This window comes from Mixophyes fleayi, chromosome 1 (assembly GCF_038048845.1).
Source record: "Mixophyes fleayi isolate aMixFle1 chromosome 1, aMixFle1.hap1, whole genome shotgun sequence".
Classification (NCBI taxonomy): Eukaryota; Metazoa; Chordata; class Amphibia; order Anura; family Limnodynastidae; genus Mixophyes; species Mixophyes fleayi.
In genome coordinates this window covers 191,207,747-191,351,925 of record NC_134402.1, presented here as the reverse complement: position 1 = coordinate 191,351,925, position 144,179 = coordinate 191,207,747, and the positions used below count along the sequence as shown (strand labels likewise).

The window sequence follows — 144,179 nt, the reverse complement described above, 5'->3', positions numbered from 1 at the left end:
TATGCATCTCTATATTTAATAATGTGGCAGCTTAGAAATGTAATATGTGCTATTTAAAAAAGTGCTGTACATAGCAATCGCAAAAATAAAAGTGTGTAAAACAATTTTAACTCTGTCCACTCGGTTCACTACAGCACAACTCTGTTGGAATATTAAAGCATTTTAATTAAGAGTATATTATGATACGCGTTCTTACCTTCTACTTATATTTTCTTTTAATACTCATTAATACACTTACCCATATGCTTTGCTCAGATAATAGTTCTATCAATATATCACTAAAAATACATTAGTACAGTGGTTCCCAAACTTTTGCAGTTCGCGGCACCCTTAGAGTCTCCAAATTTTTTCAAGGCACCCCTCCAAAATAATTATTGAGCAGTCCTGTTTTAGAAGTAGTTGGGTCAAAAAATTGTAATAAGTATTTAGGTCAGGACAGAAATACTTATTTAGTTGTATGCAAAAATGCCCCCTCTGCATGCAGACACTCTGCCCTCAGGCACTCTGCCCCTTCTGCATCCAGACACACTGCCTACTCTGCATCCAGACACACTGCCCCCTCTGCCCTCTGTCTCGCTGTCCCCCCTCCTCTGCTCTGTCACGCTGTCCCTCCTCCTCTGCCCTCTCTCACAATGTCCCCCTCCTCTGCCCTCTCACACGCTGTCCCCCCTCCTCTGCCCTGCTGTGCCCCTCTTCTGCCCCACTGTCCCCATCCTCTGCCCCACTGTCCCCATCCTCTGCTCTCCTCCTCTGTCCTGCTGTCACAATCCTCTGCTCTCCTCCTCTGCCCAGCTGTCACCATCCTCTGTCCCCCTCCTCTGTCCCGCTGTCACCATCCTCTGTCCCCCTCCGCTGTCCCCCTCCTCTGTCCTGCTGTCCCCCTTTGTCCCGCTGTCCCCCTCCTCTGTCCCCCTCCTCTGTCCCGCTGTCACCATCCTCTGTCCCCCTCCTCTGTCCCGCTGTCACCATCCTCTGCTCTCCTCCTCTGTCCTGCTGTCACCATCCTCTGCTCTCCTCCTCTGCCACGATCCCTCTCACTCTGCCCGCGCCAGGCGCCAGCCATAAAAAAAACCCAAAAACACAGAAACTTACCAATCCGTCGGGCGCCGGGACCCAGCAGCCTCCTCTCTCCCGCAGCAGCTTGTTACTGACGTCGATATTCAGTGACAGCTGCAGGAGAGAGGAGGCTCCTGGGTCCCGGCGCCTGATGGATTGGTAAGTTTCTGTGTTTTTGTTTTTTTCATGTCTGGCCCGCAGCACCCCAGTGACAGCGCCGCGGCACCCCTGGGAGCCACGGCGCACAGTTTGGGAACCGCCGCATTAGTATATTGCATTTCTACATCTCATATTAATCTGCATCTGGCATATTACCAATTTGTCTGCATAAATTTGATATTTCCTAAATCTATTTGTGCTCAAACCTTAAGTTAACTAGAACAAAATTATTTATGCAAAAATAAATAAATATCCACTAATACAATTCCATTTATTTCTAGCATATGTACTTATATCAGTGGTCATTTAAATTTGAGCAAACTATCAATTCTATGGATACAGACAGATGTCCAAATCCAGTATAACTTTATCAGTTAATCCCTAGTATTATTCAAACAATGCATGCTAAAGTAATCACAGTCCCTGTGGGTGTACCATAATATATATATATATATATATATATATATCAGTATAGAGTAAACAAGATTTAACTATATGCTTCAAACTTATATAACTTGTTTAAAGAATTTAATTAATAGCTTGTCTCCTGCATCCCACCTTTTTTGGCTCTCTTGGAAACAAAGAATGTGTATGTTAATTGAGTTAGCAAACAAAGGAAGCTACCTTTTAATCACTATGTTCCTTGCATATTAGTGTGAAAAGGAATCTATATTCAACAGCCTTTTGTTGTATCCACAAACATATGTTAAACACTTTGGGTGTGGACAGGGCCGCCGAGAGGGGGGGGGGGGGAGCAGGTACTAATTGCCCGGGTCCGGGCATGTCAGGGGGCCCGTCCCGGGCCCTCGCGCCGACAAAACCATACTCACGTGATCGCGGCGCCGGCGTCCCTCCTCTATGCTGCTCTGTGCTCCATTGCTCCAGACTGACTGAATGCTGGGTGTGACATCATCAAGTCACGCCCAGCATTCAGTCAGTCTGGAGCAATGGAGCACAGAGCAGCAGAGAAGACAAGAAGAAGGAGAGAAATAAAGGTAAGTGAAGGGAGGAAAACGGGGGGGGGGCAGCATGACACAGATGGGTTAAAGAAAGGAGGGACAATAGCAGCATGACACAGAGGGGTTAAAAAAAGAGGGACAAGCAGCATGACACAGAGGGGTTAAAAAAAAGAGGGACAAGCAGCAGAGTCTCTCAGGAGCCATCTGGCCTCCTCCCCAGGTTGAGAGATTGTTTGCATATTCTAGCTGTATTTTAACAGGCACCTCACAGGTGCAACTCCTGATCATTCTGTTTAGAGAATGGCAGATCAGAAGACCCGGACTGGGCCTTATGTATGGAGCCCACCCTTCTCTCTCCATACATAACACCAGGGACCCTTACCATGTTTAATTAGCGCAGGGAAATACCCTATGGGAAGCTTTACCCACACATCTACACATTCTCCCTGGTGCTTTTAAGTACACAGGGTTGGAAGCCTAGGACACATACCTCTGCCATTTAGCCTCCTTCCAGTGACTTTGTCACATATCACCCCCCTTTGTTTCAACCGACGGGTGGAACACTTGTAACCCTAAATGCTCCTCTATTTTTTTTCCAAAAAGGTCTAGCTTTATGCTGTAAACTGAGTGCGAGGGTATTGGTTACAGATCCTATCCAACCCAAAGGAACAAATGTTAGTGGGGAAACTGGGGTATTTGTCAGCGGACTTTTACACTGAGGCCTGGAAACATGGCATTGACACTCAGGGTAGGATGACCACCAATCAAAGACATCTTTTCAAACCCCTGGCCAGAGAAACTGCTGTAAAATTTTATCTAAGGTTTTTCCTACCCCCTGATGCTTGGTAGTTGGGGAACCATGAGCCCAGTCCAACACTGCTCTTCTATATATCTTAGGAACTACCAACCGCTCCAAAATGTCTTTTCCTCTTTTAAATAACTGACACAATAACCCCTGGGTTATTGCCATGTGGGGGTATGACAATCTATTAGCAGGTTCTACTGGCTTCTCATTAATAATTCTCACATTTTATCTGGCCCTTACCAGGGTAGGATCTTTTAACTGCTTTAAGGCAAAAATTTTTTCCTTACTTTGACCCCGGGCACACAGTCAACAGGTTCAACCTTCACCCTTCAATAGGAGGTACAAAATCCTGTACTCTACTGCTGCCCTTGTCATTTCCGGACTCACCAACCAAATTGGATAGAGGGAACACATTTGACTTGGGGAACACTCCTGCTACCACTGTATCGGTAAGATTATCACACGGGGCTGGTCTATTGATTATTTCAACCAATTGGGTCTCCCATAGCTTCCAGAAGTGGGTAAAGTCTCTCCCCAATATTGCGGCAAATTTCAAACCAGGAACTAGTCCCACAGTAACTACAACAAATCCATACTGTGTTTTTATGTTTACTTCCGCGGTAACAGAATGCCGTGTATCCCCGTGTACAGGGCCATCTTTACAACATTATGGGCCCCCGGGCAAAGCAGTGCACCGGGGCCCCCAGATATAGATATAGATATATAGATGTATAGAGATACATAATATAGATTTATAGAGATAGATAGATGTACTTGCTCAGTGACCCTTGAAGGTTTTTTATGCAGATTTTTTTCTTTTGCAGGATTATTTATTCTCATTAAGAGCCATGCCTACGGGGCCCCCTTGCCTGTGGGGCCCCCGGGCACCTGCCCATCGTGCCCAATGGATAAGATGGCCCTGCCCGTGTATGCAGGTTACCCAAATATTTTTCTTTTGACATTTTAAGGGGCTCACTAACTCTGCTTTCACAAGGGAAATCGCACTGCCAGAATCTAGCAGAGCCTTTAACTTTTTACCTTCTATGGTGACTTCACACATCAATTTGTCAGCCTGTTTGTCTGCGTTACAGGCTAGCTGGGCATATAAAGACTTTCTACGAGGTACATAAGCATTATTATATTGCATAGATTCAATGGTACTTGCACAGTTAGCAGCAATATGGCCTAAGCCACCACATCTAAAACAGGTAATTACATTTCTATCACATCTCTTACGAGATCGGAACCTTCTTGGCATAACTGGCCAATCTCCAGGTTCTGAACCTACAGTCTCTGTACATTTCAGTTCATTCCACCGCCCAGCATCCTTTTTCACCTGGAACAGTCTTACCAGAATCCACGGAGATCGCCGTTTCCGAACTAGAGGCTGGCGGGGTGTATTCTTCATTTCTTTTGTTGCTACATAATTGGTCTGTATCACTTTCAATGGAGCCATAGACGAGGACAGGAACTCAGCTTCCTGACATGGTTGACTTTGCAACTCCTTTAACTTGTTGCCGAGGCAAGTCTGTAGTAGTCTGCGGTACCTTTTGAAGCATATTATTAATTTCCTGAGTCCTTGAAACTTGAGGCTCAGGTAAGATCTTGGAAAATCCTAGATCACTTGACTGGTTTTCTTTTCCTGAAACCCAAGTGGAAGGTGTCTCAAAGCCATAGGCAAACCTCTCCCAGTTATCCTTAACAGTTTGTATTCTGCGAACATTGTCTTCAATAGATTTAGTAGTGTACTCTAGTTCTTTTTGAACTGTGGACGACTCTGCTAGAATTTTTGGTGTTTGCTCCTGTTGACCTTTATCTTCATTTCCTTTTCCACTTATTGACTCTTGTTTGTCTGCCAGTGCAGATATCTCTATTTCAGCCTGGACATGGGACTCTCTTAACTCTTGTACTTCTGTTTGAGAAGCCCGCTCTTCTAATTGTGCCACCTGATTCAAGAAGGTCTTAGCACCCAGCTTATCATGCTGAACCTTTAATTTGTCATATTGAGTCTCATATTGCTTTCCAACATTTTCAACCTGGGTTATGATCATAATTTTCTCCTGTATATCTATGACTTTGGCATCAAGTTCTTTCTGTAGATTTTCCTTTTCATTCCTCAGTTTTACTGCTTCTTCTTTTGCACTTTGGCATTTACCCTTGCAATATCAGTTTTTAACTTTCCATTCTCTTCAGTGAGCTGCTGTTTTTGGGCCCTCCCACTTTCTACACCTTCCTCAAGCAACTTCTTTTCCGTCAGCAATGTTTCTCTTTTCTTACTGAGTTTGGAGTTAGATTCTAGCAACAGTAATAGATTTGCTTCTAGCTTCTGTATCTTAGCTTGAAGTTCTGGCATTTCCCAGTCCACTTTTCATTATGCTAGGCCACTGTCTTTGGGGTTACCGGAGCTTTCCCCAGCTCTGTTTTCACATTATCTTGTAGCTCATTTATTTCTCTTCCCATTTGCTCCATACGCTGCTGGCATTTTAAACATTCTACTTGTGCAGCTTCAGACCTTGTTTCCGCAATTTCTTTTTCTTGTTTCAGCATTTTTATGGCTTGTTCCTGAGACTTTTCTTTGCTTTAATAGAGCTCACTTTTTTTACAGAAGGCTTCAAGGTCTTTTTGCTGGGACTCCCGTAGTTGCGTCATGGACTCAAAAAAGGCTGCCTGTTGTTGACTCTGGGTCTCCTCCCAAGCCACGGCATCCTTTAACTGCTGTTGACTTATGGCAGATAGCTGGGTCATAGTGGATTGCTGGGACATAGCAGCTTGCAAAAAAGTCTTAAAGCATGTCCTCCTTTTCAGGGCACTGCATCACAGACTTTTCCCAGAGTCCAGACAAATGTGCATCTAGCCCTTTATCAGACATAGCTGCAGCATCTTGTAACAGCGGTTGACTAACGGCTGACTGCTGGGCTGTAACAGTTTGTAGTAAGTCTTTATCAGAAACATCCTCCTCTTTTAACCTAGCACAATGATAAGGGTCATAAACTACCCCCACACAAACATGCTCTAAGTTATGATTTTTGTCTCTCTCCATATCGACACTTTGACACACCTGTATGCACTCTTTCTGGTTTGACACAGTAGGCTTCTGCTTTTTCTTGCCCATTGTAGCTTAAGATGCAGCCACTTTTATCTTTATACGAACAAAGCACTTTCTTTGTATAAGGAGCACCTCACTTGACTTAAGATGTGTGGCACTACAAAACCCAGCATATGTCTCAAACTTTTCCTTTGCAGAGCAAAATTTTTTTTTTCTTCTTTAAACTGCTTCTCAATAGTTTTGCAAACACATTTGCAGGCTTCTGTTGTTTCAACACAGAAACATCCACTTTACTCTGACAAAAAAAATCTCAAACGTTTCTTCTTTAAAGTCTCTTGCTCTTTGCTAATAAACAGAACCAGGCCACACACAACTTGTGCATGGCAGAAATACACATTTTCTAGACTTCAGCAACATATACTTGGGTTTTCTTCTTAGTCTTAATGAACACACATGCTTTAGAGCAATTAACAGACTCAGTCCATGAAACACTTTATTTCTTTGCCTTTAATCTGTGGCTCACTAGTCTTTGCATACACTTCTGTTTTTCCAACACAAATAGCCAGTTTTCACTAACAAAATTTAGCTCCTCTCAAATCTTCATACACATAGCAAATCTGTTTAAACAGTATTTCACAGTAGGATTTATTACTCACATCCACGTGATTCTCTGTTTCCCACTTTTGCTGTGCATAAACATTCCAATTTTTAGCTGCTTTTACCCACATGACAAGACATGCACGTATTTTTTCACTGTGTCTGTCCCTTTTAAACTTTACAAGCACACACACACAGCTGGTTTCTACAAGTATCTCCAACACTGCTGCTATTCTTGACATGTGCAGATCTTTGCTTGCATTTTCTACCATATGTGACACCATCAGGGGAATAAGTATCATCTCTAGGGAAAGATGGGGACGAACAGCAGCAGTAAACCACACAAATCCAGAGGTTTCAGGTCAACAGTCACAGCTAGTTTACCAGCTTGCAAACAAGACAAAACATAAAATGTTAGCGTCTGGCTACTAGCTAATACATTTTAGTGACACCCTCTCTTAGGTGTTGGACCTTGTGTCCAAACACACACTCAACATACCATTGCTCACCACAGCAGAGTCTCTCAGGAGTCATCTGTCTCTCAGGAGTCATCTGGCCTCCTCCCCAGGTTGAGAGATTGTTTGCATATTCTAGCTGCATTTTAACAGGCACCTCACAGGTGCAACTCCTGATCATTCTGTCTGGCTCAGCAGGTCAGTCTGCAGTACTGGCCAGCTTGGCAAAGAAAGATACTTTGCATTGTACATAAGCAGCATCACATTGCATACGTTCAGAGGTAAGTGAACAATTAGCAGCAATATGACCTAAGCCTCCACATCTAAAACATAAGATCACATTGTTATCAAGTCCTATACGGTTAAAAGCTTCTTGGCATAATTGACCAATCTTTAGGTTCGCAACTGTGAGTCTCTGGATGTTTGCCGTATTTCTAGAGAAAGGAGTAGAAGAAGTGGGTTCCATATGTTGGTTTTAAGAGGTCAACTTCACTACATCAGCCCTCCTCCCCTGAAGCCACGTAAATACTAAAAGGGGCCGGTGGGGGACTTCACACCTGAGTGTGAATCATAATCTGTTCAGGAATAGCAAAAAATCCTTTTATAGCAGTTTCCTCTCAGACATCACAGAATTCTAATAATACATGTATTACAATTTCCCAGCAAGATACATCTTTCTGCTTGATGTATTATGTATAGCTCATTCTCCTCAGTAGGAATATGGATAGGGTCTTGCTCAAATAGGAATGATAAAAGAAATTGGATGTGGACATTCCTTACTTGAAATTATAGTTCAGACCATATGCTCTGAATTCAGTATGGGTTGTTATAAATCTGATAAATGTGCTTTGGAGACTTTTAATCCACTAGCTAAAACCCTCCCTGCTTTTAAACATGACTTAATCAACAGTAGGTTGTCTGGCTATGGCAAATGGTCAACTGATATGTCAGCAATGCTAAATTAACCCCTTTGTTACCCGTGACTTACAGTAATTAATTTTTTATATTTTAACCATGATTGTCATAAATGTGACAGGTGCCAATTTATAGCCCCCTTTTTCACAGGTGATAGTGGAGTAGGTGCACAACTGGGTGCAAGTTTGAAAACCAACTGGACAGTGGAATATTGAAAGTACACTTCATGCCTTAGGATTAATCACTTTAACGCTTGTCTTATATACTGCCCTCTATAGCTGGAGCATTTTCGTCCAATAATTGGGCAAATCAGCCGACATCTGATCGTTTGGTCAGATATCGTGTGAGTGTGTATATCTACATGATGATAAAAGGCGCCCCAAAGTGCCAATTATTGTTTCATTTGTTTGGTCGTACTGTTTAATATTTTCCAACCAATCACCTTCCAATCAACATCCGATCCTACAGTGTGTATAAATTCACCCAACTGTTGGCCAATAGTGGATCTCAGAGTGACAGGTCTCATTCTCCTTGTCTGTCTGCTGCTGATCTTTTCATGATCCACAGTCTCTGTCAACTGTCTGCGGCAGCCCCCAGTAGCTGTCAGAGGAACTCTGGAGACAGAGGGCAGGTAGGAACAGGGGTCTTGCAGCATCGCAAAATATCCTCCAAGATTTTGCTTTAGAGAAGAGACTGATATTAATGGTGCAGGCTCAGGGCCTGATATATAGGTGTATAGGAACACTCCTGAATATGAATGTTCAGGTGTATTCTCCAGCATTCAAATTTATACAGATTGTGCTATTGCATACTTGCCAACTCTCCCGGAATGTCCGGGAGACTCCCGCATTTTGCGAGAGTCTCCCGGACTCCCGGGCGAGTGTGGCAATCTCCCGAATTCTGCCCACTTCACTAGGAAGGGAGCAGAATTAGTTCCCAAACGCCGCGATTCCCGGTGAATCACAGCGTTTGGCCCCACCCTCGCTGTCAAATGACGCGGTTGCGTCATGACGTCACAGGGGGCAGGGCCAAAATGACACGATTTTGGCCGTCCCGCCCCCCTCACGCCCCCCTCCATGAGCTGGCTCCTGGACGGGAGCTGAAGAAAGTCGGCAAGTATGTGCTATTGTCTCTTACCTGTTCTTGCTCTTCTCTCTTGCAGCTTTGTTATCCTCTCGCAGGCTTCTGGAAAGTGGCGTCCTGTTTTGAAGATGCAAAAATTTATTATAATGCAAAATGTTAACAAACCCTGAATGATTAGGCCCTTTAGTTAAAACAAAATACTCCATTATGGCCAGCTAAAAGTACCCCATTGTACAGGCACATATAAGCAATATCTGAATATTTGTGGTCAATCAAATACAAACCTCCACCAGCCCCATCTCACTAATATTTAGTATTCTAGTGATTGCTGGGACCACAGAGAGCATCCATGTAACTGCCACACAACCATGAGATTATGCCCCCCAGAGCTACTCTATTTTTTAAATACCCCCTGCAGCCATTTTCCTTACCCTCTCCTACAGCCATGCTCCCCCTTCAGCCATTTTCCTTACCCCCTCCTACAGCCATTGCACTATGTAGCCATTTTCCTTACTCCCTCCTACAGCCATTGCCCTCTGCCGCCATTTTCCTTAACCCCCCTGCAGCCATTTTCTTTAACCCCCCAGCAGCCATTTTCCTTACCTCCCCCCTGAAGATATTTTCCTCACCTCCTACCTCAGCAGTAATTTTCCTTACCTCCACCCTGTACCTATTCCCCCCAAGTCACATATATCAGCCCCCCTCCTCTGCCCTCCTTCACATATATCAACCACTCTCCCTCCCTATAGATTTTCATGGCAGCCCCGCCCCTCCCACCCTATAGATTTGTAGGACAGAACCCTCTCCCTCCCTATAGATTTGTTTGGCTGTCCCCCCCCCCTCCCTTCCTTTAGATTTACATTGCAGCTTCCCCCTCCCTTCCTTCCTATAGATATTGATGGCAGATCCCCCCTCACTTTCCTGTAGTTGTGCTGGCCAACATCGCTCCTCACTCCTCAGAACAGCAGACAGGAAGAGAAGACTTCCTGTCTGCTGCACAGCAACAGCAACAGGCAGCCTAGTGATTGGCTGCCTGTTGCTGACCACTGACCACCAATGCCTTTGATCGTCACCAACATCCCCCCCCCCCATGGCAACCCCCCCACAGCGACCAACCCCCCCCAACGATGACACCCCCACCCCGAACAAAAAAAAAGAATGAAGAATAAAATACCCGCAGCGTCGCGACCCATCCTCTCATGACCCAGCCCCGCACCCCTGGCTGCAGCCTGATCAGCCTAGTGGATGATCAGACCCTGTGCGGGCTGCACCCCCCTCTCTCCCCCTCCGCATGTCCTCTTAACCCTCTGTGTACTGGATAGAACAGATGAGATTAGTACAGTGTCGTTCCTGGAGTTAAGCTTCACACTGGAGATAAATAAAGCTGTCACATTGTATTTACAGCCAGCAAAGTCCCACACTGTTTGGAGTATTATAAGCAGAGTGCATGGGAATCCCAGTATGAGGAGATTAGAGCTGCGTCCTGTTCCTGGGGTTAAGCTTCAGCTGCCAGAGATAAAGCTGTCACACTGTATTTGCAGCCAGCTACTGCTATATGCTTTTTGTTTTGTATACATATATGGGCATTTATTTTGCCACGCAGCTGGTACCACATACAATATGGGATATACCGAGTGCAGGGTTATTTTTCTCAGGTTTTGTTTTAAAATATTGCTTTTTTGTCATAGCAGCTGTTCATTAAGCCTATTTAAGGCACATTTGGGTGTGGCTCACAAGCCAGCCCTTGCTAGATGTAAACCCCTATACCTGGGAGATGAGTGCATCTGATTTTAACTGCATTTCAATTAGCGATGCTCACTGACCCCCGTGTTTTGGTTTTCGTTTTGGATCTGGATTACTGTTGTGTTTTGGTTTTGCCAAACTGTCATTGCGTGTTTTGGTTTTGGTTTTGTTTTGCCATTTTTGAAAAAAATAATTTTTTTTTTGGTCTTAAATAACCTAAGTTAGTGTTAGTGTTAGTGTTAGTTTTCTTGGATAAGTGAGGTAATTCTAAAGCTAATAAATTATGAAAAAAACAGTTTAATCCCTGGTAGTCCGTCCTTAATGCGAACACTTGCCTGCAAATTATACAGACAAACCTGGTTGTCTACCTCCTCCATCTTTGATTATTGGCAATGTAGCCATCGTCTTTGGGTGTATATTACACCCTCCACTTGTAGTTGAATAGAAAAAAAGCAGCCTGCATAGACTGTGGAATTAGAAAGTAAAAATAAATGGACCACGGTAGTTTGGTGGCTATCTATGCCCCCCTGCCCTCCACTTGTAGTTGAATAGAAAAAAAGCAGCCTGCATAGACTGTGGAATTAGAAAGTAAAAATAAATGGACCACGGTAGTTTGGTGGCTACCTATGCCCCCCCCGCCCTCCACTTGTAGTTGAATAGAAAAAAAGCAGCCTGCATAGACTGTGGAATTAGAAAGTAAAAATAAATGGACCACGGTAGTTTGGTGGCTACCTATGCACCCCCCCGCCCTCCACTTGTAGTTGAATAGAAAAAAAGCAGCCTGCATAGACTGTGGAATTAGAAAGTAAAAATAAATGGACCAAGGTAGTTTGGTGGCCATCTATGCCCCCCCTGCCCTCCACTTGTAGTTGAATAGAAAAATAAGCAGCCTGCATAGACTGTGGAATTAGAAAGTAAAAATAAATGGACCAAGGTAGTTTGGTATCTGTCTGCATCAGACCCCCTCTCCACTAGGAGTAAAATAGAAAACTATTCAGCCGTTATAGAGTCTAGACTATAAATAGAAATTGAGAAAGGCAATTTGGTATATGTCTGCATCATAATCATCAACATCATCATTAGAGTCCTCGTCGCCTACACAAATCTCCCCCTCATCCTCTTCTAATTCAAAAGTGGCATCCTCAATTGGTGTATCACCGACTACACTTGGGCTGTTTTGGCACACATCAGCAGAACTGATGAAAGGAACCTTCTTTATGGGTACACTGTCACTAACAGAATGCTCACTATTAGACATACCACTGGTGGATGGACTCTCCACAGGGATTGGTGTCGTTTCTGATTCAGAGCAAACATTATCCTCTAATGCCTTACTGTTTTCTTGCAGCTCGGCTTTCACGCGCAACAGTAGTTGTGCACCACTTTTAGACTCCAAATTACTTGGTTTTGCTTTGTCACGAGTGTCCGTACAAGAAGAAGGCTCAGTAATATTTTTTGATCTGCCACTAATAGACAAAGGTGAAGGCCTCATTCTCTCTTTGCCACTGCGTGTGAAGAATGTTGGCATTTTTTTTTTTTATCGGCAGTTAACTCTTCCTCAGTTACACTTCTTTTTCCCTTCAACACGATAAAAAAAAATGTTGGTGTTTTTTTGACTAATTTCAAAAGACTGTGTAGTTTGACATTGCCTTTCCCAGATGATGTACTGGGAACACTACCATCAGGACTGGTGACAGAACCTGGTTGCTCATTCTGCTCATATGTGGACTGCTTTGAATCCACTATGAGCCCAAAGCACTTGTAGTGCTACAAATTGTTTTAGATACTACTGACAAATATGACTTTTGACAGCCACACAAATTAATGCAAAAGAATGGGGGACACCCCAAAAGCACTTGGGAGTGCTAAATATTATATTTTTAGTCTGTTGAAAAATAGGACTTTTGACAGCCAGAAATATTAATGCAAAAGAATGGGGGGCACCCCAAAGCACTTGTAGTGCCAAATATTGAAAAAAAAGACTCCTCTATCCTCCTCTCTTCTCTATCAATTGTAATCAGAATTGTAATCAGAATTGTAATCTCTGTCCCTGCTCTAATCAGCCTGTGACTAAACCCTGCTCTCTCCCTCTGTCAAATGGCGATGGATTGCTGTGGAGGCAGGTATTTATAATTTTGAAATATCGCGAGATCCGAGCCCCGAGATCCGACGACGTCACAATGACGTTTGGCCTCGATTTGGAATCTGAGCGGGCGGGAAAATGCTGAGCCTGCTCAGCTCGGTACTCGGATAGGCAAAGTTCGGGTGGGTTTGGTTCTCGGGGAACCGAGCCCGCCCATCTCTGATTTTAATGGTGTTTAAAGCATATAGGTCAGTGTAGGACCTGCATATAATGAGGTGCCCTTGATGTTGGGATGCAGGCTTAAATCTTTTGATCAAAATATGAACTAATACCTCATGTTTTCATTTTCCTAGAGACACACAGATATGCAGTTTAAAGGATAATCGCTGACAACTGTCTTTTTGTTTTGTATACATATATGGACATTTATATTGCCACGCAGCTGGTACCACATACAGACAGTATAGGTTGTTATAAATCTGATAAATGTGGGATATACCGAGCGCGGGCTTATTGCCAAGCAGCTGGTACCATATAGAATGTGGGATATACCGAGCGTGGGCTTATTTTTCTCTGTTTTTTTTTTTTTAAATATTGCCTTTCTGTCATAGCAGCTGTCCATTAAGCCTATTTAAGGCACATTTGGGTGTGGCTCACAAGCCAGCCCTTGCTAGATGTAAACCCCTATACCTGGGAGGTGAGTGCATCTGATTTTAACTGCATTTTAATGGTGTTTAAAGCATATAGGTCAGTGTAGGACCTGCATATAATGAGGTGCCCTTGATGTTGGGATGCAGGCTTAAATCTTTTGATCAAAATATGAACTAATACCTCATGTTTTCATTTTGCAAGACACACACAGATATGCAGTTTAAAGGGTAAGCGCTGACAACTGTCTTTTTGTTTTGTATACATATATGGGCATTTATAGTGCCACGCAGCTGGTACCACATACAATATGGGATATACTGAGCACGGGCTTATTTTTCTCTGGTTTTGTTTTAAAATATTGCCTTTTTGTCATAGCAGCTGTCCATTAAGCCTATTTAAGGCAGATTTGAGTGTGGCTCACAAGCTAGCTCTTGCTAGATGGGGGGAACCCGCATTTTTTGTTTCTTTTTCTTTAAAATAGGCAGCCGAGTCAAGTCTTGCCTCCGGGGCTAAAATTTGCCAGCCCTGCCTGGACCCCAACCATCTGTTGAAACAGTTCTGCAGCATTCGGCACAGTGCTGTGTCAAGACAGGTTGCCCAATACAATTACCGGGTCTGGATGTCTCTCAATGAATTAAGACCTGAGCTGTCACTTTTGCTTTTTATGGACTACCTTGCAGCCAATAATTTTGACAGATGAAGAGCAGAGATCTGAATATAGTAGTGTATAGTGTGTACACGTCAATCGGCATGCTGAACGGGATTTTTTAAAATTTATCCTGTGGTTGGTATATCGTTAGTCGTTTACTTTTTCTGTAGTTTGTACCTAGCATGAAACATCTCTCTCTCCTGATTTATCTTAGGTCATTTATCTTTCAGTTTATTGCCCCTTGTTCCTTAATCTATCTAGACACACTGTAGATGCTATACGCATATTATGATTCCTTATCACTCTGACACTATATTCACAGGTTAAGGAGAATTAGCAGATCACAACCTGCCTGTGAGTTCATATTTTAATCAGTGTAAAAAAGAACATGTAACTTTAGCATAGTTACAAATGTATTCAAATCAAAGCGGATCCCAATATGCATTTCAATTTTAATCTGGGTATAAGTATACAAAGCAAAATAGCCCTGCCCCATTTGTTGCCTTGAATTTGGAGTTCTAGTACAATTTTATTGTGGCACTATAGGTGCAAAAACAATGGAGAGAGATATTGCAGGTGGCCATCTTGATAGAGACAGTGAGGAACAGATAATTGCATACTGTTTGCAAACATATTATAATAATAATAATAATAATATATAGTTTAGTAGAAAGTGTTTTACAGCATGCATAGCATAGATCCTGGTCTCCATGTTCGGAGCTATGCTATGCATGCTGTAAAACACTTTCTACTTAACTGAAGAACAAATAAAAAAAAAAGCAGCACGTTTTATACCACTTTCATACTGCCGCCCCTGCAATATCCCAGCTCAGAAACACCATTCATACTGCACCTTGGGCCCGGGAATTTCCTGGGTTGACCCCATTCATACTGCACAAGTCTGTGCCCTGGCAATTTGTGGGAGTTATCACCAGAGCACTTTTCATTGGCTGAAAGCTGGAATATGGAAGAATAATCTATCTCTCTCTCTCTCGCAAAAACCATCTCTCTCTCTCTCGCAAAAACCCTCTCTCTCTCGCAAAAACCCTCTCTCCCCTGTGCAACTATGCAAAAACCCGGGTTGCATCATTCATAGTGCAGGCAACCCGGGTCCGACCCGGGAATTACCCCTCGATAAATCCCGGGTTTTTAGACCCGGGATTTTTCACTTGTACCATTCATACTGCACCAAGACCCGGGTCGTTTCAGCTCGACCCAGGAAAAACCTGGGATTTTGGTGCAGTATGAATGGGGTATTACAGCAGGTTGCAAAATAGCACAATACAACAACACAGTGGTGAAACATGGTATTGCAGACCTGAACAGCAATGTGGATCTGGTGGAGCCAGATCGCAATATCAAACAATTTTCATAAAAAATTTAAAAAAATAATAGCTGTTTCATTTTGCTGTGCTCAATAAATGTGCAATGGTGGCTTTTACACAATTTTGTGCATATGTTCGTGTTAAGCAGGGGGTTCCCTGAGTCTCCCCCTGGTGTTTGTAGTCCCAGATATTCCCTAATAACCCACATGTTAAGTCTCAGGGAGAGGCACTGTCAGGTACAGAAAAAGTAAGAATCTGCTATATGTTTATAGACACACCATTCCCAGGGCATCGGAAAGAGAGTGTTACATAAATATGGATTTTCACAGATTTTTTTTTTTTTTTCATTAACATGAAATACATAAATAAAGATCCTTTCCATGCGTACTTTACATAAAGTTTGTTTTTATAGACTATCTTACTTGTATAGCCATTTTCTGTGCTAACTAGTGGCATGAATATGTGTAGTTTTACAAAAAAAGACTATGCCATTGTTATGGCAATCATAAATTCAACCTGCTCTACTCTGTTCAAACAAAACAAATTGCAGTCATCCCATATCCCTGGTGCCATGTATGTGGAGTAATAAATGGCTAACAAAATAAATGGATATCAAAATAAAATAAAAGGTTTTTTTTGCTTGTGCGCTACTGGTCCCAGCAAGCCCTGGCATGCCTAAAGTGATTGGGTATTCTGGCACTTGTGGGCCAGCATATCCTTTCATCCATTGCCCACTACACTACAATACAATAAACATACACAAGTTATTTAAAAATCCGTAATTAAAAAAAAAATACCTACTACCTCACATACACCCATTAACCATTTCATTGCTCACCTATATACTGGGGAAAAGGGAGTCATCTTCTTTCTTGAAGCTTGGAAATCCATTGACAAAAAAAGAAAATATTGAGTGACGAGCAATGAGAATGACATTCAAATATCCTGTCACTTCTATTTAATAAATCATATACCATGACTCTGTAATGTAGGCAGCCAGCTACTAAATAATCCTATAGAATTAACGCTCTGGTCATAACCTATACCATATAGTTCCTATTTCCATAGAGTTTGATATAATTGCCGACACTAAGCTGCCCCCCCCCCACTCAGGTCATGTGCAATAGTATATATTTATTCTTACCGGTGTCATGTCCCTTCCTACAGGAAGGGACATTGTGGGGTCATTCATTTGCAAAGTAGATAAACTTTGCAAATGAATGACCCCCACGATAACCTAAGATTTTAAGCCTCTAACAACATTGGCTGTCGTTGAACTGCCACCACCTGTCCCTGAAACGCCCAAAGTCCTGGATCAGCCATTTGCAGGAAACTCAAGCCTCATCCATAGGCAAATATCTAGATTATCCCATCACAACATGGACAGGACCCTTTTCTTACCCAAGTTGCTCATCATAATACAACTAGTCCCCAAAAGGCCCTCTAGGCAGTCATCACCAACTAGTTGATGATAGTGATGACAGCCGTATTTATACTCGAGCTACAACTTTACATCAGAGTGGATTTTAAGTAATACATACTTCTTTGAATGAATTAATTTGGCAGACAGACACAAATAATCTCTCCCATAAAGATTTATTTACTGTATTTAGTGTGCAAGTCATGATATTATTGCATGTAGTGATCTGTGCCTAATAGGAAATTACCTGTATTTCTCTCATAAAGCTCAATTGTCAGAAAGTCTATGCGAAAAATTGAAATCAGCTCATTGTTTGTTATGTTGACCTGGGGTGTTGTTTTGGTTAGTAGAATCTTTGGAAAAGGTTCACTTTATTCCATACTATCAAACAGTTGAGGAGCAACATAGTGTTCTTACAGGAGACTCACTTTTCTGGTCCACGCCATTCTGAGCTTAAATCCAAAAATCACCCTTGCTCCTATCACGCATGTGATTCCATCTGCAAGAAAAAGGAGTCGCTATATTTATAGCAAAAATTTAACATTTATTCCTTCCATGGAGATCAGACACCCAGTGGGGCGTTATCTTCTTCTGACAGGCAATAATAATCTGGACAGATCCACACTTCCTCCCCAGTCAAGCCATCATACTATTGATACCAATTCTAAGAAACAAAAATACGTCACTATTACGAGACAAACACTGATTCCTGTATCTCCCCTATGCTCCTCTGGGATGCCATTTGCTAAAATAATGAAGACTCAAAAATTCCTTGAGGTCTGTAAACGAGTAGCGACTTTAGATAGATCTCACAAAGCTTCAGTCTTATCAGAGGACTTTATCAAACTTATGGCAGCGAGAGGGGCGTTAAATCTTTTACTTTCTACAAGAGCAAAAAATTCCCTAAAAAACCTTAACCAGATCTTTTTTGAAAAGGGTGAAAAAACATACAGACTATTAGCGTCTAGGTTACTCTTTTACTAGGTAAGCTCTCTCAAAGCAATGCACTCCGTATTAAATCTCAATCAGGTACTTTTACTCAAGAACCAAATCAGATAACAGAGGAATTGATAAAGTTCTATAGTAAGCTATATAATATCTCCCAATCCAATGATTCTTCCTTAACATCAGTGAGACCTCAAAATACTTCCTTTCCCAATGCCGCTAACCTCCTTCCCAGTGCCGCTAACCTAGACTCCTGCCAAACACACTTAAACAGGTGCAGAATTTGCTGTTCAAGAAATATCTGATGTCAGCAAAAAACCTGAAAACAAATAAAGCATCTGGCCCAGATGTTTTTTCGGCAATATTTTATATGACATATGTGAAAGGATGAACCGCCTATGCCACCCTGTGTGTTGCTTCTGGTAACCGGCTGGGCTTACTTTGCCACCGTTCCCTTTCATTATCCCAAATGCGCCCTCTTGCCGCAGTAGGAGCGGCTTACAAATGCTGCCATCACTGGACTCCTTACCGGCATCCAGTACCGGGTTTCTTCTGGGTAACTGACTCTGCGAGCATACCTCGTTACTGGTGTACTTGGACTGGTACTCCTGACCTCTTACTATGGATCAAGGTTGCTGTGGGTGGATCCCCCCTGGCCTATCACACTGACCAGGGCTGTAGAGTAGCAGGCAGAGCGGTGGCACCGGAAAAGCTGGATCCAAACCTCAGAAACAGCCGGGAACGGATTAGATTTTGGGTAGGTAACAGGATTTTCAGCACGGAAGATATTTTCAAGCAGGTCTTTGAAGCAAATGATGTTTATTTGCTCTTCACTGGTTAAAGGTACCAGTGATCAGGTCAGATGAAACAAGAAGAACATTTCAGTGTACAAGACAGTGCTTATTGTACTGATTTGGACACAGGCTATTTTTAGAATCAGGATGCAATGTGTTTACACAATTTACATGCATTGCAAAGCCAACAATATTTACACTTATCTATGAAATTCTAGAGATGCTGTGATGTCCTGCATCTGGTTTTCAGATGCAAAGAATCTAGGAGCCAGTCTTAATTAAAAGTTCCTGCCTTCAATGTTGGACCTTCACACATCAAAAGATCTAATTAGCATGGGGCCTCTCTTCAGACAGTCCAGAATACACATTCCCAAAGAAAGGTACAAACCCTAAACAAGCCACTTCCCCACATTACAACACACAAAAGACTTCCATCCACAAAGGATTATTGTATTAGATATATACTTTAAGAAATAATGCATCTCCTCTAGCAAGGTTAAATAAGAAACAAATTTCTTCCCCTGGTCTCAGAAATTAAAGATTTCCCTTACCAAAATATACACAATATCAAAAATAAGTGTATGTGCAATTATATAGATAAGCGTCCTGCGCTATTTCCTTTAAATAAATTTATACCAGAAGCTATTTATCAGTGATGCAGTCAAAACATACAATGAGCTTCTTTCGCCTTATCCAAAGAAACCCAAGAGGCACATATTATAGTGATTCTGAAAGAGGGCAAAGACCCATCGAACCGTGTTCATTTTCAGCCCATCTCTCTCTTAAACACAGACATCAAGATCTATGTAAAATCTCTTCTACTACCTCACCTGATCCGTAAAGACCAGATGGGATTTATACCGTGCCGTCAGGCGTGTGATAATACCATAACAGTTAGTCTCATTCATTACATCAGTTCCAATAAAATTCCAGCAATTGTGCTTTCTCTGGATGCAGAGAGAGCCTTTGACCAAATGAATTGGCTCTTTATGCTAGAAACTCTCCGAAAATTTGGGTTTGATGGTAGTCTTCTTCAAAGAATAAAAGCTTTATACTCTAACCCCTTTGTGAGGGTCTTGGTGAATGGTGTACCTTCATCATCAATATCAATCACTAATGGCATTCATCGCGGATGTCCTCTTTCCCTTTGATTTTTGCCCTTGTGATCGAACACTTAGGGCTAGATTTACCAAGCTGCGGGTTTGAAAAAGTGGGGATGTTGCCTATAGCAACCAATCAGATTCTAGCTTTCACTTATTTATTACTTTCTACAAAATGACAGCTAGAATCTGATTGGTTGCTATAGGCAACATCCCCACTTTTTCAAACCCGCAGCTTAGTAAATCTAGCCCTTACCATCTAAAATTCGATCATCCCCGAATATTACAAGTGTCTCAATTATCTCTGAAAACTATAAACTTAGGTTATTTGTAGATGAAATCCTCCCCAGAGTAACATCTCCCCACACCTCCCTCCCAAACCTGTTTACCATCTGGATCCATTTTAGATTATAAAATAAAACTTCCACACGCTGTCCATAGCTTCAACATTAGGGATTTCAATGAGCAATAGACCTATTTTACAGAAATGACATCCCATGGCCTTCTTTACCTACTTTAAGGGCTACTTTAAGTTTAATTTAGAAACCTATAAAACAAAAAGAAAAAAAGAATCTTTCACAGAATACACCAATCCCAAGTGTGACAGTACTTGACTACTTCTTACACCATTATGGACAAGTAAGACATGTCAGAGATAAGGTCCATAGTCTTGTCTACACCTCGATCTCCATGATCATTTTGTAGTGCACAAAGGAAAGTTTTTTTTGGGAGGAATAATTCCTCCGAATGTCTCCTGTTTTTATTGGGTATCATGAAAGGGGAGACTCTCTGAATACCAGACTGTCTTGTTGTAGACCCCTCTTGACAATCTATGACTACCTCTCTATTAAGGGACATCTAGCTGTGCTCTGAACAATTCCTCTTTCATTAACTGAGGTACATGATTAATCTCAGTCAGATTATTAAACAGTAAACAGCTGACGATGTTTCTGCCATGACCAAGAGAAAGTATATTTCTCCCTTAACTGCTAACAAGAGAGCATCACTCTTCTGACACACATTGCACTTCTGGAGCAGGCACTTCAACCCACTTTTTGCCTTCCATCTGATAGGTCTGAACCAAATCAAAAGAGAAAGAGGTGTTTTTATTCTTCAGTACTGAAGAATTAATTGCCAGTGGTTTCTACAGAAACTCAAGAATGCCCTCAACACCCTCAATCCCATTACACTGCACCAAGTTATCACAGTTTTAACCTTGGCAGGGTCAATAGTTATTCCTAGTCAACTCACTGGTGCCAGTCTCCTTGACCTTTTCTAAATGGTTGTTCAAGGATATAAAATATGATGGAATTGGTACACAATATGACAAAAGCTTCTTGAGAGCAGTAATTGCCATCTGAAAGTGCAAGGTTGTGGTGATATATCCCAGATATGTGTAGTTTCTGTCACTGAGGTCTAGGACTACTAGGCTGAATAATCACTGCAAGGAGATCTGCAGAATAAAATGGACCCTGTCCAGTATAAATTCACGTGGTTGATTGTTGATGCATGCTGGAACCCTGGGCCCAACAGTTACCCTGAAAATTGACTGCAGTATTTACAAATAAGGGCTCCATTTGGTATAAGCTGTTTCTTTGGAAGGGGCAGTATGCTCCCTTATTGGATCCTTTTCCTGTTTCCCTGCAAAAAAGGCCCAGTACAGAGCTTGTCAAGCAAATAGATTTTAACAGGCATCTTCTTCCCCTACTTCTGTTAATCCACTTACTTTAATTCTTTTCAGTACATTCTCCACGTGTTCATGTTACCTTACACGTTTTCTAAGGCCTCTATGTAATCCTGTGCTGTGGTGACCTCATTGTTCTTCTTGGTGACATGGATTATATCAGCTGCAGGGTCCCTTAAATTCTCTACTATGCACTGTTGCTTGGATGGTTCAGACCACTAGCTCTCTCCCAAATAGTATTGTGCAACAACTCATCCTCTCCCTCCCCCAGAATGCATGCCAGAAAAGATGCAACACATTTAGTAGTCCAATTCATTCTCCTGATGGGATATTTATCTATCAATTTGCTTAGTGCAGCAACCAAAATCTCAACCTAGCTGCCATTTTTCCTCTTTGTCATCTACCGGTTCTGAGACTTCACCCTTTTTTGGGGCTGATAGGTAATAAATGCCAGGGTGGTAATTAACTTATTTAGTTTTGAAACACAGGATGCTGTAATGGACTCTCTGGGACTATATAGTTCTCCAATTTTGGCTTTGCTCTCTGGGCACTAACACAGCTTTCCATAATATGGACTCATCCTCTGATATCTTGCAAAGAAAAATGTTCACTCGCTCCAGGCCTTATAGACTGAAATGCAATGTGTCATCTCATCATCAGTTACTGTCTCTGGTTCTCCTTCACAATGAGGCTATTATACCCAGAGCCATAACTTAGAATTGTAGCGCCCGGGGCGAGAAAAATAAATGCTGCCCCCCTAGCCCTCAATTTTAACAAAATGAACCTAAAATATTCCTAAACTATGCCCCTATCGCACAGCCCTAGTTACGGCCCTGATTATACCAGTCTGGGCCTTCCTGTACCAAGCCCACCTGTGGTACTCTGAGTTAAAGTTATAAAATCTCAGGAGTGCATCCACTGTAATTCCTGGGCTGATGGGTCCCAGGCTGTAATATAGTAGTTGAAGATAAACTTAGCTTAGACATCTTCAGTGTGTCCACTCAAGTGAGGTTTGAATGGTCGTGCAACAGGAGGTAGATTTGTGTTTCACCAGTTTTTCTGGGGGAAAATCCAAAGTAGTGCATTCATTAACATTAAAATTAGGTAGGATGAGAACAAGAGCAGGTAAATAATAAATATGAAGTAAAAGTAATGGTAACAAGGGTAAAACATAAGACTATTTGTACTCATTAACTGTGCATTTGTAAACATATATAATAATAATATATGCAACTTTTTTTTTTTATTTGACTGGATATGTTCATTGATTGAGTTTGTTTGTTACCATCAGGGCACTTTTTTCCCTTGTGCAACAAACAGATGTGATCACCATTTCTCTGTATTTTTGTCCAGATCAATTCTGGTATATAACATGATTTAATGCTGTGACAGGATGGACGTCCTATGCCATCCTGTCCGTTGTGCTGGGGACCGGCTGGGCTTGCCAAGCTACCGTCCCCTTTTCTTTATCCCAAATGCGCCTGCCCTATCCCAGTAGGAGGAGCCTGCTGCTACCATTAGGCTCCTTCACCGGCACCTAGAACCGGTTCCTTCTGGGTAACTTTTGCTGCTAGTGTACACCCTTGCTGGGCACCTGGACTGGTACCCCTGACCTCTTGCTTTCAATAAGTGTTTCTGTGGATGGTTCCCCCTGGCCTACCACACTGGCCAAAGCTGCAAGGTAACGGGCAGAGCATTGGTACAGCTGGATAACGGATTAGATTTGGTCTAATCTGCAAATCACACAATTTACAGAAGGGTAAGTAGTTGTTGAAGTAGTGATGTTTTATTATCTCAAGTAGTCCTTATAAGGACAGTTAAATCCACTAGTTTAAGGTACTAGGGATCTCCAGAAGTACAGATGGTATAATAATACATGGTCAAAGAGAGCTGCTTTTTATACATATCCTGACACAACTGTTAGCAGGACGTAACACCGCCCTCAATTTTAAATGGCTCCGCAAATAATAATAAATCACATTTAATAATTTAACATCAGGATATAATCTAATCTTGCATCTAACACAGTTTAACTTTCACACAAACTTGACTTCCTCAAATGTGCTGTCTATATTGTAAGGAGGCTTACTGTCTCTCTAACAAAACATCAACACAGGTAACGACCCCCTGCTGGGCCTTCAGGTATAGTATCACAGCAGCAAGGGTTATTCTAAATAATACAGGTGTGTGTTCTTTTATCTGGAAACTAGAGATGCTTAGGCTCGGTTACTGATGGAAAAATCAGAAAGTTATGCTAAAATAATAACAAGCAGTCCATCATCAGCTAGGACCCTTCCCTCACCTACATCCCGATGCCTGCAATCTACACCCACAACACCGTCCTTGTCAATATCCTCAGTAGCGATCGACGTTAGTTCTGCATCCAAGTTGCTAAGGCTAGATGACTCCTCCACTATCCTGGATTCCTCAGAAGAATTCTTGAGCATTAGTCCCACTGCTGCTGCTGGGGGTCAATCTTTATCCCAGAAGCATACCAAGACTGTTAAACAATCCTTTGCAAGAGGAAGCAGGTATAAAAGCTGTCACCCAGTCGCAAAGCTGAACACAGACACCATGGCCACTATGCTCGTATTAGATCTGCGTCCAATGTCCACTATTAATGCAGCTGGTTTTAGACAGTTACTTGAGAACTTTTGTCCCCGTTACCAATTTCCATCACGACACCATTTCGGTAGAAAAGCTATTCCTCACCTCTATCAGTAGGTTCTTAAAAATGTTATTATTGGGCTGCAAAATGCCATTCTACCCACTGTACATTTAACCACAGTTATGTGGATAAGCGGAACTGGGCAAACTAAATATTATATGACAGTGACAGCCCACTGGGTTGGTGATTTGCCTTCACCAGCAGGAACAGCAGCAGCATGTACCCAAGTATGTCACATTTGTCAGAGGCAGGCTACTCTGTGTATCACCGGTTTCACTAAGAGGCATACAGCTGACAATCTGTTACAAAAACTAAGGGATGTCATTGCAACATGGCTTATTCCGCGTGGACTCTCCTCAGGATATGTCATCTCTGATAACGCCAACAATATTGTGCGAGCATTACAGCTGGGGGAATTCCAGCAAGTAGGTTGTGTGTTGGAGAGCTCCTGTAAAGCCAGATTAGTAATTTCGTTTGATCCAGCAAGGATGGAGGATCCTGGGGGAGGCGAGGAGGAGAGCCCCCAGGTTCCTGGGCCTAGTGCCTCCGTGAGGTTCAGCTTGGAACCAAGTCCCAGAGTGGATCCCACTCCCAGTCAGCCTATCATCACCTTGGCTGGGATGGTGGATTGCCCTAATTCTATGGAATCAGCAGATCCCCAGACAAATTCCCCTCGTATGAAAACGAATACGGGGAGTCTATGTGGACAGTCTATGGGGCTACAGATGACACGGGGGGAGACGCTAGTTGGGCTGCGGTTCCCGTGGCTGACTCGGAGGTCCCGTTCCCTGCGTCACTTCCGATATCAGCCGGAAGTGACTTTGGAGTCTTCGGAGGCAGGTAGTGAGTTTCGATCTTATGGGCTCCTCTCTCCTAGCAGCAGGTGGTCAGGATGCATGTGGTACGGATCGAAAGACTGAACCGTTCTCTGTGGTATGCGCTATATATAAGGACTGTGATCTACTGTCTAGCACTGTGTCGGTTATGTCTGAAAATAATGTGGTCATATCTAGCCCTGTGTTCGAGAGGGTGCATCCCTCTTTGTTTTCGGACACCATGCCAGTTATGTCTAAAGCTAGTGATGGTACCTTTGTTAATCAAATGCAAGTGTCAGAGGTGGCAGCCACTCTCATGAGTCCAGCTGATACTCCCGAGGTGTCGGGTAACTAAGTGTTTCCCAATATAGCACCCAATACGTATATGAGTGCATCTGCCCCTACATGCGCCCCCTGTGAAAGTTCTGTTGGGTTTAGCATGAGTGCCGGGTCTGAGGTATGTGCGTGTAACCCTACCAATGTTGAGAAACCCCTAAGCCAAGCCCAGGTCAAAATTATTTACTCTATATACGGCCCCCTGCAACTAACTGAGATAGTAAGAAAAGCAGCCGTTCTAATAGATGAAGCCACTAGGAGGAATGCAGAAATGGCAAGTAAACAAGGTGTCCCGGGTAGGCAGTCTAGGCCTGTGAGGAATCAGCAGGGGGCGGGACCTAGCACGTCTCTGGTGGGCACTCAGGCCGGGGTAGCGGGAAATAGCACTGATTCTGTCACCTCCGGGTGCCTAGCACCCATTCCAACGTCCTATGCTAGATCTGTTAGTAACATAAGTACTGCCCCAGGAGGATCAGTGCTCCCAAATCCTGCAGATCAGTTTTCCGCCAGCAAGACTGTTCCGGGCTTGTCATATTACGCAAATGTTATATCTCGTGTAGGCTGGAGGCCGGCGGTCCCACCTCCTAGGGGCCAGCCTCCTAAACGTAGAAATGTTGTCCAACTTAAATTTATGGGGATCAGTCCCCCGAATAGAGTCAATTTCTTGAGATCATTTCTTGACTCCTTTGGTTTCGTACCCGCAGATCTCTTTGCCTGCATCCACCCTATAGGAACACCTGAATATAATGTCAGCTTCATCTCATACCAGTGCTTGCAGGCATTCTGAAATCGTTGGGGTGGGTGTAGGGGACGGGATCCGTGGGTGAATTTTAGGGCCATAGCCATAACAAGGCAGGAGAGGGTCAAGGTCACGATTCTAGTAAGGAACGATTCAATCCCTGTGGCCTACCTGGCTTTCTGGTTGAAGCGGTACGCGGGTCTAGTGTCCCCACTGGTCAAAGTACCTGACCCGAGCCATGGCGTCTGGCGTGGTGGGGGGTCCGCCACAGTTGACGGAGACTGACCTGAAACATATACCATCAGCTGCCTTCCTAGGAAGGGATAGGATCCAATGCTTTTATCCAGGTCAGCCAAGGATGTGCCATCGATGTGGGGACTTCCGCCACCTCAGTGCTAATTGTCCGCACCAGAAGTACGGGCATTGTGGGGACACCGGGCATGTGGGCAAATTAGTTGTAACCTATGTTGTACAATCAGGTATCCGTTCAGCAAATGTCCACATGCCTCCCACAACACGAGGTGCCAGATGAGGAGCTGGTCCAAGCAGCCATAAGGGTAGAGGGGGAGCAAGGGGGAGGGACCTCCGCACTTTCCACCAAGCCAGTGCCCGTTCCCGTTTCTGAGGTGGTTGTACAGTCAAGTACTTCGGTGGAGTCCCCGGTGGTGCCTGTATTAGATAATGTTTTGGAAAAACAGAGGAAAAAGGGTAAAAAGAAAAGTAAGATAAATAAGAGTAAAGACATTGTTTTATCTAATAACTTCCAGTTTTTCTCGAGTGAAGAGGAGGAAATAGACGAGGGAGAGGTCATCAGGACCATGAGTGGGGACTTAGGTTAGGTTAAAATCAGGGAAAAGAAGAAAGCCCAGTGTTCCAACTCTTGGGGAGGCATCTTATTGCAAACCCAGGGATAAATCGAGGGCCCTAGGGCTTTTTTTAAAGAAACTGGTAGTCTCTGGGGGGCCTCCCTCGGTGGAGTATCTAGCCCCTGCACCTTTCTCGGACCCTGTTCCCCTTTCCATCCCATCTGTCCCTGTTTCTGTTTCTTTGAGTGAGCCCAGCTCTACCCTCGCCCCTAGCCCTCTCCCTCACTCTGTCCCTTCCCAAGATCCTGTGTCTGGCCTTGTCCCTGCCCATCCCTCTGCCTCCTCCCCTGTTTGCCCTTCTGATCCCCCCCTGCTCTCCCTCCTGACCCCCCTCCTGTCCCAGGGCCTGGTTTGGAAGTAAAGTCCTCTAGTAGTCCTTCTGTCCCGAGTGATGCTGAAGTTGCTTCTGGGGAGGTGGTGGGTGGTGAAGTTGGGGTGGTTGCAGTTGGGTCAGGTGGGGTTCCTCCTTCTGGGGAAGAGGTGGTTCTTCGGGAGGGGGAGGCTTTACCGGCCGGTATAAGTTGCAAACGGTATGGGTCCTCGGATAAAGACTCTGCTAAACAGGTGAAAAAGAAGTGAGCTGATTCCTACGTTATAGCTCTATAGCATCCCAGCCCATTAGATTTGCCACCATTAATGTGGCGTCTATACTTTCCGAACGAGCTTGTTATATGGCCTTTGATTTTTTTCAGCGCGGTTGAGGCTGATTTTCTATTTTTGCAGGAGACCAGATTGGGTCTGCTGGCTGACCTTCATAAAGCCAAAAGCGAGTGGAGGCGTGGGCCCTCCTAAAGGTCTCTTGCCACCAAGCCGTACAGTGGGGTGGCGGTGCATTTTACCGGCATGATAACTGTCCAGCGAGTTATAGAACTAGAGGTAGGTAGGTGCATGGTCTTGGATGTTAATCTGAGAGGGCACGACCTGAGGTTGATTAATGTCTATGGTCCCCAATCTAGGTGGGAAATCAAGTGCCTTTTCAGTGTGATAAAGCCGTAACTTTTTTCAGCACGGCAGATAGTCTTTGATGGTGACTTTAACACTGTCATTAGGACTAAAGACAGGGGAGGTTCAAGGACTTTTCTGGGCTATGACCTTTGGGCTCTGCTTCTGTGGTATGGTCTTCCAGTCAGGGTGGTGAATTGGCTTCGTACTATTTACAAGCAGGCCGAGAGCTTCCCTCTTGTGAATAGCTGGGTGGGTCTGTCCTTTGTGGCCAGCTCTGGAGTAAGGCAGGGTTGCCCCCTATGCCCCCTCCTGTATGTGTTTGCAATAGATCCTTTTGTTCGAAGGATTGAAGACGGCTCGATAGGAGGGATGCTCTTGGGTCCGGAGTGTCCTCTGAAGGTCGTGGCCTACGCCGACGATGTTACTGTTGTCTTGTAGAGTCCCACAGAAGCAATAGAGGTAGCAACTCTGGTCTGCGGGTATTCTGAGGCCAGTGGCTCGTTGGTAAACCAGGAAAAGAGTGAAGTTTTCTGGATGGGGGAGGAGGGTTGTGAATTGAGCCTTCCGGACAGTCTCCCTCGGGCTAGTAACAAGATCAAGATCTTAGGGATTCAATTCGGCCCTAGTGATTACGCCAAGCAAAACTTGGAACTTAGGCTGGAGAAAGCTTCCCGGAAGGTAGAGAGCTGGAAGAGGTGGAAACACTCTCTCAAGGAAAGGATGGACCTCGTCAAGACCTGTCTGTTCCCGGTATTCTTGTATATCAGCTATGTGTGCCTTTTGCCAGAGTCTTTATGGTCTAGGGTTTACGCAGTTTTCTTCCAGTTACTCTGGGGTAATAGGCTGAACCTGGTCAAGCGGGCTGTGACCTATCGACCGAGGAAGGATGGTGGCCAGGGCATGATTAACCCAGTGCTTTTCTTCATTGCAACTTTTTTAAAGTTGCACCTGAGCAGTCTGCTAGTTGAGACCACTCCTCGGTGGGTGGGTGGCTTCAGGGTTTGGGTGGATCCCTTCCTTAGTGTATGGTATGGGGGGACGCAGTGAAAAGCTTCCAGGTCCGGCATGGGTATCTCCCGGCCTACGTTTCCTTGGGATTGAAGGTGACAAGGCGTTGGGGCCTGGGGGCGGGGGAAGTCGGGAGCTCTTCTGGAAGGGAGCTGGAGAAAAGAGTCCTGCACTCCCACTTCTGGGTTCCGCTGTCACTGAGGAACTGCCCGGGTGATGTGAGTTCGGCGGGGCTTTCTCTGATCAATTCGGAGAGAATCCCATTGAAACTTTGGGACATTGCCTGGCTCTCCTTTCAAGGGAGACTCTACGTGAGAGGGATTCTCAAGTATAGGAATGTTGATGATCGTGGCTGCCCACGGGAGGAGTGTCATGGGGTGGAGGAGACTATGGACCATTTCTTTCTTCAGTGTCCCTTTAACGTAGAGGTTTATAAAAGAGTCTCCGGGTCCTTGGGGATTCTCTGCCTTTTGGGGCTTAGTTACCCTGAATGGGTCTACGGGCCATTCGAGGCCAGGTGGAGGGCTTTTGATGTACCCTTTTTCTAGTCAGTTTAGTGGTTAGATACTTCATGTGGAATGCACAGTGTCATGTGTCCATCAGACATAAAATCCTTCCTTGTGAAGTGGTGGTGGGTGACATTCTCCACGAGGTGTGGAAGTTGAGGGATATGGAGGGACGTCTGATGACCAATGCCAACTGGCTCAGGCTCTGGTGGGGTCTGAGACCTCCATAGGGAGATCAAAGTCCGGCGCCTTTTCCTTTCTAAATGGCTTTTCTTTCTATTCTTTCACCCACCCCCCCTAGATTTTGTTGGATAAGAGTTCTTTTCAAGTATGGGTTACATGCACCTGCAGCTTGCTTCTTTGCGGCGGGTAATGTATTTGTGAATTTGTATTTGGTTATGTTATAGTTTAGTGGTGGCACCCTTTTCTATTTTATGTGGTTTTACTTTTTTTTATATATGTATTTATTGTCCTATTTATATTGCCGGACTCTGTTTGAGCCTGGATAAGAGCAATTCCAGTGCCTATCTTTGTGGTTTGTGATTATATAAAAAAAAGTGGTGCTACTCTTTCATAATGTTACTGTATGCTTATGGTGCAAGGCTCAATAAAAAAATATCTCCATCACATTCCCTGTTTTGTTCACACAATAAACTTGGTGGTGCAGAGCTTTTTAAAAAATGACAGGGACGTGCAGGAAATTCTGTCTGTGGCCCGTAAAATATCTGGACATTTCCGGCATTTGTCAACAGCATGTAGGAGATTGCAGTTGCTGCAAGAGCAATTTAATTTGCCTTGCCACCAACTGAAGCAACAGGTGGTGACAAGGTGGAATTCCACCCTGCATATGCTTCTGCGTATGGAGGAACAGCGAAAAGCCATCCAAGCTTACTCCACAAACCATGACATTGGGAAAGGAGGGGGGATGTATTTTAGTCAAGCGCAGTGGAGAATACTTTCCTTGTAATGCAAGGTGCTGAAACCATTTGAAGTAGTCACCTGTGAAGTGAGTTCAGACACTGCGAGCTTGAGTCAAATTATTCCATTAATTAGACTTTTGGAAAAGCAGCTTGAGAAACTGAACGAGGAGATTAAACAAAGCAATTCCACTAAGTATGTCGGACTTGTAGATCAAGTACTTTATTCCCTTCCCCAGGATCCAAGAGTTATCAAAATCTTGAAATCGGATCACTACATTTTGGTGACTGTGCTTGTTCCTGGGTTTAATACCTCTGTCTTCTCTTTGTTCACAACTGACCCAGATCTGAAGAGATGCAAGGAACTCCTGGTGAGCAAGATGACAGCTTAAGTGTTACGGGACAGGACAGCGTCTCCTCCTTCAGTGACACCTCTGCCGTAACTCCACCTGATCTTACTATCAGCATCCAAAGTATGGTGGAGGATTATTTTCACGACAGCATAGAAATAGACACATCAGACAGTCCCTTTACATACTGGGAGGATAAAAAGGGAATTTGGAGACTCATGTACCAACTGGCTTTGCACTGCCTAAACTGCCCACCCTCCAGTGTGCACACGGAAAGAGTTTTCAGCACAGCCGGGAACCTTGTCAACGATCGGCGTAGGAGGCTACTTCCTCAAAATGTGGAAAAGATGATGTTCATAAAAATGAACTTCAAGTTCCACGAGGAAGTCCTTTCCTGCCAATTACTTCAAAATACTGAGACTTCTGTAACGGTGGATTCCAGCGGTGATAAATTAATAATGTGTGAGGATGATGTACACACTGATGAGGGTGAGGATGAGGCTGAGGATGATGACAACTTCATCTTTCTACAGTAGAGTTCATTAACAGCATTGTTACCTTAGGTGGCTTAAGGCCATTGTTACCTTGTTTTGTGGGGGCCCAAACAAACCAAGCACTTCAGCCACAAGGAGTTGCACTTTTGTGGCTGAAGTGCTTGGTTTGTTAAAGTGTGCATGTCCTTTTTAAGATCCAACATAAGAGTGGGTGGGAGGGCCCAAGGACAATTCCATCTTGCACCACTTTTCTTTTCTGCCACTGCTGTGTGCCAATGTGTCCTAGATGTGCTAGGAACTGCCGTGTGTTTGAGTCATTGCTCTGTCGCTTAGCATCCAGCCAGCTCACTACAGTATTTGTCCGAAAGTCTATGAAAATAATAATGTGACCTGTGTGGTGGTCAAAATTGACTGCAAATGACTTTAAATCAGTGTTAGTGAGGTTAATAATAATAATGTAGGAACAAAAAAGAGAAAAATTATGTGATTTTAGCAATTCTTCTAATAAAATACAGATTTAAAATCGAAGCCAAAAACAAAACACACTAGGGGGGTTTTTCCAAAACCAAAACACAAAGCTAATCCAGATCCTAAACCAAAACCACTTCACTGGGGTCAGTGAGCATCTCTACTGGAAACTAATTATTGAAAACATTCTAAAAACTAAAATAAATAATGTAAGTAATAGTTGTCAATCAGTGAGCATGGGCCTGATTCATTAAGGAAAGTTAAAAAAAAGTAAGCAAGTAAGGCAAAACCATGTTGCTTTGGAGGAGGAGGTAAGTTTAAAATGTGATGGCAGATTTGTAGTTGGGGTAAGGCATGTCCTAGATCAACTTTACATTTTAGTGTACAAATAAGCTATCAAGTATTTGTGTGCTACATGAGAAAACAGCCAGTATTTTCCTTATGTGCAAAATAATAAACTGATTTTCACCCCTTGCATTGCAACATGGTTTTGTCCAGGAGACTACTTAATCGATTTTTTACTTAACTTTCTTTAATGAATCGGACCCCATGTGATTAACAAATGCTCACTCCTATAGCCACTCTGGGCCTGATTCATTAATAAAAGTGAAGTAAAAAATTGAGTAAGTAGTCTCCTGGACAAAACCATGTTACAATGCAAGAGGTGCAAATTAATTTTCTATTTTGCACGTAAGTTTAATACTTACGTAAGTTTAATACATGTTTTTTCATGTAGCACTCAAATATCAATTTCAGTGTGCAAATAAACTATCCAGTATTTGTGTGTTAGATGAAAAAACAGCCAGTATTTAACTTATGTGCAAAATTATAAACTAATTTGCACCCCTTGCATTGTAACATGGTTTGTCCCAGAGAACATTTACTACTTTTTTGCCTTAATGACTCAGGCACACTGTGTTTAACTTAGGTGCAAAATAGAAAACTAATTTGCACCCCTTGCATTGTAACATGGTTTTGTCCAGGAGACTACTTAATCAATTTTTTTTACTTAACTTTCTTTACTCAGGCCCTCTGTAAGCAATTTAATTAAAAGGGTAATTCCAAGGGTAGCATCAGGTAAAGGAAAGGGAATATTTATATGTAATGTAGTATGTTTTATACATAGTGCTCCATTTTATGGAAAAAAACAGTTATCTGGAAAATCTAAGCATGCTGGATAATAGATCCCATACCTGTGCTATAAGTAAAATATGAGATCAATGTAATGCCCAATGTAACCTACAATAAAATACTGGGCTAGCTCATGTTCTAGTATGAGGTGCTTTGGCACCAAAGCAAATATGCTCAATTGTGCCCACACAGCCTGGTCATATATCATCATCATAAGCAGCTATTGATATATTACCTAATTATTGCTGAAAATGTTTTACCCACTATGGGTAGCCTAACTAACTATGCTGGGGTACCTTTGTCAGTACCCTACTACTTACTATAGTGATTAATGTTTGTGAAAATGTGTCAAATTAATTTGTGAAATACTTCCATTGACCTATTTAGGGAACAATAAATGCATTCAAAAGTGATCAGGTTTCATTTTCCTTTGGTGACTATTGTTTTTTGTCACTAATTACTTTATATGTTTCTTCATTGAACTTTTATGAAATTTGAACCAGAACCATAAAATAAATAAAAATATATATAGTGTAAAATGTGCAAAGTTTGAGACCATAAATTGTTACTCACCTTTTATTTGGTGAGGAAGGATTCATAAAATATCTTCTTCTTTGAGACATCTTATTACAATGAGAATAAAAATAAAAAAAACACAGTGCTCCAAAAGTAAAAATAATTCAGAAAAAAACACTCACCATTTAGGTGTATGAAAGAGCTATATAAAGAAGTGTATTTTTTATTTTCCAGTGACATACAAAAATAAAACATCCAAATAGACTCCTTTACAGCAGTCTCTTGGAATGTCCCTATGGCCTAGATCAATTTATGTAATGGATTAATTAATTCTGTATACACTCAAAACTTTGTTCAATATGCTGTATGGTAGAGCAATTATGTTGAATCTTTTAGTTTTGTAATACTTTTTGCATTGCAATTGACTTTTGGAATAAAAGATCAACATAATTAGTTTTTCTAAAGATAAAATAAAGGTGAAGTTCTCAAAGTGTAATTACAGTAGTACATATTCAATAGCGTAAGTTAATAATTATAATCTAAAACCTATTTTGTTTTGTGTTTCCTACAGATACACGCATAATTAACATGGACCAAAAACAACTGCAATTGCCAGATTGTCCTGCTCTACCTTCTGATTTAGGTAAACTTGAAAATATTGGTTATTTAGTAGTATTAATAATAAAACACAATATGAGCTAACAAAGATAACACTTAGATATTAATATAGTTGAATGTTCCTAGCTGAAAAACTTAAACATGACATACATTTTACTGAAAATTATTCTCAGGAACCCATTGTCCTAAGTACCTTTACTTGGCTGAAATGATTACATGCCACATTTGACTAAATATCTGTCAGATAGGGCTCCCGTCTGTCTGATAAAAATGGCCACCGGTTTATTTATGTGTTAGAAACATAACAGAGATAGGAAAAAGTGAGTAATGCCCATATTCTCTGAGAATGCAGACAATGCTAAAAAAACAAGTGGAACAGCTTTCCTAGAGGTCATTTATGAAAACCACGAGATATGCACTGCTAACACCTCGAAGATCCACCCAATGAACTTCACTGTGCATACCTCTTCTCCACTCTTGGAGCCACCTTTACAAACTAAAGCCTTGTAGCCTTATATATGGCTTAAATTAATCAGCCCAGGGGCCTCGGGCAGCTGGGGGGCCCTAGAGATTTTAAAATGGGTCTCTTTTTTTAAAAAAAAAACCACGGGGTCCCGTCCAGGCTCCGACTGTCATGTTGGAGAGGTTAGCAGGCAGCTAACAGCAAATCTGATGCTGTTAGCTGCTTGCTGTCACTGTAAGTGCGGCCGCAATGCACAGTAATCTTCTTAGTGAGGAGATTTTGTGAGAGTGAGACTGAGTCATAGTCTCACTCTCACGAGATCTCCTCACTAAGGAGCTTACTGAGCACCGTGGCTGGGCTTACAGTAACAGAAGCACACCTGCCTCCTGCTGCAGTGATGGGAGGACAGTTAGGAGAACCACAAGCAATAAGTATGTAAGTGCTCAAGGGGGGTAGAGGAGGAGCGGAGCAGAGATAATACTTAATGACTGGGGGGGGAGAGATCATGACTGGGGAGGGATATCAAAAGGAAACAAGATAAAAAATATATAGTTTAATATATTCAAATGGATTATAACATCACCAGTGGGAGGGATCATAAATGGGCTTGGGGACAGAAAACACTAGCAAATAGGAAAACAGATGAAAACATTTTGACATCACTAGGGAGGGGGGGGGGGGATCATCATGACTGGGCCCAGGGACAGAAAAACTAGCAACAAGCAAAAAAAAAGAAAAGGGATAAATGCTAACAGAAAAAATATATAGTTTACTATGTTCCAAATGATTATGACATAACCAAATATATAGTGATTCCCTTGCATGCACATGCAATATCATCATGATCAGCTATTTATATAGTGCCACTAATTCCGCTGCACTGTACAGAGAACTACCTCACATCAGTCCTTGCCCCATTAGAGCTTACAGTCTAAATTCCCTAACATACACACATAATGTCCCAAAATAGACTGTCACAAACACGCTCCCAGCTGCTGTGACTTTGGGGGTGTTTGCTGTATGAGGTCATACGATTCCAGCCCGCAGTCTTTCTATACCTATCACACAGGTTATAGACCTACTGAATCGCCCCCAAACAGTGCTCACACACTTCAGGTTTGCCACTACCTATTGAATACGGGCAATAGGACCCCAAAATACTGTCCCACACTGGCACACAAGACTTCTAGCTGCTCACAGAGTAGCAAGACCCACACCAGCGAACAAAGGGTTAACTCTTCACACCTCTACACAAATGTATCTGCAAGCACACACAGCTTGTTAATCAAATGTATCAACAAATCACACACTGGCATTCAAAGGGTTAACTTGGTCGAGCTATTTCTACTTAACAGGCTAATGAATTCGTTAGAGTATCAAGGATGCAACATATTAAAGTATAGATTTAGTATACAAAAGTACAGGGCATACAGATATACAAAAATAATGAATAAACAATGAATAGATTGAGATAACATTCACAAGCAAAACAGTTTAAAATAAAAAGGATTTAGATTCAGAGTGTCACTTACAATAATGGCATACTCTGCGCCATGGGAAATTGGGAAGGAAGATGGACAGCTTATCAATGTGAATTGATTTCCCAAAAAGTCTGACCCCTTGCTATACCTGGTCTCAGCCTTTTAAAAACACTTTCACACCTCTTTCTAGCCCCAGGTGTTTGTGGCCTGTGACACTTTTTTCAATGATCATTTGCATGTTGTCTGATTTAGTAGCCAATTCTACTATGTGATCTAACTTTTCTGTAGAGCGTCACATCAATCCAGTTGTCATTACTAAATCCCCTATGACTCTGTCCATCTTTTGATACCAAACATGATGAAATTTTGTCAAATTTGACATACCTTTTCCAAAGATATGTGATTTTAGCCGTTCCCAGATACCACCCGTCCCTGTCATTCAGAACCCTGGTGTGATTTCAGCTCCTCAGTATGGAGTGCCACCCGGATTCCCCAAAATATGAACTATGAAGACATTTTCCTTTGAAGCTCATATTTCTATATACCTGTATAGGCCTGCAGCCTCATAAAGCTTCACAAGAATAAACATGAAACTCAAACAAAAACACACAAAACCACTGATTTTCTCAGTACACTTGATTCCCTCAATTGATAAGCAGCAGACTTTGCTTTACACAAAAGCTCTCTGGAGGGTTTGAACTGGTGACAATTTATACAAGTGTATAGTAGTGACTAAAGCTGGGTACACAATACAGGTTTTTTTGTCCAATAATCGTCTCAACCAGCCGACATATGACCGCTCGTTCGAAAGTCAGGTCAGCGTGTGTAGTGACACGATGGTCGAAAGTCTGCCCAAATGGACGATTGTCTCCTCATTTGGCTAGTCATACCATTCAATATTTTCATTCCAACCTCCTTTTCGTTGTGTAGTGTGTATAAATTTCGGACCAATCCACGACAATCCTTCGATATTTCCTCGACCTAGGAGGTGTGTGTATGTAAATTTGTGATGCCTGTACCATTTCCACGTGGTGCGGTATCCGCATATCACTGACTTGTGTTTTGTATACATGTGTATTGCACATACATGTGTAATGGTTGCAGACCATTACACTTGTGTAAAGCATGTGTTATTACCCCTTGCATCTATATTGGGAACCTATTCATATTTACCCTTTATATACTTATACCTTTATAAACTATTAAACTTATAGTCATATTAACCTTTATTAACTAATATTTGTAAAATACACAGAATAAACCACACAGTGTTAATGCAACAGATTAATTGCAAGAAAAAGTACAAACATTTTTATTGTAAAATATGACAAGTGAAACAAATAGTATTACACTTTAGAACAGTTCCAAACAGCATATACATTTCAACAAAATGTATTCTCAAGGTTTTTAATTTTTTTCTTGATGTCGGTTATATTTCCTTTAATTTCTTTAAAATAATCCTGGAGCTTTAGAACGTTCTTTTCTCCATCAGAACTTTCACCGGATATGACGATGGTATCTAGGAAACAAGAAAATAAAAAATGTTTACCATTAAACCTCTATATCTGTAATACAGTTAATAAAAGTCTTAATCCAACACCTGAAATAGTCTCATTTGCTCACCTTGCACACTGCTCGAGATCAGTTTGTGTTGTGGCCCCTCTGGCACAATTGCAACAATAGCGGGCTTAACCTCCATAGATTCTGGAAAACAGGCGCCATTTTGGTTATTATAACGGTACAGGTATGTGCCCAAAGCATTTAGTTGTCTACACATGGTCATTGAAATACCTTCGTGCATAACGTCTTTCATATTTTGGTATTCAACACCAATTTTTTCTTGTTTGATAACAGGTGTTACATTAGTGGTATCTAAACAGGCCTTCTCACCGAATTCTTCTTTCTGACAAAATAAATCTATGTTACAAATCAGGCATTTGCATTGCTTCATGTGAAACTAGAATGAAATACATAAAGTCCTTCAAACAGGTACACGGTACACTACACTTGCTACTCACTTGTTTTAATATTTCTACTAGTTCGCTCCAGTCTCCTTTCCTCTTTATTTTTAAGGTCCGACCACATCTTCTCGACTTAGAATTTATGTATTTTCTTTCCAAGTTTTTCCTATAGTAATCGCAGTAGTTTTTGCATTATCAGTTCCTTCCTATTATTAACTTTTTTGTACTTTTGCTTTTGACAGTCGTAGTTGTACTGGTCCAGTACTTTTACCATCATCTCCACATCTCTTGGGCTCATTGACTTTGCTCTTTTAACTGCTATAAATTGTATTTCTTCGTCTTCTTGAACATCTCTACCCCCCACCTTAACTTTTTCAACATTTTTTGGCCCTTCCAGTACCATCTCTGACTGGGTCTCCGTCTCCATAGCTGATACTCCCCCTGACACCTTCTCACCTGCCATATTCTCATGTTCCTCTGGGCCAGACAGGCTCCTCTGTATTTTTATATACTCAGACATGGGTGTAAAATATGTTTATTTTTATTGTAGCCAAACAGAACACAGTAGCTTACGAAAGAAATGCTGACCTAATAAAGGATTTTATTGAGACCTACAGGGCTCACCCATGTTTGTGGAAAGCCAAATCCAAAGATTATTCAAACAGAATGATGCATAACGTGGCGATGCAAGGGCTGGTAAAAGCATGCCTGTCACATCACCCTGGAGCAACTGTGGAATGGGCAAAAAGCAAGATTCAGAACCTTAGGATTGTGTATAAAAAAAAAATCAAATAAAGTTGATGCCATCAAAAAATCAGGAGCTGCAGACGTGTATGTGCCAAAGCTATGGTACTGTGATCTTTTACACTTTGTAAGGAACCAAGAAACACCACGTACGTCCACTAGCAGCATGCCCACAGACAGCAGTTTATCCACAGAAGTAGAGCAAGCATATGATATACCTGCAAGCTGCACAGTAAGTACAGTACTTTATGATGTTGTCATGTAACAGGTTTATTCATGTTAAAAGAATCAACAAAACATGGAAAATACATAACATGTATATAAACACTCGTCATAAGCAATCATTCTGCTATAGCACGACACCATCCCCGGTGAAATACGTAAGGTACGCCTCCCGATATAATTTAGCCAATGTACTACTATGTCTAGAGTGTCCACACTCTAATGGTGTCAAGCCCACTACCTCCATGTCCTCGACTTTAGTGTCCACATAGGCCTGAGTGGAACGTCCACTGTTGCCTTTACGCCGTAAAAAGTTATGCAGAACACAACATCCATCACTACTTTGTCAACTTTGTCCAAACGCAGGTTTATGGCAGAATGAAAAACTGGAACCTGTTACTTAGAATCCCAAAGGCATTTACAACAACACGCCGAGCATGTGATAGTCTATAAATAAATATGCAACTTTCAATGCTCAGATTTCTTTGTGGGTACGGTTTTAATTAGAGATGGGCATGCTTGGTTCCCCGAGAACCAAACCCACCCGAACTTCAGGTATCCGAGTACCGAGCCGAGCACTCTCCCGCCCATTCGGATTCAAAATCGAGGCAAAACGTCATTGTGACGTAGTCGGATCTCAGAGCTCGGTTCTCACGATATTTGAAATGCATAAATACTTGCCTACACAGCAATCCATCGCCATTTGACAGAGGGAGAGAGCAGGGTTAGGTCACAGGCTGTATTAGAGCAGGGACAGAGCAAGTATGGTATACCTTATTCTTTCTATTATTATTGAAAATCTGCTAGCAATTCTTCTAGCAATTGTTAGAGCAGGAACAGAGGAGGATAGAGGAGGCATTTTTTTGAATATTTTGTACTACATGCTCTGTCTCATATTCCCCAGTGTGAAACAATAATTTTTTTGGCTGCAAAAAGTCATATCTAGCAGCACTATCTATTGAATATTTTGCACTACAAGTGCTTTGGCCTCATTAAAATGGATTCAAAGCAGTCCACATATGAGCAGGATCAGCAAGCAGGTACTGGCACCAGTCCTGATGGTAGTGTTCCCAGTACATCATCTGGTAAAGCCTATGTAAAAGTACATAGTCTTTTTAAATCAGGGAAAAAAACACACACAAAAAAAAAAATACAGTGTTGAAGCGAAAAAGAACTGTAACTGAAAAAAGTTAACTGTCGATAAAAAAAAATTGCCAACATGCCATTCTACACACGCAGTGGCAAAGACAGAATGAGAAATGTTACTGAGCCTTCTTCTTGTACGGTAACTCGTGACCAAGCAAGACCAAGTAATTTGGAGTCTAAAAGTGGTACACAACTAACAGTAAGGCATTAGAGGATAATGTATGCTCTGAATCAGAAATGACACCAATCCCTGTGGAGAGTCCATCCACCAGTGGTATGTGTAATCGTGAGCATTCTGTTAGTGTACCCATAAAGAAGGGCCCTTTCAGCAGTTCTGCTGATGTGTGCCTTAACAGCCCGAGTGTAGCCGGTGATTCACCAATTGAGGATGCCACTTTGGAATTAGAAGAGGATGAGGGGGAGATTTGTGTAGGCAACGAAGGCGCTAATGCGGATGTTGATTAGGATGATGCAAACAGATACCAAACTGCCTCTCTCAATTTCTATTTGTATTCCTCAGTCTATAATGGCTGAATAGTTTTCTATTTTACTCCTAGTGGAGAGGGGGTCTGATGTAGACAGATTCCAAACTTCCTTTGTCCTTTTCTTTTTATATTCTACAGTCTATGGAGGCTGCTTTTTTCTATTTAACTACAAGTGATGGGGGGGGGTCATAGACAGCCACCAAACTACCTTTGTCCATTTCGTTTAATATTGTTCTGTAAGGACCCGCGAGGAGATGTGCCTCACAGGGCGACTAACTCCTGGTACCTAGGAACTTACCACGATTCGCGTGGATGACTGGACCCTACCTCTGTCCCAGATCGGGAAGCTCTCCATACGCTCGCTGGTATCGCCCTAGGAAGAGAAATGGAGAGTTAACCCGGGCCTATCAGAAAAGGGCTGTCCGAGACCATGGCAATGAGCAAAGATACTTTTAGTCAAAGCTCACTTGCCGCCTCCTCGCTATGCTCTTGCCAAGGCGCGGGGGCTACAGGCACTTAAGACCAGGAACAGTCCCGCCTCAAGTACCTCGCACGGTACCTCCTAACCGAAAAGGGGAATCGAGCGTGATACTCACCGGGACACTCCCACTTCCGATCCTGTTGTCCTGCTCCTCCCCGACACCTGCGGATGATAAGGAACACACAGCCTCCCTCTGCGCTATCAGTGAGACTAAGGTGTGCACCCACAACACTAAACTTACTACAACAGGCGACCCGACCCTATCAACTCTCTAATGGTCGGCAACGCAACTAGGTTAAACAACTAAACACTAACTAGGTGTGGTGCACTAACGGTAACTACTCACTAAACACTACGGGGAACACCAGCCGGTGTTCACGGACTACTCCGGAGGACGGTTTCTAACCCCCTCACCCAGGTCGTGACCTATGGGTTCACCCATGGATCCTAAGGACCGGCTGCACAAGGCCCAACTGAGGCTCACTGGAACAGCACACTAACCTGGGCGTCGACTGCTGCACGGAACAGTCGATCGTAACTCAACCGCCTGACTGCCTCCACCCAGGTATCAAACACGTGTCCGTCCACCCGGAACCAACAGAGAACCTGCATGGAACTCTGGCTTGGGACACTTAACCAGAACCATGGGCCGCCCCTGGAACTGAATCAAGCTGTGCTGCACTGCTACTGACTCACTCAGTCACTCCTGCTGGAAACCAGCGTGACCCCAGGGACCTAAGGGACGGGAAGACTACGTGTGCTCTCCCCTAGCTATGTGTACAAGCTGGAAACTACACTTATCCCCCCAGTGCAGGTTAGTACAGGACAACAACAAGTACAAGTGCCTACCTTTAATGGGGGACTGACGTCTTGCACCTGGAAACAAATATGTAGCACACCAAAAATACAGTATACAAGCAATACTCGCCTCACAGATAGAATAAAAACAGTAATACAGTATTTTGCAAGCTACTCACCAGAGTACACAGCTGCTAGCCAACCAGCCGTTTGCTACAGCACCAACAGGAGCCTTCTGCTCTACTGTTACCTTCTACTCTCAGCGTACTCACCTCTTACACAGGAACGCGCCCTACTCTAGTCAGGGCTCTTTCACGCCTCTGACTACACCACCAGGGCCTTATGCCCTCCTGCTTAGGCCTCTAAGCCTCTAACTAGGGCCTTGTGCCCTGTCTCCCAGGGGACACTAGCCCCTGCCTAACTAGGCCTTGCGGCCTTCCTCACTATGGCCTCTGGGCCACCAACTATAAGGGCCTTGTGCCCTTGGTACACTTTGGGCTTATGCCCACTACCTAACTAACTACTAGGAGCTTGTGCCCTTTATACAACTTGGGATATTTGCCCTCTAACCGCTGGGGCCTAGTGCCCAACTCCCTGGGCCTTGTGCCCCTAACTCAATGCCTACGGGCCTTGTGCCCGACCGTGGCCATGGGCCTAGTGCCCGAATCAGAAGGGTGTGCTGCGGGCGGGGGCTCGGTAGAGGTAGTGCCCCAGAAGGGCCTTACCTGCTTCCTGGTCTTTGGGGAGCTTCTCCTGGCTCCTTCCCCACTGCCGCCGCCTCTAGGCTCAGCCGCCAACTTCTGTTGTTGATCCCGGCGCTCTTCAGGCGACAGAGGCGCTCTTAGCCCTGACAAGGGCTCTCTGCCGCCGCTGTAGGTCTCCGCCGGCTTTTGTTCTTCTGTTTTTGATCCCGCAGATCTCCGAAGGACGACCTCTCTCTTCTCTCTCCGCCATCGCACTGACAATGGCGGCGCGCGCGCCGGCTTAAATAGTCGGTGGCGCACTGACATCATGTAGCGTCGACGCGACGCTACGCAATGACGTGGCGGGCCCGGATTGGCCCGCCACCGCTCTGCAAATTCAAATGGCCGGGAGGTGAGCCCTGATTGGCTCACTGTCCCGGCCGGATCGAGGGGACCGCCGCCGCCCGAGGAACGACGACGGCCCTGATCAGGCAAGTCCCCCACAGTTCAGTCTATGCAGGCTGCTTTTTTTCTTTTCAACTACAAGTGGAGGGGGGGGGGTCATAGACAGCCACCAAACTACCTTTGTCCATTTCGTTTTATATTGTACAGTCTATGCAGGCCGTCTTCTTTTCTATTTAAGTACAAGTGGAAGGGGGGGGGGCTGATGCAGACTGACACCAAACTGTCTTTGTCCATTTCTATTTATATTCTACAGTCTATGACGGCTGAATAGTTTTCTATTTTACTAGTAGTGGAGAGTGGATCTGATGCAGACAGATACCAAACTGCCTTTGTCCATTTCTATTTAACATACAGTCAATGCAGGCTGATTTTTTTATTTTTATTTAACTACACGTGGAGGGTTTAATATACACCCAAAGACAATGGCTACATTGCCAATAGTCAAAGATGGAGGGGGGAAGACAACCAGGTTTGTCTGTATAATTTGCAGGCAAGTGTTTGAATTAAGGACGGCCTACCAGGGATTAAACTATTTTTTTAATAATTTATTAGCTTTACAATTACCTCACTTATCCAAGAAACTGGTGGAGCACTAAATTAGGTTATTTTAGACCAAAAAAATGGTATTTTGTTCAAAAATAGCAAAACAAAACAAAACCAAACAAAACCAAAACCAAAACACGCAAGGGCAGTTTTGCCAAAACGAAAAACCAAAACAAAAACACGAAGGTGATCCAGATCCAGTGAGCAGCTTTAGTTTTAATACATTGTTGTGCAATGCAAATGCGTCATCTGCCACAAACACAAAGTTTAATCCATATTTTGTGCTACTCCGAGATGGAAAGGGCATTGCTTTGTAGTTTGTAATGGAAGGTAGTATGCTCCAATGCAACTCCATCTGAGACTCTTCCATTTTTTCCAATGTCCACAAATAAGAATTCATAGTTCGCATCCACTATGGCCTTTTAAATTAATGATAAAAAATCCTTTATAATTGAAGTAGAAAGGTCCACTGTATGATGGTGGTATAATTCTGACATGTTTGCGATCAATGGCACAACCGCAATTTGGAAAATTCCATAGCCTCTCAAAGTCTTCGACTATCACTTTCCAGTCTTCCTGTGTCGATGGAAACTGAAAGACTTGTAAATAGGTTACCTTAGAACATGCATGCAATTGCATGTTCTCATAGCCAGCTGATATCTCATAGCTGATAGCCAGGACTTGACCAAAGCTGGTACACAAGCAAAAAATATTCAGAAACGAAAGAGAGGTAGAATAAGGGAAATACAAGAAAGTGATGCACTAACAGAAAAGATGCTTAATTGCGCTAACACTTTGATGACAAAAAGAAAGGAACAGGACACATTTGATTTCCTGAGAGCAAGAATAGCTAGCAAAATGAGAAGTAGTAGCAAGCGCATACAAGATTAAATGGAGCGGTTGCTGTGCGACCTTATGTGTAGGGCAACCGCTGAAGATTTGTGGTCAAACACAGTTATTTCCCCTTCTAACCGCAGACACAAACAATCATACACATTTCACACAGCACGGTTGCAGCATGTTTACATGGGTGGATAAAGCGTAATGTCTCAACCGTGTATGACATCCACGCCAATAGCATCACATTACGCTGTGGACACATCTGGAATGGACACAAGCAAAATTTTGCACCACCAACAATTATAAACTGTTGCTCTTGTACAAATAATTATTGCATTGCACTTTACAAGTTAAATGTAGTTTTTAAATTTCATGTATGGTAATAAAACGTTATATACTGATCACAGAGAACTTCGATGATAGCATCACAGGTGTCAGGTATTATCATACCAAGAGCTTGAGGTGAAATAGCTGTGATGTATTTCAGATCTGCCAGTGTCCTCCCTGTTGTCAAAAATCTTAGCGTTGCCACCAGTCTTTGCTCTGACGGTATTAAATGGGTGTTCTCTCTCTGGATGAGAGGGGTTACTAGTTGGAGCACTTCCTGAAAAGTGGCATCATTTATATGAAGGAAATTCTTAGTCATCTGGGTTGTTGTCCCGTATCTCCTGTAGCAGGGGCATATGAGAGAATGTGTCTCTCCTCTTGAACAAATCTTTTTTCCAACAAGATTTATTCTTTCTCCTTATTTCTCTTTGGTTCCGTACCTGCAGTCCTCTTGTCACAGCAAGCAGGAAAAGTGCAGTTGCTTTTTTTTTCTTCTACTGTATCTATTGTAGGTTAAAAAATAGGAATGAATGAAGAGACAGTGTTGCCTTCTTTTTTATGCGGTTTTGGGTGTTAACCATAGTGAAAGCTCTGCCCCTTTATGCTAATGTCTTTGGTATATTGTTACATTCCCCGCAAATGTTGCTTCAGTGTGTATGAAATGAAAATCATTGCTCATGACAATATGGCTGTAAACAGTCACTAACGGGACGTCCACTCTTCCCTTTATTGCCTAAAACAAGGCTAGTGTGTATGCAGTCCATGGACAGATTGATCGGACCATCGATCGAATGTAAAATCGATCAGCATAAAAAGTTGGTGGAAAATTCTGTAGTGTGTACCCAGCTTAACCGCACACCAAAAGATCTGCAGCCAATGCCAATATCTGAAGGGTTCCACCAAATACCCTCAAAGAGACTGTACAAGCAAATGGAAAGATCTAGGCAATATGGTGCTGTTTTCATGCCAGATAGATAGTGCCTAGACTGGTAATAAAGACATATCTTATACTCAAATTCAATGTGAACAAATAAAAGGATAATAATAGGTCACAATCTCACAGTTAATTATTCAAAGAGACACGATTCACAGTACCTAAAAAAATGCAAAACGCTCAGTCTCACACTCTTTGTCCAAAAGAGAATCAATCTGTAGTTCTTAAAAGGCTGCTGTTATACCGGATATCTCTGGATAATGACTTAAAATGATGTGGAAGTATGTACATAAATACCCTCGAAAAAAGGAAACAATGATGGTGTAGTATGTCCAGATATTATATATATATATATATATATATATATATATATATATACACACAAGTTAACCTGTGCATGATACTCATGCATTCTAGTCAAATCAAGCTACTTAAGGTGTTAAAAAGGTTCTTGCCTTGCATTTGGGGCTAGGCCAGGCCTCCTCAGGGGAAGAGCGTAAGCGCCTTTTTTAATGTGGTTTTGTCCACATGTCACCACCTCATCATTCTTCTCCATCACCTCATCCTTCATCTTCACATCCTTAATCTCCACCGTCTTACTGTTCTAAAACCTCTCGATACACAACGTTTCTGCTAAACACCTTATCGCTGTGCTCAATCAGTCTTCCTTGAAGGGCAGTATTCATTACCTGCACTTTCACATCACTGCTTCTCCGTACTCGTGAAAATGCGACATACAATTGTCCATGACCAAACACAGGCTCTGGTAAATAAATACCCACACGGTCAAGTGTTTGACCCTGTGACTTGTAAATGGTCATAGCAAATGCCGCCTTCAAAGGGAACTGCCGCCGTCTTAGCTTAAACGGCAGTCCTGTTTCGGATAGACATAAGTCAATCCGAGGTATCATCACCTTCTCTCCTTTAGCAGAGCCAGTCAAAACTTCTACTTGTATCACATTCGTTTTCAGTTCTGTCACTACTAATCAAGTGCCATTGCACAGTCCTCTCTTAACATTCAGATTTCTCAATAGCTTAATAATGCTTCCAACTTTCAATCTTAATCTGTGTCTTGGCATTCTGGAAGGAGTCAAGGTATTCAAAAACTCAACTGGGAAATTTTCTTTCTCAGTGTCATCGTCTGCTTGTACTGCATCATCACTCAAATAAATCATAAATTCACCTTCCATTATCTCCATCACCTTTTCATTAAGTTTATCAACGTCCCCATTTAAGGGACACAAAATTGCTCGATTCAACATAGATTTAACCATGTCGTTCGAAATGTTGTCGCCAAATATCTCCTTAACAATATCATCGGATACCATGTCATGTGGTATCTCAATCGTTTCTTCGTTAAATTCATCTTAATTTGTAAAAGCTCCATCTCCCAACTTCAACAACCAATCACTGTATTCAGGATCTTACGATCGCTGATTAATCTTCAATTCAAGTCTTTTAAATTGCCTCCATGTGCTCGAAAACTTAATGCTTCCTTGCACAATGGCAGCTCTCATTGCATGCGGTAGAACTGGCAAGCATTGTCTGAAGTCACCTCCCAGTAAAATCACTTTCCCCCCAAAGGGTATATTATTCTTCATAACTTCTCTCAAAAGACGATCTATTGTATTAAGTGTATGGTTAGAAACCATTGTGCACTCATCAATTATAAATAATTTTGCGAGCTGAAGGCTCTTAGCCTGATCGGATGTCGGCTTAATTCTGGATACAGATGTTTCATTAATTGGATTTGGAAGTCCATATAAGGAATGGACTGTCCTTCCTCCATTTAAAAGATTAGCTGCAATGCCTGTCGAGGCAGCAGTAATCACTTTCTCTCCTATCACATTCATAAAATGGATCAAATTAGCATAAAGGTACGTTTTTCCACTTCCTCCAGGGCCATCAATAAAGAACAAATTCTCACTCAGAGGTTTATTTGAAATTGCTTTCATTATTTTGTCATATGCATTTCTCTGCTTTTCATTCAATGTAAGGCTCATTTCTTCTGCTTGCTGCCTTTCTTTTTCTTGATCAATTTCTTGATCAATCACTGGCAAATAAACTGGAGGACTCGGAAGTCCGTAATGTGCGCAACTCATTTGATGGGAAGCTAACACATCATTAATATCTCTAAGGGCATAGCCCTCACATTCATTGCAAGTAGGGTCTTGCGAATGAAGTCTGTGACAGTAATCTTCCATCATATCTTGTTTAAATTCTTCATACAATTTGCGTGGATCAGTCGGGGGGAGAGCCAAACACACAAATGTATGCAAATAAATCTCGTAGTTGTCGAGGCATACTACACACAACTGCATCTTCCATAGTCGACTTCCACACCGTATCATCAAGCAAAAATCCTCTTGCTTTTGCCGCTTCACGAAAAGTCAAATATTCCACTTCACCAACAGTTCCCAAATCTTGGAAGCTTGTAGCTCCCTTGACGTGTAACAAATTTAATCTCAAATAATATCTCTCCCCTTCTTTTAACCCCACCGAGTACATTCTTCCAATCACCTTGTGTCCTCCTTTTTCCAAACTCCCTTTTCAAAAACAAAATGCTCAGGAATTTCTCTATAAAAAAATTGCCAAGCATTTTCATTGGTTTCATTCAGCTTGAACCAAGCCATCAGAGTTGAATTCTTATTCAATCTCTGTACAAAGTCTTCCATATTTTCGGTGTCGAAGAATATGCTCTGTTGTCCAGGCATATGCACCGCCAATCGTATGATGGCATGTGTCTGCATGTGCACTGGAAATGCAAATATTCTCCATATTGCTTCGGGAGCACTCACATATCTTGAATCTACATGCTTCGCAGGCTCATCATGTTTATCTACTTTAATTTCAACATTGGCACAATTATGTCCTTTATATACGTATTTAAACAAATACTTCACACTTTGTATTGATGCACACACCTCAACATTGATGTGGCAATTATATATCAGTAACAAATATGCGTTGTAAGGTACAACCCATGAATTGTCAAATATTTTTCCATTCACGTCATGCTCAACCCCTTTTCTTCTCATATTTTGAATAACCGTTAAGATTTCCTACTGTTGCATTACAAAAATCTTTTGGAAAATTCTTCATGCATTTTCCGTTGTCCATGCATGGAGACTGGGGGTTTCTCAAGCCACATGGCGTATGAATCATATTTTTGGTGACGATTTCATACAGTCGTGGAAATTTTTCTTTATCAGGTATCTCAGCCGACACCACCTTATCAATATCTTCCACTGTCTTTAACTTTGACTCTGAATCCATAATTAATAAAATATGTGCATGTGGAAGTCCACGCTTTTGAAATTCAATAGAGTGAACTCTTGCCACTTGCATTCCAAATAGTCCTTCATTCAATTCTTCAAGTAAACTTTTAAGTTTTAAATTAAAAACCCTCGCTACCATATCAGGTCTATGTTCTACATGTTGCCAAGGCTCCAGGTTTTCGACAATTTCTTTCCATTTTGGATTGCATGTCATAGTTATGAATATATCTGGTTTCCCAAATTTAGTCACAATAGCCATTGCATCCTGGTATCTTTGTTGCATATTTCTCGGGCTTCCCTCAAAAGAAGATGGTAAAATTACCATTTTCCCTGGAGGAATTCCTGTCTCTTCAGCTCTTTCATTAATGTGGTCCATCAAGCCACTGTACTGTTCTACTCGCAAATCTTTTTGATGGGTTTTGATCCAATTCTTTATGCAAAACTGAAAATCCGTATCATTGGTTATACAACTATATTCTCAAAACAATCTCTGTACTATGTGCCTAACGCTATGTATAGCTAACCATTGACTACAGCATCCACCGAAATGTGCCTGATGAGAGTGTCGCTGCCTCAACCCGGGTCTTCCCGTCCTGACATCCGTTGGAGTGTGACTTCCAGCCGCCGCGACTTCCACCTACTATAGGCCGCGGTCTCGGCCTACCTTCTGCTGGTCTCCGTTCTGGTCCTCCTGCGATATGCGCTCTCTGGTCCCGCCGCCTTCAGCTGTCCCTGCTCTGGATGCCTCACTGCTGCCCGACTGGTTCCAGTTACATCGCCGCTGCCTGCCTGTGTCTCCTGCACGCTGCACATAGCCGAGTTTCCTGCCTGTCGCCTCCTGTTCCATCTTCATCTTGTCGTCTGGTCTCCGGTCCTCAACGTTTTCCCCCCTGCATTTGGTCTCCTGGTCCGGTCTCCTGCTCCAGCCTCCTACTCCTCCGGTCCACCACGTTTTCCCCCCTGCATTTGGTCTCCTGGTCCGGTCTCCTGCTCCAGCCTCCTGCTCCTCCGGTCCTCCACGTTTTTCTCCCTGCATTTGGTCTCCTGGTCCGGTTTCCTGCTGCTTCGGTCCTCCGGTCCTCCACGTCTTTCTCCCTGCACTTGGTCTATGTTACTGCCCGGCGCACATCTGAGATTCATCCATCTACCGGCCTCCTCAGCTCCTGTGGACTTGCTTCTCAGTCCTGCTCACGTGGACAACCTTCCTGGACATCCTGCTGCCGTGATCACTCTGCCTTCTCCTGATTGAAATCTACGTTGAACGTATTGTATTGCACTATATCTAGCTTTACTGACTGTTTTTGCTCTCCTCTTACCACTTCACTCTCTGGTTATCCTTTCTGTTGTGTCCTGCGCTACACTCACTATTGATGTACCTGATTGCTTAATTGGTCACTTGCTTTTATTGTCCCCCATCTACTGTTTTATCCTCGCTTCTTTGTAATTGCAACACCCTTTCCTCTCCTTTTTACCTGTGTTGCTCCCGTTTCCCTGTCTCTCACCATGCCACCCCGCTCGGCTCCCATACCCATCCTCTCCCCTCGCCACCCTCTTGGTGCCAACTCTCACTGCCCCATCTCACACCCTCCACCTAACTCCATTAACCCTGACAATCTTATCCAAATCTCCCCTCTTCCCTCCCTCCCCTTCTCATGTGCCCTCTGGAACTCCAGGTCCATCTGTAACAAACTCCCCTCCATCCACGACCTCTTCATCTCCAACTCTCTTAACCTCCTCGCCATCACTGAAACCTGGCTTTCCTCTTCTGACACCATCTCTCCTGCTGCTCTCTCCTACGGGGGTCTCTCCTTCACCCACTCCACCAGACCTGATGGACGCCAAGGAGGTGGAGTGGGCCTCCTCCTATCCTCTAGCTGCACCTTTCAGGTCATTCCCACTATACCTTCCCTCTCTTTCTCCTCCTTTGAAGTTCACTCTATCCATCTCTTCTCCCCCATCCACCTCCGTGTCTCTGTCATCTACCGTCCCCCTGGCCCTACCTCCCTCTTCCTTGACAACTTCGCAGCCTGGCTCCCTCACTACCTTTCCTCTGACCTTCCCTCCATCATACTTAGCGACTTTAACATCCCCATTGAAAACTGCTCTGACCCCGCCACCACTAAACTTCTCGCCCTTTCCACCTCACTTGGCCTCACCCAGTGGACCTCTTCTCCCACTCACAGTCTTGGCCACGCCTTAGACCTCGTCTTCTCTCATCACTGCGACCTCTCCGACTTCTCTATCTCTCCCTTCCCACTCTCTGACCACCATCTCCTTTCCTTCACTCTGTCTTCCTCCCAGGCTCCCACCTCGCCTAAATCTACCCTCACTAGGCGCAACCTTGATGCTATTGACACTACAGCTTTCTCCTCCTCTCTCAAAACTCTCCTCTCACCTATTCCCTCCTTGGCCTGCCCTGACCAGGCGTCCTCTCTCTACAACCTCTCCCTCACTACTGCCCTTGATGCTGTTGCCCCGGCCTCCTCCATCCCCCAACGCCGCCTCATTCCCCAACCCTGGCACTCCAACCTCACCCGCTTCCTCCAAAAATGCTCTCGCACCGCTGAACGCCTCTGGAGGAAATCTCGTTCCCTGGCTGACTTCCTTCACTTTAAATTTATCCTCACTTCATTATGCTCCGCCCTCTCCCTTGCCAAACAATCCTTCTTTAAGTCCCTCATTTCTTCTCTGTCCTCCAATCCCCGCCGCCTCTTTGCCACCTTCAACTCCCTCCTCACTCCACCCTCCCTCCCATCCCACCTTCCCTTTCCGCCTCTAACTTCGCCACCTTTTTCTCTTCCAAAATTGAGGCCATCAGACTTGACATCTCCTCCTTTCTTCCCTCTCTTTCCCCCCTTTTCCCTTCACCTCCCCCCACCAACCAACTCTGGTGCTCCTTCTGCCCCACCTCGGGTGATGAAGTTCGCTTACTTATTCTATCCTCTCCACCCTCCACCTGTCCTCTCGATCCTATCCCCTCTCGCCTCCTTTGCTCTCTCTCCCCCACGGCCTGCTCTTACCTCGCTCACCTCTTCAACCTCTCACTCTCCTCTGGCGTGGTCCCCTCTTCTTTTAAACACGCTCTTATCTCTCCCATCCTCAAGAAACCTAATCTTGACCCTACCTCTCCTGCTAACTATCGCCCTATCTCTCTTCTCCCCTATGCTTCCAAATTACTTGAGAGGATTGTCTACATCCGCCTCACCAGACACCTCTCGGACTACTCCCTCCTTGACCCTCTCCAATCAGGCTTCCGCCCCCTCCACTCCACCGAAACTGCCCTGGCCAAAGTTACCAATGACCTCCTACTAGCCAAATCCAAGGGTCACTTCTCCCTACTCATCCTAATCGACCTCTCTGCGGCCTTTGATACCGTTGATCACACCCTCCTGCTACAAACTCTTCTCTCTCTTGGCCTATCGGGTTCTGTCCTCGCCTGGTTCACCTCTTACCTCGCTAACCGCACCTTCTCAGTTTCCACCTCTGGCTCTTCCTCAACCCCCTCCCCTCTCCCTGTTGGAGTCCCTCAAAGCTCTGTTCTTGGCCCTCTACTCTTCTCACTCTATACTTCCTCCCTTGGCGCTCTCATCTCCTCCTTCGGTCTTCAGTATCACCTCCACGCTGACGACATTCAACTCTACATCTCCTTGCCTGACCTCTCCCCCTCCCTTCTCTCTCGTGTATCCGACTGCCTCTATGCCATCTCCTTCTGGATGTGCTCGCGATTTCTCAAGATCAACATCTCCAAAACGGAGCTCATTGTCTTTCCTCCCCCCAGGCTCCCCTCCCACCACGACCTCTCTATCACTGTTAATAACACCTCCATCTCTTCTGTCACCCAACTTCGCTGCCTAGGCGTTACCTTCGACTCTTCTCTCTCCTTCACCCCCCACATTCAATCCCTTGCCCAAGCCTGTCGCTTCCAACTTCGCAACATTGCCCGCATCCGACCTTTCCTCTCTCAGGATGCCACCAAAACTATCATCCATGCACTCATTATCTTCCGCCTGGACTATTGCAACCTCCTCCTCTCCGGCCTCCCCCTCTCCCATCTCGCCCCCCTCCGCTCTATTCTTAACGCGGCTGCTAGACTCATCTTGCAATCTTGCCGCTCCTCCTCCGCATCCCCTCTCTGCCTTGCCCTACACTGGCTCCCCATACCCTACAGAATCATTTTCAAACTCCTGACCACAATGTAAAAGGCGCTCTCCCAGTCCACTGCCCCCTATATCACTGACCTCCTCTCCATTCACACTCCTGCCCGCTCTCTGCGCTCGGCCAATGACCGTCGCCTCTCCTCCACTCTGATTACCTCTTCCCACTGCAGAATCCAAGACTTCTCCAGTGCTGCCCCCCTTCACTGGAATGACCTGCCTCGCTCCATCCATCGCTCTCCCACTCTTAGCTCCTTCAAACGGGCACTAAAAACCCACCTGTTCCTCAAAGCCTACCCACCTTTCACCTGACCCTGCCTCCCCTCCTTTATACACCAACTCACTCCCTCTGTACTTGTGTTTTGTTCACCCTCCCTTAGGATGTAAGCTCATTGAGCAGGGCCCTCCTCCCTCTTATGTCCTTACCAGCTGTTCTGCTCCATCTCTACCGCATTAGCCTGCTTAGAGCTACTGAAGTGTCAGTATTTTTTGTTTACTGTTCAGTAATGTAATACCCTGTACTGTCTACTGTTTGTGCATTGTACGGCGCTGCGGAACTCTTGTGGCGCCTAACAAATAAAGGATAATAATAATAATAATAATAATAATTCAATCTATTTGCTTCAACTTTGACATAAGCGTCAACAATATATTGCTGAGTCAATTTTCCACCATTGAGTAGAGGATTGAACTCCTCTCTTACGGACAGTTTATAGCTGTAAAACATCATCATAGTCAAGCGATCATTCTTATTCGCTCCAATCAATTTCATTTCAGTGCTCCAGTTTTGTTCCGCACATGGAAAGAATAGTGGATACACCATAGCATCAAGATTGGGATCAAGAATGCTCAGTCTTTTCAAAGGAGGAACTCCTGGTTTTGGTCTTAAATGAACCAAAATATCTCTATTACACGGAGGTTCCCCATCCGTATTTTCAAATACCACAGCTATTTCACTTGCTCTTGCTATGTTGTAACGTCGAGGATCTTGTTTTCGGTCTTGTTTAATTGCTATCATAATATTAGGCATCTCCGTATTATTCCTCATTGCTTCCCTATTAGCATCTTTTTCAACCTCATGTAACATTCTGTACGCCTTCACCAACTTATTAATTTCTCTTAGTAATTTCTCAATTTTTTCCATAATACGCTCATCGCAATCTTTATTTTCTGGCACAACTGCTCTCTCCTTTGAAACATCGTCAGTATCAAGTATGTAAAGTTGAACAAACTTTCGTTGCCCATCTTCTGGATGTAAAATTCCAGTTCTATGATAAATCTGACCTTGAATGCGAAAGCAATAAGGTCAATTTCCTTTTGGTGTAGTTATAGCAGCTCCCATTGATGCAAAAGCAAAAGAATTGTTATAATTTCTTATGTTTTCCATAAATAGTTTGCTATACTTATCAATTTTTTTCTCTGCCATCAATTTTTTTAGAATGTCAGGAAAATCCTGCTGTTGTAATCTAACTTTTCCTTTCTGGCAGCATTGAGTAAATTTTTCATCTTGTGGCCTTTCGACCAAAAAATTCTTTGAGTTACAAAACTCGCATCTTACATTCATGTTTCCACAGTAGTGCTGGTCTACTGCGTTTTCATCTTTGTTAGTTTTTAAAGGTAACGCATTTGTCATTAACTTTTTCTTTTTAGCGTCAGCTAATCGTCTCCTTCCATCTCTTTTTGACTGCCTTTCCTTCTCTCGCATCTCTTCAGTCTGACTTTCCCTTAACTGTCTCATTCCAACTCTATTTGCCTCTCTTTCCTGCTCTGGCATCTCGTCACTCCTACTCTCTCTTAATTGTGTCATTCCAACTCTACTTGCCTGCCTTTCCTGTTCTCGTATCTGGTCATTCTGACTCTCTCTTAAGTGTCTCATTGCAATTCTATTTGCCTCTCTTTCCTGCTCTCGCATCTGTTCATTCTGACTCTCTCTTATCTGTCTCATTGCAATTCTATTTGCCTCTCTTTCCTGCTCTTGCATATCTTCACTCTGACTATGTCTTGATTTGCGCATTTGGGCAGTTTTCGCCCTCTCCTTCATTTGCGTAATTTTTTTGACCTCCCCATTTAAATAAGAATAAAAAAATAAAAATAAGATAATGAATTTGTTTGCTATTGTTTGACAGTGAGGGCGATAGAAGTTGGATTGTAGTTTATATTTCGCTGACTTATTAGTACAGCATGAGTAGTAATTTTTGCTGACTTGTTAGGAAAGCGTGAGTAGTAGTTTTTTGCAGACTTGTCAGTAGAGCGTGAGTAGTAATTTTTGCCGACTTGTTCGGAAGGCGTGAGTATTAATAGTAGGTGTTTGCCAAGTTGTTAGGAAGGCGGGTAGCACAGTAATGACGTCCATGCATATGGTGCTTTCATCAGGTTTCTTCACTGTGTTAAGTATACTACGCATGTGTGTTCATGAGGTAAAATTACCTCACGAAAAAGTTTGAGCCCTCAACTCGTAAATTTAGCCTTTACTTCCCCTCCCACTGGGGTAAGGGGGGATGATGGAAGTTAACTAACTTCACTATTATAATTTTTTTGTCAAATAATGTCAGTATACCAAATTTCAGGTCAATTGGATGAGCCCTTTCTGAGAAAATAGTTTTTTCCACACACACACACTAACACATGCCGCTAGGCTTATATATAATATATATATATATATATATATATATATATATATATATATATATATATACATCCTGTGTCAAAAACACTTCCACACTCCAAGTGCCCAATAGGGTGTACCAGATCCAGATTCCAAAATCATTGAAAGCCAGAATGTAAAACGACAGATTTAGAATGTACAAAAAGAGGGGATCTCCTTCACCTGTTTGAGCCCATCTTGTGAATGCACTTACACGCTTAGAAATAAAACCAACTTCAATGTAATTTTAACACTGCAGCTCTCAAGGCATTTCTTCTGAATTCCTTTTCTTAAACATTCACATATTCTGTGTAATGCAAAAAACGGAAAAGGAGAAAGGGTAAAAGACGCAACATAGTGTATTATGATTGAATACAATAGAACCTTAAAAACATTGATAAAACTCTGTGTAAAATTTGCAGCCCATCAGTAAATGAGTATCAAAGCCGCCTACCAGAGTTCCGTGAAAGACAGCAAAACAAAGGTGCTCTCCTCCTACACTTGATGTCACTCGTGCAGGACCTCCGGTACTTGGTTAATGGCACTCAAATCACTCCAATCAGTCAACACATTTCGAACCTTACGAGGACGGTCTTTCCCAAGGCTTATCAATTTATGCCTGCAAACAAATTCATTTTGCATTGTAAGAGACTTTTTAAAGTTCCCTTTGTAGACAATTGTCCCCTGAACTCAGTCTTCACTTTGCGGACCAGTTGAACACGCATTCAGTTTCAGTGTTGCTGTGAGGGAGGACTAGGAGTGATTTTGGCATATTTGATAATAAAGGAAACTTTGGGTTCCCTGTTGCTGGATGTATGACCGTAGTTAGTTCATGCCAAATACAATCCACTCGTTCAACACCATCATCTGTGCATTGTCTTAAAACCGCCTCAGGCAAGTCACAAACACGGTATTCAGCAAATTCTTCATGCAAAATTTGCATCATTGAAATTTCTACCACTTGTGAGAAAAGTTGTGCCAGTATTTCAATATCTTTCAATTGTGCTTCCATGCGTTTTCTGTAGTAAAACACATTCATTGCCGCTACTATGCCGTCACTAAAGGGAAACTTATTTTTCACATATGTTAGAGCAGAACAATAAAATTCTCTCACTTCCTGGAAAAACTTTGTCACTGTTACTGGCTCTAGGGAAAAGCATGTCCTTATGTAGTTTCAAGTGGTTGTTGCATCCTCAAATGTTTCACAGAGAGCTCTGCTTCTTGCATTCCTCTCAAAGTCTGCAGATTGGAAAAATGATTTCAGAGCCGGAAACGTTTTAAGCATCCTTTCAATGCAGGAATTCATACTGAGCCACCTGATTAAACCAATTTTTACTCGACTTCAACAAACTCACTCATATCTTTTAGAGTTTAAACTCTTTTAGCACTGAACCTGAAGTAATTGGTTAATATGTAGAGGAAAGCATCCGCATCATGACACTGGCAACCTTCTGTGAAGACTAAAGGATTCTTCCCTATATTTAGATATATATATATATATATATATATATATATACATATAAAATCTAATCTATGTGTGTGTGTGTATATGTGTGTGTATGCGTGTGTGTGTATATATATATATATATATATATATATATATATATTTATATATATATATATATTTATATATATATACATATATATATATATAGAAAGATAATAAGCAAAAGGCGCTTAGTGCAATATTAGAAAAACACCAAAATGTGTGACAATGATTTACATATATATGTGTGTACCTCATACACCATATAAATATAAAAAACATACAAATTTGCGCAGCAGGCAGCTCCTCAAAAACAAGCACTCATTTGCAAGTGCTCAAATAATTCTAAAAGACAAAAAAAGAGAAGCGCCACGCATAGTGTATTAAATGACCAACAATTAGTCTTCTCAAAGTGGCAAACAAGTGAATTGGCCTCGTACCAAAAGACAAATAATAAACAGCTTATCTGTAATTAGATTCCCGACATCCTATATAGACTCCTTGATGTCCAGTCTTTATGGTTCCAGAAGTTCAGATCACTATGGACTCAGAGCAAAAATATTATGGTGTAGTATGCCAAATAAGGCTACCAACAATTCCTCAAAGCTGGGTACCAACACAAGCTCATAACATTATGATCCATAAAAGTGTTTTATTACAAAGATAAAATCCTTAATGTATATAAAATGCGCCCGTACATCATATAAAACAAATATAGGCTTATCTGCAGTCTTTCCTGATGGTAATCACGGATCTCTCAAAACCACCTGGCCGGGGTAGATGTGGTGATCCACGGAAAACAACACACAGAAAACGCCTTATCCCCCTCAACGCGTTTCGTCACTCGACTTTTTCAAGAGGATTCTGGGTCTTGAAAAAGTCGAGTGACGAAACGCGTTGAGGGGGATAAGGCGTTTTCTGTGTGTTGTTTTCCGTGGATCACCACATCTACCCCGGCCAGGTGGTTTTGAGAGATCCGTGATTACCATCAGGAAAGACTGCAGATAAGCCTATATTTGTTTTATATGATGTACGGGCGCATTTTATATACATTAAGGATTTTATCTTTGTAATAAAACACTTTTATGGATCATAATGTTATGAGCTTGTGTTGGTACCCAGCTTTGAGGAATTGTTGGTAGCCTTATTTGGCATACTACACCATAATATTTTTGCTCTGAGTCCATAGTGATCTGAACTTCTGGAACCATAAAGACTGGACATCAAGGAGTCTATATAGGATGTCGGGAATCTAATTACAGATAAGCTGTTTATTATTTGTCTTTTGGTACGAGGCCAATTCACTTGTTTGCCACTTTGAGAAGACTAATTGTTGGTCATTTAATACACTATGCGTGGCGCTTCTCTTTTTTTGTCTTTTATATATATATATATATATATATATACACACATATATCTATATATATATATATATATATAATGTGTTGGGTGTGTGTGTGTGTATATATATATATATATATATATGTATATATATATATATATATATATATATATATATGTATGTTTATTTATGTGTGTGCATATATATATATATTGTGGCAAGAGCCCGCTACTGCAGAAGCACACGCGTACAACTTCTTCCTTTTTATGGTTCTTTATTGTCAGGATGGTAATAATGTTTTGACACCGTATACTTGCACAGCAATTATGGAGACCCTCAATGCTTACTATACATAGTCCAGCTCTCTGTCCCGATCAGCCAGCTAGCCCAGCGTTGATCTCCCTGAACAATGAAACAAGCAGGGTTTTATACCTGACACTCCTCCCACAGGCCTAGCTTGATGGACAGGTGACACACCCACCTTCTCTTTAAAAGGAAACGCCCATCCCTGGCTCTGTTTAGACTATCAGACCCATCCTGTCTGTTTGTGTTTGCTGAGAGGAAGCAGCTTTTAAATCATGTAAGTAAACCAATTTTAAACTACACATATGTTTTTACCTGGTTTAATCTCCACCTAGGTACATAACTGTGCCAATGTTTTACTCTACTATCCTGCTTTCTCTGCATATTGCCAGCTAAATGCCTCCTTTTGTTACAATATATATATATATATATATATATATGTTCTTTTATGATAGGGTCCTAGTTAATATTATGCCAAATTGTTGTGCCCACAGTTCATAACATACCACGTAGTAGAGCCCCAGTTAGTATCATGCCAAATAGTTGTGCACACAATTCATATATCACATAGTTGTTCATATTGTTTCACAGTAATACCCCCAGTTCATATTATGACACACATAAGTGCCCCCAGTTCATATAATGCCACAATCATGCTCCCAATTCACATTATGCCTCACATAAGTGCCCCCAATTCACATTTTGCCATGATAATGCCCCCAATTAATTTCATGCCACACAAAAGTGCCCCAATTAACTTTATGCCTCACATAAGTGACTCCAATTAATGTTATGCCTCACATAATGCGCAGGAGTTCAGTGTCGGCGAAATGTGCTGTATTGATAGCCGCTCAGTGCGCAGGGTGCTGCGTGCCGGGGGTTGACAACCGCTGGACTAAAGTGTCTTTCACCATTGTAACACCTTGAAGAGTAAATTGTGTATGTGCATGTACAAGCCTACGCAGGGCCAGTGCAATGTTGCTCAGGGCCCTAGGCAAAGTTTCAGCCTCCCACCCCTCCTCCCCCCAATTCCCAGTTCACAGACCCTCACACGCTTGACATTTATAAAACAAAAATGGTAACTCTTACATCTTCTGGCTGGCTGGCAAGACTGCAGTCCAGATGCACTGATGTTCAGATGCCCTGATGTCCAGATGTACTGATGTCTGGTGCAGAATGCTGTCCAGGACCAAACGAAGAATATCTAGAGGGGAAGCACAAATATTAGATTTCAGAACAACAGAGCAAAAAAAAAATTGACATCACTCACCTGTTACACACTGACATGTCTAATAAAATAAATGGTTGCTCAACTCTGAAGCTGCTTTAAATTAATAGTATGTAACTTTTGGGGGATTTATAAATGTAACCCTCCCCTCATTTAATCTAGCCACCTCTCTCTTTGTTATCTGTAGCCCTGTCTCCCCCCCCACCATATTATTCCGCCCCCTTGTGGCAGCACCGCCTTTATTTACACATAAGGGCAGTGGCATTGTTGAAATATCGGGCAAAATTCTGTCCGCCTAACTAACAATATATCGGGCAAAGTTTTGTCCGCCTAACTAACAATGTATCGGGCAAAGTTCTGTCCGCCTAACTAACAATGTATCTCATTCAGAGAGTGGGGGTACCCGGCCACAGTGCAGCACCCCAGAGCCTGGCACCCTAGGCAGCTGTCTAAAGCTAGCTATTGATGCCACCAGCCCTGAGCCTACTAATGTTGTACATATTAAATATGGATTAAATAAAATAATGAAACAAAACTTACCTAGCACTGTCTTTTTCTCTCTAACTTTCTTGCCCTATAGTGTTGAAATGCTGAACATGGGACTGCTCCTGTAATCCAATAAGAAACAAAATTTAGAATGTAAATTAATTACAAAAAAAATAATAGCTGAAACTATATTGTGTATTTGCTACTATTATTTAAACCTGTAATTAGTTATTAAGGGCAATATGTGAAGAGATTTTTTAAAAAGTTTAAAACTGTCTTACTTTAATATTAACAGGACCTCTAAATAGTGAATTTAAACAACTTGTAATTACTTAGGACAATGATAGTCAACAGATAGCACCTTCGAGCATTCACCTGCGGTTCCCAGTTCCTTCCTGCTTTATTGTCAGATTTCTTTGTTATAGCTTGTAACACTTTTTTTTATAATACCTGCTGATATGTTATTACAGATAGGTGTCTCTTTCTTTGATTAAATGTATTGTTTTAAATTCTTAATGAGATTGAGGGTAATTGGTGGCCCCTTTGAATGTTAGAAGTGTATCAGGTTGCCCATCACTTTTATATTTGGTAATTTACTAATGTGCAGTACCATAACAAACACAATGCTCTTTTTTTGCAGCAGCAGTGAGCATGACAAAAAAGATAATGTAGCAATAAAATAAACACAGTGCCACTCCCAGTTACTCCAAATGGACAGATATCTACATGATTTTCTCAATGCCCAGAATATTTTTGTAATTATCTTGACCTATAAACAGCTAATTTAATCAGAGGTTTGTCACAAAATTGCTCCTACTTTCCATTTATACCCCATTCATACTGCACCAAAATCCCGGGTTTTTGCCGGGGGCGAGCTCAAACGACCCAATGGTACAAGTCAAAAATCCCAGGTCTAAAAACCCGGGTCTTTAACCCGGGATTTATCGATGGGTAATTCCCAGGTCGGTTGCCTGCACTATGAATGGTGCAACCGGGGTTTTTCAACCCGGGTTGCACAGAAAACAAGCTGATTGGCTGTCTGACCTGTAATGCTCACAATATTTACATTAACTGCATACATAAAACCAGGAAAAAAAAACTTGAGAGGAAAACAACAGTATGGACTGAAACAACTACTTCTATCATCCACACTATAAGAAACAAACGAAAGAGAAAGGTCGCACATACTTTACATAGGTGACTAAAGTAAAGTACGGAGCGGTGAGCAGTACAGAACGGAATTGGTGGAAACACTGAAGAAATGTCTGATTGTTTACAAATGATACAATGGAACAATAAAAAATAAAATATCTTATAAGATACACTCACACATCTTTATGGACAAAACAGCAGAAAAGCAGACTATTACAAAAAAACAATGTTTTCAGCCAATGAAAACTGCTCTGGTGATGACTCCCACAAATTGCCAGGGCACAGACTTGTGCAGTATGAATGGGGTCAACCCGGGAAATTCCCGGGTCCGAGGTGCAGTATGAATGGTGTTTCTGAGCTGGGACGCTCCGAGCCCCGGCAAAAACCCGGCTTGAAAAACCCGGGATATTGCCGGGGCGGCAGTATGAAAGCGGTATTAGTTATCAGCCAAGGCTCACTGTACAATGCTTTCATTTACAGAAAAGTTTGAAAAGGATAACTATCAAGAGTGATATAAATTCATAATGGCTAATTTTCTTTGTTGTCTTTGTGATACAGACCTTTTAAAGAGCCAGTGAAAGTATACATACATTGGGATGTATGCCAAAAATGTTAGAAGCCATCAGTAAAATATGCAGAAATACACTATGGAAGCTCAGGCTTGGTTTTTCGAAAATCGAGCCTTAACGGTCATCGCAAATCTGAGTACCAAGCAGAGCCACCTGGTTACTTTTTCACATCCTCGGAACTGAAATCAAAGCAAAATTTCATCTTTCTGTTTCTGGATCTCGCAGGCTTTGGATTCCATAAGTACCTCCCTCCCTGTAGATCCGGCAACATTTCTCAGACAGACACAGAAGGAGTAGCAGCTTTTTTGGCAGTCTCCATTGCTCACACAGAAACAGGATGGGTGGCAATGTTCTTGTCATTCTCCAGAAACAGAAGGGGTAGTAGTGTTCGTCTCACTCTCCAGTCTCCAGTGCCATTGCTCACACAGAAACAGAAGGGGTAGCAGTGTTCTTGTCATTCTAAAGTTTCCAGTGCCATTGCTCACACAGAAGAAGGGGTTGCAGTGTTCTTGTCACTCTCCAGTCTTCTGTGCCATTGTATAGTGCCATGGCTCACACAGAAATATAAGGGGTAGCAGTGTTCTTATGACTCTCCAGCCTTCAGTGCCATTGCTCACACAGAAACAGAAGGGGTTGCAGTGTTCTTGTCACTCTCAAGTCTCCAGTGCAATTGTACAGTGCCATATCTCAAACAGAATCAGAAGGTTTAACAGTGTTCTTGTCACCCTCCAGTCTCCAGTGCCACTGCTCACACAGAAACAGTTGGAGTACAGTGTTCTTGTCACTCTCCAGTCTCCAGTGCCATTGCACACAGAGAAACAGAAGGGGTAGCAGTGTTATTGTCACTCTCCAGTCTCCAGAGCCACTACTCAAACGGAAACAAAAGGGATTATAGTGTTCTTGTCACTGTCCAGTTTTCAGTGCCATTACTCACACAGAAACAAAAGGGGTAGCAGTGTTCTTGTCACTCTCCAATCTCCAGTGCCATTGCTCACAGAGAAACAGAAGGGATAGCAGTGTTCTTGTCACTCTCCAGTCTCCAGAACCATTACTCACACAGAAACAGTTGGGGTACAGTGTTCTTGTCACTCTCCAGTCTCCAGTGCCATTGCACACAGAGAAACAGAAGGGTTAGCAGTGTTATTGTCACTCTCCAGTCTCCAGAGCCACTACTCAAACAGAAACAAAAGGGGTTATAGTGTTCTTGTCACTGTCCAGTTTTCAGTGCCATTACTCACACAGAAACAAAAGGGGTAGCAGTGTTCTTGTCACTCTCCAATCTCTAGTGCCATTGCTCACAGAGAAACAGAAGGGGTAGCAGTGTTCTTGTCACTCTCCAGAACCATTACTCACACAGAAACAGAAGAGAGAACAGTGTTCGTGTCATTCTCCAGTCTCCCGTGCCATTGCACACAGAGAAACAGAAGGGGTAGCAGTGTTATTGTCACTCTCCAGTCTCCAGTGCCATTGTACAGTGCCATTGCTCACACAGAAACAGAAGGGGTAGCAGTGTTCTTGTCACTCTCCAGTCTCCAGAGGCATTACTCACACAGAAACAAAAGGGGTAATAGTGATCTTGACGAAAGAAAAGGGATAGCAGTGTTCTTGTCACTTTCAAGACTCCAGTGCCATTGTAGAGTGCCATAGATCACACAGAAACAGAAAGTGTAGCAGTGTTCTTGTCACTATCCAGTTTCCAGTGCCATTGCTGCCAGAGAAACAGAAGGGGTAGCAGTGTTCTTGTCATTCTCCAGTCTCCAGAGCCATTACTCACACAGAAACAGAAGGGATAACAGTGTTCTTGTCACTCTCCAGTCTCCAGTGCCATTGCACACAGAGAAACAGAAGGGGTAGCAGTGTTATTGTCACTCTCCAGTGCCATTGTACAGTGCCATTGCTCACACAGAAATAGAAGGGGTAGCAGTGTTTTTGTCAGTCTCCAGAACCATTACTCACAGAGAAACAAAGGGGGAAGCAGTGTTCTTGTCTCTCTCTAGTATCCAGTGCCATCGCTCACATATAACAGAAGGGGTAGCAGTGTTCTTGTCACTCTCCAGCGCCATTGCTCACACAGAAACAGAAGTGGTAGCAGTGTTCTTGTTACTCTCCCATCTCCAGTGCCATTGTACTGTACCATTCCTCACACAGAAATAGAAGGGGTATCAGTGTTCTTATCACTCTCCAGTCTCCATTGCAATTGCTTGCACAGAAACAGAAAGGGTAACAGTGTTCTTGTCACTCGCCAGTCTACAGTGCCATTTCTCACAGAGAAACAGAAGGGGTAGCAGTGTTCTTTTCACTCTCCAGTCTTCATTGTAATTGCTCACACAGAAACAGAAAGTGTAGTAGTGTTCTTGTCACTCTCCAGTCTCTAGTGCCATTGCTCACACAGATATAGAAGGGGGATGCGGTGTTCTTGTCACTCTCCAGTCTCCAGTGCCATTACTCACACAGAAACAGAAGAGAGAACAGTGTTCGTGTCATTCTCCAGTCTCCCGTGCCATTGCACACAGAGAAACAGAAGGGGTAGCAGTGTTATTGTCACTCTCCAGTCTCCAGTGCCATTGTACAGTGCCATTGCTCACACAGAAACAGAAGGGGTAGCAGTGTTCTTGTCACTCTCCAGTCTCCAGAGGCATTACTCACACAGAAACAAAAGGGGTAATAGTGATCTTGACGAAATAAAAGGGATAGCAGTGTTCTTGTCACTTTCAAGACTCCAGTGCCATTGTAGAGTGCCATAGATCACACAGAAACAGAAAGTGTAGCAGTGTTCTTGTCACTATCCAGTTTCCAGTGCCATTGCTCCCAGAGAAACAGAAGGGGTAGCAGTGTTCTTGTCATTCTCCAGGCTCCAGAGCCATTACTCACACAGAAACAGAAGGGATAACAGTGTTCTTGTCACTCTCCAGTCTCCAGTGCCATTGCACACAGAGAAACAGAAGGGGTAGCAGTGTTATTGTCACTCTCCAGTGCCATTGTACAGTGCCATTGCTCACACAGAAATAGAAGGGGTAGCAGTGTTTTTGTCAGTCTCCAGAACCATTACTCACAGAGAAACAAAGGGGGAAGCAGTGTTCTTGTCTCTCTCTAGTATCCAGTGCCATCGCTCACATATAACAGAAGGGGTAGCAGTGTTCTTGTCACTCTCCAGCGCCATTGCTCACACAGAAACAGAAGTGGTAGCAGTGTTCTTGTTACTCTCCAATCTCCAGTGCCATTGTACTGTACCATTCCTCACACAGAAATAGAAGGGGTATCAGTGTTCTTATCACTCTCCAGTCTCCATTGCAATTGCTTGCACAGAAACAGAAAGGGTAGCAGTGTTCTTGTCACTCTCCAGTCTACAGTGCCATTTCTCACAGAGAAACAGAAGGGGTAGCAGTGTTCTTTTCACTCTCCAGTCTTCATTGTAATTGCTCGCACAGAAACAGAAAGTGTAGTAGTGTTCTTGTCACTCTCCAGTCTCTAGTGCCATTGCTCACACAGAAATAGAAGGGGGATGCGGTGTTCTTGTCACTCTCCAGTCTCCAGTGCCATTGCTCACACAGAAACAGAAGGGGTAACAGTGCTCTTGTCAGTCTCCAGTGCCATTGCTCAGCACCATCATTAAGGCAACCAGCTGCTGGCACCAGTCATTATGATACTAGTCCTTCTTCATCATCTACTAAAGCCTATGCTCAAGGTCATAATGGGAAAACTGAAATCCAAAAAACAAGCTTTTACATCGGTAATTAAGAAAAACACCTCTCCAATAAAGGGAAAGTTTATTGTAGAGAAACATAAAATTGCCAACATGCTATTTTACCCAATATAATAACAAGGATTCCAGCATCAGCTAGCTCCCTTCTCTTAGCTAGATCCCAGCACCTGTAATCTTTATTGTCATCATTCTCACCCTCATCCTCACCCTCATCAGTGTGTACTTCATCCTCACACAATATTAACTCATCCCTGCTGGAATAAACCATTACAGAAGTCTCTGTACTATGATGTAATTGCTGATAAAGGCCTTCCTCGTGGAATTTGAAGTTTAATTTACGGCACGATTTTAGGGGAATTCTTTTAGAGAAGACCAGATGTCAAAATGTTGTGCTGACTCATCTGCATCACCACTGGGTCTCTTGGGAAAGCCAAGTTTTTTCAAGCGAATACTTGAAGTACTTGATCTACAAGTCAGACATACTTAGCAGAATTGCTTTGTTTCATCTCCTCCTTCAATTTCTCAAGCTGCTTTTCCAAATTTCTAATAAGGGGAATCACTTGACTTAAGCTAGCAGAGTCTGAACTCACATCACAGGTGACTACTTTGAGTGGTTTCAGCACCTTGCAAAACACAGAAATTATTCTCCACTGTGCTGGACTAAAATACATACCCCCTCAAATGCTTTTCTTCTTGCAGCTACTGCAATCTCCTACATGCTATTGCAGAATGCCGAAAATGACCCAAAATATTTTGGGACACAGACAGCATCTCCTGCGTGTCACTGTCATTTTTTAAAAAGCTTTGTTCCACCAAGTTGATTCTGTGAGCAAATCAGGGAATGTGATAGATGTGATAGATGTCTCCCTGCTGTAATGCTCTCACAATATTTGTTGGCGTGATCAGAAATCACATATCCTCAGGAGAGTCCAAGCAGGATAAGCAATTTTGCAATGACATCCTTTTGATTTTCGAACAGTTTGTCAGCAGTATGACTCTTAGTGAAGCAGGTGATACACAGAGTCTGCCTATGAAATATCTGGAGTTGCTTGTTAGATGCTGCTGCTGTCCCTGCTGCTGAATGCAATTCACCAACCCAGTGAGCTGTCATTGTTATATCATTTTTAGGCTGCCCAGTTTGATCAATATCGGGACTGCTTATATAAAATCGAGAGGGAATATTATAAATAGTCATTACAATATAAGACTATACTGATCTATTGCCCCATATGATTTATGTTCTTGAGACTGATTAGATGTGACCAGCTTTTTATTCATAACTTCAATAATCTCTTTTTTATTCTGTATAATATTTCACTGTTTTATAAGATTTTTATATAAATTATACTAATAAAAGTTAAGGTTTAATAACCAACCTCAGAATAATACCTTATATACTTTAATTATTAAACTAGTGGAGTGCTTGTGCCCCTGTGCCCCCCGCCCCCCCCCCCCCACCATGAGCAACAGCGCAACACATACTTACCTGGGGGCCCGCTGTCTTGCAGTCCGCTGGTCTCCGCTACTCTATCTTCAGCCTAGCTGTCACCGTGACAGCCAGGCACCAGAATGTGATCGCAGGGGTGGAGGAATCATTCCCCCTGCGATCATGTGATCTGTCACAAGCAGACAGCGGGCCCCCAGGTAAGTATGTGTTGCGCTGTTGTACCAGGTACCCCCCATACCCCCCTGATGGCGGCCCTGCATCTCATCAACCATTTTTTCTTTCTCTCCCCTTTCTCCTGTACATTATAATAGGTTCGATGCACCACTTCATTTTAGAGTAAAAATATATTATTATTTAAGATATCCATTTGAGAAGGGTAATATCACTCCCTAACAATTGGTGCGACCACTCCTTATCCCCCTTCCCCCTATTTTGTATATACTCAAGAAGGAGCTTAATCTTTATCATACAGGGAAAGAAGATGGGTTTTAATACAATTTAAGGTTTGGATTATGTGTGTATTTTTCTCTTTGTTAACAGGTCCTTACAATGTTGAAGTGAATGAAATCATTGAAAAAAAAGTTATTCAAAATACAAATTTGCCACTTGGAGGCCACAGCGAGCCTGAGAACTGTACTGCACTCCAGAAAATTGCTATAGTTATCCCTTTTCGAAATAGAGAACTACATCTTAAGGTCTGGTTACACAACATGCATCCGTTCCTACAGAAACAACAAGCAGATTATGGCATTTATGTAGTGGAGCAGGTAAAATTAATTACTTTTGGCTAAACATAATATTATGAAAACTGAAATTTCAGTATAACTCCACTTAATTATAAATGTAGTTTTTGGTGCAATTTGATCTAGTGGGTTTCATGATGCCTACAAATGTCCAAGCTGTTTAGAGGCAGTGTCAAAGCCCCTCTCTAATAAGCTTCCCATTTGGAAAAAAGATATATTGATTTAAATATATTTACTAAGAAAGTAGCTGACATATCCTCATCATCATTTATATAGCGCCAATAATTCCGCAGCGCTGTACAGAGAACTCAATCACATCAGTCCCTGGCCAATTGGAGTTTACAGTCTAAATACACACACACACACACACACACACACACACACACGTCAGTTTGGTAGCTGCCAATGAACCTACTAGTATGTTTTTGGAGTCTGGAAGGAAACCGGAGCACCCGGAGGAAACCCATGCAAACACGGGGAGAACATACAAACTCCACACAGATAAGGTCATGGTCGGGAATCAAACTCATGACCCCAGAGCTGTGAGGCAGAAGTGATAATCACTAAGCCACCATGCTGCCTATATATCTAAACGATTGTAACCTCTAGTGAGCAAGACTCTTTCCTCTTTTGTTTCATTATTTTACTGTATTGTTAATCATTGCATGATCAGTTTATTCTCCATATATATAAACAGCTAATTGTAAAGTGTACAATATCTTTGTGTATACTTTACCTTGGTTGGGTTCTGTTGTAGTTCCTGGTTGAGATGTGTATTGCAGGCTGTGGTGCTGGAAAGAATTGTATGTAGCGGATATTGGTGTTAATGTATCAATTGCTCTTGTAGTATGTACCAATTTTCCTTGTAGAGTAATAGTTTTCAGTGAAGTAGCTGGTCTAATTCGGGAGTTCATTTCTGTGGTGTTCTTTTGTTGTTGAATGTTAAGCTGCGTATACATCTATGCAATTATCTTGCAGATCACACGAATCATGACCATTTGTTCATATATTGCAAGAGTGTTTACTCTCCTACGATCATGTTTTATTGCACAAAAACACATTGCATCTGTTGATTTGGTTTTCTAAACTTCTAAATTTCACGAACAATGATGGATTGATGGTGAGCAAATGTGGACGCGTTTGTACGCACTCACGACCAACAGTGTAGGTAGATAGCTGTTGAGTGTGTGATGATAAGGGGTGCATCAAAATGATGTAAGATGGCGGCAGATGCAGAAGGGGAGGTGGGGGATGTCAAGGTCAAGAGCAGACAAAGATACCTACAGAGATGATGGTAATTTTATAGGTTGCCCAAACAAAATATCATAGTTATTTAAGGGCTTTCTCTTAGTGGCTTAGTAGAATCTCATGCTTATTAGAGCTATGGGCAATGCATTATTCCATTTTAACATTGTGCACATGTCTTGGCAACTTTATTACTTAAAACACAGTGACAGGATGATCCTCCTATGCCACCCTGTCGTGTTGCTGGGGATCGGCTGGTCTTGCCTTGCCACTGTCCCCTTTCTGTATCCCAATTGTGCCCCTCTAGATGCAGTAGGAGTGGCTCTGCTGTCACCACCGGTGCCTAGAACAGCTTCCTTTTGGTTAACTGTTGCCTCAAGGGGACTCCCTTATTTCGCATCTGGGCTGGTACCCCTGACCTCTTCCTTCAGATCAGGGTTGCTGCGGATGAATCCCCCTGACCTATCACACTGGCCAGAGCTGCAGGGTAGCGGGCAGAGCTTTGGTACTAGATGCTGCGACTCAACCTCAGAATAGCCGGATAACGGATTAGATTGGTCTAATCTGTAGGTCACAGGAATTACAGCAGGTTAGTAGATGTCAAAGCTGAGTCTTTAAGCAGTGATGTTTATTGGCACAAGTAGTCATAATAAGGACCGTTACACACTGTTTTGAAGTACTAGTGATCTCCAGTTCTTGATGGAATAATACAATACATGGTGAAACTGGGCTCTTTTTATACAGTTTTGAGCACATAACCAGCCTCCTGTCCCTTTATCCAATGCAGGATGATTCATATAGCCTGAAGGGGTTATCATCTTTAACACTGTAGCTAATGGCAGAGTGAGTGTACTTCCTCTCCTTTCCATATGCTGCCAGAGAGAGGGAAGTTCAGTCTCCTCTCCTCCCTGGTGCCAGAAAGTCTACGGTGGGAGATTTATCATTTAAATCTCCCACCCAAAATACTTGCAGGGACTCTGGCTCTCCTACCTGGCCAAAAACAGTACCAGAGGGTTAGAGACCAGATTCCAGGGTAGCAGCCCCTAGCCTGCCACTCCAGGAACTCTCTGAATGTAACCAGTGCAGTCTGTATCCTGAGTTCAGTGCTCAATCTGTGCAGATCCCTTTTCTTGCTGACACACACCTATCTCTTCAAATCACACTGGATTTGACATACAAAAGGACTGATTCTCAACACAAAAACTGCTAGCTAATTGTGCTTAAATTCATCCGCTTTTTAACCCTGTTCTTTTGTTATGCTGTGTACTGACCTGGTTTTTGACTACTGGACTTGCTGCTGTTTAACCCTTGGAACTATTCTCACCTCATATTGTTGCGCTGTATACTGAACTTACTGTTGACTACTGGATCCGCTGCTCTTTAAACCTTTAAACCTCATTTGTCTCATATTGTTACTCTGTGTACTGTTGCTGTCTATCACTCGGAAACTAGCTTATATTATATTACTATTCAGTGTATTAACCCGGATTGACATTTGGATACTGCTCCCCGTTTTAACTCTTCAGAAACCCTTCTTGTATTTGTATCCTACGATTATTCTGTGTGCCGACATGGCTGGACCTGTGTACTATGTTGTTGTTAACCTGTGAAGCTTAATTCTATTTTGATCTTCACGTTTACATTACCCACTTATTATTACACTTCTGGACCCCTTCTTCTCAACATTTGTAAATCTTTACTCATTCATTTGGATCTCACACCTGCATACCACCCTCAATCAAATGGTCAAACAGAAAGAGTTAACCAATGTTTAGAACAATATCTTTGAATTTACACTGGTTTCCACAAGACAATTAGGCTGATCTGTTACCTATGGCAGAATTTACTTACAATAATGTGTCTCTTTCATCAACTCTAACAATTCCTTTCTTTGCAAGTTATGGATACCACCAGGGCCACTATCAGGGGGGTACAAGGGGTTCTGCTGTATTGGGCCCGGGCTCACCAGGGTGCCCGGCAGCACAGACTTACCAGAGGGCCCACTGTCCTCCAGTCCCCGGTGTCCCCATTGCTGCCGTCAGCCTGGCTGTCACTGTGACAACCAGGCAGCTAAATGCGATCGCTGGGGAATGATTGCTCCGCCCCTGCGATCATGTGATCTGCCTGTGACAGGCAGACAGCTGTCAGTCGTGATCACAGGGGAATGATTGCTCCGCTCCTGCGATCATGTAATCCTCTCCCTGTCAGGTGATGGACTTCACACTGATGTTCCTGCCGCCGGAAGAAGAAGCAGAGAGGCTGCAGCAACCAATCTGCTAAGTAATTTTATTTAGCTGCCCAATATCAAGTACTATTATCATTTTCATATGCCAGAACCAAGATCACCCTCTCCATATTTTGGTCTTTAATAAAGTAACCAACCCTGTCTGAACCAACCCAGGGACTTGTTTGAAAGGGTGCATCAAACTACAGGTCTCTCCAAAATAAGGCTGGCTAATTCAAAGGCTGATTATTAAAAATGAAAATTGAGTCATGTTGCCTGTTTTCCATGGTTAAAAAAGTAATAATTAAAAATTAAAATAAAGAGGGTACTAAGAATTGCTGAATATACAGAGGTTGAGGTGGTAGGTCTAGTCATCTGCCTATTCGAGTGGTTGGTCAGGGCACAAGGTCATGATGTCCCATAGATGTGTAGTTATGAGTGTCAATATATCTACCTAGCAAATTAAAGTGGACCTATCAAGTGGTGAGAAAAATCTTACATTAACAGCAAAGTAAAAATCTAATTACCATATACAGTTATTAACTCACATACCATTATTGGGAAAAATTAACTATACAAATGTGCCCTGTACACAGGGGCTGGTTGGCCTCTGGGGCATCTGTTCCCCCATGCCAGTCCCATAGTGGACTACTTTGAGCTGGGTCACTGGGCCACCTGCGTGTTTTTTTTCCCTTTAAAATAGTCGGGAGGGGGGGCGCCTGCTAGTTTCATTTGTTCTGGGCACCACGATTTATGACGGCAGCCCTGGATACCACCCACAACCTATACCAATGGCTGGATCAGTAGATGACATTTCCATGGATAAAGACCTTCATAAAAATGCATACAGCCTATGGAAAAAGTTGTCCTATTTGCCATAGTCAATTACAATTTCTTATCAGAAGGAAAGGCTACAATTTGAAGCAACATTCGTGGGAACTCACAAATATGTAAAGTACATGCTCCCAAATTAGTACAAACTTTTTTTCCTTCATCATTCCACCAAGCCAGAGGTGTCTAGAATTCACTCATGGAAGAAGGGAATGCTGTCAGCGCTGCCCTTGATGGCGTCATGTCCTTCCACACTCCAGACATGCCGTACCTTACCTGTCAGGACTAGTCACTGCTCTAGGCTTGTATTTTTCCTCGAGCTTTGCAATGCTGGCTCCGTGCCTCTGACGGACCTGATATGGTCTGTGTCCTGAGTTGCCTGGCAATGTTCCTTTGGTTACCACGCAATTACCAGAAATTCTTGCTGACCTGATCAAGCGGTGCTGGATTTGAACTACGAAAGGACTAAGGACCTGAGTCATTAAGGAGAGTAAAGCATAAATAAGGTGTAAACTTTGCACCTGGGCTAAACCATGTTGCATTGGAGGGTGAGGTAAATTTAAATTGTGGGGACAGATTTGTAGTTGGGGTAGGGCATGTTCTAGATCAACTTTAAATTTCAGTGTAAAAATAAAGCTAACAATTATTTGTGTGTTAACTTATGTGCAAAATAATAAACTAAGTTTCACCACTTGCATTGTAACATGGTTTGTCCCAGAGAGCATTTACTCCTTTTTTGTCTTAGTTTTCTTAATGACTCAGGCCCTAATTCTCAACACAACAACTGCTAAGAAATTGTGTAACTTTTTCCAGAATTTTGTATCCTGTGCTATTGTTAAGCTGTGTTTACAGACCTAGCTTTTGACTACTGGACTCACTGCTGTTTAACCCTTGGAACCTTGCTTCTCTTATATTGTTGCGCTGTATACTTACCTGACTTTTGACAACTGGACTCGCTGTTGTTTAACCTTTGGAGCCTCACTTATATTATATTACTATTCAGTGCATTAACTTGACTTTTAGATTCTGCTCCCCGCTTTAAAACTTTGGAAACCCTGCTTGTACCCTATGGCTACTCTGTGTACCAACCCGGCTGAACCTTTAGACTCTGCTGCTTTTAACCCATGGATCTTAATTATATTTTTTGTCTTCTGTTTAAATTACCTAGCTTCATCAAGGACTACACTTCTGGGCCCCTTCTTCTCAACACAGCTCCAGAATCACCTTATTCCAGTATTCCAGTCTGACATCTGGTCCCCCTTCTGCACTGTCTGTCTATACACCAGATCCATTTTGCTACCAGCCATTAATGTCCAACCACAGGCAGGTAGCTAAGTTTACTTATTTGATACCAAGACAGGCTGCACTACCAAATTATACCTGCTCATGTGTTCCAGTAGTGTGCTAATTAAATAGTTATGTTTGGTATTTATGGAAATGTTAGTGTGGTAATTGTTCCTTCATTTATATCTACTACTCAACTTTATTTCCCTGTTCTTGTGCTTTGGAATTCCAAGTGTTCAAAACTAACAATACCATTCAACCTTCAGCAGAGCGAGATTAAGGGCCACATGGTCCTTGACTGAAAAATGTGAAGGGCCTATTGTGAGTACCATGACCTAAGGGGTGTGGCCAGCAGCATGGATAGTGCATCCCTCCAACCACCTTCATCTCCCTGTTTTCTCCCCTTACAGGGATGTATTGCAAGAAGGCAAAGCACGTATTATACTTTTATACATAATAATTAGCCCAGTACTAGTGATAGATATACAATAGAGAGAGCATCCTACTGCCATACAATACAGAGAGCATCCTAGTGACTGATATAAAATACAGAGAGTATCACACACCGGGCCCGCTGTCCTTATGGTTGGGTCCCAGCTTACCTGCTCCCCTGCTGCTCTGCGGCTGTAGCGCCACGGCTCCTAGCCGGTGCCATGTTGGAATTGGATCTACACGTGCGCAGATCCGTCCTTTAAAGTCTCCTATTCCTTTCCAATGGTCGGCGCCCTCTAGTGGCCACAGCATTTAAAGCAGTCAATTCATTCATTGGATTGTCAGTTCTTTTGTGTCTCTGTACTTCTGCAGACGTGATTTCCTGACTCTCTGCGTTTAACAGGCCCGGCGCTCCCATTAGGCAAGGTTAGGCACTTGCCTAGGGCGCCGGGCTCTGGAGGGCGCCACAGAATACTAAAAGACTTTAAAACTGTGCGGCGACCGCTGACCATACCTGTCACGGCCGCCGCACAGCATTCAGATGCACGGGGAGGGGGGAAGAGGCTATTTTGTCACCACTACCGCCTCTCTGCTCCGTCTCCTCCCCTCCACTTACTAGTGTCAGTGAGTGGAGGGGAGGAGACGGAGCAGAGAGGCGGCGGTGGTGAGACAAGGTAAGGGGAGGAGGGAGGAGGGAGGAGGGAGGAGGGCGGCGATTTTTGCGGGGGGGGTGGCGATTTTTGCGGGGGGGGGGGCGCCGCTTTTTAAAAAATGCCTAGGGCGCCGTGGACCCTAGCACCGGCCCTGGCGTTACCTGTTGCTATTCTCTCACCCGGTTCCTCTGCTGACAGACCCTCTGGACCTTAGCAACTATTTGCCGCAACCATCGCACCCGACACTCCTGTTAGTGTGCCTGTGTTGGATTTGTGTGGGGCCTACGATTTGATCTAAATCCGCAGGGGAGATGAGTGGAAAACGACCTTTAATACTCGAGATGGTCATTATGAGTATCTTGTTATGCCCTTTGGGCTTTGTAATGCTTCCGCAGTATTCCAAAGCTTTATGAACAAGATATTTAGGGACCATCTTTACACCTCTGGAGTTGTTTATTTGGACGACATATTATTATTCTCTTTGTCATGTCTCTGAGATTCTTTCGAGATTACGAATAAAACACTTATTCTGCAAACACTCACTGTCATCATGTCTCTGAAGTTCTTTCTAGATTACGAATAAAACACTTATTCTACAAACCAATAAAGTGTTCTTTGAGTCCTCCCCGATGCCCTTCCTAGTGTATATCGTGTCTGGTTCTGGTCTCCTAATGAACCCTGAGAAAGTTTGTGCTATTCTCGAGTGGCCTCAGCCTTCCGGACTTAAACCCACTCAATGACTTTTAGGGTTTGCAAATTATTATAGACAGTTTATTTGAGGCTACTCTACTTTAGTTGTTCCCATTGAGGCTCTCACCAGCAAGGGAGCCAATTCCAAACTTTGGCCTCCTGAAGCCTTTGAAGCCTTTGATAAACTTAAGACAGCCTTCTCCTCGGTTCCAGTCCTCCAACAACCGAATACTACCCATGCGTTTTTTCTAGAAGTTCACACCTCAAATATAGGCACAGGTGAAGTTCCTATGAAGAAATTACTTCCCTGCGCCTCTTTCTCACGTAAATTTCTTCCTGCTGAGAGGAATTATACGAATGGTGAGAAGGAGTTACTAGCTATTACGTTGTCCCTATACGAATGGAGATACCTTTTGGAGGGATCAAAACACCCTGTTACTATTTTTGCTATACCTCAAATCTGATCAGTGTCTAAACCCTCGCCAAGTGCGATGGTCTCTTTTTTTCTCAGTTTGAACTCCGCATCACCTTCAAACCTAGTAGTAAACACAAAAAAGCTGATGCTCTCTCATGGGATTTTCTTATGAGCAGGATTTTTAGGAGAGTTCTGACCATCTCATTCTGGTCTCCAAGTGCCTACCTTCAACCTCACAGATCGTGACCTCCATACTACCTCCGTGTAAAACTTATGTACCTATAAATCTCCGCAAAAAACTCCTTCTTTGGTTTCATGCTTCCCATTTCTCAGGTCATGCTAGAACTCTAAAAACCACTTAAATTTTCTCAAGGAGCTAATAGTGGCCTACTATCCGATCTGCCGTCAAACAATTTGTAGCTGCTTGGGGTACCTGTGCTCAACACAAGATGCTGCGACAATCTCCGGGTGGTCTGCTTTGTCCATTACCATTTCCAGTCACAAATTCAACACGGTGTGGGTAATTGTGGACCGATTCTCAAAAATGGCCACTTTGTCCCTCTTATTGGACTTCCCTCTGCTCCTGTTCTAGCTCGGTTGTTTTCAAACAAATCTTTCGTCTCCGTGGGTTCCCCACAGAAATTGTCTCTGACCGAGGTGTTCAATTCACTTCCAGATTCTGGTGGGCCCTCTGCAAACTCTGTAATATCCAACTCAACTTTTTTTCCTCATACCATCCACAATCCAATGGCCAAACTGAGAGAGTCAATCAAGACTTGGAGACCTTTATCAGATTATATGCCTTCAGCTCTCTAGACAATAGGTCGGTTCTGTTTCCCTGGGCAGAGTTTGCTCACTACAATTTGTTCCATTAAACCACTTCTGCTACTTCCTTTTATGTGGTCTATATGTTTCATCCTGTTCTTCCAAAATTCTCCTCCCACCCAAGTTTCTGCCATGGAGACCCTGACATGGGACTTTTCTTCTATTTGGTCTCAAACCTTGAAGTGCCTCAAGAAGTCATCTGCCCGATATAAGAAATTTGTGGATAGGAGACGGCGGCCAGTTTCCCCTTTGAAAGTAATGAACACAGCATGGTTATCTACCAAAAATATCCGCTTAAGAACGCCCTGCATGAAATTTGCTTCTCGTTTTATTGGACCATTTAAAGTTTTACAGGTCATTAAGCCTGATTCCGTCAGGCTGAAGCTACCTGCAGCATTGCGGATCTCCAAAATGTTCCATGTCTCTCCACTGGATCTTGTTTAGTACCAACTGGGAGAACCACGATCTGCGACACGGGAGCGACTAAGTCCCAATCCCCTTGCAGGGGTCACTGGTAAACACCTTTTGTGTTGTTAGACTCTGCACCTTCCAGTAGGTGGTGCTAAATTCAAAAAATATTTCTTCAAAAGGATTCTGAAGATCATCGTGTTGTGACAGAGAGCATCCTAGTGACTGATATAAAATACAGAGAGCATCCTAGAGACATACAATAAAAAAAGAGCATCCTAGTGACCTATATACAATAAAGAGAACACCCTAGTGACCGATATAGTATACAGAGCGCATCAAAGTTATCGCCATACAATACATAGAGCAATCTATATACAATGCACAGAGCATTTTAGTGAATGTAATACAATATGGTACAGAGAGCATACAACTGATCACAATACAATGCAAAGAGAATCCAAGTGACAGCCATATAACACAGTAAGATACGCAGCATGCAAACAGGAAAAAGCAGCCATTATAATAATAGGATCTTATAAAGTGGATGACAGAGGTATTTGTTATTAAAGAAGAATTGTGTGCCCTGAGGGGTTTGAAAAGACCAAGGTCTCAAACAAGTATAGATTTGCCAGTCATGTGTGAGCAATCCAAAAATTTTAATAAAATATATAATATATAGCAAAATATCAATTACTTTTACATTTGGATCTATAAAAACACAAAGTTTGGAATACCAAAATAAATCTGGCTATGAGAATTGATATTTGCAAGTCGCTGGACAGTTGCAATATAAACATTTCATGAGCATGATTCAGCTGGAAGAAATTTGAGATTATATATTAGGAATGTGAATTCTACTTTTATACTTGCCTCATTTAGTGGGATCATTACATGTGATATTTTATTTGTGATTTTATTGATTGCAATTTATTTTTAATTTAGAACTAAAATAAATATGAAATGTATTTTTCACTTTAACTAGCGCTCCCTTGTATGTTGATTTGTTGTTTTCTGATGATAGAGGTGGCACAGTACTTGCTAAATGGTGTAGCAGCAGTTAAGGGTAGCACCCTAATATATCGATTAGCGCCTAATGTTTTTTGTGTTTTTCTTTTCAATTAAGGAACGCAAAACGAATGTAATGTTTTTATTAAACGCATTTAAATCAGTCATATGCATGTCTGCAATCAACTACAAGCAGATCTGAAGAAAAGTCTTTTGTTGAATACGGGTCTAGGTATGCTCTACTCTGACAGAAACAATACACTGCAGGATACGTCCAATACATATCATCATTTATCATCATTTATTTAGTTATATAGCACCACTAATTCTGCAGCACTGTACAGAGAACTCACTCACATCAGTCCCTGCCCCATTGGAGCTTACAATCTAAATCCCCTAACATACTTACACAGACACAGACAGAGAGAGACTAAGGTCAATTTTAATAGCAGCCAATTAACCTACCAGTATGTTTTTGGAGTGTGGGAGGAAACCGGAGCACCCGGAAAAAACCTACGCAAACACGGGGAGAATATACAAGCTCCACAAGGATAAGGCCATGGTCGGAAATCAAACTCATGACCCCAGTGCTGTGCGGCAGTAGTGCTAACCACTAAGCCCTATGTGGAATATAAAGAAATAAAGTATTCAATTATTGTCACCTGTTAATAATATAGTCATTAATGATAAAACATTAAAATAAAATATATTTTTTCCTGACATACATGTATCATGATGTTATTAAGGTCTACTGTACATAAAATTAACTTTTACAGTTGCTCCAGATGGCAATTCCATGTTCTAGTATGCATAGACATTCGCCATCAATATCAATCCCCACTTTTACTTGCCCTGTAGCTGCTGGAAGTGATATGACAGAAAAACATGTACCTTTGAGATGCCAAAATTTCGAAGCGGGTGCTGCTACATGCGGCCATTCCCACTCCCCGCTCCGTCCATGATATTGTAGGCTGTCATAAGTGTCCTTTGCACGCAAAGATGAATTGGATGTATTTTGGTCAGTGGCGTATAGACTGGTTATGACTTTTTGGAAAATACGGCACATATTGGTATTTACATTCCTTAAAGAGTCAGGCACTATATGTTATGCCTGCTGTGACCATAAATATATTGGACCTTAATCATTGAGGCTATCAAAATTGTGCGGTTTTTTTTTTTAAAGCATGCGCGCATCCGTATTCAACTACAAGTGGATCTGAACCGTCTCTTGTTGAATATGTGTCTGACAGACACAATACACTGAAGGATATGTGCAATACATAGGTGGAATATAAAGTCCCAGTAGAATGCACACATAAAAAAAGTTTATGATATTGTCAATTGCTCTTGATTGCAAACACATGTTCTAGCATACATACATGACCATCATCACTATTACTAAGCATTTACAACTGACCTCTAGTGGTGTAAGTGGTAGGACAGAAAAACACATACCTTAGAGGAGCTGCCGTAAGTGTCCTTTGCGCTCAATGATGAATTGCATACACTTGCATTTTCTGGTGTATAGTCTGGTGTATAATTGAGCAATTTAACTCAATTTAACACAAAGTAGGTATTTACATTTCTTAATGAATCAGAACCATTGTCTCTTTTTGCATGCATATATACATTCATCCACATGTATGTACAGATATCCAATCTTAGATAATACTTTCACTCAGCATATCTAACTTCACTTAACCTCAACTCCTGTATAATCCAAATATAATTTAACACCATTGTATTCACTGATATATGCACTTTATTACATTATGGGATTTTTCCCAATTGCTATGGAATTTGCTGGCACTATATACCGTAAATGAATGTTGATAATGATGTTGATGATTATGGACAAACACTGTGGAGATCTCTCCATATCATTCCATTGTTGCAGGATGTCTTTTCATGCAGGTTTATGCATGAGATGCATTTTTGCTATGCAATCTGGAAGAACAAAGCAGCTATATAAACACTTTTTGCACCTCCTGAGTCAGGCTTAAACTTCTGTTTGGAGTTTCTGTTGCACCTGAGGTCTACCAGATAAAGTAACAGGATATCTTGACTGTGCTCAGTGGTATTAAGCCAATAAAATTATTTTGGTTGCCTTTGGTGATACGTACAAAGAAGCAGGGGAAGACCATGACTGCAAGGTGCTAGCACTGATTATTGCAATCAAGTGAAACTAAGACTCACTGTGAAGAAACTGCAATTTAAACTGAAAGAGATCCATTTCCAAGGTATGAAAGTTGACCCAGAAAAGACCAGAAAAGCCTACAGATGTCAAGCTGTTGCAGTGTCTCTTGTGACATATCTGGCCAAATTCATGCCTTGCCTATTAGAGGTTTGTGAGCCACTGCGCACACTCCTGGACAGGGATGCTGTCTGGCATGCACCTCCAAAAAATGACAATGCTGTGCAGGAAATTAAATGTTTGGTCACATTCACAACTGTGTTGAAGTATTATGGTGTTACCAGTGCAGTCACTATAAAGAGTGAATTCAAACAAAACTGGACTGGTATATTGCCTGATGTAAGAAGGTCAACTGGTTGCATTTGTTTCTAGGGCACGCACTCCAGCTAAGCAGAGTTATGCACAGATCAAAAAAGTGACAATGCCTGCCACTACTTTCATCACTATCTGCAAAACTGGTAAATGAGCATGGTGGCTACAGAACACAAGCCGATAATTGTCATCTTCAAGAAGCCTCTCCAATGTGCACCATAAGCACCATACAGTTTGCAATGTGCACCAAGTGCAGACTGACATTGCAGACAAGCAGAGTATCTGAATGTCACAGGTCATAAATTACTGGACACCCTCTCTGCCACTCTAGGTGTCTAGAGGAAAGGGAAACATTGTGTGTATTATTATATTCAAAATATGCCAACTGTTATCATTTACATTTGATTGTATAATATAAATCTTTAATATTGTCTATTGTTAAATGTGGCCAGGTGGGTTCTGGGTAGTTATCTGTAGAATCCCTGTCACATGTCCTACTACATGTGCTAGAGTACCCTGTCCCACCTGGAGGCAGGGAGCTCTAAACAGCTAGCAGACAGATTATGGGGAAAAGTAATGAGGGGGTCAAATTGGGAGTAACAGTTTTTATCCAGAGCCAGCTCCTTAGTTCACCTAAATGTGTCCCTATTGTTTCAGGTTGTGGCCAGCTAGACAGTCCAGAGTATTATTATCATGGGGGCCAGTGAGTGTATGGGTTTGGGAAAGTACAGCTCGGTTACATATCTATTGTGACAGCTGCCAATGCCTGGTAGGTCCTTTATCTAAGACTGCCCTAGCCAAGTGACGTGAGAAAGGGAACCAAACTAAATATAGAAAAGAAAGATCCAGGATGAGAGGGTGTGTTCTGTATGGGACAGTCTATGCAATGAAATTTAGGCGTTTGCGACTCTGGCCATCATGTTATAGCTTTAGAGATTGCTGAAACCCTTTGAGTCCTGTTATTTGGTGAGTCTACTGGAGTAGGGAGACCTTGGCCTTTACTCCTACTATGCTGGTTGAGGGGAAATTATTGGACTAAGTGACCAAGGGACCAAGGACATGAGAACTAAGCTGACTGCAGTTCATAGACTAGTGGGGGACAGTGGTAAACCTGCATGGTATTTATTTAATTATGTATTTTTGTTTTTGTACAATAAAAAATAGCTTTGTACTTTCTAGCTGTCATTGCCTGAGTGACTTAGAAACCCTAAAAGATACCTGATACCATCACATGGCACATAAGGTACCTTCAGATGGCCAGCCAGGATTGAGTGGACAGAAGTTGGCTAAAACTAATCCAGGTATTTTCACATAGGCCAAGGGTCATAATACCAAAATTTTTAAGACCAGATATGCAGGAGAGCATACATTCAAGCCACATTGGGGGAGATACATGTTACAGACAACTGAAAGATACATTGTACTGGCCAAACATGCAAAGTGAGATCAAAGACTTTGTCAGAAACCGTTCAACATGTATCAGTAGGCACATGTATAAATGAAAGAAATCATGCTGTCACATGATATTCCATCATGTCCCTTGCAGATTGCCAGCATGGATTTATTCACCTATGTGGACAAGAAAATGTTGTTGATAGTTGACCACTGCTCTGATTTTTGGAAAAAGGAGCTACTCCCAGACATGTTTGCTTAATCAAGCATTACAAGGCACTATTTGCATGTCACTGCTATTCTGATCTTGTGATTTAAGACAATGGACTGCGATTTTCATGTTTGCCTCTGAATGGGAGTTTGAGCATGTGAAATGCTGACTCGACTGTCAAGATAGTGAACAATATTTGCAAAAACCACTACCGGTGACAAGACAGACCCAAAGAGGGCCATATTACAGTCACGCTTCAAGTTCCAGCTAAGGAGCCTGAAATATGGTGAAACACACAAATGTTTATTGCTGGTAGGTACAACCCGGATGGTGTAGGAATGAGGATTGCAGGACGATGCAGAAAGCAAATACGAGGAACACGGCTCATGCAGGTAAACAGGTAGTATGAAGGAATTCCAGGGAACGGGTGAACCAGGAGCACAGCAGGGAACAACAGGGAACAGCACAGCAACATGAAATAGCAACAACAATAACAGCAAGGTATGTTGGGAGTGACAGGTATAAGTAAGGAGACACCCAGGTACAAGGAATAATTAGTGCATTTTAACTCTTAAAAGACAGAGAAGCAAAGAAGAGTAGCAGCACCTCTGGTGGATCAGAGGTACTGCTGATAATACATTCAGAAAAACATAATAATAAAGTCCAATCCACTCCCAGAGGCAGGAGCTGCTGAGATGAAACAGCACTCTGACACAATGCTGCATAGGAAACAAGGCAGATCCTAACATTATCCCTTCCCTTTAGTGTGGATTCTAGATGTTCACATTACCAAAAGTGGTTGAAAGTGTCTGAGTCATGATCCACTATGGGGGGTCCATCATGCAAGTCCTCGTTCAAGAGGGGAACGGTGATGGAGATTATGCCAGAGAGAAGTTGAGGCACTGCAGACCCTGATCTCTTCTTTCGCCTCTTCTTCTTACGAGAATTACTCGGAACAGCAGCCTGTACTAATTAGGTGGTGCATAGTGGTATCTCTTGGCATGATGAGATAGGTGGTATTACCGAATGTATGGAGGCCCCGCAAGATGGCATAGCAGGAGATTTCACAAACCTGTCAATTACTGTCTCAATAAAGGATTGCAAGTCTGATAGGATGGGATGACCTGTCTCAATAAATGGGTTTACCCATTCCAAAGCTTCTCCTCTAAAATGTTATATTAAAAACAGTACCTGTCTCTTAGGGTCATTAACGAGACAAGGTACAGAGGAAATATGTGATGCACAAAACCTCAGAAGGGTACTAAGTTGGGAAAGGTGCCCCTTAAAGAAAGGTGACAGCTCGGACTTGGCACCCTCGGCAAGAGATGGCTCGGACTTGGCACACTTGGCAGGAGGCCCAGACTGGGCGGACGACTTGACAGAAGGACCGGACTGGGCAGCACTGTGAGAAGCCTCAGAGCGGACAGCACAGTGATAAGCCTCAGAGCAGACAGCACAGAGATAAGCCTCAGAGCGGACAGCACAGAGATAAGCCTCAGGGCGGACAGCACAGTGAGAAGCCCCAGGGTGGAGAGCACTAAGTGGCAACTTGTTCTGAACCGCATCAAGTGGCAACTCGGGCTTAACCGCATCAAGTGGTAACTTGGGCAGAACCCCATCAAGTGGCAACTTGGGCAGAACCCCATCAAGTAGCAACTCGGGCAGAACCCCATCAAGTGGCAACTCCGGCAGAACCGCATCAAGTGGCAACTGGAGCTGAACCGCATCAAGTGGCAATTCGGACTCAACCAAATTAGGCGGCAACTCGGGGTGAACGGCATCAAGTGGCAACTCAAGCTGAACCGCATCAAGTGGCAACTCGGGCTCAACCAAATTAGGCGGCATCTCGGGCTAAACCGAATTAGGTGGCACCTCGGACTGAACCGAAATAGGCAGCAACTTGGGCTGAACCGAATTAGACGACAACTTGGCCTGAACTGTCAGCAAAGTTTTTGGAGCGGGCTGTAGGGGCAGCGCCCTCTTTGAAGCAGGCTGTAGCTCAGTAATGGAGACAGCGGCTGAAAACTCTGATCTGGTGGCAGCAGCTGAAGACTCTGGACTGGAGGCAGGTGCTGAAGACTTGGGACTGGATACAGAGGCTGAACAATCGGGTGCAGAGGCAGAGACAAAAGACTCGGGACTGGGGACAGTGGCAGGAGACTCTGGACTGGAGACAGTAGCAAGGGACTCGGGACTAGAAGCAAAGTCTGGTACCTCGGAACGGGAGGCAGAGTCTGGTAACTCGGAACTGTGTGACACCTCCTTGGAATTGGAGGCAGAGGCTGGCACCTCGGGACTGGATAGCAAATCGGAACTGGATAGAGAGGCTGGCACCTCATAACGGGAGGCAGGCACCTCATAAAGGGAGGCAGAGGATGACACCTCGAAACAAGAGGCAGAGGGAACAGCACAGCAACATGGAACAGTAACAATAATAACCAGCAAGGTATGCTGGGAGTGACAGGTATAAGTAGAGAGACACCCAGGTGCATGGAATAATTAGTGCAGCCAGTTTATCTCTTACGGCAGAACTGTCAGCTGTGAGTGGATCGCGTCTCTAACAAGCATAAATGGGAACCTTACAAGATTGGTGGTCTGACATCTTGTGATTATTGGGCAGACCATTGGTGGATTATGACCATGTGATTGTGAGAGTTTGCTATTTATAGTGTACCGCTACACAGTCAAGCTATGCCTCTGATGAAACGGCTGAGATAGAGCCGTGAAACGCGTCAGGCTGTTAGTGACCAAGTTGGTGTGGAGTACCTTCCTAATAACCCCGGGGTTAATTTCAATAGCAGCAGCTTTTGGTACCAATCTGCATGACATCTGACTAACTGAGGGACAGATATCTAATACTATTGAACCTGAAATTTGGAGAAATGGATAAGTACCATCTTTATTGATTGGCAAGTGTTTCTCTTAGACACTTTATTTCTGCTGATATCAAGATCAGGATGCACACGCAGCTGTACCTACTTGGGTGTTCCAGCCTCAGTATGGTAGTTGTCTGATGTTTGAACCTCATTATCATAGTGGATTTATAATAATCTCATGATCTGTGGATATCCTCTTAAAGTGGTTCCTTATTATTTACCATCAAACCAATGGAGCTGGACTGAGTTATTGTGATATATATATGATTTGCCATTTTTCACCAACTAGGATTTATTTTTTCATTTTATTTTATTGCTATTTGCATTTTCATTGTTTGTTTGAACTTCGGATATTGTATTAAATTACTTTATTAACTACATACTGTTGTTTTTTAGTTTAGCACTCTCTTTTCTGTCTTTTTTCATCTTTATTGTTATATAGGTTCCAGAGGCTGTTTTGAGAGCTGCAACTAAACCAACTGTATAAATTTATTAATTTATTAGATTATACCTCAAGGTTAATTAGCGCCCATTCTATTTTTGCATTGTATTTTTAACTCTAAGACAGAGAAGCAAAGCAGATTAGCAGCACCTCTGGTGGATCAGAGATACTGCTGATAATACATTCAAAGAAACATAATAATAAAGTCCAATCCACTCCCAGAGGCAGGAGCTGATGAGATGAAACAGCATTCTGACACGATGCTGCATAGAAAGCAAGGCAGATCCTGACAATTACATTGTAGGAACACACAAAGGTTATGGGGCATAGTTCAGCACTATGCCTGATGTCAAGAAGACCCAAGAGATCCTTGCTAGTTGCCAACACATTACTTCAGCCCAGGGTGTTACTAGGCATACCAGAAAAACTACAGCAAAAGAAACATATTTCAAAATTGGGGTATGACTCATCAGCCAAAGAGCTGCCTGAAAATTGGTAAGCCAATTATATGAAGCCAAATTTCTTGAGTAAACTAGCAGCTTTGTTATAGTATGCTAAAGAAAATGAGATGTGTTAGCCATAGGTTTGGCACCACCTTGTGGTGCAATGCTTTTGTTCTTATGTGTTTCTTTACATTTCAAAGTATTCAAGGTATCGTGAAAAAATCTTATTTAGGATCAAAACCCATTGGTAAAAAGCAGGAATTACCTCTGGACTTACCGGTCACAATTACAAATAGACAGAGAAATCCCAGGATTTTATAATTCATTGTCTTCTTTATATCTTGCTGCACTTTCTCTCAGGAGATATATTTTCTCATGAAATGTTTTAGATGTGAGTGTAATTATTACTAAATGTTCATTTTGTTGTAAGTGTAATGTGCCCAGATTTTGCTTTCTCTTTTCCCTTTTAAGCTACAATAATACGAGAGGGAAATATAGAGGAAGCTTCTGTGACAGCAGTGGTGGAAGCTTCTATGACACACAGAGCCTTCCTCATACTTGCCAACTCCCGGAAACGGGGGCGTGACTGGAGGCCAGGAGGGGGGCGGGACGAGGCCAATCGCGTCATTTTGGCCCCGCCCCCGCTAAAATGTAATTTTCAAAATGACGCGATTGGCCTCGCCCCGCCCCCTCCCACCCTCCAAAATGGCGTTATTCACCGAGAATCACGTCAAATGACGCGATTCTCTGTAATATCCAGGATCCGGGAGAAATGTCAGCTCGGGAGACTGACCGGACTTTCCGGGAGAGTGGGCAAGTATGGCCTTCCTCAAGCAGATGCCACAGCAGATAGTAGTGTCACACTGAGGTAATAGAATAATAGAAGCACATTAGAAAAGCTGTGGCCAGCTGCCAGAGTGGCAAGTGTGGTGGTCGAGTACTGATGGGAAATCCTTCCCTTACCTTGTCTCCCAGATACGAGTCAGGTTCTTTTCTCTTTTGGATATCCGGTGGTCAGGAGATAAATGCTTCAATGAAAGGGACAAAGATTCGTCAAACAACTTGATTTTATTGAGAATGCGGTAAGGATAGTTTTGGTAAGCCACTGCGCCACTGACCCCTTCAGCTCAATAGTAATGACAAAATAATGCATCTGATCAGCATAGAGCACAATAGCATTTAACATATAACATACACCTGGTGAGTATAAGGCAGAATAATGATAACATCTTCAATACACATTGTCTAATAAGGCACACTGGTAATCACAGTTACTACTTTCACGTTAACAATATCTGACTGGTGATGATGCAATAACCATCAATAATAACCCATCAAGACTCTTACGGTCACTACCGCGCCCACTAGAGGGCTACTTCTTATTCAGGTGTTTGGGGTACCGTGCTATTCCCTATGGGTCCTGCGCCCCACTTTTAGCATCTACTGCTGAGTTAACTTGAATTGCAGCGGTACCACTAACACTGAATGTCACACCTTCAATATTAATAAATCAATTCTTAGGTAAATCACATAACATTAACATCATCTAAAACATTTGGTGCACCAATATTATCCCCGTAACGTTACCATATTTTCCACTCAGTCCTGGGCTGACCTGTGCACAGGAATTTGGGTAGTGTTCCAATGTCCTGCAGAGGTTTCCATCAAGGGTTAAGTATTGTAGTAGAAAGCAGGGCTGTTGCTCATTTCAGCCACAAGATTGCGCTGTTCTCTCAACAGTCAATGAATCTCTATCAGCACATGTACTCTGCAGCAGGGTATAATGTCCAGATATCAGCACACACACACACACACACACACACACACACACACACACACACACACACACACACACACACACACAGGATATAGCTGAAACGACCGTCTTAATTGTTCCCTGCAGCCTGTGTATAGGTATGATCTGGGGGAAAAGCTCTCACAATCCTTCCTTGTACAAGAATGCGATGTCAGTTTTGGATAGATTCTCTCATCACTCTTCCCTCTGACACTGGGGTGTGTGCAATACACTGCAGGCTGAGATTTTACCTTGAAAAGAGTTCTGTAGTTAGTGAAAACTGTCTTTGGCGCCCCACTGCGTGTCCCCAGCTGTTCTCCGTCTGCTTTGCTGGCAATGTCACAGTTCTGGCAGCAGCTTATCTTCTCTCTGCTCGGCTGCACATCCTCCCCCTTGTTCTTTCTACCATGCTGCTCTCTCTCTCTCTCCTCCTTCCTGCACATCCCCTTCCTGTTACTCCCCCAGCCAATCAGGGCCTTCATCCTCCTCCTGTTAATCACTCCTGGGCACAAGTTTTCAGGAGCACAATTAACCCCTTGTAGCCCTGCATTTTAAAAGCGTTTATGTACTCCTCTGTGCTGTTTAACAGGGCTTTGGGGTACCACACAAGACCATCCACTAGAGGGGGACTTAGTCAGCCCATGGCACCATAATGTAGTATATAAATAATGTAGTATTATGAGAAGTGCACAGCCTGATGGAATGAAACAGTATCCCAAAATCTGGGACTGTTGGCAGACTATCCTCTTCTCTCCTCCCTGTTCTTGCAGCTTTCAAAACAGCAGATAAGATCACTAATGAATCAGGCCTGAAATATTTTCCCCATGCAACTCAGATAATATATAATTAGTATTAACATTTAAAATAGCACTATTTCTCCCTAGACTAAGCTCCACATTCAATTATTAGTCCAAAAACACACCAGCACTAAATCACCCCACTTTATTAGGCACCACCATTAAATAGTCCCTACAAGCACTATCGTAGAATTGGTAGAGACTGATTATTTCAGATATAAAAATTGTAAAACAACAAAATACACAAACTTTTGATTTGAGTGACACCAAGCCACTGAAAGGTTTGTTTTTATAAATGAGACGTCAATGTCAGGAATGACTCTGTGGGGAATCTATATACAGTACTTGTATCTACAGAAGCCAGGAAAATAAAAAACATCATATAGGCATTTTTAATAGGTATTGTTCCTAATATTTGAATTGCAGTGTGCAATAAGCAACAGTATGACATTTTGGCGATTTTCAGCTAACCACGGGCAAGTTTGAAATTGCCCCAAATCGCGAGAGATGAACAGCGATTTTAAAGATCAAACTAAAAATCGCTATTTAATACATATGTTGATCTTTCACTTCAAATTGCTGGTTGTCTCTCGCGATTTGCAAACGTCCAAAAATTGCAGATTGATACATTTAGCCCCTGGACTCTGACTTCATTCTCTGTCTGTACTTTGAGACCTCTTTATTTGCATTAAAACTATCCTGATTTTTATATATTACAACAATTGCAGGGTCTGTACTTAAGGAATTGATTTTACCTTCTTACAAAGCTTCTTTGCTTGGATTTGCAGCTTTTAGTTTATAAACACATTCAATCTTTTTTTGTTTTGTCAGCTTTGTTTTCTTTAAAGCCTCTATTACTTTTTTTTTTACAAGTACAGGGATTTTATCTGCCAGGGGGTTAATGTATTAAGCTGAGAGTTTTCCGGTGGGTTTGAGAAACCAATCAGATTCTAACTATCATGTATTTAGTACATTCTACAAAATGATAGCTAGAATCTGATTGGTTGCTATAGGCAATATCTCCACTTTTCAAACCCGCCAGAAAACTCTCAGTTTGATACATTTACCCCCAGGTGTTGCTCAGGTGCACACTCTGCCCCTTTAGGACTCTGAGTCTGCATTGAGATTTCTCCTGGCTGTTTAAAACCACTCAGCCCCTTTGATGTTTCTGAGAGCAAAAAAAAAATTTGTCCCTTGCTCTAAACCAAACAATATATAAATAAACATATGTCAGCATATAAATAAAGGAAAAGTTTGTGCACAATAAAGCTATATTGGGATAGGCTCACCTGCTAACTTCAAGGCATCTCCTCTAGGTGAGTCCATAGTATGTAAAACAAATATATATTAAGGGTGTCACAAAAAAGGTGTTTAAAAACCTTCCCTGAACCTCCATTTTCTAAAGCATGTAGCACCTGGAGAGAGTAATTAACTCCACAAAAAAACAAACTAGAAATTAGTGAATGAGAAGAAGGCGTGCTTCTATAAATTAATGAAAGATTGTTCTCGTTATCAGTGGGCCAATTGGAATCCCAGCTCAACCACAAATTCTTAAATGCCACCTGGTGGCCAGGTCTATGTTTATTATGATCTTGGGGAGGAGGTGGAGAACCCCCACAGGAATTAAGGACACTTATACATCACAAAGTCACATAAGGGGTTAATAACAGGAGGGCCTGGACACTGAGATCAGGAGGCGGATTTTGTTATTTCCTGACCATTGCTCTAGGATGGTACAAGCCAGACGTGATGGCAGGAAAACAGCGGGGGAGCAACTGAAGAGAACATATTCTATCTCCACCCCTTTTACCTTCCAGACCCCAGCATCCACAAATACGGAGGGATCCGGACACGGGAGGATGGCTTCAGAAGGGGGCAAGGGCTGGAGGATTTTGGGGAGACTCATAGATTCTAAGGAATTGGTGTGCCTACAGAAGTATGTACACTGGTACCCAGAGTCACGCCAAATTGGTTTAGAGTTGGCCAAGTGGCCAGGATTAGGAATATACAAAGACCCACCAACTGGATTGGAACCCGTACAACCACTTTTTTGTTCAATTGGGACCGTGTTGTCGGGAGTTTTGTGACTGTTGGGACTCTGTTATTTGAGTTATCCTGCTGGGGACATTTGTTGTGGATTGTACTGACACTGGGTGTATATTGATATTGATTATTTGAAGGTGGGAGAAACTGTTCTTCTTTGTTAGCACTATTGTATTTATTGTGTGCATGTACATTTTGAGATATAAAGGGATCATTATCTCTTTCTCGCCTCCATACCTGTGTGATCCTTGAACCTAGAGGACAGGGTACCTAGAGAACTACTGTTCCAAACCAGGTGTCCTCACATTTCCTATATCACTGCTCCTTACTGCAACATTTTTATCAGCAACAGGTATACAAATATGCAGCGTTTTGCAAGTTGTAATCGCCATCATTACTGTTCCTGTGTTGTTAAGATCTCAAGAGTACAGCCTGGATTCTAGATTTGTTGTAGATGCAGCTTTACCAGCACTTTTCTTTACTGGCACCAATGGATTCTCTGCAGATTGCAGCTTAGTAGGATACACTGGGGTTTTGTCACTTTATTAGTGTTCCCAAGATCACCTCCACCTAACCGAGATCGAGTGTCCCCTGGGCGCACCAGGCTGGTGCTTGGGAGGGTGGGTCCTTTGCACAGGTTGGGTACATTTACACAATACTGATAACACCGATAGTGCAATGACATGACATGTCCGATACTGACATGCCCGACAACAAAGAAATATAGACTCACCATTATAATGACACCTCAACTATCCGACAGTGTTTTCTTACATTCTGAACTCAAGAAATCACGGCACAACGTTTTGACGTCTATACAAACAGCGACCGTCCTATTACTGGTTGTAAAGCGGCAATGCGGGGTCCCGATCCCCATTGGTAACCCTAACCCTAACCCGACCCCTAACCCTTACGTAAATAAGTTAAATGGCAGGACCCGGCATTGCCGTTTTAAAACCAGTAATAGGATGGTCGCTGTTTGAAATGACATTAAATGGCTGTGCTGTGATTTGTTGTGTTCAGAATGCAAGAAAACACCGTCGGATAGTTGAGGTATCATTATTATGGTGAGTGTATATTTCTTTGCTATCGGGCATGTTAGTATCGGACATGTTATGTTATGCTGTTACACTAACTGATGGTGTTATCAGTACCGATAACATGACCGCCACTGATTTGCACACAAGGTGAGTTTGCTGTGCAGTGTTTGCCCTCCTGTGCTCTTTGCAGTTTTTGTTGTGTACTTTTCTTTGGATTTTCCTGTATTTGTTGCATGTCTTCTTCTTCTGGCTTCTGCATTCCGATTGTTTGCAGCTGTTGCATTTGCTGTTCCTTTTGTTTGCTGCTAGTTTGACTTTCCAAACCTTTTTCTTACTTAGTAACTGCACTTACTTTCTGTGTCACATTCCCTTTCTTTCCTTCATCGTTTCCTTTTTCCACAATAACTGCACTTGCTCTGGTAACATTCACCACATTATCTGGCTGAGAAGAAAGTTTTGAAAGCACAGCTGTTTGGACCTGGGAGTTGTCTCCCAGAACATGTTTTATATTTGTACACACAAGCTGAATTTAATGCCATATATTTAGAAGTGAAAATGGCACTGGTAACAGGGGTACAACATTCGACATCTTCTGATGGGAGGGACTCTACAGATAAGGGCATATGCATTAAAGAACCTATTTATGGACCGACATACAAATGAGACTTTTTTCAGGATGTGATGTTTTAATAAGAAGTGGCAAGGGCGGACTTAGGTGACGTTCTTTGTTTAGATGGTGGCAGTATAGCTTTTTTCTCTGCTAAGATATTCGATTTTTACATGTCTTTGGACATATAGGCATTAGTCTATATTAATGGGGTACCATTTGCGCCTTCCAGATGCACTTTATAAGGGAAAGCGCATTTCTAAGCGCACTTTTGCCATCATAGTAAAAACATGCAAAAAAGCAAAAAAGTGACACGTTATACAGTCCTAATGGTGACAATTTAAATCCTAAATCTGTATTTTATGAGAAAAACATAAAAGTTTAATCTAACTAAGGGTATGGTCCTAAAGTGTTGCCACACAGGACTTTGAAATTATGTTTTTCTCCCTCTCTTTATATCATGTACATTCCCAGTCCACAGGTAAGCTTCTAGAGAAATGAGAGGGAGAATGAATGCAGCCCCCTCACCTGTATCCTGGACGCCACCTGATCCTTACCCATATCCCACCTTGCTTCAGTTTGAGAACAATGCATAACAGCATCACTGAATTAACAACCAACACGTTTTTACAATGGGTAACATGGAATGAAGATGTCTCTTATCTAGGCATGACTACAATGTCCACTTATCCACATTTAATTAAACACTACAGTTGTACTCTGAGCTGGGGACAAAAACAGGGTTATAAAAAGAATACTTTATATTCCACGTTTTGTGAGGAATAAGGGACAGGCTGGTTAAGGTGTTTTCAAACTCGTTTCGTCACACATTTCCTCCTTTACATGGGTGGGTGGGGGATCCCAAGGACAATTTCATATTGCATTATTTTATGCTATGGCGTAGGTCTATCATTTTGTGTAAAATGTCTATTGGTGCCACTCCTGTCCATCTAAAGAGTTCTGATTACTGCTTCTTTACTTTCCATGACACATGCTGTCTAACATTGAAAATATTGTGTCTGTGGTCATTCACCCACCATTTCACTTCTGGGTCAGGCGCACCTTTGTCTATTTTCTTTTCTTAAATTATCATCCTATCAGCCTGTGCTCTGCCACTATGTTTCAGAAGGATTGTAGCATGCTTTGCGCACACAACTTGGTTGTTCAGAATTTCTTAAAAAAATGAGGTCGGTTCAGGTGCTGTCTGTAGGTGGTAACATTTGTTCAATTCAGCAACCCCATGTAGATCATTGCAGTAGCTTAAAAAAAAAATACTTGCATGCCACCACCTGGACCAAAAGATAGTAAAGAAGTGTATTCCAAACTTTCTCAATCCATTTCAGTTGTCGGGTGGACCTATCCTAGGATATTTTAAATTTTAAAATTACCATCCTATCAGCCAGTGCTCTACCTTTATGTTTTAAAAGTGTCCTTTACTTTGTTAAGCTACAATCCTGTCTACCACTGTTGTACCACTATGTGTAATAGGGATTGTATCTTTTATTAAACCACAATGTTTTTCTGCCGCTGCTCTGTCACTAATTTTAGCCAGTGAACTTGCTGTGCTGTAGCCTTTGGCCAAAATTGTTTCAAATTATGACAATTGTGTCTTTTTTTTTGCTAGGGAGATGCCTCATTTTGTTTCTAGGGAGGATTCCCCTATGTTCATTTTTGTCTCATTAATACTATGGGTGTTTGAGACTGAAGTGCATGGTTCTACATATTTTTACATTGAACTGTAGGACTATCCCCACTCCAGGTGGGTCTATCCTTTGACATACATTTACTTCAAAACGAAGAAAGTAAAGATATTGTATACTATTAATCTATTTATTGGAATATGCTGCCAATAGAATGCCCAACCCTTCATGAAAAAATAACACTTTCTTAGATAGTTTTCCCCTTCAAACGTGTTTCTTTTGTTAATTTTTCTGGGCATCGAGTAGTTTAGCGTGTAATACCTGCATTTAATCTATTTTAGTAAATGTTTTGTATATCAGACATCTGGGATGATCACTAATTTAGTCAATTTATTTTAATAGCGCAAAATGCTTAATACTACTTCTGTGTTTGTGCATGTGAAATTAGTGATATGATATCTAATATTATGTGTATTGTTTACAGTACGGAGAATTAAAATTCAACAGAGCCAAGCTGCTGAATGTTGGTTACTCAGAGGCAGTAAATGAATATGATTACAACTGCTTCATCTTCACTGATGTCGATATCATCCCGATGGATCACAGGAATTTGTATAGGTGCTCCCAAAACCCCAAACATATGGCTAATTCTTTGGACAAGTTTAATTTTAGGTAATTATTTTTGGATGAGTGTTTACTAGCCTATGCTGCCTATCTTTTACTCTCTCTGGCTGGACTACTATTCTGACTTAAATAAACTCTTAAAATCACAATAGGTACTATCACTCTCCCTTCCATTTTAGTCTGCTTTAATTTAGCAAACCCTCAGTCTGTCACCTCACTTTACCTAACACTATCTATTTTCCTCTGGCTACTTCCTTTAGGTAAATTGCCATCTATCACTTTCTGTCTACTCGCTTTAGTAAATTATGTTTTTTTATGCATTAATCTTTCTCTATCCATGTTGCCTCTCTACCTTTAATACTCTCTTTTTAATCCTCCTCTCTTGACTTTGTGACTAAAATGTCTCTATCTGCACCCTATATTTGTATTCTCTCTTTAAATATCTTTCCTATCCCTTCATCTTTTTCCTGTCAATTTTTCATTGGTTTAACTTTTTCCTCTCAGCCGCCTGCTCTCGTTTCACCAAAACTTGTATGATCTCCGGTTTCTTATTATTACTATACTGTTCCTCAATTCATTCACGTTTCTCTTCTCAGCAATAGTCTAAACTCTATCATTGGCTTTTCATTCTCTCCTCTTCCCTTTCGGTCTTCCCCAATCACTGACTTCTTGCCTAATCTATGACTTCTTCACTCTCCTCTTTCTCTTGACAGACTGTTTCATTCACAAGGTGTTCCTCCATTTATTTTAAAAAATGTTTAAAAAAAACTTTATTATTATTATTAAGATCAGCTTAATGCACAATATATAAAAAGCTAACGTGTATTTTACAAATGATGACTAGACATTTAGATCATACTTACCAACGTTTGGTAAGTTCCTTCCAGGAGAACCCAGGCAGGGGGGCGTGTTTGGTGGGCGGGAGGGGCGGGGCGCTGTAATGCGCATCATTTTGGCTCCGCCCCCACAACAAAATGCCGGTTTTGTCACGGGGGGCGGGGCCAAAATGACACGATTCACCGTGAACCGCGTCATTTTGTGGAGCAGATGCCATATGCGAAATATTGGCCTGCTCTACCCGAATTTCAGGAGTCTCCTGGACATTCCGGGAGACTTGGCAAGTATGATTTAGATAAGATGTCAAGGTCAGTGTCACAATGCAATCAGTTACCTAAATTAACATTGAAACTGTAAATAATCTTTGTTTTTCAAGAGAAAGGAAAGGAGGAGACCGGAAAGGGGACAAGTGGTATAGCAGATCAATAGGAGGGAGTAGACCCAAGAGTACTTGTATGTGTAGAAAATGACTGGCGACAATTTTAGAACTGAATAGGTTATAGCTAAAAAGGAAGGCATTCTTTAAAGTATGATGCCTCTCCAACATTTGTCAGAAACATCTGGATTAAACCTATTAAGTCTCACAGGTACAAAATGCCAACAGTAGAGCGGCTTATAGGCATTTTTCTTAATTTGTATGCAGGTAGAGATTTCTGCTGTATTATCTTATTTATTCCCAGTCATTATCTATTGTCTCTACCAGATCTGCCTCCCATGCCAGAATTATTGACTACTGGACCAAGTCTTTTAAGCTCTAAATACAAAATGTGGACCAATAATCCAAGTGAAAAATGGTAGTACGACAAGTATAACTGAATGGCTGGAAGCCACCTAGCTCCGAAGTTTTCCATGCTTTTTAACACTTTTTAATAAAATACATATTAAGTTATAGCACCTAATGTTTTTCTACTTAACTAAATAGTGCTAACAAGCATCTACAAAATAGGGCTCTATATCCCTCCTTTCTCCCATGTCACATAGACACACACACATACATGGGATATTTCAAATGTTTTTGTGGTCAAAACCATGTCTATGCAGAACTAGAAATATCCTTATATGTTGGATTTTTTTTAGAAATAACCTGCTATTTAAATTAAACTTTTTTATCTTTTAAACATGTCATCTTGGTATTGTGCTACTTGGTGCCAGAGGTCACAACAGTGGCTGTAAGTAGTTTTTCTGTTTTATCCTAATCACACCCTACTTATTTTCGTTGGTGTCTGACCTTTTAGGATATTTACAAGGGACACAGTTTGACACGCAGACAGACACATGCGATATATAGTCCTGCCTTTGTACTGAGATGTTAAAAGTGATGCTAAGAATGGTGTTGTGCATAGTACAAATCATGGTTTGTTCATTCTGCTCAATGGAAATTCCTAAGTAAAGTTTTTACCAGAAGATCAGTTTCAGGTGAATTAGCTTTAATTTTACAGTGTGTCTCTGTTATTGACTAAGTCAGACAAGGGGCAGACATATTTCTGTGGACCCAAATGAACAGCCATTTCCTCCTCTCCATTCTGTCCATGAAATCATAAGTGTCCTTTGCACTTGAAGATGAACTGGATGTTCATCCAGCTAGGGTGGGCTGGAAGCTGGAAGGAAAATAGGATGGACCAGGTGCACAGCAATATCAATAACTAATACAGGTAACCCTTCTTTACTTTTTTATCTGGTACACACATGCACAATTGGTTAGTGTGTTCACTTATATTGGCTATAGAAAATACTACACTATGCTGTTTTTTTTCTCTTTGGCATCTCTGATCAGAGCCCCTGAAGACTGAGTTTTTCTTAATATCTGTGGAACCAATATGTAAATATGCCTGATTGACATTCACATCTGGTATGCATAATTATGAGCACCTATATAGATTAGATTAGACATTCCTCAACATACACTATCAGGTGCTCTTCTCCTTCTTTTTCCATTTTTTCTGATTTGTCCACATTTACCAGATTAAGCACCCGGCATCTTGAAGGTTGGCAGGCGCCTTTATATAAGGAAGTGTATCAAGGTATCAAGGTGTATATCACACACACCAGGCTCTCAGGTTCTAGCACTTACCTCTTCGCTGCCTTTCAAGGTTGTCCCTGTGGTCCTCAGGCTCTGCTGGTTTCAGACCTCTCTGTAAGATGCAGTCCAGTCTGTCTCCACTTCAGATATCCCTCCAGAATCAAAGTATGGGGACGGCTATCTTGGATTCAGTCACATGATTCCTGTCAGCAAATCAGGTGATAACAGTCTCCATTTCAGATTCCCTCCAAAACCAGTTCATGGGAGCTGCCCTCTTGGATATAGTCACCTGATCCATCTCAGCAACTCAGATTGCTGCTTCTGTCCAGCTGACTGCAATCTCCAATCAGGAATCAACAATAACTATAAAAGGACTTCCTGGAGCCCTTACCTGTTGCCAGTGCAATGTAGTATTTCAGATGCCAACCTGATTCCCAGCAGTTTACAGTCTTGCTATTAATTCAGCTCTGTCAGTGCAGTCTGCATTCTGGTTCCAGTCAGATTCCAGCACTCTGGTTCCATTCCAGTTACAGCATTCTGTTTACAGTCTGGTCCAGCATTCCGTTTCCAGTCCGGTCCAGCAATCCAGTTCCTGTTTGGTCTCCTCTGCTAGTGTAATCACCATCGGCACTAGTCCTTTCACTACATTCAGAGGAACATTATCAGGCCACCCAGTTTTGTTTACGTAATCACCAGTCCAGCTCCAGAGACACAACTCAATACGGGTACAGACAGTGTATCTTTATATAGAATTGTTTATGTTACAATATTGGTTTGAGCACCATACTCCTCCCGCATTATTACCCATACCATTTAGCTAGACAGTTACCATATCACCCAGCCTGGGATACTGTCTCACGCAGACCCTGTTCTGTAGGGTTTCCTCTGGCAGTACTATAATACCTGCCCAGAGTCTTTTTTTTGCTGACATCTTTACATCAGGATCCTCCAAGCTGGACTACCTCTATTGACATTCTGCTCTCCTTATATTCTCGGATATATACACAGGGAGTAGAGTCACATCTCTCAATCCTCCCCCTTTCAGCAGGGGTGTATCAGTGGACACTTTAACCGTTAAACATACTGGGCCTATGCGGAAAAGGCATTTGATAGAGTCGACTGGGATTTTATGCAGGGGACACTTAGGCATCTGGGTTTGGGGCCCGTGGGACTGGCAAGAATCCAAACATTGTACACATTCCCGACGGCCAGAGTTAGAGTTAATGGAGAGCTATCAGAACCCGTTAAAATAGCTAACGGAACAAGGCAGGGCTGCCCCCTTTCTCCCTTGATTTTTATCTTATGTATGGAGGCACTCGCGCGGTCAATTAGAGCAAACCCGGATATCTCCGGAGTACAGATGGGAGGGAGAGAATTTAAACTAGCACTCTTCGCGGATAACCTTCTTGCAGTCCTCACGAACCCAATTGTTTCTATTCCGAACTTAGTCTCAGAATTCCGTACTTTCGGAGAGCTATCTAATTTTAAAATTAACTTCTCAAAGTCAGTGGCCCTCAATATTTCCTCTCCACCTAACGTAATCGAAGGCTTGAAGTTGGCTTTCCCCTTTGCCTGGCACCACACACATATTAAGTATTTGGGTGTGATCATAAATAAAGACAACTCAAAGATTTTTGCAGATAACTTCCTACCCATTACTGCAACTATACGTTCCAATTTAATGGGCTGGCTACAGAAAGACTTTTCCTGATGGGTAGAGTTAATATTGTAAAAATGAACCTACTCCCGAGAGTTCTATATCTCCTTCACACACTCCCAATACATGTCCCCACTTCATGGTTCAATGAGCTACATAAGGCCATTAGACATTTTGTTTGGAGGGGCAGGAAACCTCGGTTCAAGCATGACATATTATATAAGCGCAAATGTGACGGCGGCCTTCAGCTGCCACATTTTTCAACATACTACGACACGGTTATGCTGAACAGGGTTCTCGATTGGACAAGAGGAGGAGGAGATAGACAATGGGTTTGGATTGAGGATTACGTGTTAGACACAGCTATTGATCTTGTCCCATGGCAGTCTTCTATTCCCAAGACTAAACACCCGACTATCTCTCCTACCCTGGCCAGATGGTCAAAGCTGCGAACTACTCCAAACATTTCCACAAAACACTCTCCCCTGACGGCACTTTTTGACAATCCAGATTTCCCCCCGGGCCTCGCAAGACATTCTTTCCAACATTGGATCCAAGTAGGGATAACCCGTGTCGGCCAGCTGGTGGGCAGGTCTGGAGTCATACCTTTTGCTGATCTACAGGCAAAATGGGGCTTACCCAATGTCGAAATTTGGAGGCATATTCAATTGAGACACTTTGCAGGTTCTAGGGGAGTCCGCGAGGAGGCAGGTACGACGTGCACACAGTTTGAGACTCTATGCACGGCGGCTCAACTCCCCAGGCATACATTATCATCTATATATAAGATCTTGATAGTACATCTATTCAAAGCGCTACCCAAATTCACCAGGGACTGGGAGCGGGAGTTAAGCATGGACATACCTGAGTCAGAATGGGGAGTCATATTTCAGCGCACTCAAGCCAGCTCAATTAGTTTAAGAGTGGTCGAAACACACTACAAAATTTTAACTAGGTGGTACCGATGTCCAAGCCTCTTGGCAAAGATGTTCCCTGGGGTCCTAGATCTCTGCTGGAGATGTCAAGGAGCTTCAGGCACTCCTTTACATATATGGTGGGAATACACAGCAATCAGACCTTTTTGGGAAGCGGTTATTCTCATCTCCAAATCAATTGTGGGAACCGATTTACCAAACTGCCTGAGATTTTGGCTACTCAACGATACCAATATGCCAGTCTCCCAATACAAAAAGTCCTCGATAAAATTTCTCAATAGCGCTGCCAAGGCTGTGATTCCGGTTCACTGGAAATCACCGCTAGCTCCCACTATAAAAGAATAGTTTACGCGAATAGACTTTTATATGGAAATGGATGAAATAATATATGCGGCAGAGGATAAAAATAGAGCTTTCTACTTAATGTGGTCGGAATGGATTGAATTTAAAGGCTCAGTGTTGTTTGCTCAGTGGAATGTATGAAACCCAATTCCCCCCCCCCATGTCCTTCCTCCCAAGCTTCCCTTCTATCTTTCTATCCCCCACCCCCCTGACTTTCTTTTACTATTTTATACAAGAAAAGTTAAGCAGATATACGCCACTCTAGGTGAACTGGCAATTGCTGATATGCAACGAAAATACTTGAAGTACTATATCTATATTTATGTGTTAATACTGTTACATTCACTTGTATATGCTGCTTCACTTCAATAAAAAGAGATTACATAAAAAAAAAACATACTGGGCCTGATTCATTAAGCAACTTAGGCAAGAAATTGAGAATGTTTTCTTACCAATGTTTTCTGGACAAAACCATGTTACAATGCAAATGGTGCAAATTAGTTTATTAATTTGCACATAAATTAAATACTGGCTGTTTTTTTTCATGTAGCACACAAATACCTGATAGCTTATTTGTACACTGAAATTTAAAGTTGATATTTTCGGCTAGATACACTTAACAAGTGTTACAATATTATATCAGGGACTAACATGAAACTTTAAACTTGAGTGACACATTAAGACATTTGACACATTGTATCTGCAGCATTACACAATCTAAGATTGAAATACATTTTGATACAATAACATTTACATTGATACATATTAATACTTTTGTCAATGCTATTATTACTGTTGAGACATTGCTCATTATCTGACCTAATTTACAGGTCTCAGGTTACCTGTTGACCTAGATAATTAACTTGGACTGCCAGCTAGTTAATGCAGATATTATCCTGATTGCAAACCAAATCTAAGCCACATCTCATAACATTGGCCATTTGAGGCAAATGGTAATTACTTTAGCTAACACAATCAAAATTACTTCTGCTTTCCTGCTATTTTCACACAATATGGCAATATTCTTTCGCTTTATAATACATACAATATTGTAGGTAATAGCAAGGACCAAACGTACCTAATAACAATACACATAATACACCGATGTTCTGGTATATATACATAGACTAGACCAGGGATTAAAAAGTAAATTAAACTGTGAGAAATGGGTGATGAATAAAAAGTCCTCAGTCCAGTGGGAACCCATTTCTTAACAATGACTATTTATCAATTTGAGGACAGGAGGTCATATCCAGCCTAGTTTTAATGTATATTAAATATATTTTCTGTAAACAAGAACTTGTTTTATATACAATATACATACTATGTTTTATCTACTTTCAGGTTAAGATACAAGACAGTATTTGGAGGAGTAGTGGCCTTTTCAAAGGAGCAGTTCCTAAAAGTGAATGGCTTTTCCAACATGTTCTGGGGCTGGGGAGGAGAAGATGATGAACTGTATCAAAGGTTTGTTATGTTCAGTAAAAGTATAATAGTTTATTAACTACTAAATAACTTACATTTCACATATACATCGTGTCAGGAACACACAGGAACCCAAAAGGATTTGAACAGCCAGTCCGGTTTGACGATACCTATAGTGGAGGCACAGATTCTAATGTAGGATAGGTATTCACCAGGGACTTCCATTAGGCGTATGGGCTTCTCTACTATCCTCACATATGTTGTGGCCCTCCATACAGGTATCAGATGTGTCTGACGGATAAGTATAATCAATAGTGAATATAAGAGGTACAAAATGAATAGAGGTGCCTGGTATATACTGGATAATGAGGCCACAAATACAGTGGATGGCTGAAAATGCCAGGAATACAGAGGATGGCTGAAGATGCCAGGAATGCAGTGGATGGCTGAAAATGCCAGGAGTACACTGGAATAGATGGAATTGCCAGGAACACACTGAAGCAGAGAGAATTACCATGAAAACAGTGGAATAGTAGATTATTACCAGGAATACAGTGGAACAAAAATTACCAGCAACAGGCTGGAACAGGAACCAAGAGTCAGATAGCAGTGTTAGAGACCTCATACCTAGCACCTGCCACGGGCACTAGGAGTTTTGACCCAGAATTCACCAGATGTAGCTGTACCCACCAGAGGCGCAGAGTCTAACACAGTGGCTGGTCTTCTCCAGGAACTCCCGCAAGGAAGTATGGGCTTTAGCAGCTTCCACTGTGCAGGTTGTGGCCCTCTGGGGAGTATGGTGAATATGCGGATACAGCTATACACAATGAGTACACGGATCTGCTCAAGCTGAATAGAAGAGGGAATGCCAGAAGATATATATAGTCTCTGAGTAGTAGAAACAATGATGACCCGGCAAGTATGATGGCCAGTATTAATGGCAAGAGAGAGTTCCAAGGTGCCTAGCACGCAGGTAACTTAAAACAGGCAGATACTTGACAACTGAAGGAAAGTCTATACGGACAGCCAATAACACAGTGTAGTGGAAGAGTCATCGACTCGCAGCTATCACTACAGGTGCACAGTAAAACTTAGTCCCGATAATAGGTAACATACAATGTAGCTTTAGAATAGGCTGCGGCTGACAGGTGTTACCACTGACGTAGAATAAAGACTTGTCCAGGTGCAGGTAAGATACAAAGTAGCATGGAGCGGTCTGCGGCTGGCAGGTATCACCACTGATGTGGAATGAAGACTTGTCCAGGAGCAGGTAGAATACAAGGTAGCATGGAGCGGTCTGCGGCTGGCAGGTATTACCACTGACGTGGAGTGAAGACTTGTCTAGGAGCAGATAAAATACAAGGTAGCGTGGAGCGGTCTGCGGCTGGCAGGTATTACTACTGACGTGGAATGAAGACGTGTCCAGGTGCAGATAAGATATGAGGTAGCATGAAGCGATCTGCGGCTGACAGGTATTACCACTAATGTGGAATGGAGACTTGTCCAGGTGCAGGTAGCGTCCACAGCAAACAGGTACCATAAACAGGAACAGGGAATTCCTTGGTACCTCAGCAGAATGAGAACCAAGAACAGGCAAAGGTAGAAGGACCACAGGTGTGTTAAATAGTGAGAAGTAATTAATCATCCAATGAGGAGAGAAACAAGGTTTTAACAGTCTGTAGGTCTGCACATGCGCAGACCCCTGGGCAAGACAGGCGCCGGCAAGACAGAGAGAGGACTAGGTCTTGAGCCAGAGGAACTAACAGTCCGGTGAGTGACAGCACCATCTTGCAACCACAGGGGCTTTAAATAGAGGTGAGGGAATTGGGTGGTTATGGAGGCTGGAGCCAATAGGAGGAAAGGCAAGGTTAAAGAATGGGCATGAGCACTAGGCTGAAAAAACAAAATCCACAGGCTGCATTGCCAGAGAACCAGGGAAGAGCAAAGAGGCACAGCCAAGCACAAGGCCCAGGAAATAGTAAGGTTAAGTTAATAAACTTTGCAGAACAATTTAAAATGTAGCACACGCAAGGTTTGTGTGATTTTATAGCCAGGGATTTTCTTTAATAGATTACATGGGGAGCACAAGGTCTAACAATACATAATTAGATTCCACAAAGAAGTCAGAGCAAGTAAACAACAAAGGTCTAGATAACCAGTGACTGATCTTTAAGTTCAATACCTACAGACTGTTCAAATCTAGAAAGAGGCAAATTACAAAATGGTGATCAAAACTTAGATGAGTACACAAGACTGATATGTGATATACCCAGTGGTCGAAGTGAAAATTTAGAAATGCTGGTATGAAAAATGTGAATGGAATTTGATAGTTGAATTCCCCCCTCCTAATCCCACATAACTTTATCATCACCACTGTTCATTTTTATAGCACCACAGATTCTGTAGCACCTGACATAACCATACATATAAAACATACACGTAAAAGCAAAGTTAATACAGTTAGGCAGAAAAATAAATGTTTGGCTAAAATTAACAGACCAAATCTCATGACATACAGAAACATGACTGGGACTACAAGGAAAATGGTGTGGACAGATATGAGACATAGGGTAACGGGCTCTGAACGTAAGAGCTTACATTCTATAGGGAGGGGGTAATGAGAGATAATACTGGCAGATGTGACATTAGGCTCTGTGGTTCTGGTGTGTAGCAGAAGAGATGGAGGCTAAATGGTCCAAGTTGTAGGAGGGTAGAATGAAGGGGTGATAGAGGGACAGGGTAGAGATAATGGCAAGTGGGATGTTTAAGAAGAGGAGATAAGGTATAGGAGGGAGAAGAGGATGAGACAGTACAGGATATAGAAGAAGGGGCAGGATGTGCAGAGGTGGGGCACAAATATAAGTACTGCAGGTGGATACAATTTTCAGTTCATAATTTACCATTCAAGTGGGATGTATTAGACACCGTGGTTGATGCATTTGCATAGCATACATATACTGAATATAGCCCGAGATAACAAACATACTAAGACTATTGGCTTCCTGAACTTTTGTTACCTGGCTAACTGACAACCAGAGGCCTCAAGGTAGTACATGCTTCTTTTCAGTTGCAATTGACTACTGCTAAAAATTGATTTGTGCGGTAAAGCTTCTACTGCACCATTTTGTTAACTCTTACTTCAGGCAACCATTTCAAAGATATATAAAAAAAAAATATTGTTGCTGTGCACAGGTTCTATCAAGTCTATAGAAGTCATTATTTTGCAGTGTACGTAAAGCAAATTAATCTATAAATGTGTCTGTGCAAGAAATAAGATCAAATAAGACTTCAAAGAATGATGGCCCTGGTTTATTGTACTTGCCTGCAGTAGGTGTGTACAGGTGTCATCATCCATCAGATGCGGGTGCTGCGTAAAAGAGTAGCAAAAGCTCTAAGCAGCCCCTCGGTGTCTCCAGCTGGCATCCCTGCGCCGCTTGTCGGGGGGCACAAAAAAATCAGACAAGTAGCACTGTGGGAGAGGATCTTAGGAGGCATCACATCTGTGGAGGGAGAGGTAAGTCCGATGGACACCACAGGAGCTACGGGGCAGAGTGCTGGTGGATTAGTATAGGAGGAGGGATTGCATCAACTAACAGAAGGTGGCATGTTAGGGGATGGGAAAGAGGGGATATACACAGGCACACAGAGGTGTCAATCAGAGCAGTGGGAGAAGTGGCGGTATGGCATATCGTCGTATTCGAGCACTAGATATATACCTATAAAATCTGTATAAAACTGAATCACTTTCAAAATGTTTTATGATATTCTGAATCATGTACAGCCAAGGGTGAGCTAAAGATAATCTATGCTGTCTCATTGTTTGCTAGGCAGTTATATTGCAATTTTTCTGAATTATGGCAGTTCATGTGTAAAAATAACTAAATACAGAGCACTGTTTGAGATACTATTTGTAACATTAACTTGAAAAGCATAGCTGACCTTGTTGATCTTTTCCTACAGGGTGATAACCGCAGGGATGAAAATTGAACGTCAAAGTCAAAACATTTCTAAAGCAAAAGCATTTTTACACAGTAGAGATAAGGGTAATGAACAAAACCCAAAGAGGTAAGTGCAAAGAAGGGCAAATGGTTAATAAAGCCCAAAACCCAAATATTACACTTGTGATTCCTGAGATAACTGGCATACAAGTGAATACTGTAACGAGTAATGTGAGTACTGTAACAATACTGTGTGAGTAATGCACCATAGAAAATTGTAGGCCACCAAAAATTCAATGTTGTTTTTTTAAAAAAATGAAAAGAAAAAAGAAAGCATGGTTTTTATGATGGGAACCATTGGGACATGTGTGACATGGGTACCTGAATGGATTCATCATAACAAAACCACCTGGTCTGTCTAAATATTATTAAACTACCCCAAAATTATATCTCCCATTTACTATTAACTTCCAAATCTGACACTCTGAGGTAGCATTTTGTTGATCCCTGACTTGTCAAAATCACAACCTAAGCAAGGCTAAGTACACACTGCAAAAACTTACAACCAATTTGTTATCTCTACATGCTACATGAAAAAACAGTCAGTATTTAACTTATGTGCAAAACAGAATGCTAATTTGCACCCCTTGCATTGCAATATGGTTTTGTCCAGGAGACTGAAATAAAAAGTTTCTTCAGTTAAGATCCTTAATGAATCAGGCTCCTGGTAATCTATGGTACCCGGTAACACATGATAAGCAGTGAGTGGTGCTGGCAAACTATTTGTTCTCTGAACAACAATAATGGAAATAGTTGTTTTTCAGAGTGGTATTACCATAAAGTGTTAAATGGTAAATGTGGCAATGCATACACTTTAAGACGAATAGGAGTTGAATAAAACAATACCAATACCAGGAATAAATATGAGAAATGATAAACATTTACTACAATTGACAATGCCATGCACAGTGCAATATAAAGATAATGGCAATGTAATGAAGCTATAACGATTAGAACACTGTAATTAAACCTTTAGGCATGGTAATATACTCAGCACAGCAACAATATTATGTTACTTTAGGACTCTCTACAACCAGTAGTACTTTGTAGATATGCAGATGGTTTACATTTTGTAGTTACCTACAGATTTGCAGTTTTAATCAGATAATTAAATGCAGATAACATTAACAAATGTCCATACCTTGCAAGATGTAGAAAGTAATAATAATAGGAGATCAATGCTCAATGTGTAAAGCAAATGGAGACTCAATACAGCAACAATATATTGATCCTCAACAGGTATAGCTAAGTGTAGTGGAAAGGGGCGGATTAATCCCTTGAACGGTAATCACTGCTAAAGCTGGGTACACACTACACAGTTTTCATCCAATAATTGGCTAAATCAGCTGACATACGAACGCTCGTTCAAAAGTCGGGTCAGTGTGTGCAGTGACACGATGGTCGAAAGTCTGCCCAAATGGACGATTGTCGCCTCATTTGGTTGGTTGTACCGTTTAATATTTTCGTTCCAATCTCGTTTCAGTTGTGTAGTGTGTATAAACTTCCGACCGATCCACAACAGTGAGTACGAAATTACAGTCATTGCTCACGACAATATGGCTGTAAAAAGTCGCTAAACGGACATCCGCTCTTCCCTTTACTGTCCTAAACAAGGCTAGTGTGTATGCAGTCCAGGGACCCAAGCGATCGGAACATCGATCGCATGTAAAATCGCTCGGCATAAAAAGTTGGTTGAAATTTCTGTAGTGTGTACCCAGCTTAAGCTTTTGGTAGGGATAGGTGAGGGTGAAGTAATCTCAGCAGCACAGGGCAATGTAGTACCTCTGTCTCAAACAGACTTTTAAAGGGGCAAATAACTAAATGTAGTAAGCTGCGAGTTTCCGTCGGGTTTGAAAAGTGGAGATGTTGCCTATAGCAACCAATCAGATTCTAGTTATCATTTGTATCGTTGTTATCATTGTAGAATGTACTAAATAAATGATAACTGGAATCTGATTGGTTGCGGTAGGCAACATAAATACTTTTCAAACTCAACGGAAATTCACAGCTTGATACATTTTCCCCAGGTGTGGTGCAATGCAGTATTAGATAGGTTACTCATATATACAGCTGCCACTGACCAACTCTGAACACGAGTCAAAGACCTGGAAAGTCCTCCAGTTACTGTACTCACCATATGGCAATGTAAAGTGAGTGATGGCAATTTCATCAGCAGGAACTTGGAATAATGGCAGAGATGAATGGTCTAATAGCAGACAACTGGAACACTCTTGACAATGTGTTTACACTTCTCTCACTCTCTAAACTGATGTCTTACTTTCTCTTCTTAGTTGATATCTTGCTCCCTCTTTTTCTCTGGACAGGAACTGGACTCCCCGTTTCTCTGGCAGCTTTCACAGGTTCCTTGACAGGTTAATATCTGGCTATGGAAGACTTCCCTAAGCGTTTGCACTTCTCTCTGATAATTTTGCAGCTAGCTCTAATGATCTTATAGCCCTGTCTTGCAACTTGACAGTCTTTTTTGTCTTGCAGCCTTGTTTGTAAGTGTAGAAGCTCTGTCTGTTAGTATAGCAGCTTGCTTGGTGAGTGTGAAGATATGTGGTTCCCAAATCACTCAGATATGGTAAAAAATAGAAGAATGATTTATTCTGCAGAATAGGATTAAATACAGCATGGCCCCTTAGCGATAGCAGATTCAACAAGTGAGGAAATCAGTTCAAATAAATCCAGTGGGATAGGTACAGCAGGGTCACCTTAACAATAGCTGGTCCAACAAGTGAGGAGATCAGTTCATATAAATCCAGTGAGATAGGTTCCACAGCACATCTTTGGCAGAGTCAGTCATATACATCTCCAGCTCCCCGAGGAGCCTCTTTTATCACCTCCTAATCCCACCTTGGGAACTGCCTGCCCAGGGAATTTGCAAAAGATCTCGATTGGTGGGCTTCTCACACTACCCATCACCCTCCCATTACCCTCCTCTACCTTCTCCAGGTGTCTTCGCTCAGGTGACCCCTGCTGGGTCTGGCTCCTGGCGGTCTCTAAAGTTCACTAGTGGACAATAGGGAGCAACCAGAAGGAACAATGGTAGATTAATTCACTCAGCTCCTGAGTGTTCCCTGTGGAGGGGTAATTTAACCCCTGAAGTGCTTTTCCATGGAGATGTTACATTTTGATACAATACCCTTTACATTGAGACATTGTTCTGATTACAAACCAAATCTACGTCACACCTTATAACAATGGACATTTGAGACAAATGGTAATTACCTTAGCTAACACAAGCAAAATGACCTCCTCTGTCCTGTTATTTTCACACAATGTGGCTCCTTAGCGATAGCAGGTTCAACAAGTGAGGAAACTCATTGTCTTTCCTCCATCGACTCCCATCCCACCACGACCTCTCTATTGTCGTCAACAACACCACCATCTCCTCTGTCACCCAACTCCGCTACTTGGGTGTCACCCTCGACTTCTCTATCTCTTTTGCCCCCCATATTCATGCCCTTGCCCAAGCCTGTCATTTCCAACTACGCAACATCACCCGCATCCATCCCTTTCTCTCTCAGGATGCCACTAAGACTATCATCCACGCACTCATCATCTCCCGCCTGGATTACTGCAACCTCCTCCTCACTGGCCTCCCCCACTCCCATCTCTCCCCCCTCCGTTCTATACTCAATGCGGCCGCGAGACTCATCTTCCTCTCACGCCGCTCCTCCTCGGCCTCCCCTCTCTGCCTTGCCTTACACTGGCTCCCCTTCCCCTACAGAATCCTTTTCAAACTCCTCACCACCACTTACAAGGCTCTCTCCAACTCTACTGCCCCTTATATCTCTAGCCTCCTCTCCATTCACACTCCTGCCCGCTCCCTGCGCTCGGCCAACGATCAACGCCTCTCCTCAACTCTTATCACCTCTTCCCACTCCAGAATCCAAGACTTTTCCCGCGCTGCCCCCCTTCACTGGAATGAACTCCCTCGTTCCATCCGTCTCTCTCCTACTCAGTGCTATTCAAACGTGCGCTGAAAACCTACCTCTTCCTCAAAGCATACCAACCATCCACATAACCCCGCCACTCGCTCTCAACTCGCTCTCCCCCTTACCTTTCTGGCTCCCCCTGTGCCTGTTCTGTTCTCCCTCCCTTAGGAGGTAAGCTCACTTCAGCAGGGCCCTCTTCCCTCATGTCTCCCTACCTGTTCTTCTGCTCCATTTTTTGCATCAGCCTGCCTGGAATTTCTGAAGTATTGGTATTTTTGTTTATTGTTTTGTACTGTTTCACCCTGTATAGTCGACTGTTTTGTACTGTGTACGGCGCCGCGGAAACCTTGTGGCGCCTAACAAATAAAGGATAATAATAATAATAATAATGTGGCAATATTCTTTACATTTCATACAGGTAATAGCAAGGCCAAAATGTACCTGATAACATGAAATAATAATACATATTTATACTCCGATGCTCTGTTGTATTTACTGGGTCAAGGATTAAACAGTACATTAAACTGTAAGAAACGGGTGATGAATTAAAAATCTTCAGTGCAGTAGCACCCCGTTTCGTGACAGTGAGGCTGGTGGCTCTGTCTATAGCATGTGATGCCTTACTCATTTCTTTTAGGCTCTGTGAGGGGTCAAATCTATCTAAGCTGCTGTTAGGTTTTAAGATTCTCACATTCACAGTACTCACACTGACTGGGTCCTCTGTTTCCCCCCATCTTCAGTAGTCAAGTGTTGTTCAGACTCTATGCTTCAGGACTCTTAAATATGCAGAAGGCTTGCAAATATTTGTTTCTGGTTTGATAGGGCTACTCTGTGTATGGCTACCATCCTGAATATGGTTTTGCCTATCTTCTCCTCTGCCACACTCCTGTTTATCACCCTATTTTCCTATTAATCTGGTGAAAAAGATCCAATTGTTGGTGGGCTCTGATATAATTTCCTGGCTTCTTACAGCTCAAGAATACTTGGATTTGCAGTTTTTAGCACACGAGTATGAGTTACACTGCTCTCTAATGACAGTAATTTAGCCCACCTTGCTTATAAGCTTGTGGCATCCTCCGCTCCTGGCTTCCCCCCGTCCTCTTCTGATGAGCACTAGGTCCAGGGGATTACACTTATATTAACAATCACTGTCTTTATTGTTTTCATTTGATCTCTGACAAAATTACAGGCTGTCTTATTTGTGCAAAATAAGGATAGTGTAATTCTTCTACTGTATACTCTGGCAAAAATGTATTCTAAACATTCTTGTTAAAAAAAAACTAATTGCCTAGCTGAAACACTCTCTGAAGCTGGTCTCTCACATCCATACACACAAAATACAGTCACACAAATAAACACATTGGCACACAATATCCTCCTTGTCAGCAAAATAATTTGCTAATTCAGCCTCTGATACCACCTCTACCCTGATGACACCCAAATGTATCTCTCCCCTTCTGTAGTATCTTGTGTAACCAACTGCTATCTCCATATTGATATCTAAATGTTACATAAAGCTCAACAGGTACAAAACAGAGCTTGTCATCCAGTGGCAGAACTACCACTGGTGCCGCAGGTACGGTGCACTAGGGCCCATGGAGATAATGGGGACTGCTACACGGGGAACTAGTGAGCTGTGGGCTCCAGTTCCCTCCTCCCTGCTTCCCTGTACCGAGGCCCACAGCTAGCTAGTTCCACCTCTGTTGTCATCTTCACTCCTCCCAGAGTCACCACCTCCAAAAATATCTCTCAATAACAACACACCTTCCCTAAGTCTCTCAAGAACTCTGCTTTGGTGTCACACTTGACTCCGCCCTCTGCATTATTCCTCACAGCTAGTATATCAGTTATGATACCTCCATCTTACAAAATATTGCCAGAATCTGCCTTTATCTTACCCAAGATACCACAAACCTGTTATCCCCTCTCTCATCATTTCCCGCCTTGACTACTGCAACCTCTTCCTATCTGGCATCCCTTCAACCACCTATCCCCATTTCAAACCATCTTAAATGCTGAAGCAATGGTGATCTTTCTTTCTCGCTGCTCCGCATCTGCTGCAGGACTTTGTAACTCTCTACACTGGTTTGCTGTATACTCCAAAACCCACATCAAGTTACTCACCTCTACTTACAAATCTCTCAATAATTCCACCCTGTCATACACATTCAAATATCATATCAAAATACTCTAACTCTTGCCTTGTTAGATTTACCTATAGTTTACCGCCAGTAACCATTTCTCATTAATTTCTGCAAGACTTCTCACAAGCCTACCCACTTATTTAATTCCCTATTCCAGTGGTTCCCAAAATTTTGCAGTTCGCGGCACCCTTAGAGTCTCCAAATTTTTTCAAGGCACCCCTCCAAAATAATTATTGAGCAGTCCTGTTTTAGAAGTAGTTGGGTCAAAAAATTGAAATAAGTATTTAGGTCAGGACAGAAATACTTATTTAGTTGTATGCAAAAATGCCCCCTCTGCATCCAGACACTCTGCCCTCAGGCACTCTGTCTCCTCTGCATCCAGACACACTGCCTCCTCTGCATCCAGACACACTGCCCTCTCTCACACTGCCCCCTTTGCCCTCTGTCACGCTGTCCCCCTCCTCTGCCCTCTTTTACGATGCCCCCCTCCTCTGCCCTGTCTCACGGTGTCCCCCCTCCTCTGCCCTCTCTCACGATGTCCCCCCTCTCTGCCCTCTGTCACACTCCTCTGCCCCTGTTACACTCCTCTGCCCCCTGTTACTCTCCTCTGCCCCTGTGACACTCCTCTGCCCCGTTGTGCCCCAGCTGTCACCCTCTCTCCCCCTGTTACACTCCTCTGCCCCGTTGTGCCCCAGCTGTCACCCTCTCTGCCCCTGTTACACTTCTCTGCCCCGTTGTGCCACATCTGTCACCCTCTCTGCCCCTGTTACACTCCTCTGCCCCGTTGTGCCCCAGCTGTCACCCTCTCTGCCCCAGCTGTCACCCTCTCTGCCCCAGCTGTCACCCTCTCTGCCCCCGCTGTCACCCTCTCTGCCCCAGCTGCCACGCTCTCTTCCCCGCTGTCATGCTCTCTGCCCCAGCTGTCACCCTCTCTGCCCCCGCTGTCACCCTCTCTGCCCCAGCTGTCACGCTCTCTTCCCCGCTGTCACGCTCTCTGCCCCAGCTGTCACGCTCTCTGCCACAGCTGTCACCCTCTCTTCCCCGCTGTCACGCTCTCTGCCCCATCTGTCACCCTCTCTTCCCCGCTGTCACGCTCTCTGCCCCAGCTGTCACCCTCTCTGCCCCTGCTGTCACCCTCTCTGCCCCAGCTGTCACCCTCTCTGCCCCCGCTGTCACCCTCTCTGCCCCAGCTGCCACACTCTCTTCCCCGCTGTCACGCTCTCTGCCCCAGCTGTCATGCTCTCTGCCCCAGCTGTCACCCTCTCTGCCCCCGCTGTCACCCTCTCTGCCCCAGCTGTCACGCTCTCTTCCCCGCTGTCATGCTCTCTGCCCCAGCTGTCATGCTCTCTGCCCCAGCTGTCACCCTCTCTTCCCCGCTGTCACGCTCTCTGCCCCAGCTGTCACGCTCTCTGCCCCAGCTGTCACGCTCTCTGCACCAGATGTCACCCTCTCTTCCCTGCTGTCACCCTCTCTGCCCCCGCTGTCACCCTCTCTGCCCCAGCTGTCACGCTCTCTTCCCTGCTGTCACGCTCTCTGCCCCAGCTGTCATGCTCTCTGCCCCAGCTGTCACCCTCTCTTCCCCGCTGTCACACTCTCTGCCCCCGCTGTCACGCTCTCTGCCCCAGCTGTCACCCTCTCTGCCCCAGCTGTCACCCTCTCTGCCCCAGCTGTCACCCTCTCTGCCCCAGCTGTCACGCTCTCTTCCTCGCTGTCACCCTCTCTGCCCCAGCTGTCACCCTCTCTTCCCCGCTGTCACGCTCTCTGCCCCAGCTGTCACCCTCTCTTCCCCGCTGTCACGCTCTCTGCCCCAGCTATCACCCTCTATTCCCCGCTGTCACCCTCTCTGCCCCAGCTGTCACCCTCTCTGCCCCAGCTGTCACCCTCTCTGCCCCGCTGTCACGCTCCCTCTCTCCTCTGCCGCACGCCAGCCATAGAAAAAAAAGAAAAAGCACATGAAATTACCAATCCTCTGGGCACCGGGACCCAGCAGCCTCCTCTCTCCCGCAGCAGCTTGTTACTGACGTCGATATTCAGTGACAGCTGTGGGAGAGAGGAGTCTTCAGGGTCCCGGTGCCCGGCGGATTGGTAAGTTTCTGTGCTTTTAATTTTTTTCAATGCTTGGCCCGCGGCACCCCAATGACAGCGCCGCGGCACCCCTGGGAGCCGCGGCACACAGTTTGGGAACTGCCGCCCTATTCCCTGATCAGTCTACCCCATAGCCTTCAGATATTTAAAAGCTATCTAAAACCTCTTTATTAGACCTTACCCTGCTATCTAGCACTGCTGACAATAATAATAATATTTTACCAATGTGCAAAAGTCTTTATGGTGGGAGTAAAGAAAGATAGAACTGTGCTGATTAGACAAAATTTAGGGGGTTGCATACCACCTAACTTTGCAGTACTGCAAATTGGGATATACAGTTAAAGGGGCATGGCCATATCACACAGGTGTGCCCAGCGCTTCTGAAACACTAAGCTGCCCCTTACCCTGGTTCTCTAAGAAAGACTAATTTGTTGCCATACCATTCAGTGGCAGGTTTAGGTGCTAGTGGTACAATTTACCGCTGCTCTGCTATCCAGAGCAACTTACCTCCCAACTTACTGGTCGGTGGTACAAAGGTATCTGCAGATGGAATAGCATGACAGAGCCCTCAGATTGGGACTGTCCTGCCTAGATCACAAAAGATAGGAGGTGTGGCATTGGCACTTTGGTAATGTGTTTGGGCATATTAATTTTGTGGCTGTCATGACTGTCATAATTATAACCTAACTAGGAATTATGAAAATAATATGTTAATATTTACCAAACAAATTATGTTGTGCCATGTACTAAACAAATAACAAATACTCTGTTTAAGTCCAAAATGTCTGTTTTTATCACTTGTCCTGTTGCTGATTTATTTGAACCACTAATATCAAATCAGGGAACATTCAAGGATAGTTTATAGGCCTTTTTCTACATCCTGAAGCTTGGAAAGGAACATTGTTTAGTAATTGAGACCTAGGGTCAAGCAACGTTCATAGATAATTTTGCTTAATGAAATGCTCCAAAATGGAGTTATGGTATATTTAGGAAGAATAAATTTGTTCTGGGACAAATAGGGCCATAAATTATTTGTAAAAAAGGATTTTCATACTAGCTGTGGGGCAAATAAGAAAAAGGTTAAATCGGTTAAATAAAACATACAATGGATAAAAAAAAGTGTGGGGTTTTTTTTAGGATCAGCGTGCTGCTGGGAAATTGATCATGTGTAAGACACCATAATATGCACTTTTCTCTTCAATGAAATTTTCTAACCTTCCGACAGCACTTTCATCAATATTGTTTTTACTACTTTTGTAAAGTTTATTGTGCACAAAAGAAAATTCTAGGGTGTGTTAACTAGACATGTAACATTTTTAATAAGAGCCAAATTCATAGTTAAATTATATTTGTTATGCATTTTACATTTACATCACACTTGTTTTATTCTGATGTCTGACTCAAATTTAATGGCAAATAATGATGACCTAAAATCAACAATGAACTCAATTTACCTTAAAGTTATTTTTACTAATTGAACTATAGGTATTCCTACCTTCCTCTAACATAAATTGTATTAAAGTAACATACAATAATTGCATATATATAAGCTATATTATATCACATCAGGTTCTAAAGAATAATGTCTGAGTTATCTACTTCCTAAATTGTTTGTTAATCTTACCATTTCATGTTATTTACTTTATTTTCTTATTTTTTTCCCCAGTATTCGTCTGATAAAAAAAGCTGCAATACGAATGCACAGAGATGGACTAAATTCATTAAACTACACAATTATCAGTGTTACTAAGCATAGGCTGTATACCAAGGTGACAGTTGATATTGGATTACCAGAGGAATCTATTGACTAGAAAATATGGCCTTGCGGAACATAAAATCTGGGACGTTTGTACATTGCAATATGGGCCTAGGTCAAAAAAGTGAGATTGCTATTCTCAACTGTAGCATATGATTACCAATTTATGAAAGCATTATAAACTCAGTCGTTAGAGGATACTACAACCTCCTTAAAAACTCAGCTGTACTTCTAAATAATATTGACACAAAGCCACTTCCAGTATTCAAATTGAGAGAAACATTAACTATCACATGTTCTAAGGAAGCTTGTGACTGACGTGTGCTAAATATACATAAGTCTGTTACAATCTGAGCATGAACTATAGCTGGAGAGGCAACTGTATTTCTCATTGATAGCACATTATGGTGTCTCCCTTTCTTCCTTTCCTTCTGCATTAGGTAACTGTGCTTAAATTATTCCAGAGAAAGAGTTACTATATCCCTTCCAAGAAGGAATCACAGACTAGAGTATATGTCTATTGCTAAAGGACTACATTGACTCAAATTTTACAGTATACACTGCATTGTTTTGTATGTTACACTCTAATAATATATTATATACTTTGACAATCATTTTCACAAGATTGCAAAGTACAGTATTCATATGAAAAGACTGTGAAATAAGGTACTGTATATTTCATGTAAAGGACATTCGGTATGTATCTTGATTTTCCCAAATCCCTAGTCTTATATTTGCCAATTTAGCCTCACAGGGGGGAACATTTATTTTCTGACCCCCAAGATGGCAAGTGAATAAATTTCCTGGATCAGCACCCCCAATAATATATGTAATTATACCTCAAGATCTTGCAAGAAAATTACCCAATCCATTTTTAAATTATGTTAGTGAATTTTCCATCATCACTTCATGTGGTACAGAAATTACACAGTATAACCATCCTTACAGTAAATAATCCCGTCATATGTTCATGCTGAAACTGTCTTGCTTCAATTTGCAATTGATAACCCATTGTTCTCTATAGGGTCTTTGATATAAAAGTTCATTAAGCATATCTTTATATTGACTTTGAATATATTTGAACATATTAATTAGGTTACTTCTAAGATGCCCTTTCAAAAGTAAATAAAGCCAATGTTTCTAATCTCTTTTTATAATTTATTATCATTGCATTCCTTTTATTAAAAAGAATGCCTACCTCTGAACTCCCTAGAGTTGTCCTACTGCTTACAGTGAGGTGTAATTTCATCCTACTTATGGGAAGATCTAAATAATGTTGGCTACAATACTTTTTATAAACTTCTGTCATTCATTCAATCATATAGCAAATAAATGCAAGTTAATGATAAGTGTTAAGTTATTTTATTGGTGTTTAACATACAAGGCTATTCAAAACGAATGAACCAATTTCATTATGCAATATTTTACTAAGGAAAAGTAAAAGAAAACTCCAGCCAAGTCACAAATATTCTACTCATAATTAGAGATGAGCGCACTCGGATTTTGTGAATCCGAGCCCACCCGAACCTTTCCAATCCGAGTCGGATCCGAGACAGATCCAGGTATTGGCGCCAAATGAAAACTTGAAACCGAGGCTCTGAGTCATAATCCCGCTGTCGGTTCTCGCGATACTAGGAACCTATAAATTCCCCGCTAGTCGCCGCCATCTTCACTCGGGCATTGATCAGGGTAGAGGGAGGATGTGTTAGGTGGTCCTTTGTCCTGGTAGATCTCGTGCTGTGCTGTTAAGTTCTGTGCTGTGCTGTGCTGTGTTGTGCAGTATCAGTCCAGTGGTGCTGTGTGCTGTGCTCTGTCAATTTTGAGTTCAGTGGTGCGGCTGGGTCCTGTGTGCTGTGTCCTGTTCAGTCCAGTGGTCCTGTGTCCCGTGCTCTGTGCTTCTAAGGGCATAGTTATTTCCCCAATATTCCCAAGTGTTTAAAAATTTTAAAAAAAGTTAATAAAAAAAAAAATACAAAAAACTAATTAAATTTTTTTTTAATTACAACAAAATTTGCCAAACCAATCCTGCAATATAAGCCCATTGGTACTGCAATATTACCAAGTTCACACATTCAGCAGTAAAAGTCCAGTGGTACTGCTGCAATATTACAAAGTTCACACATTCTGCAGTATCAGTCCAGTGGTGCTGTGTCCTGTGCTCTGTGCTTCTAAGGGCATAGTTATTTCCCCAATATTCCCAAGTGTTTAAAAAATGTAAAAAAAAAAAAAAATACAAAATTTTTTTTTAAAAAAAAATTAAATTACAAAAAAATTAGCAAAACCAATCCTGCAGTATAAGCCCATTGGTACTGCAATATTACCAAGTTCACACATTCTGCAGTATCTTGTGCTACATATAATAGAGACCAAAAATTTGGAGGATAAAGTAGGGAAAGATCAAGACCCACTTCCTCCTAATGCTGAAGCTGCTGCCACTAGTCATGACATAGACGATGAAATGCCATCAACGTCGTCTTCCAAGCCCGATGCCCAATCTCCTAGTACAGGGCATGTAAAATCCAAAAAGCCCAAGTTCTCAAAAAAAAGCAAAAAGAGAAACTTAAAATCATCTGAGGAGAAACGTAAAGTTGGCAATATGCCATTTACGACACGTAGTGGCAAGGAACGGCTTAGGCCCTGGCCCGTGTTCATGACTAGTGGTCCATCTTCACCCAAGGATCTTAGCCCTCCTCCTCCTCCTCCCCCCCCTACAAAAAATTGAAGAGAGTTATGCTGTCAGCAACAAAACAGCAAACAACTCTGCCTTCTAAAGAGAAATTATCACAAATCCCCAAGGCGGGGCCAAGGGTGTTGGTGGTTCTCAAGCCTGACCTTCCCATCACTGTACGGGAAGAGGTGGCTCGGGAGGAGGCTATTGATGATGTGGCTGGTGCTGTGGAGGAACTTGATGATGAGGATGGTGATGTGGTTATTGTAAATGAGGCACCAGGGGGGGAAACAGCTGATGTCCATGGGATGAAAAAGCCCATCGTCATGCCTGGTCAGAAGACCAAAAAATGCACCTCTTCGGTCTGGAGTTATTTTTATCCAAATCCGGACAACCAATGTATGGCCATATGTAGCTTATGTAAAGCTCAAATAGGGACACCTAAATTCCGTGGTCCAGTTGGATACACACCAGCAACACCCTCCTCGTCAACTTCCTCCACGATCTCCATCAGATTGAGTCCTGCAGCCCAAGTCAGCAGCCAGACTGAGTCCTCTCCAATACGGGATTCATCCGAGGAATCCTGCAGCGGTACGCCTACTACTGCCACTGCTGCTGTTGCTGCTGTTAGTCGGTCATCTTCCCAGAGGGAAAGTCGTAAGACCGCTAAGTCTTTCACAAAAGAATTGACCGTCCAACAGTCGTTTGCCAGGACCACAAAATACGATAGTAGTCACCCTATTGCAAAGTGTATAACTGCGGCTGTAACTGCTATGTTGGTGTTAGACATGCGCCCGTTGTCCGCCATTGTGGAGTGGGATTTAGAGGGTTGATGGAGGTATTGTGTCCCCGGTACCAAATCCCGTCGAGATTCCACTTCACTAGGCAGGCGATACCAAAAATGTACAGAGAAGTACGATCAAGTGTCCTCAGTGCTCTGAAAAATGCGGTTGTACCCACTGTCCACTTAACCACGGACATGTGGACAAGTGGTTCTGCGAAAACGAAGGACTATATGACTGTGACAGCCCACTGGGTAGATGCATCGCCTTCCGCAGCAACAGCAACAGCTGCATCAGTAGCAGCATCTACAAAATGGCTGCTCGTGCAAAGGCAGGCAACATTGTGTATTACAGGCTTTAATAAGATGCACAACGCTGACAACATATTAGAGAAACTGAGGGAAATTATCTCCCAGTGGCTTTTCCCACTTAGACTCTCATGGGGATTTGTGGTGTCAGACAATGCCAGTAACATTGTGCGGGCATTAAATATGGGCAATTTCCAGCACGTCCCATGTTTTGCACACACCATTAATTTGGTGGTGCAGCATTACCTCAAGAGTGACAGGGGTGTGCAGGAGATGCTTGCGGTGGCGCGCAAAATTGCTGGACACTTTCGGCATTCAGCCAGTGCCTACCGCAGACTAGAGGTTGTGACGCGCTGAAACTCCACCTTCTATATGCTGCAGAGGATGGAGGAGCAGCAAAAGGCCATTTAGGCCTACACAGCCACCTACCACATATGCAAAGGAATGGGGATGCGCCTGAGTCAAGCGCAGTGGAGACTGATTTCCGTGTTGTGCGAGGTTCACCAGCCGTTTGAACTTGCCACACGAGAAGTCAGTTCCGACACTGCCAGCTTGAGTCAGGTCATTCCCCTGATCAGGCTGTTGCCGAAGCAGCTGGAGAAAGTGAGGGAGGAGCTGGTAAACCATTGCGATTACACCAAGCATGTAGCTCTTGTGGATGTAGCCCTTCGTACGCTTTGCCAGGATCCAAGGGTGGTCACTCTTTTAAAGTCAGAGGAATACATTCTGGCCACCGTGCTCGATCCTCAGTTTAAAGCGTGAGTTGTGTCTCTGTTTCTGGCGGACACAAGTCTACAGCGGTGCAAAGATCTTCTGGTCAGGAGATTGTCCTCTGAAGAGGACCGTGACATGCCAACAGCTCCACCCTCATTTTCTTCCACATCTATGGCTGCGAGGAAAAAGCTCAGTGTTTTGGAAATTCAGAGCCGTGGAGGGTTTTTTATTAATTATATTGTGGTGACCACTCCTCTACGCAGTCCAGATACATTTATTGGTGCGATTCAGACAAGTTGATGGTTTTCTTATTATATATATTGTGGTGACCACTCCTCTACGCAGTCCAGATACATTTATTGGTGCGAATCATACAAGTTCAGGGTGTTTAAATTATATTGTGGTGACCCACTCCTCTACTCAGTCCAGGAACATTTTTAGGTGCGATTAAGACCAGTTGATGGTTTTCTTATTATATTGTGGTGACCCACTTCTATACGCAGTCCAGATACATTTATTGGTGCGAATCATACAAGTTCAGGGTTTTTAAATTATATTGTGGTGACCCACTCCTCTACGCAGTCCAGGTACATTTTTTGGTGCGATTAAGACCAGTTGATGGTTTTCTTATTATGTTGTGGTGACCCACTCCTCTAAGCAGTCCAGATACATTTATTGGTGCGAATCATACAAGTTCAGGGTTTTTAAATTATATTGTGGTGACCCACTCCTCTACGCAGTCCAGATACATTTATTGGTGCGAATCATACAAGTTCAGGGTTTTTAAATTATATTGTGGTGACCCACTCCTCTACGCAGTCCAGGTACATTTTTTGGTGCGATTAAGACCAGTTGATGATTTTCTTATTATATTGTGGTGACCCACTCCTCTACGCAGTCCAGATACATTTATTTGTGCGAATCATACAAGTTCAGGGTTTTTAAATTATATTGTGGTGACCCACTCCTCTACGCAGTCCAGGTACATTTTTTGGTGCGATTAAGACCAGTTGATGGTTTTCTTATTATATTGTGGTGACCCACTCCTCTACGCAGTCCAGATACATTTATTGGTGCGAATCATACAAGTTCAGGGTTTTTAAATTATATTGTGGTGACCCACTCCTCTACGCTGTCCAGATACATTTGTTGGTGCGAATCATACAAGTTCAGGGTTTTTAAATTATATTGTGGTGACCCACTCCTCTACGCAGTCCAGGTACATTTTTTGGTGCGATTAAGACCGGTTGATGGTTTTCTTATTATATTGTGGTGACCCACTCCTCTACGCAGTCCAGATACATTTATTGGTGCGAGTCAAACAAGTTCAGGGTTTTTAAATTATATTGTGGTGACCCACTCCTCTACGCAGTCCAGATACATTTATTGGTGCGAATCAAACAAGTTCAGGGTTTTTAAATTATATTGTGGTGACCCACTCCTCTACGCAGTCCAGATACATTTATTGGTGCGAATCATACAAGTTCAGGGTTTTTAAATTATATTGTGGTGACCCACTCCTCTACGCAGTCCAGGTACATTTTTTGGTGCGATTAAGTCCAGTTGATGGTTTTCTTATTATATTGTGGTGACCCACTCCTCTACGCAGTCCAGATACATTTATTGGTGCGAATCATACAAGTTTAGGGTTTTTAAATTATATTATGGTGACCCACTCCTCTACGCAGTCCAGGTACATTTTTTGGTGCGATTAAGACCAGTTGATGGTTTTCTTATTATATTGTGGTGACCCACTCCTCTACGCAGTCCAGATACATTTATTGGTGCGAATCATACAAGTTCAGGGTTTTTAAATTATATTGTGGTGACCCACTCCTCTACGCAGTCCAGGTACATTTTTTGGTGCAATTAAGACCAGTTGATGGTTTTCTTATTATATTGTGGTGACCCACTCCTCTACGCAGTCCAGATACATTTATTGGTGCGAATCATACAAGTTCAGGGTTTTTAAATTATATTGTGGTGACCAACTCCTCTACGCAGTCCAGATACATTTATTGGTGCGAATCATACAAGTTCAGGGTTTTTAAATTATATTGTGGTGACCCACTCCTCTACGCAGTCCAGGTACATTTTTTGGTGCGATTAAGACCAGTTGATGGTTTTCTTATTATATTGTGGTGACCCACTCCTCTACGCAGTCCAGATACATTTATTGGTGCGAATCATACAAGTTCAGGGTTTTTAAATTATATTGTGGTAACCCACTCCTCTACGCAGTCTAGGTACATTTTTTGGTGCGATTAAGACCAGTTGATGATTTTCTTATTATATTGTGGTGACCCACTCCTCTACGCAGTCCAGATACATTTATTGGTGCGAATCATACAAGTTCAGGGTTTTTAAATTATATTGTGGTGACCCACTCCTCTACGCAGTCCAGGTACATTTTTTGGTGCGATTAAGACCAGTTGATGGTTTTCTTATTATATTGTGGTGACCCACTCCTCTACGCAGTCCAGATACATTTATTGGTGCGAATAATACAAGTTCAGGGTTTTTAAATTATATTGTGGTGACCCACTCCTCTACGCAGTCCAGATACATTTATTGGTGCGAATCATACAAGTTCAGGGTTTTTAAATTACATTGTGGTGACCCACTCCTCTACGCAGTCCAGGTACATTTTTTGGTGCGATTAAGACCAGTTGATGGTTTTCTTATTATATTGTGGTGACCCACTCCTCTACGCAGTCCAGATACATTTATTGGTGCGAATCATACAAGTTCAGGGTTTTTAAATTATATTGTGGTGACCCACTCCTCTACGCAGTCCAGATACATTTATTGGTGCGAATCATACAAGTTCAGGGTTTTTAAATTATAATGTGGTGACCCCCTCCTCTACGCAGTCCAGGTACATTTTTTGGTGCGATTAAGACCAGTTGATGGTTTTCTTATTATATTTTGGTGACCCACTCCTCTACGCAGTCCAGATACATTTATTGGTGCGAATCATAAAAGTTCAGGGTTTTTAAATTATATTGTGGTGACCCACTCCTCTACGCAGTCCAGATACATTTATTGGTGCGAATCATACAAGTTCAGGGTTTTTAAATTATATTGTGGTGACCCACTCCTTTACGCAGTCCAGGTACATTTTTTGGTGCTATTAAGACCAGTTGATGGTTTTCTTATTATATTGTGGTGACCCACTCCTCTACGCAGTCCAGATACATTTATTGGTGCGAATCATACAAGTTCAGGGTTTTTAAATTATATTGTGGTGACCCACTCCTCTACGCAGTCCAGGTACATTTTTTGGTGCGATTAAGACCAGTTGATGGTTTTCTTATTATATTGTGGTGACCCACTCCTCTACGCAGTCCAGATACATTTATTGGTGCGAATCATACAAGTTCAGGGTTTTTAAGTTATATTGTGGTGACCCACTCCTCTACGCAGTCCAGATACATTTATTGGTGTGAATCATACAAGTTCAGGGTTTTTAAATTATATTGTGGTGACCCACTCCTCTACGCAGTCCAGGTACATTTTTTGGTGCGATTAGGACCAGTTGATGGTTTTCTTATTATATTGTGGTGACCCACTCCTCTACGCAGTCCAGATATATTTATTGGTGCGAATCATACAAGTTCAGGGTTTTTAAATTATATTGTGGTGACCCACTCCTCTACGCAGTCCAGATACATTTATTGGTGTGAATCATACAAGTTCAGGGTTTTTAAATTATATTGTGGTGACTCACTCCTCTACGCAGTCCAGATACATTTATTGGTGCGAATCATACAAGTTCAGGGTTTTTAAATTATATTGTGGTGACCCACTCCTCTACGCAGTCCAGGTACATTTTTTGGTGCGATTAAGACCAGTTGATGGTTTTCTTATTATATTGTGGTGACCCACTCCTCTACGCAGTCCAGATACATTTATTGGTGCGAATAATACAAGTTCAGGGTTTTTAAATTATATTGTGGTGACCCACTCCTCTACGCAGTCCAGGTACATTTTTTGGTGCGATTAAGACCAGTTGATGGTTTTCTTATTATATTGTGGTGACCCACTCCTCTACGCAGTCCAGATACATTTATTGGTGCGAATCATACAAGTTCAGGGTTTTTAAATTATATTGTGGTGACCCACTCCTCTACGCAGTCCAGATACATTTATTGGTGCGAATCATACAAGTTCAGGGTTTTTAAATTATATTATGGTGACCCCCTCCTCTACGCAGTCCAGGTACATTTTTTGGTGCGATTAAGACCAGTTGATGGTTTTCTTATTATATTTTGGTGACCCACTCCTCTACGCAGTCCAGATACATTTATTGGTGCGAATCATAAAAGTTCAGGGTTTTTAAATTATATTGTGGTGACCCACTCCTCTACGCAGTCCAGATACATTTATTGGTGCGAATCATACAAGTTCAGGGTTTTTAAATTATATTGTGGTGACCCACTCCTCTACGCAGTCCAGGTACATTTTTTGGTGCGATTAAGACCAGTTGATGGTTTTCTTATTATGTTGTGGTGACCCACTCCTCTAAGCAGTCCAGATACATTTATTGTTGCGAATCATACAAGTTCAGGGTTTTTAAATTATATTGTGGTGACCCACTCCTCTACGCAGTCCAGATACATTTATTGGTGCGAATCATACAAGTTCAGGGTTTTTAAATTATATTGTGGTGACCCACTCCTCTACGCAGTCCAGGTACATTTTTTGGTGCGATTAAGACCAGTTGATGATTTTCTTATTATATTGTGGTGACCCACTCCTCTACGCAGTCCAGATACATTTATTTGTGCGAATCATACAAGTTCAGGGTTTTTAAATTATATTGTGGTGACCCACTCCTCTACGCAGTCCAGGTACATTTTTTGGTGCGATTAAGACCAGTTGATGGTTTTCTTATTATATTGTGGTGACCCACTCCTCTACGCAGTCCAGATACATTTATTGGTGCGAATCATACAAGTTCAGGGTTTTTAAATTATATTGTGGTGACCCACTCCTCTACGCTGTCCAGATACATTTGTTGGTGCGAATCATACAAGTTCAGGGTTTTTAAATTATATTGTGGTGACCCACTCCTCTACGCAGTCCAGGTACATTTTTTGGTGCGATTAAGACCGGTTGATGGTTTTCTTATTATATTGTGGTGACCCACTCCTCTACGCAGTCCAGATACATTTATTGGTGCGAATCAAACAAGTTCAGGGTTTTTAAATTATATTGTGGTGACCCACTCCTCTACGCAGTCCAGATACATTTATTGGTGCGAATCAAACAAGTTCAGGGTTTTTAAATTATATTGTGGTGACCCACTCCTCTACGCAGTCCAGGTACATTTTTTGGTGCGATTAAGACCAGTTGATGGTTTTCTTATTATATTGTGGTGACCCACTCCTCTACGCAGTCCAGATACATTTATTGGTGCGAATAATACAAGTTCAGGGTTTTTAAATTATATTGTGGTGACCCACTCCTCTACGCAGTCCAGATACATTTATTGGTGCGAATCATACAAGTTCAGGGTTTTTAAATTATATTGTGGTGACCCACTCCTCTACGCAGTCCAGGTACATTTTTTGGTGCGATTAAGACCAGTTGATGGTTTTCTTATTATATTGTGGTGACCCACTCCTCTACGCAGTCCAGATACATTTATTGGTGCGAATCATACAAGTTCAGGGTTTTTAAATTATATTGTGGTGACCCACTCCTCTACGCAGTCCAGATACATTTATTGGTGCGAATCATACAAGTTCAGGGTTTTTAAATTATAATGTGGTGACCCCCTCCTCTACGCAGTCCAGGTACATTTTTTGGTGCGATTAAGACCAGTTGATGGTTTTCTTATTATATTTTGGTGACCCACTCCTCTACGCAGTCCAGATACATTTATTGGTGCGAATCATAAAAGTTCAGGGTTTTTAAATTATATTGTGGTGACCCACTCCTCTACGCAGTCCAGATACATTTATTGGTGCGAATCATACAAGTTCAGGGTTTTTAAATTATATTGTGGTGACCCACTCCTTTACGCAGTCCAGGTACATTTTTTGGTGCTATTAAGACCAGTTGATGGTTTTCTTATTATATTGTGGTGACCCACTCCTCTACGCAGTCCAGATACATTTATTGGTGCGAATCATACAAGTTCAGGGTTTTTAAATTATATTGTGGTGACCCACTCCTCTACGCAGTCCAGGTACATTTTTTGGTGCGATTAAGACCAGTTGATGGTTTTCTTATTATATTGTGGTGACCCACTCCTCTACGCAGTCCAGATACATTTATTGGTGCGAATCATACAAGTTCAGGGTTTTTAAGTTATATTGTGGTGACCCACTCCTCTACGCAGTCCAGATACATTTATTGGTGTGAATCATACAAGTTCAGGGTTTTTAAATTATATTGTGGTGACCCACTCCTCTACGCAGTCCAGGTACATTTTTTGGTGCGATTAGGACCAGTTGATGGTTTTCTTATTATATTGTGGTGACCCACTCCTCTACGCAGTCCAGATATATTTATTGGTGCGAATCATACAAGTTCAGGGTTTTTAAATTATATTGTGGTGACCCACTCCTCTACGCAGTCCAGATACATTTATTGGTGTGAATCATACAAGTTCAGGGTTTTTAAATTATATTGTGGTGACTCACTCCTCTACGCAGTCCAGATACATTTATTGGTGCGAATCATACAAGTTCAGGGTTTTTAAATTATATTGTGGTGACCCACTCCTCTACGCAGTCCAGGTACATTTTTTGGTGCGATTAAGACCAGTTGATGGTTTTCTTATTATATTGTGGTGACCCACTCCTCTACGCAGTCCAGATACATTTATTGGTGCGAATAATACAAGTTCAGGGTTTTTAAATTATATTGTGGTGACCCACTCCTCTACGCAGTCCAGATACATTTATTGGTGCGAATCATACAAGTTCAGGGTTTTTAAATTATATTGTGGTGACCCACTCCTCTACGCAGTCCAGGTACATTTTTTGGTGCGATTAAGACCAGTTGATGGTTTTCTTATTATATTGTGGTGACCCACTCCTCTACGCAGTCCAGATACATTTATTGGTGCGAATCATACAAGTTCAGGGTTTTTAAATTATATTGTGGTGACCCACTCCTCTACGCAGTCCAGATACATTTATTGGTGCGAATCATACAAGTTCAGGGTTTTTAAATTATATTATGGTGACCCCCTCCTCTACGCAGTCCAGGTACATTTTTTGGTGCGATTAAGACCAGTTGATGGTTTTCTTATTATATTTTGGTGACCCACTCCTCTACGCAGTCCAGATACATTTATTGGTGCGAATCATAAAAGTTCAGGGTTTTTAAATTATATTGTGGTGACCCACTCCTCTACGCAGTCCAGATACATTTATTGGTGCGAATCATACAAGTTCAGGGTTTTTAAATTATATTGTGGTGACCCACTCCTTTACGCAGTCCAGGTACATTTTTTGGTGCTATTAAGACCAGTTGATGGTTTTCTTATTATATTGTGGTGACCCACTCCTCTACGCAGTCCAGATACATTTATTGGTGCGAATCATACAAGTTCAGGGTTTTTAAATTATATTGTGGTGACCCACTCCTCTACGCAGTCCAGGTACATTTTTTGGTGCGATTAAGACCAGTTGATGGTTTTCTTATTATATTGTGGTGACCCACTCCTCTACGCAGTCCAGATACATTTATTGGTGCGAATCATACAAGTTCAGGGTTTTTAAGTTATATTGTGGTGACCCACTCCTCTACGCAGTCCAGATACATTTATTGGTGTGAATCATACAAGTTCAGGGTTTTTAAATTATATTGTGGTGACCCACTCCTCTACGCAGTCCAGGTACATTTTTTGGTGCGATTAGGACCAGTTGATGGTTTTCTTATTATATTGTGGACCACTCCTCTACGCAGTCCAGATACATTTACTGGTGCGAATCATACAAGTTCAGGGTTTTTAAATTATATTGTGGTGACCCACTCCTCTACGCAGTCCAGATACATTTATTGGTGTGAATCATACAAGTTCAGGGTTTTTAAATTATATTGTGGTGACCCACTCCTCTACGCAGTCCAGGTACATTTTTTGGTGCGATTAAGACCGGTTGATGGTTTTCTTAGTATATTGTGGTGACCCACTCCTCTACGCAGTCCAGATACATTTATTGGTGCGAATCAAACAAGTTCAGGGTTTTTAAATTATATTGTGGTGACCCACTCCTCTACGCAGTCCAGATACATTTATTGGTGCGAATCATGCAAGTTCAGGGTTTTTAAATTATATTGTGGTGACCCACTCCTCTACGCAGTCCAGGTACATTTTTTGGTGCGATTAAGACCAGTTGATGGTTTTCTTATTATATTGTGGTGACCCACTCCTCTACGCAGTCCAGATACATTTATTGGTGCGAATCATACAAGTTCAGGGTTTTTAAATTATATTGTGGTGACCCACTCCTCTACGCAGTCCAGGTACATTTTTTGGTGCGATTAAGACCAGTTGATGGTTTTCTTATTATATTGTGGTGACCCACTCCTCTACGCAGTCCAGATACATTTATTGGTGCGAATCATACAAGTTCAGGGTTTTTAAATTATATTGTGGTGACCCACTCCTCTACGCAGTCCAGATACATTTATTGGTGCGAATCATACAAGTTCAGGGTTTTTAAATTATATTGTGGTGACCCACTCCTCTATGCAGTCCAGGTACATTTTTTGGTGCGATTAAGACCAGTTGATGGTTTTCTTATTATATTGTGGTGACCCACTCCTCTACGCAGTCCAGATACATTTATTGGTGCGAATCATACAAGTTCAGGGTTTTTAAATTATAATGTGGTGACCCCCTCCTCCTCGCAGTCCAGGTACATTTTTTGGTGCGATTAAGACCAGTTGATGGTTTTCTTATTATATTGTGGTGACCCACTCCTCTACGCAGTCCAGATACATTTATTGGTGCGAATCATACAAGTTCAGGGTTTTTAAATTATATTGTGGTGACCCACTCCTCTACGCAGTCCAGGTACATTTTTTAGTGCGATTAAGACCAGTTGATGGTTTTCTTATTATATTGTAGTGACCCATTCCTCTACGCAGTCCAGATACATTTATTGGTGCGAATCATACAATTTTAGGGTTTTTAAATTATAATGTGGTGACCCCCTCCTCTACGCAGTCCAGGTACATTTATTGGTGCGATTAAGTCCAGTTGATGGTTTTCTTATTATATTGTGGTGACCCACTCCTCTACGCAGTCCAGATACATTTATTGGTGCGAATCATACAAGTTCAGGGTTTTTAAATTATATTGTGGTGACCCCCTCCTCCTCGCAGTCCAGGTACATTTTTTGGTGCGATTAAGACCAGTTGATGGTTTTCTTATTATATTGTGGTGACCCACTCCTCTACGCAGTCCAGATACATTTATTGGTGCGAATCATACAAGTTCAGGGTTTTTAAATTATATTGTGGTGACCCACTCCTCTACGCAGTCCAGATACATTTATTGGTGCGAATCATACAAGTTCAGGGTTTTTAAATTATATTGTGGTGACCCACTCCTCTACGCAGTCCAGGTACATTTTTTAGTGCGATTAAGACCAGTTGATGGTTTTCTTATTATATTGTAGTGACCCATTCCTCTACGCAGTCCAGATACATTTATTGGTGCGAATCATACAATTTTAGGGTTTTTAAATTATAATGTGGTGACCCCCTCCTCTACGCAGTCCAGGTACATTTTTTGGTGCGATTAAGACCAGTTGATGGTTTTCTTATTATATTGTGGTGACCCACTCCTCTACGCAGTCCAGATACATTTATTGGTGCGAATCATACAAGTTCAGGGTTTTTAAATTATATTGTGGTGACCAACTCCTCTACGCAGTCCAGATACATTTATTGGTGCGAATCATACAAGTTCAGGGTTTTTAAATTATATTGTGGTGACCCACTCCTCTACGCAGTCCAGGTACATTTTTTGGTGCGATTAAGTCCAGTTGATGGTTTTCTTATTATATTGTGGTGACCCACTCCTCTACGCAGTCCAGATACATTTATTGGTGCGAATCATACAAGTTCAGGGTTTTTAAATTATATTGTGGTGACCCACTCCTCTACGCTGTCCAGATACATTTGTTGGTGCGAATCATACAAGTTCAGGGTTTTTAAATTATATTGTGGTGACCCACTCCTCTACGCAGTCCAGGTACATTTTTTGGTGCGATTAAGACCAGTTGATGGTTTTCTTATTATATTGTAGTGACCCATTCCTCTACGCAGTCCAGATACATTTATTGGTGCGAATCATACAATTTTAGGGTTTTTAAATTATAATGTGGTGACCCCCTCCTCTACGCAGTCCAGGTACATTTTTTGGTGCGATTAAGACCAGTTGATGGTTTTCTTATTATATTGTGGTGACCCACTTCTCTACGCAGTCCAGATACATTTATTGGTGCGAATCATACAAGTTCAGGGTTTTTAAATTATATTGTGGTGACCAACTCCTCTACGCAGTCCAGATACATTTATTGGTGCGAATCATACAAGTTCAGGGTTTTTAAATTATATTGTGGTGACCCACTCCTCTACGCAGTCCAGGTACATTTTTTGGTGCGATTAAGTCCAGTTGATGGTTTTCTTATTATATTGTGGTGACCCACTCCTCTACGCAGTCCAGATACATTTATTGGTGCGAATTATACAAGTTTAGGGTTTTTAAATTATATTATGGTGACCCACTCCTCTACGCAGTCCAGGTACATTTTTTGGTGCGATTAAGACCAGTTGATGGTTTTCTTATTATATTGTGGTGACCCACTCCTCTACGCAGTCCAGATACATTTATTGGTGCGAATCATACAAGTTCAGGGTTTTTAAATTATAATGTGGTGACCCCCTCCTCCTCGCAGTCCAGGTACATTTTTTGGTGCGATTAAGACCAGTTGATGGTTTTCTTATTATATTGTGGTGACCCACTCCTCTACGCAGTCCAGATACATTTATTGGTGCGAATCATACAAGTTCAGGGTTTTTAAATTATATTGTGGTGACCCACTCCTCTACGCAGTCCAGGTACATTTTTTAGTGCGATTAAGACCAGTTGATGGTTTTCTTATTATATTGTAGTGACCCATTCCTCTACGCAGTCCAGATACATTTATTGGTGCGAATCATACAATTTTAGGGTTTTTAAATTATAATGTGGTGACCCCCTCCTCTACGCAGTCCAGGTACATTTATTGGTGCGATTAAGTCCAGTTGATGGTTTTCTTATTATATTGTGGTGACCCACTCCTCTACGCAGTCCAGATACATTTATTGGTGCGAATCATACAAGTTCAGGGTTTTTAAATTATATTGTGGTGACCCCCTCCTCCTCGCAGTCCAGGTACATTTTTTGGTGCGATTAAGACCAGTTGATGGTTTTCTTATTATATTGTGGTGACCCACTCCTCTACGCAGTCCAGATACATTTATTGGTGCGAATCATACAAGTTCAGGGTTTTTAAATTATATTGTGGTGACCCACTCCTCTACGCAGTCCAGATACATTTATTGGTGCGAATCATACAAGTTCAGGGTTTTTAAATTATATTGTGGTGACCCACTCCTCTACGCAGTCCAGGTACATTTTTTAGTGCGATTAAGACCAGTTGATGGTTTTCTTATTATATTGTAGTGACCCATTCCTCTACGCAGTCCAGATACATTTATTGGTGCGAATCATACAATTTTAGGGTTTTTAAATTATAATGTGGTGACCCCCTCCTCTACGCAGTCCAGGTACATTTTTTGGTGCGATTAAGACCAGTTGATGGTTTTCTTATTATATTGTGGTGACCCACTCCTCTACGCAGTCCAGATACATTTATTGGTGCGAATCATACAAGTTCAGGGTTTTTAAATTATATTGTGGTGACCAACTCCTCTACGCAGTCCAGATACATTTATTGGTGCGAATCATACAAGTTCAGGGTTTTTAAATTATATTGTGGTGACCCACTCCTCTACGCAGTCCAGGTACATTTTTTGGTGCGATTAAGTCCAGTTGATGGTTTTCTTATTATATTGTGGTGACCCACTCCTCTACGCAGTCCAGATACATTTATTGGTGCGAATCATACAAGTTCAGGGTTTTTAAATTATATTGTGGTGACCCACTCCTCTACGCTGTCCAGATACATTTGTTGGTGCGAATCATACAAGTTCAGGGTTTTTAAATTATATTGTGGTGACCCACTCCTCTACGCAGTCCAGGTACATTTTTTGGTGCGATTAAGACCAGTTGATGGTTTTCTTATTATATTGTAGTGACCCATTCCTCTACGCAGTCCAGATACATTTATTGGTGCGAATCATACAATTTTAGGGTTTTTAAATTATAATGTGGTGACCCCCTCCTCTACGCAGTCCAGGTACATTTTTTGGTGCGATTAAGACCAGTTGATGGTTTTCTTATTATATTGTGGTGACCCACTCCTCTACGCAGTCCAGATACATTTATTGGTGCGAATCATACAAGTTCAGGGTTTTTAAATTATATTGTGGTGACCAACTCCTCTACGCAGTCCAGATACATTTATTGGTGCGAATCATACAAGTTCAGGGTTTTTAAATTATATTGTGGTGACCCACTCCTCTACGCAGTCCAGGTACATTTTTTGGTGCGATTAAGTCCAGTTGATGGTTTTCTTATTATATTGTGGTGACCCACTCCTCTACGCAGTCCAGATACATTTATTGGTGCGAATTATACAAGTTTAGGGTTTTTAAATTATATTATGGTGACCCACTCCTCTACGCAGTCCAGGTACATTTTTTGGTGCGATTAAGACCAGTTGATGGTTTTCTTATTATATTGTGGTGACCCACTCCTCTACGCAGTCCAGATACATTTATTGGTGCGAATCATACAAGTTCAGGGTTTTTAAATTATATTGTGGTGACCCACTCCTCTACGCAGTCCAGGTACATTTTTTGGTGCGATTAAGACCAGTTGATGGTTTTCTTATTATATTGTGGTGACCCACTCCTCTACGCAGTCCAGATACATTTATTGGTGCGAATCATACAAGTTCAGGGTTTTTAAATTATATTGTGGTGACCCACTCCTCTACGCAGTCCAGATACATTTATTGGTGCGAATCATACAAGTTCAGGGTTTTTAAATTATATTGTGGTGACCCACTCCTCTACGCAGTCCAGGTACATTTTTTGGTGCGATTAAGACCAGTTGATGGTTTTCTTATTATATTGTGGGGACCACTCTACTACGCAGTCCAGAAAGATACCTCGTTGCAACGTTTTGGACTAATAACTATATTGTGAGGTGTTTAGAATACACTGTAATTTAGTGGAAATGCTTGTTATTGAATGTTATTGAGGTTAATAATAGTGTAGGAGTGAAAATAAGCCCAAAAACTTGATTTTGGAACTTTTTATGCTTTTTTCAAAAAAAATCAGAATCCAAAACCTTAAATCCGAACCAAAACCTTTCGGCAGGTGTTTTGCGAAACAAATCCGAACCCAAAACATCGCTAAAATCCGTATCCAAAACACAAAACACGAGACACCAAAAGTCGCCGGTGCACATCCCTACTCATAATCAAGTTTTATTTCCTGTATTACAAGTGTTCAATGTGATTTCAATTCTCAAACATCGTCATGTTCGTCATGAAATAACTTAGAATCCTCATCTTTCAAATGGTCAGTTACTTATTTCATGTCGATGCTTGAGAATTGAAATCACATTGAACACTTGCAATACAGGAAATAAAACTAGATTATGAGTAGAATATTTGTGACTTGGCTGTAATTTTGTTTTACTTTTTCTTAATAAAATATTGCATAATGAAATCAGTTCATTCTTTTTGAATAGCCCTGTATGTGAATATCGTGTGAACCTAACTATATTGGTTAGGCGTTATTGGTTAGACAGGGAAGAAGGGAAAGATTGGACCCTGAGGAAAGGAGGTAATGACTGGACCACAGGGAAGGAAGCAAAGACTGGACCCTCAGGAAAAGGGATCAGGGGTATGAGACAAAACTAACTAAAAGGTGTATTTTATTCATAAGATATTATATGAAGTATATATATGCGGACAGATTATTTGCAACTGAGTGGAATTGAAAGTGAGGTTTGGTCTCTGGATGTGTAGAGAGAAAACCGGATAGGGAGACTTGAAACACATGCAGAGAGAAAGTTTGGTTGGGATACTTTAAAAAACATATTTAATAGAATGTTGTTAATACCATTTAATTTGCCCCATGAAATGCAATTTAAATTTTATTTTATTTTTATTTTATTGATGTAAGAGCACGGAGGCTCTCTTTGATGTGTTTTTATCAATGAAGCATACTTGTTATTGGTCCGAGAAAGTCATGTGACCGTTATAGGATTATAAAGGAGGGTCTTTGTTTTCGCTACACTACCTTGAAAAAGACTTACTTATTGAAGTCGAAACGCGTTGGTTGATATCAGGAGTGGATTGGTTGCTTGTGTCCGGAGAAATTCGAGGTGGTCCGCAGTTTGATGACTTGGATTCATATCTATGATCTACATGCGAACATTCTTCTAAACTTTAGTACGAGTATTTAGAATCCCCCTTTTCTTTATATGTCGCTGTTTTAAAGAACTGAATAAATACTGTTTTGTTTTAAAACCTATTGTACCAGATTCTCTCCTTTTACATCTTTATGGTATCATGTGGAGATTTAATTCTCTTCTACGGATGGATTAAGGAAGCCTTATAATCATTTAAGCATTCACTGTGGGTCGTTTTCAAGATTTGTTGATGTAAATGCACTTCTTATAGGGAAAACACACACAGCCTGGTGATTATTCAACTGAGTCTATGTTTGAATACGAGCACCTTTTAAGAAGGGAAATCAGCAGTGATCTTATCTACGGAATAAACGTTGTGATAACTAATTTTCACACTAAGGAACTATTGTGATATACTTTAAGGTCATATTGATCTAGCAGATCTGCACTATCATTTGTTTCTTTGTTGTCTTTTTTTGCATAAATTGGACGAACTGTGAAGAATTTCCATCATATAAAGTGGAAGTTAAGTACTTTATATTTTTTTCTGCCTACATTTGAGTAACCAATAGTGCTGGATTTATTTCTTATTTTTTTCTGTAAAAGGGGCAAATGTCTGAATTAAAGCCTGCATAAAGGCGCTCCACTGTTTTTTAAAAAAAATTTTTTAAATCTTTTTATTTGTATTTCTCAAACAACCATCAATGAGAAAAAATTCTCAGATAAGAAACTAGAAAATATAAGCTGCGGATCACATACATAAGCTAGCAGTGCAACTGGGTCAGATACAGTTAGATACTAAAAGCTAACACCCACATAACCCGTGCAGATATAGTTAACTATTGTCAGTCATCTTCGGTGGAGGGGGGAGTATTAGGAGACATGAGAGATATGTTATATGTACATGGGAAATATATATTGTACAATAACTAAATAAAGCAACAGAGGGGCAATATAAACTGCCAAGTGATATATAATTTGCCACCAACACATTTGGATAAGTCCATACACATGGAAAACCAAAGAGCCTAAACAGAAATCAATAATATAATTGATAAATTAGACATGTGTACTCAGTTGCCTATAAAGAAACCAAGTGGTCAATTCAAACACCAGTAGGATACTATCCGTTCATCATTGGGTAACGATTCTCTGTACAGGGTCCCCATTTGGAATAAAATGACCCCTTTTTTGACATCTGGAAACGTGGCTTGTCTATCAAAGAAAAGAATCGCTAATAATTTTGTTTTCACATCATTTAAAAAACGAGGAGAAGAAAAGTTCCAGTTGCGCAGAATCACTGTTTTGCAATTGTTAATACAACTATTAAAACTGGTTTGTTATTAGTAGAAGGCAGACTATCTTTCCAGATATCGAAGTTACATAAAACTATGGGGATGGTATGGTAGTTACAGAAAATGATTCCAAAAGAGGCACACGCTTTTAAATACAGAGCTGTCATCATCGATAAACCTAGTTTCATTGATAAGTCTAGTGGCCAAATCCAGCGCATCACCCTTTAGCCAGGTGCACTCGTCTGTAGGGTAATATAGTGGATTTGCATCAAAATAGTGAGCATGCTGGGTTTAAAAGTTCAACAATCACACTTTGTCTCCTGAAAAAGGCTTGGAAACCAGAAAACATACTGACAGGCCTGGGAACTCTCCAGTGGGCTCTGAGTTGGGCCAGATCATTCGCATTAGCATTTATATAATTATATTACCTTAGACAAATTACTTTAATTCAGTTTATTATCTGATACAGTCAGGGGCGGATTGGGAACATAAAGTGGCCCTGGAAAAAAATCTATAATAAATAGCCCTCTTCCCAAACTCACTCCCACATTCAATAGCCCCCAAATAATCCCATCTTAAATAGTCCCGCTAATAAATTGTCCCACCATCAATCCACAAACCACATAGCACCCATTAATTAGTCACCACCTGCCTCACACCCATATTACATTGCCACAAGCCCCCTTTGCCAACACACACCATTACCACAAGCTCACTTTGCCAACACACACCATTGCCACAAGCCCCCTTTGCCAACACACACAATTGCCACAAGCCCCCTTTGCCAACACACACAATTGCCACAAGCCCCTTTGCCAACACACACAATTGCCACAAGTCTCCTTTGCCAACACACACCATTGCCATCAGCCCCCCTGCTGCTTTCACACACACACATTGCCATCAGCCCCCCCTGCTGCCTTCACACACATTGTCATCAGCCCCCCCCTGCTGCCTTCACACACAATGCCATCAGCCCCCCACTGCTTCCTTCACACACATTGTCATCAGCCCCCCCCCTGCTGCCTTCACACACAATGCCATCAGCCCCCCCTGCTGCCTTCACACACATTGTCATCAGCCCCCCCCTGCTGCCTTCACACACAGTGCCATCAGCCCCCCACTGCTTCCTTCACACACACATTGCCATCAGCCCCCCCTGCTGCTTTCACACACATTGCCGTGAGCCCCCCCGCTGCCTTCACACACACATTGACATCATTCCCCCCTGCTGCCTTCACAAACACATTGCCATCACCCACCACCCCTGCTGCCTTCACACACACATTGCAATCAGCCCCACCTCCACTCACATACACACACTGGTATCAGCCCCCCTTCCTCTCACACATACACTAGAATCAGCCCCCCGCCGCTGCGCACACACAGACTAGAATCAGTCACCCCCTCCGCTCACACACAAACACTGGAATCAGTTCCCCCGCCGCTCACACACACACATACATACACACACAGGAATCAGGCCCCCTGCCCACACACTAAAATCAGCCTCTGCTCACACACACTAGAATCAGCCTCCGCTCACACGCACTAGAACCAGCCTCCACTCACACACACTAGAATCAGCCTCCGCTCACACACACTAGAACCAGCCTCCGCTCACACACACTAGAACCAGCCTCCGCTCACACACTAGAACCAGCCTCCGCTCACAAACACTAGAATCAGCCTCCGCTCACACACGCACACTGGAGTCAGCCTCCCCTCCACAGACGCACACAAACCCTGGCATAAGCCTGCTTCCTCACTTACCTGTCAGCCGCTTCCAGCTGTGCTTCTCTGCTCACATGGGACGGCACCTGTCACATGGTGCGCATCCCATGTGATTGTGGAATAGGCCACTCACAGAGATCCACGGCCCTTTTAAGAAATTAAAAGGAAAAAAACCCCACAAAAAACAGACAGTTGACCTCATTAGGTCATCGGCCTACCGGTTCCCGGTAAGGTCTATGACCAATCCACCCTTGGATACAGTTTTATTGTTGTATAGATTACACATTTTCCAGCTGCATGGTTCTCAAAATAATTGTACACCACTGCCATCTGGTGACTGTTCTTGCTAATTACCACTGCACAGTGTTTGTTGAATTTGTTTTATTACAAAGCAATTAGATCACTGAGAAACAGTCTGACTGCCATGTTCTTTATCGTGTGAAATTTCACTGTATTGCTCTTTATATCGTTAAATTCTTCTTTAGCATTTCATCTTTTTAATTGAAATGCTAAACCTTGGGATTACTGCCATTATGTTAACTGCCAGTACTGCCATTATGTTAATTTGGGATTACTGCCATTATGTTAATTATATTTACATAATTGTACTTTATACTAGGAGAGAACTTGACATATCAGTTTATTCCCTTTCCTCCATTTTGTTAAGTATACTCTGCTAACCTATAATCCATCAACAGCGATCTATACCACTGTGTTTAAGTGGCCCGACAGGGCATGGATAAATTCCTATATATATATAATGCAGTATGAGATCCTCTGTAAAACCAGACTTTGCAAGAATGGGAAAAGCGAAACATCAGGCGGGTAATAAGAGTCCACCCTCCCCTTCTAACACCCTAGAATACTCTGGGCTCCTCTACCCTGACACACACTGCTTCGGTGGTGGAGACCACAAAGGAAAATCAATGATTACAATGCCACTCATTGACTCTAAATTGGATTCTCTTCAAATTCCATAGACTCGGGGGTAAATGTATCAAGGTCCGATTTTCAGCGTTTTAAAATCGCTGCAAATTGCGATTTTAGTCCCAAAGTCGATAGATGAATTAAACTGCGATTTTTTACTCTGATCTTAAAAAATCGCTGGTCATCGCTGGCGATTTTCTGCAATGTCAAACACTCCCGTGTTTAGCAAACTCTCCTGTGTTGACCTCATCTAGCTGCGAGATTAGTAAACACATCACTGTTACACTGTTTTGCCTATTCAGCCAGAGGTCCGGCAATTTTCAAATGTTTAAAAATAGCTAAAAGTTTAAAAAAAAAAAAAAGCGTGGCCACTATTAACCCTAGTGCTTGCAGCCTACTGCTGGTTACGTGAAAATCAGGGAAAAAATTTGCATGAGGTCCTCCCTGATTTTCACTTAAACAGCACTAGGCAAACCAGCCTGTGGTGGGTGGCACTATATCAGGGGTACATGCGGCAGGGGTCCCCCTGCCATAATGACAACCAAACCCAGGCTGTTCAGTGCTGGGCTGGATTCCCTAGGGTGTGGGGTCCACCATAAAAAAACGAACGCCCCCTTCTGGGAAGACCCAGCCTAGTGCTGAAAGCACTAGGGCTCTTCCTACCCTGTGGGCTGTGGGTAGTAGGGTAATAATGGAGAAAGTAGTGTAAATAAATAAACGGACGCCATTTTCTTTTTTGGAACTACAAGTCCCAGCCATCCCGGGCTGCCGTAAACAGTGTGGGCATGCTGATACTTGTATAACTACAAGCACCAGCATACCCATGGCAGCCACAAATGCCAATATGCCTTGACACCCTGGACTGGCTGCCTGTAGTTCCACAAAATAAAATGTTAAATAAACTTCTACTCCCTGTTTAAAACCACCACATTTTAATAAAAATAATAAAACCCTAATAAAAACAATACACACCCTCATTAAGTCCACATATTAGCTGGATTTGCAAAATCGGACCTTGTTACAGTTACCCCTCAGTCTTAAAAAAAATCTCTGAACACTCCACTAGATTATCCACGTTAGAGCAATGTACTAGTGAAGCGGAAGAGTCTATACTCCCTGAGCAAAACACTGATGAGGCACATTTTCTATGATAACTAACTGATAAAATAGATGATTTGGAGAGCCAGAACCGTAGGAATAGCCTGTGGTTCATTGGTATCCCAAAACGTCTAAACACGCCAGTTGAATGAAAAAGGGTAGCCTCACATCTCAAATGCTCTAATTGTGATATAGCCCTCTAGCAAGAGACGCATTGGAGAGACAGGAATGACTCCCCTTATAGGGCACATTGGATAGGAGATTGTATAACGGCCCCTTAGCGTAACAAATCACAGTTAGATTACCCTTTTCTCAGTTTCGGACTACTGCTTGGTAGTTTCCCTCACACCTCTATCAATCCGACAAGTTTTGCCAACATACTAAACATAAGTGGCGTGAATTACTGGAGGATAATCTAGAGCATTGGGACAAACCTATATTGTTCTGGGAGAATAAAGCTGTTCTTTATGGTCACATTATTGCTTACACTTCTAATTATAGCTTCTAATTATAACTAGGCGAATAAGGATAAGTATAATTGCCCCAGTGTTATCAGACCTATGTTTCTGACCCAAATGATCATCTCCTTGAATACCAGCAGACACGTCAGCTATTAGAATGCCATTTACTATCCCAGGCCAAACTACAACTGGATTATACAAAAAAATCGTATAGGCAATCTTTTGTCCAATTTCACCAAACCAGTCAGAGGTAAAAACCATGTCATAGCTTTATGACGTGACACAAATATAACACTTCTGACAAACTCAGAATACATAGCTAATAAATTTCACAACTATTATTTAGCCCTTTATACTGCCACCCCCCTAACCCTAGTCTCTTAGATGACCATTTAACCAAGGCCAGATTACCTAAGCTGACTGAAGCGCAGAGTGACCTATTAGATAGCGACATTACTGAACATGAACTTTCCACCGCAACCACCAATCTTAAATTACATAAGTTTCCGGATCCAGATGGCCTCTCATCTGAATACATTGCTTGAATTGTTTAGGTATATCCATAGAGACAGGCCATCGTACCCTACTTTTAATTAGGGATGTGCACCGGCGACTTTTGGTGTCTCGTGTTTTGTGTTTTGGATTCGGATTTTCGTGATGTTTTGGGTTCGGATTTGTTTCGCAAAACACCTGCCGAAAGGTTTTGGTTCGGATTTAAGGTTTTGGATTCGGATTTTTTTTGAAAAAAGCATAAAAAGTTCAAAAATCAAGTTTTGGGGCTTATTTTCACTCCTACGCTATTATTAACCTCAATAACATTCAATAACAAGCATTTCCACTAATTTACAGTATATTCTGAACACCTCACAATATAGTTATTAGTCCAAAACGTTGCAACGAGGTATCTTTCTGGACTGCGTAGTGGAGTGGTCCCCACAATATAATAAGAAAACCATCAAATGGTCTTAACCGCACCAAAAAATGTACCTGGACTGCGTAGAGGAGTGGGTCACCACAATATAATTTAAAAACCCTAAACTTGTATGATTCGCACCAATAAATGTATCTGGACTGCGTAGAGGAGTGGGTCACCACAATATAATAAGAAAACCATCAACTGGTCTTAATCGCACCAAAAAATGTACCTGGACTGCGTAGAGGAGTGGGTCACCACAATATAATTTAAAAACCCTGAACTTGTATGATTCGCACCAATAAATGTATCTGGACTGCGTAGAGGAGTGGGTCACCACAATATAATAAGAAAACCATCAACTGGTATGAATCGCACCGAATAATGTACCTGGACTGCGTAGAGGAGTGGGTCACCACAATATAATAAGAAAACCATCAACTGGTCTTAATCGCACCAAAAAATGTACCTGGACTGCGTAGAGGAGTGGGTCACCACAATATAATTTAAAAACCCTGAACTTGTATGATTCGCACCAATAAATGTATCTGGACTGCGCAGAGGAGTGGGTCACCACAATATAATAAGAAAACCATCAACTGGTCTTAATCGCACCAAAAAATGTACCTGGACTGCGTAGAGGAGTGGGTCACCACAATATAATTTAAAAACCCTGAACTTGTATGATTCGCACCAATAAATGTATCTGGACTGCGTAGAGGAGTGGGTCACCACAATATAATAAGAAAACCATCAACTGGTATGAATCGCACCAAATAATGTACCTGGACTGCGTAGAGGAGTGGGTCACCACAATATAATTAATAAAAAACCCTCCACGGCTCTGAATTCCCAAAAAAAAAAATCTGGACTGCGTAGTGGGGTGGCCCCGGTACTAAATTTGATACCGGGGCCACAATATAATAAATAGTTACACCCTCAACTGGTCAGAATTCCACCAAACAAGTATCTGGACTGCGTAGTGGGGTGGCCCCGGTACTAAATATGATACCGGGGCCACAATACCGCCTCCAAGTTCCAAGTGTAGTGTTTATAACATATTAACACCACACTAATTCTAGCACGTCAAACCCTGTTGTTTTAAATAATGACCGGGCATTTAACTTTTGATTACATTTTTTGAATTTGTTGACATTTTCTTTTACTTTTTGAACATGGCAAACGACTGTTGAATGGTCACATAATGCCCAAAAAATAATTGCAAGATGGAATTGTCCTTGGGATTTATGTTGTTAAAATAGGACATGCACACTTTAACAAACCAATCATTTCAGCGACAGGGCCTACCAAACAACTGTGGCTGAAATGATTGGTTTGTTTGGGCCCCCACACCAAAAAAACAATTCATCTCTCCCTGTACAAACTAAACAGGCTCTACTAAGGAAAGATGTCGTCCTCATCCTCAACCTCTGATTCCTCTCCCCCTACAGTGTGTACTTCCTCCTCCTCACACATTATCAATTCGTCCCTGCTGGACTCCACAACCACAGGTCCCTCTGTACTATCTGGAAGGCAGTGCTGTACTTCATTGAGGAATTGATTATTCATTTTTATAAACATCATTTTTTCAACATTGTGAGGAAGCAACCTCCTTCTCCGCTCACTGACCAGGTTCCCCGCTGCACTAAAAACTCTTTCCGAGTACACACTGGAGGGGGGACAACTCAGGTAAAATAGAGCCAGTTTGTACAGGGGCTTCCAAACTGCCTTTTTTTCCTGCCAGTAACAATATGGACTGTCTGACATGTCTATTTGGATGGTGTCAGCAAAATAATCCTCCACCATTTTTTCCAATTGTGACAGCATCCAATGCAGCGACAGTAGACATGTCTGCAATGGTTGGCAGGTCCTTCAGTCCGGACCAGATGTTATCAGCATCCCCGCCAGCGGCTCTTTTAGGAAAACTGAGCTTTTTCCTCGCAGCCATAGATGTGGAAGAAAATGAGGGTGGAGCTGTTGGCATGTCACGGTCCTCTTCAGAGGACAATCTCCTGACCAGAAGGTCTTTGCACCGCTGTAGACTTGTGTCCATCGGAAACAGAGACACAACATACGCTTTAAACCGAGGATCGAGCACGGTGGCCAGAATATATTCCTCTGACTTTAAAAGAGTGACCACCCTCGGATCCTGGCAAAGCGTACGAAGGGCTACATCCACAAGAGCTACATGCTTGGTGTAATTGCAATGGTTTACCAGCTCCTCCCTCACTTTTTCCAGCTGCTTCTGCAACAGCCTGATCAGGGGAATGACCTGACTCAAGCTGGCAGTGTCGGAACTGACTTCTCGTGTGGCAAGTTCAAACGGCTGGAGAACCTTGCACAACACGGAAATCAGTCTCCACTGCGCTTGACTCAGGCGCATCCCCACTCCTTTGCCTATGTCGTAGGTGGCTGTGTAGGCCTGAATGGCCTTTTGCTGCTCCTCCATCCTCTGCAGCATATAGAGGGTGGAGTTCCAGCGCATCACAACCTCTTGTTTGAGGTGATGGCAGGGCAGGTTCATGGTTTTTTGATGTGCCTCTAGTCTGCGGTAGGCACTGGCTGAATGCCGAAAGTGTCCAGCAATTTTGCGCACCACCGCAAGCATCTCCTGCACACCCCTGTCACTCTTGAGGTAATGCTGCACCACCAAATTAATGGTGTGTGCAAAACATGGGACGTGCTGGAAATTGCCCATATTTAATGCCCGCACAATGTTACTGGCATTGTCTGACACCACAAATCCCCATGAGAGTCTAAGTAGGGTAAGCCACTGGGAGATAATTTCCCTCAGTTTCTCTAATATGTTGTCAGCGTTGTGCCTCTTATTAAAGCCTGTAATACACAATGTTGCCTGCCTTTGCACGAGCAGCCATTTTGTAGATGCTGCTACTGATGCAGCTGTTGCTGTTGCTGCGGAAGGGGATGCATCTACCCAGTGGGCTGTCACAGTCATATAGTCCTTTGTTTGCCCAGAACCACTTGTCCACATGTCCGTGGTTAAGTGGACAGTGGGTACAACCGCATTTTTCAGAGCACTGAGGGCACTTGATCGTACTTCTCTGTACATTTTTGGTATCGCCTGCCTAGTAAAGTGGAATCTCGACGGGATTTGGTACCGGGGACACAATACCTCCATCAACCCTCTAAATCCCACTTCACTGATGGCGGACACCGGGCGCACGCCTAAC

General features: G+C 42.3%; 1 protein-coding gene across 1 annotated transcript; it reads left to right on the top strand.

Moving 5' to 3' along the window:
• The first annotated feature begins 33,805 nt into the window (after positions 1 to 33,805).
• Positions 33,806 to 115,580, top strand: LOC142106864 (beta-1,4-galactosyltransferase 1-like). Its single transcript, XM_075189905.1, has 6 exons — positions 33,806 to 33,871; positions 67,752 to 67,978; positions 94,246 to 94,433; positions 101,521 to 101,643; positions 105,562 to 105,666; positions 115,436 to 115,580. The coding sequence occupies exons 1-6, from the start codon at positions 33,817 to 33,819 to the stop codon at positions 115,578 to 115,580; spliced, it is 843 nt and encodes a 280-aa protein (XP_075046006.1). The 5' UTR covers positions 33,806 to 33,816.
• The last annotated feature ends 28,599 nt before the right edge of the window (positions 115,581 to 144,179 follow it).

What these genes read in the sequence shown, in the direction of transcription:
- LOC142106864 (XM_075189905.1), top strand. Translation starts at nt 33,817, where the DNA reads ATGGACCAAAAACAACTGCAATTGCCAGATTGTCCTGCTCTACCTTCT. An exon ending in TGCTCTACCTTCTGATTTAG is followed by an intron (nt 33,872 to 67,751) that starts GTAAACTTGAAA and finishes CTTTGTTAACAG; the next exon opens with GTCCTTACAATGTTGAAGTG. An exon ending in GATGATGAACTGTATCAAAG is followed by an intron (nt 101,644 to 105,561) that starts GTTTGTTATGTT and finishes CTTTTCCTACAG; the next exon opens with GGTGATAACCGCAGGGATGA.